The 144,179-nt window shown below is 42.3% G+C and overlaps 1 protein-coding gene across 6 annotated transcripts; it reads left to right on the top strand.

Moving 5' to 3' along the window:
* The first annotated feature begins 62,445 nt into the window (after positions 1–62,445).
* On the top strand, positions 62,446–139,961 carry SIPA1L2 (signal induced proliferation associated 1 like 2). Of its 6 annotated transcripts, none has more exons than XM_083496731.1 (23): positions 62,446–62,912; positions 79,255–80,946; positions 86,495–86,628; positions 90,319–90,507; positions 92,687–92,861; positions 93,706–93,809; positions 97,303–97,380; positions 102,379–102,536; positions 103,611–104,187; positions 107,708–107,982; positions 111,707–111,964; positions 113,525–113,608; positions 114,540–114,643; positions 115,911–116,014; positions 118,085–118,470; positions 120,794–121,018; positions 121,619–121,769; positions 123,417–123,636; positions 125,468–125,599; positions 129,580–129,633; positions 130,537–130,654; positions 135,997–136,078; positions 138,723–139,961. In XM_083496731.1, exons 2-23 carry the CDS (start codon positions 79,488–79,490, stop codon positions 138,867–138,869), a joined length of 5,214 nt encoding a protein of 1,737 aa, XP_083352857.1. In that variant the 5' UTR covers positions 62,446–62,912; positions 79,255–79,487; the 3' UTR covers positions 138,870–139,961. The 6 variants fall into 6 exon arrangements, with proteins under 6 accessions (XP_083352857.1, XP_083352861.1, XP_083352860.1 ...); XM_083496732.1 differs by having other exon boundaries at positions 62,672–62,899; XM_083496733.1 differs by lacking the exon at positions 62,446–62,912 and adding an exon at positions 62,991–63,085.
* Positions 139,962–144,179: the final 4,218 nt, after the last annotated feature.

Below are 144,179 nucleotides of genomic sequence, written 5' to 3'. Positions count from 1 at the left end.
CAGAAAGTCCCCAGCCACCCTATGAGTAATGAAAATAACCTTGAAGATAATGTGAGAGTTCTATATTTGATGCTTCTGTATTTCTTACATTATGAAAACCTTGGTTCAGAGGTTCTCAGAAAGTGTGACACATCTTTCTGGAGGAGTGAGGAACATATCTGAGGAATATATGAGCTCCTTCTACCTTGATTAGTTCTGGGGTGTACCAGAACATCAACCCCTCCACTCACTTTCCGCCATGTTTTTCACCCATCTTGGCTGCTGGCACTTTGCAATAGCATGTAACTCCCTTCCAAATTGATTGCCAAGAACTGAGGAGAAGATTATTTTTACAAGCATTCAGCTTTGCTAGATATGCTGTGGACCTCAGTGGTTTGTCTGTTTTAATCTTTCCCCCCTCGGATTCAGGCAAAAATAAACACTGCCATTTTTAGGGAGTCTCAAATAATAGTTTGCTTGACTTAGGGAGGTTTGTAGCAATTAAGTCTGTCCCTGCCCCCCCCCCCTTTGCTGTCTTTGGAAGGTTAGCTTTAAAGAAGAATAAGAATCAGGATTTGCTGTTCTAATATGGGAGGCATTGTTCCAGTAACTCTGTAGCATGATAAAATTCCATGTTCTTTCCCCCCACTGTAGAATCAGAGTTTCATCATCGTTCTCTTATAATGTTTACTGTAGAACGTCACTCCCTCATGTGGTATTACTGGAAACCCCATGAGTATTTCTGGTGTAATTCATTGTTAATTAATGTACATCTTTAAATGTTGATACTTGTACATCTAGGATCCAGGAAATTGATTGCATAGTGATGTTTTTTTGTTTTGTTTTTTAAGCCAATCTGTTTTCTTTTGCCATATGCAGCAACAACGTCTTCCCAACAAATGATGCTGGTATCCCATTTACTTAGTCAGCCATAAAGGGCAGCTTTAACAAGCCTGCACAGTTATGTGTGATGTCAAGAAAGTATTGAGGCTGCGCCTTGAGGTGGCATTCAGCACCTGCATCTCCTGCTGAAACCAAGCAGTCCTTGAAATATCCAGAACCTCTCCAGATTGGGCCCTTTCACTGCAGGCAAAGATTTATTCAATTTGCTCAGTGCCACCTGAAAAGCTACATTTTACAGTATTCTTATAGGTCAAGCTGTAAACCACCCAGGGCTGAATTGCAGTTAAAAACTGCACAGTGTCTTCCACTCTGAAAGCCCCTTTTGCACCTCAGGGAGGTTTCAGAAGGAGATGAAACAATTAGATGAGCTTTTACGAACAACAAAAAAGGGCTTCAAATATTTGTTTGGGTACAAATATGTTTTTACTGTGTGCATCCTAGCATCAGCTCATGAGATCCTATTGAAGCCAAACCGCATTTTGTCAGAAGTTTATAGTTCAACTACTCTGTGCGGTTTCTGTGCCGAAAGATTTTATCTTTTCTTCAAAAACAGATGGAAAATTCAGTCAGGCTGCTCTGAGCTCTCTTGTTCATTCTGAGACTTCAAGAGGATTCCGGTGGATGTTAATGGCTGAGCTATTTAATTTTATTTCTGTTTATGTTTCAAAAGTCAGTGGTTAGATCAGAATAAAACCAAGAAGCATTGGGTTAGTCTTGCACTGAATGCTCAGTCTTGTTTGTAAGGATGGAACCAGATGCAAAACAGACTGCGACTTCTGTACCTTTAAAGGGCACACAGAAGATGGAAATTTGGCAGGTGCTACTTTCCATATAGGGCTGGAACAAAGTGCATCTGTAGAAACCCCTCTGTTAGAGATACAAGACCCCTGCTTTCCTTTGCAGCAGCTGTGTTAGGAATTATAAGGAGAGTCTCTGAGTGTGGCAATTGCATTAGACTTAACAGCACTACAGTAGCAGACAGTGGGGTGGGGTGGTGGTGCTCCTTTGACCTCCAGTTGCCCATATCACTGCAGCATACCAGGATGGAAAGGCGGAGGGGCATGGTCAGCATGGTGCAAATGCACCATCAGAGCCAATCGCTGCTCCTGCCAGTTTGTTTGCACCACACCAAACCTGTTGCCATCGAAGCCTTTCCCTCAGGGTAACTGCAGCAACACCAGTGAGGAAAGTGTTATGTACTGAAGTTTTCACCCTGGGCCAGCAGAGGGATACTGTAGAGTTTTCACTCAGGTCCACATATGCAAATAAGGGATTCAGTGATTGGATAGTTACAGAAAATGGTTACTGTTGCGTTGTAGTGGAGCTTTATATAAGCAGGCTGGCTGAACCCTTCAGTTCAGTTCTGTTCTGGCCTGTGAATAAACAAGAGCTGTTTGAAGAATCGCTGTGTCGTCTGATATGTTCACCCACAACTTAACAGAAAGGTCAGGTAGGAACTGTTCCACCACCAATTGCTGTGGAGTACACATATTGTTGCAGGTCCATCCAACTGTTCAGATTGCAATTTGGGCCCAGGGTAAACTGAATTGCAGGTGCTGCTGTTGCCTTATCTCACACTTCTTGCACTTGCAGTGGTGCCACATTTTCAATTCAATATTGTGACTTTCTTCTTTTAGCTGCATTAGGAAAGATTTCTGTCAGGAGCATGTATTGTTTGGGAAGACGCCGCATTAATTAAAGTGTGAATTACTCGCTGTGTGGGTGCAGGAGAGGAAGTAGATGGGAGCCGTTCCAAAGAGCCTTTAATGAGTTCAGTCATCTGGGATCCTGATTTCCATCTCATAAATAATAAACCGTCCTCAATATGCTAATTAAGACTTGCCTTTAAATTGCTCTCTTTAAATTTATAGAGAAGGGGGAAAGTTCTGAAAAATGCAAGTCTGCTCTGACAAGAGTGATTGGGCATTGAGAGAGAGCGCCACCTCCTCTAATTCAAGAACTGTGTGAAGGCTATATAAAGAATCGCTGCGTTTTCCCTGCTATAATTTTAGATTTTGTCAGGGAGAGTGGAAATCCCACTTAAACATTTTAATTAAAGGTTATTGTGTATGCTATGTTTATTCCTGAAAAGACGTGGTGGGGTTTTCTTCCCTAAAAGCCTCACCTCCTTCCTTGGTATAGCAAGGGGCCTCAGAATGAGAGCCTAGCTACATAGCAGCCTCTCTGTACTCACCTGACTGAAGGCTTAAGCCAGGGTTAGAGAACCTTGACCCTCCACATGCTGCTGGACTACAGCTGCCACCACCCCTAGCCATTGGCCATGCCTGGTGGGGCTGATGGGAGTTGGAGTCCAACAGTATGTGGGGGGCTGCTGCAGGGGTATCTATCACCAGCTTAAACCCAGTGTCCGGGCTGGAATTTTGCCTGAGCCCAAGTTGGCTTGAACTGGTAAATTCCTCCCCTCTTTCTTTTATTCAGTCCTGCCCCCGTGATGCTGGTAAAATGCGGTCTTGACTATGCTACCACTCAGTGGATTTGTAACTGGCTGACTGACCGAACCCAAAGGGTGCTCATCCATGGTTCCTCTTCATCCTGGAGAAGAGTGACTAGTGGGGTGCCACAGGGTTCTGTCTTATTCAACATCTTTATCAACGACTTGGATGATGGACTCAAGGGCATCCTGATCAAATTTGCAGATGACACCAAACTGGGAGGGGTGGCTGACACCCCAGAGGACAGGATCACACTTCAAAACGACCTTGACAGATTAGAGAACTGGGCAAAAACAAACAAGATGAATTTTAACAGGGAGAAATGTAAAATATTGCACTTGGGCAAAAAAAAATGAGAGGCACAAATACAAGATGGGTGACACCTGGCTTGAGAGCAGTACACGTGAAAAGGATCTAGGAGTCTTGGTTGACCACAAGCTTGACATGAGCCAACAGTGTGACGCGACAGCTAAAAAAGCCAATGCAATTCTGGGCCGCATCAATAGGAGTATAGCATCTAGATCAAGGGAAGTAATAGTGCCACTGTATTCTGCTCTGGTCAGACCTCACCTGGAGTACTGTGTCCAGTTCTGGGCACCACAGTTCAAGAAGGACACTGACAAACTGGAACGTGTCCAGAGGAGGGCAACCAAAATGGTCAAAGGCCTGGAAACGATGCCTTATGAGGAACGGCTAAGGGAGCTGGGCATGTTTAGCCTGGAGAAGAGGAGGTTAGGGGGTGATATGATAGCCATGTTCAAATATATAAAAGGATGTCACATAGAGGAGGGAGAAAGGTTGTTTTCTGCTGCTCCAGAGAAGCAGACACGGAGCAATGGATCCAAACTACAAGAAAGAAGATTCCACCTAAACATTAGGAAGAACTTCCTGACAGTAAGAGCTGTTCAACAGTGGAATTTGCTGCCAAGGAGTGTGGTGGAGTCTCCTACTTTGGAGGTCTTTAAGCAGAGGCTTGACAACCATATGTCAGGAGTGCTCTGATGGTGTTTCCTGCTTGGCAGGGGGTTGGACTCGATGGCCCGTGTGGTCTATTCCAACTCTATGATTCTATGATTCTATGCTTCCAGTGGCTGGAACGGTGGCCCTAAACGTGCCTGAGAGCAAGGTCAATTTCATTACAGCCACTTCTGAGTAAACGTCAACGGTGGCTCGCCGTAACGTTTGGCCTTCCAGACTTAGTTGGGCTCCAACTCCCATCAGCCCCAGCCTGCAAGTCCAATGATCAGAATTAGGGGAAGCGATAGCCCTTCAACCTCTGGGAGCCCCCAGGTTAGATGCCTCTGCTGTAAATTATATGAGGCCTCACATGGCTTAGTCACATGATTCCTCAATAGGTTGACCACCTACATGAATGTGTCACAAGAAGAAATATCTCTGTACTCTTCCATATCTTGGGTCAGCATGTGAAGTGTCTAGAGAACATTGCCTCAGTGGTGGCCTAGCTGAATAATGAAGTTCCTTGATGATTTTGTTGGTGCGGGAGAAGAATTAGTGATAACATATTGGGCAGGGTGCATTTCTTTCCAACTCTCCCTGCAAAGAAGATGAGTGTCAATTTAACCCTACAACAACCCCATGAGGTATGTTAGGCTGATAGCCTACCCTTTGTTATCCATAGTTTGTTAACCTTCAGATTAGACCAGTGTTTCCCAACCTTTTTTGGGCAACGGCACACCTGTTTAATGAAAAAAATCTCGCGGCACACCACCATTACAGCCCCGTGACGTCAGCGCGCAGCGTCACGCCGGGAGGGACGCACGAAAGTGAAAGTTTTCAATTTTTTTCCCTCCCCCTTGCCGGGGAACCTCCAAGCTTTGGGGGTGGGGGGGGAGGAGGCAGCAAAGCGAGGCAGGAAGGAGAGCGCGGCTTGGCTGAGTGAGCTTTGGCAGGGGCAGGGAATGAGAGCCGCGAGGCGGGCGCTGCAGATGGAGGCGCTGCCCGCCGAGCTCGCAGCTCGCCCGTCGAAGCCTGCACGATCACCCGCCGCGGGGAGCCGGGGGCGGCGGCGCGGTTGCCGGGTAGCGGCGGGGGTGGTGGTGGCGGTGGCTGCTTGCCGCCCTCCTGGGCGGAGGCGGGCACGGTGGGCTCCGGCCCGGCCAAGGGCCCCTGCTTGGTGCCGTCGGATGTGGAAGCTCACTCGCTCGCCGCCCCGCGTGTGCTCGCCGAGCGGCGATAGGATGTAGCGAGCGGCGATGGGGCTAGCCGGAGAAGAGAGGGCGAGCCCCCTCCGCTCCGGCCCTTAAAAGGGCAAGCCACGCCCCCTCCAGCCAGCCAGGAGGCGTGGCCGGATGGGATTCCCCTGCTCTCGCGGGGGCTGAGATGGGATTCCCCGCTCACGTGGGGGCGGATGGGATTCCCCGCTCACGTGGGGAAGGGTGTGATGCCCGCAACCCCACCTCCTGGGGCAGGCCCAGTGGCGAGCGGATGCGCAGGCCCAGTAGCGAGCGGCAATGGGATGTGGGAGCTCTCTCGCTCGCCGCCCCGCGTGTGCTCGCCGCCGCCGCCCCGCCTCTCACCGCCCAACTCGCCCGCCTCCACGGAACACAAGGCAAAGTTCCGCGGCACACTAGTTGGGAAACACTGGATTAGACTACAGTGGCACCTTGGGTTACAGACGCTTCAGGTTACAGACTCCGCTAACCCAGAAATATTACCTCGAGTTAAAAAGTTTGCTTCAGGATGAGAACAGAAATAGTGCTCCGGCGGTGCAGCAGCAACGGGAGGCCCCATTAGTTAAAGTGGTACCTCAGGTTAAGAACAGTTTCAGGTTAAGAACGGACCTCCAGAACAAATTAAGTTCTTAACCCAAGGTACCACTGTATTTTAATGTGTTTTAACAGAGGAGGGGGGTTTCCCTTTGAAGATGGCAGGTAGTTCCAATTTGTAGATCACTAATGGACTGTTATTACCATGTTGCACTGCTGCATCTACATTTTATAATTTATATATATATGACATGATAGAATATTGTTTCCTGAGCAATATGTAATTTCCATAATTTTCTGCTTAACATACATATGATTGTAATGTAAGTCATCATTTAACAACCAATACCTAGACTTTGCTCGATACAGTTTTATTTTCTGTATCTCAGCTCTTTGTTCTATATTCTTTTCAAGAAATATGCCCCATCAAAACTGACTCCTAGTTATTTCACTATTGATCTCCTGTAGAAATTGATCACTTCAGCATAAAATGCTCTGGGTGCACAAATAGAATTTTCTACTCACCTTAGAAAATGTTTTGTTTGCTCAGATGAAGATTTATGATGACTTCAGTAAAACTGCTATACACCTTTCAATAGGTTTATATTGCTTCCCATGGGGAAAAAGTGTTTCATATACAGAGGCCTTGACTTGGCATACCATATTTACTCAGATCTAATGCTCACCTTTTTTGGCCAAATTACATTGCGAAAAAGGGAAGCGGGTGGCGCTGTGGGTTAAACCACAGAGCCAAGGACTTGCCGATCAGAAGGTCAGCGGTTCGAATCCCTGCGACAGGGTGAGCTCCCATTGCTCGGTCCCTGCTCCTGCCAACCTAGCAGTTCAAAAGCACGTCAAAGTGCAAGTAGATAAATAGGTATTGCTCCGGTGGGAAGGTAAACAGCGTTTCCGTGCACTGCTCTGGTTTCGCCAGAAGCGGCTTAGTCATGCTCGCCGCATGACCCGGAAGCTGTACGCCGGCTCCCTCGGCTAATAAAGCGAGATGAGCGCCGCAACCCCAAGAGTCAGTCACAACTGGACCTAATGGTCGGGGTCCCTTTACCTTTACCTTGTACATTGCGAAAATTAAGGTGCACATTAGATTCAATGGCACATTTACATTTGCCAGCAAATACTTTTTTTTGTTTTAAGGTTCTGAAAATTGAGGTGTGCATTAGATTTGGTGGCACATTAGACTTGAGTAAATACGGTATATGTGTCCCACACAATAAAGGATCCTTTGTTCTGATCCCTGGGTTAGACCCTAATCTGGTTCATGCCTTGAAACCTAGTTTCTAATACCCATTCTTGCATGTAGCTAGGATTTTGCGGCAAATGTGCTGAAGCAGATAACACTCCGGCTTATTCCAAAATGTGCTGAAGCAGATAACACTCCGGCTTATTCCAAAAAAGACCCTGTCAACATATCACACCTCAGCTCAGAGATCTGCACAGGTTGTTCATTTGTTATGGGACCAAGTTCTATGTGTTCCTAATAGGGCCCTTAATGGCTTGGGACCAGTTTAGTTGCATAATCACCTTACACCGCATGTGCCCAATTAACTGCTTCAATCCGCCAAACTGGCACTGTTACATGTTCCATGGTTCAACATTCCACAGTTGTGAGAAATCGATCATTCAATGTGGCTGCACCTTCACTTTGGAACTCCTTGTCTATTGATGGCCTCTGCTCAACTCTTCTTGGTGCCTTCTTTATACATTTTTGCTTGGGCAAGTCTACCCAGACACATAGATGTTCACATGTTTTAATATACTTGTTATTTTTGATCATGTTTATTTCTTTTAGCTGTTTTTCTTGATCACTACCTTTTATTGTAAGCTGCTTAGAGGGTCTACTACAATCAAAGGGCCAAGACCCTAAAAAAAAATTCAAGGAGGGGATTGGACCCCCTCAACGGTCTGCGTCAGGCCTTGTTGGGCCTTCCTGCGGCTGCGACAGGCCCCATTGGGCCTCCTTCCACTGTATGATGTTGTGAGTGCGCACCAGGCCTTCCCAAAGTTGGGCAGAACCCGGTGCACATGAATGGTAAGGACAGTTCCTTGGTTTGGACCAAGGCCAACCCAAGACATTTCACTGCCTGAAGTGAAGAACATCATGGTGTTGACCATGTCCAAATCCCAACTGGACTAGCAGTTGTTTCTGAGTTCAACACTGTCAATGGGACAGAATCCTCCATCACATGCCATGGCAGTAGGTCAGCTTAAGGGGTGCAGGGCAGACGGTGTGTCACTCTCACAGCAATGTTCATTCTCCATCTCTCAGCATCTGCTTCCTGAGATGGCCATCTTGTTCTCCCTAATGGTGAGGCCAGCTCTGGTTAGGACAACATGTGATCCCTCCATAAACAGAAGCACAAATCCGGTTGACTGGTGGTGGTTGGATCCAAAATACTAGATCATGTGTTAGAAGTGATGGGAAATAGATTCCTTGTGGAAAGCCTCACAGTGAAACACAGAGTGTTTGCTTATGGTGGTGCAACCAACAGCTTGTGTAAAAGAATAATAATGGGGAGGGGGCTTGTAACTCTTTTAATGTGTGCCTACATTTAGCTTGTGGCCATGCTCATATTAGTTAAAGTTCGAGTTTTCCATTAGCTGAGCTGACAGGTAAACACACTGAAGGCAGCATGTTAAGGATTTATACTTCTCCCCATGTGATCATGTACAGCAGCTGAAAGATTTCAGGCTCTGCTGGAAAATACCTTTAAAAATTGAACTGCTGTTGTCACCAAAGTTTTTGTAAATGAAATATAATTCATAATTCATTAGTTACAACAGCAATGCAGATGCAATTGCATTGAGCCATAATAAATCTTGCTAATAGTTATATATCTCACATTTGATGTTCTTCTTGTTGTTTAAAATACAATCTTCTTATTTATTAAAATATTTGGCTACTGATCTGCTTCAATATTTATTATGGCTTCATTTGCTTTCAGCGATGACATTTTGATATGGATCTAAAGAGCCAAATGACTATATTGAGTAGGGTAAAGCTAGTTAAACTCATTTCCCTTCACTGGTGCTAACCAAAGATACACTACGACATGGGCCCAAGCCACTGAGAATTTCTCCGAAGCGTGACCCATTGAAATGAATGGAAGCTGTGCCAAAGCATTCTGTTCACGGGCAACTCCCATTCATTTCAGCAAGGCTCATAGGAACATAGGAAACCGCCTCATTCCAAGGCAGACATTGGCCTCTCTAGCTCAGCACTGTCTACAGCAGGGGTCAGTAAACTTTTTTAGCAGGGGGCCGGTTCACTGTCCCTCAGACCTTGTGGGGGCCAGACTATTTTTTTTGCGGGGGGGGGGGTGAACAAATTCCTATGCCCTACAAATAGCCCAGAGATGCATTTTAAATAAAAGGGCACATTCTACTCATGTAAAAACACGCTGATTCCGGGACCGTCCGCGGGCTGGATTGAGAAGGCGATTGGGCCGGATCCGGAGCCTTAGTTTGCCTACCCATGGTCTACACTGACTGTGACACCTCACCAAGGTTTCAGATTGTGAGGGATTCTCAGCTATATTTTGGGAGGGAGATGCCATATTTTGAATCTGGGAGCGTCTGCATGCAAAGCTATAGCTCTTGCATAGGAAAAATTCCTTATCAAATGTTTTCTGAAGTGGCTAGCCTCACCATTGTGTGCTGGCAACTTTCAGTTGGATTTCTGTGATGCATTCTATCTGGGTCCTGAGAATCCTGAATAATAGAAGCATAGAATTGTAGCTGCAGCCCATGCAAAATGCAGCTGCTCGGCTGCTCACTGAGGCAGACTGTCACCACCATGTAAATACTGCTGCTGGAAGAATATTATTGGCTGCCAATTAGCCACTGAGCTAAATTCAAGACGTTGGTTCTGGTATAGAAAACCCTTTACAACCTGGGGAAAGTTGTATCCTGGTGGAACCGAAAACATTGTTGTACTCCTCATATACCCATTTCATTGTTGTGCTTTGCAAGAGAGAACCACAAATTCCATCATATCAGGAGATCTATTCCATACAAGGTTTGTGGTGGCAGCTGCCCTTTGGAATTCCTTCCCACTAGGTATCAGAAAAGCACCATTTCCATCCTCTTTTTGGCACCTGTTGAATAACTTCCTTTTCCAACAAGCTTTTGCTTATGCAGAATTGTTTTTATGTACAGAATTGATTCCACTGTTGACATTTTTACATCGAAATGGCATTGAGGCATTTTACAGGAAGCGGTTCATAAACCAAATCGCACAAAATAGATGTGGGTATCATACCCACTAAGCAAGATCTCGCCAACCAAGTATTTCACAGAGATTTAAATCAACAGCAGCCATTTCTGTCACCTCTGAAAAACTCACTCGGCTCCAATGCTTTTTATTTCCAAGTGCGCTATCTTTTTAAAATGTGGTACAGCAGCCTAACCCTGGGCAAAGAAAGTGTTGCCATTCTGTATTTGAATAATGAAAATGAATGGCATTTCCTCCAGGTGAAATGTTCCGTTCCCACCCTGTCCCTCCATTGCCCTGCAGGTTATCTGGAACCTTAACGAGTCGCCTCAACTCTGCATAACATCAATGAACTGAAACAGCACGTCTTCTCTAGAGGCATGCACTACACATTACATGTGAAATCTAACGTGTGACCAACCATAAAGTTGTCCCTGCCATTGTGTAATTTACATGTATCATAGAATTGTAGAGTTGGAAGGGACTGCATGGGTAAAGCTGACAGTGTTGTGTATTAGATTACAATTTTCTACACCAGGTTATGTTGGGCAACAGGCTGAAAAGTGTGCTGACCGTTTACAATTGTTTTTATCTCTTTTCCAGCATGCTAGCTAGTAAGGGACCACAGGAGTTCACACACACACACACACACACACACCCTTTCAGTATTGCACAAAACTGGAAAACTGCCCAAGCAAATTTATAATTGCCAGATGGTGTGATTTTGTACACTTCTTGGGCAAGGATTGTCTTTTTTTAATAATAATAAAAACCCACAAGGCGCGCAAGCATTGCACCTGCTCTGCCAGTACCTAATTGCCATAATAGAATCAACGAATTAGAAGGCAGTGACAGACATGAAAGGGAACACCTATTGGTATGAAGGGGGAAAACCAAAGTTGCTCCTCATACAATTGTAAATACATATGGGTGTGGACAGCTCTAGTCTAATTAGAATTTGGGCGGAAAGGATTAATAGCTAAATAATGCTCAAATGTGGACAAGCCTCGGCCATCATTCAGGGAGCAAACTCAAGCCTCATTGGGTTGTTTTTGTTGTTCCTCCCTCCCTCTAGGTTTTCTTTTCTTTTTTGTCTAAAATTTGCTTTTGTATTCTTGTCACACATTGCATTAAATCAGCTCCCGTGTTGTCATGTGGGTATTCATGTAGGCTTCCTGGACGTAATGTATCTTTAGAAAGATTTAAAAGCTAAACTTGCTTCATGTGCTTTATACCCTTATGTTTCTATTATCCCTACCTTTAATTCCTCACTAATGTAATGTAATCAATTCGAAACTGTATCAGTGTGGAAAATGAACATTCAAATGGATGTTGGCTCTGCCTAAATTGCTGAGGGGAGAAAACAGGAGAATCACTCACTGTTATCTCAAACAGGACACATAAATTTTGCCTTTTTACAATATTAGATAAGAGAAAGCTTCTTTGGAAGTCACAGATTAACAGACACTCCTGAAATGGCACATTCCAGGGCAGCTGGTACCTTGTCTCTCCAGAAAGGACAATAGCATCCTGATAAGAGCAGAGATTTCTGCAATCATGGTGCTGACCTGCTTGTTAACATACCTGAAAACTTGGAAAAAACAAATGGAGCAAGGTGCTCAGCTGAGCATACAAAGCAGAAGCGGGGGGAATATAGGAGCCACAGATGAACAGATCCATCTTCGATCAAGACTTTGCCCGTAGTCTACACTGAGAATGATAACTCTCTCTAAAGCACAAGTTTTGTAGGCAGAGTTTGATAGGAGTGGCAGGTTCATTCGTGAAACGACGTATTCATTCCACTTTGTAAGAAAGCTGAGATGCATTACTCAGTTAATCAGAGCAATTCATTGTTCACAGGTTAAACACATGGATTTTCCAGGCTGTTCCACACTAAAGGGTTTAAGTGCTGTTTTTCTTCTCGTAAACAATCTGTGTACTTATAGGGCGACATCCAAAACCACACAACAGATTTCTATTCCTCTCGTCCCTTCTGCAGCCCCACCCTCCCCCACATGTCTGCCTGTCAGCTTCAGAAAAGGAGGGGAGATTTGTGCCACCAGCAGTATTCATTCCATTGGGGGACGGTCACTATTGGATTTCACCCAGAATGGCTGGGGAAAAGAGGAAGAAATTAAGCGAAACGCTTATCTTTCTGTAATAGCTTCAAAGCAGCAATTTAGCTGATTGTGTGAAATTGATCAGTTTCTTAATGAATAAAAATATCAATATGCTGAACTGGCAAAAATGTCCATGTCCTTGTTTTAAAACAGTGATTACACAAAAGCAATGAGTCTTCTTTTTGGGGTGGGTAGGGGTGTTTATTTTATGTTGTTGCATGATACGGGGGGAGATGTTTAGTATATTTGTTTCCTTGTAATGATTATTTATTGTATATGTTTTGTTTGTTATTTTCTCTATAAATTGCTTTGGGACTCCTCCTGGCAGTGTGAAGGGATACATACTGGTAAATTGAGCTGAATTAACTATCGGGGGGGGGGTGTTTCCTGCTGTTGTCTTGGAAATCTGAGGGTAGCTTTGATGAACAACTTGGGCAACGAGCAACCGCAGCAGCAGTTGTCTCTCAGTGAAACTTTAACTTGTATGGCAACTGATGGGTCACAAGGAGGGGATGAAAACATAGGTCACCAGCTGTGGAAATACCTTTAAAATGTGGAGGGAGCCAACAGATGCTGAGAGATGATTTCATCACATGGCTTTGATGTGTCAGCACAAACAAATGATTGCCATAACCCCTGCACCCAAATCTCTGCTATAGCCAGCTGCCTGAACCCACCTGAAGAAAAACCTAGAAATTTAAAGGAAGATGCAGGTTGAGAGAGTCTGAGAGCAATATCCAATGATAAGAGAACTTCTGGTCAAATTCCAAGAGTTCTTGGCTATTGATGGGCTCCTCCACATGACCTGTTTATTGATGTACTTGCACAGAGCTTATGAGGAAGTTAGACTGAGCCTGGTGTTTATTGGGCCTTCATTTTTATTTGTTTGCAGGGACAATGAGCATTTTTCCTGATTTGCTTGTCTGGTGTTTCTATATCTTCCCATTTATCATTCGTTCGTGGTGCACTTTTTGGTGCACTTTTCCCCACTGCTTTCTTAATTGTAAAAAGCCCTTTGTTGATGTTTTTAAGTGGATTTGTTGTGCTAGGGTGACTGGGCACTTCAATCCACTTCAATTGCGCAAACCTAAATTTCTCATGTGCACTGCCAAATACTGGCAGCCTGGAGGGGGCCAGGGTCAGTTTCAGAGCTTGTGCTGGCTGTGACACCGTACTGTGCACTTGTCAGAGTGTAGCAGTCTCTCTGTGGCTGTAGGGTCATGCGCTGAATGTGTGGTGGTGCAGAATGATCTCACAGAGCTAGTCCGCCCTCTTCACACATGGATTGGTTCTTTCTGTGTTTAGCTAATGTGGGGAGGGACATGCTTGGTGCACTACACTGTGATTGATGGGTGTTGCTAGGGTTACTGTAGAAGTGTCTGGCTTTGCTACATTATCTTTTGTTTCTAGTAGTAGTATTGCTTTGCTGTTGACATTGCTGCCACATTGAATTGGCTCGCAGCTACCAAACTTACACTGATGTAAGAGACCACTCAGGACCACAGGACCATTAGACTGAGATGCCTGTTTGCTACCCTTCCTCCTGTGTGCCTGATCCTTCACAGCGAAGCAGCCTGACTGAGCTGTTGACCGGTTTAACAAGTGACACGACCTTTTCATCCAGATTCTCCCTCTCCAACTCACTGCAACGACTGAGTTCCGGGTCACAAATGCCCATTCGCAGAATGTTAAAACTTTTCTAAAATGATCCAAGACTGACCTTTGTGCTGAGCATCGCAGCACCAGACATTTTTCAGGCTGCTGAAAAATCTAATGTTTACCTCACAGAATAGCCAATTCTGTGTACTTTGGAGTGGAAAACGGAGCAGATGGTTTTCAAGTCAAAGTGCTGAAACGAAGCAGGCAGATTGGTGGAAAACTAACGTGTTATTGCCTTGTCTGCATTTGTAAAGCCTCAGCAAAGGATGGATGGTGTGGAATCTCCTCCTGCTGATGTTGGCACTCTACACCCTTGAGTGGCTGTGAACAGAGTCAGCATTTATGAAAGGGTAGCATTCAAAGACAAGGTGCAGAAAATGACTGAGAATTGGCTTGCTCTTCCACATTCTTAGGAGGTAAAATATTTCTTTATTTTCAGAATTTCTGGGGACAAATCCAGTCCTGTTTTATACTTCGATCAGCATCGAAACAGAATGTGATCCAGTGAGTTGCTTGCATGTACACACACACACACACACACACACACACACACACACACCTATCCATGCAGCATTTTTGGCCAGGCCAGTGGATGGAGAATTCATACTAGTTTAGGGTAGATCTGCATATCTTGTGGCCCATCAAGCCAAATGCAGGTTTTGTGGAATCAATAAAGCTCCCATTTTTCTGTCTGCTTCTGATTGCAGAAATACTGGACAGGGCAGATACCTGACCAGTAGAGTAGGGATAGGAGAGATATTTGGTTTGGTTTGCATTTTAATGCAAACATACCTAATTTGTGTTTCCCAAAACAAGACACAAATGAAATGCAGGTGAGAGTGCTACTGTGCTCAGGTCCTTATTGAGGGCTTGGCAACTGTGAGAACAGGATAGGTCACTGGCCTGATAAAGCAGGCTCGTCTTATGGTCGTATCCTCCAAAATTTACCCTTCTCTGAATTTTGTGATGCAGTTCTTCAACCAAAAAATGCACACAAAAATGTGTCGATTATGGAAGTACAGTGGAACCTTGGCTTAAGTACTTAATTCGTTCCGGAGGTCCGTTCTTAACCTGAAACTGTTCTTAACCTGAAGCACCACTTTAGCTAATGGGGCCTCCCGTGCTGCCGGAGCACGATTTCTGTTCTCATCCTGAAGCAAAGTTCTTAACCTGGAGCACTATTTCTGGGTTAGAAGAGGTTGTGACCTGAAGCGTATGTAACCTGGAGCTTATGTAGCCTGAGGTACCACTGTATGTCCATAAAAGGCATATAATTAGGGGAAAGAACACACACAAAATGCATTATATTGTTGAAAATTGCTTGTAAAAATGTGTATATTTTGGAAAACTCTGACATATGTCCTGAAGAGATGTTTTGGAGGGGCTGGTCAGAACTGGACAAAACAGCTGAAGAAGTTGGAAACTGATGGTCCTGGGAAAGGACCCAGTGGCCTGGCACAGGCCACATCAAGGCCCTGTGAGACTATTCAGAGTAGGGGGTGGGATTGCAGCAGGTGAGGAAGACCCAGTGAGTTGCCACGCAGTTAACCCCACCTCCAGTCCTGATGGGGCCTCTCATGCCACTGGGACCTGCCCTTCCATTGACACCTGCTGACTACCCTCTGCCCACAAAGAAGACGTCAGTCTGGTTCTGAGCTGGTGCTGTCTTCACCTCTGTTGCCTAGGACACAGGGATGCCAACACTGGCGCAAGCAGACAGTGCAGGCTTGGCCTGCCGTAAGGTAGTCCCATTTGCTTGTCCACTCTAAAGAAATGCCCAACTTGCAATGCTAAAGCCATGCCCATACCCCACTCCTATATAACAGGCGCTCAGGGAGCACATCACCCATTGGATCTTAGCTCCCTTAGCCATCCATTGCACTTGCTGTGTCCTTCCCTTTTCCCTTGCTTAGGTACCGGGCTGATCTGAGCATTGAAGTTTTTTGCAGAGACTGTAATCTGAGTTCAAGTTCTTTATCCAGTGGGAGCCAAGACAAATTGCATTCAAAATTGTATACATTAAGAGATGTTCTCATTAAAATGCTGGTGAATTTTTGTGTAGTTTTTTTAAAAAAGTAAAGCATGGAGTGATGCAGAACTGGGAAGAACTTAGGAAAGTGAGAAATGGAGAGAAACCAAAATAGGCAAGGTTGGTCCATCCCTGCTTGTGGCACTTGTCCACTAGATGTGGAGCCTTGCTTGAAAGATACCTGAGCTCAACTCCAATGGCGAACGTTAGAAAAACTGCTACCTCTTGGCCTCTAAAAATACTGAGTTGGGATGATAACGAGTTCCCACAGAATGGGATTTTGGTAGGGCTCATTAGCTGCTTTGCACACACACAGGAAATATTATATACAAGGCGAAACCCATCAAAGTTTGCAGATGGGCCTCTTTGGAAACACTTTGCTGTCTTGTACCCATTTGCCCTTCCTCTCTCACACACAGTCGCTCGGATAAAATGTACAAGTTGTGCTTTCATTAATATGCAGACTTGCTGGAAGCTTTTGACAAGCAGAACTGTAAAAAGCTGAGCCAGGAAGAACAGGAATGGGAGGGGGTTTGGCTTGCTATTTTCTGCCCATAGAAGAGAGGCAAATATTATGCATGGGAACAGTGAAGCCAGAGAAAATTTTGAAAATAAGCATAATCATTCTGCCCTTCTTCTTCCCTCAGGGTGGCTCCTGTCCTCCCACTGATAGGGGAGATGTTAGAAGCAATTTGGGTTGATCCATCACAACTGTGAGATAAAAAGTAAGGTAAAGACTGTGTGGTGGTTTTTTGAACTACACATGACATTAGCCATCATCCATTGGCATCCTGTAGCTTCTTGAGATATATTTTATCTTAACATCAGATAGTCGAGGGTGAAGCCAAATTGGACAGTTCTGTGGACTGGTCTCCATGTTTTGATTATATATAGTCAATAAACAATCGTCCCATGACTCATTCTTTGTTGTGGTTGGACTATATAGATTCATCTTAAAATCTGGCTGTATGTAACTGCATCTCTGTAATTTGATTTTTATACTGCATGTGATCCATGTGTGGTTCTGTTATTGCTGGCATAGTTATGTGTTAGTTTGTATGATAAATCAATACAGAATATTTCTAAAGTGCTCGTTTGATGTGCTTTCCCTTAAACCAGCTTCCATCCAGTTACAAAATGGAAGCCACCGTTAAGCGGAGGTGAGTAGATTTCAGGCAGCCAATGCACAGATAATGGCTTTAGCAAATTGGAGTTCAGCATGAGGAAACAAACCAGGCAATGGACATCAGGTAGAGACATCCCAACCACCTCTCTAGTGTGAGGAGCAGCATACAAAAGCACAACCGGAGGGCAGGACCACACACTCACTGTGTTTCAAGCCGCAAATGTGCACAAAGCCAAAGAAATGCAAGACAAGTCCCACCTCATCCACACCTTTAACTCTTACATGTTTTAAATTATGTGCCACACTAAACATGTCTGCTGGAAGGCTAGCTATTTCCCACATCGAGAAACTGGCTCTGGGACAGACCAGTCCAGGGATGTTTTCAGCTATGTATAAATGGGGAAGGATTACATCTGTATTCTGGAATTTTGTCAGCTAGGCAGAAGGATTCTGGCAGAGCTTTTCTCAAACATCTCTGCACTGTTGTGACCTTTTGCTCTGAGTCATTGTTATTCTCAACAGTAGGAATGACCCAAGGCAGCCTTCTTGATAAGGCAAGACAATGACATGCTTTCGGTAGGCTAAAAATATTACATTGGCCTCACACAATGAATAGCGGTATGACAGCAGGGAAATCAAAAGCAACGCTGGGCTGCATTTTATCAAAAACGCAACATTGCCTGTGGTCCAGATGTGATGTTACTAGTCCTTCTGCAACCTCTGGACTTTTCTAACAAAAGATACTGTAAAAAGTGACAGTGATGCTGTACAATGAACAATTACAATGGCAATTTATATGTTACCTGGTGTTAAGTAATAGATTGGCTAAAAAAAAATTGCAGAAGAAAACAACTTTGTCCCCTGTCTTCCTGCAGAGAACTTTAATAACATGAACAGCTTAAATCTATTTGACCTTGTTTCCAAAAGCCAAAGAGCATTTAACATGGAACAATATTAAGGAAAGGCAGCGATCTTTGGTGTCTTCAATCTCCTTTGGGCATAAGAAGCAGCAGCTTAAATGCTCTGCTTTTTTCGCATTGTGGAAGGGCATCTCCTATAGAGCTAAGCTGAAAGTTATTCATGAAATTGTTCTGCCTGAAACTGGGGGCTCCAGGGGGAAAAGGAGTCCTAAAATTGCACGCCCTTCTCTCTTTCCACCACTGCCACCCCCCATTTCATGGTTTAGACCAGTGTTTCTGAGACTTGGGTCTCCAGCTGGTTTTGGACTACAATTCCCATCATCCCTGATCAGCGGTCCTGCTAGCCAGGGATGATGGGAGTTGTAGTCCAAAAGCAGCAGGAGACCCAAGTTTGGGAAACCCTGGTTTGGACAGTAGTGTCAGTTGCACTCTTGGGAGTCCTGGTGGCTGGTGGACACATTGCCCCATTTCCCCACTCCCCCAAACCCATAAGGGTATGGTTTGATTTGGCTTCACACCAATGCCATATTCCCATGTGACTTTATCATGAAGCATCGGGGAGTGAGAGCAACGCTTCCTGCTCTCATTGGGGAGCCTTAGCCGGGGCTTAACAAAATGGCATCCAGCAGCACAAGAGAACGTGATCACCTCACCTTGCTCCTCAAATCACTCAGTGGTCCCTAAATGTGTATGTTATGAAGAGGATGGTGAAGTGGCCCAGGGGTTCACCACTCATCCAGGCACAGTATTTTACATTCTCCCCTTCCTGGATTCAGGAGAAGTCCAGGGCAGCCTATTACAGGGCAGCCCAAAAGATGGATGGTGTCTGTGTGATTCACTAGGCACGTCCACGCTATGCAGGTGATGCAAGGACACAGAAGAATCCACTTGCCAGCAGGCCGGCAATGTCACATTTATTATTCCGCTGCAAGACCTGTACACTTGAAAGCAGCACCGTTGATTTTTCACTTCAGAAATCTGTCTGCCAGCTCCAAACAAACATATTCTTTTCACTTTGTGGAATCTGGATCATCCTCCTTCAGCCAAAGCATCAGCTGGGTGAAATGTATCTTGATCACCTGGATCAAGATTCGGCACCTCTTTTTCTTGCAAAATAGCACCGGTTTGGCCCATTAAATCTGCCTATAGCAGCCTACAACATATCTGTGCGGCCAATGGTGAGCATAGTGACCTCCAAGCCCCTTAATTCAGGGGTCCCTGGGGTCTCCTTTTCACCCTGAATCTTACCTCCAACTCTTCCATCTGGACTTTTTCTGAATCTACCATTTTGTCCCCAACCTTCTCCTGAACAACATCCTTCCCTCCACCTTGGCCCATTGCCCGGCAGCTGTTTCTCATGGGAAATCAGCCCAGGGCAGGTTCAAAAACGTTGCATTCCTCCACCCAAGTGCTACCAAGAAATGTTTCCATGGGGTGGTTCTGCATGTGGAAATCATCACCATGCCTGTAAACAACTCAGGGTGTTGTTTGGGCCAGTAATACGACACCTCTCCATGCCAGTGGCTACCAAGGGAATCTAGTGCCTGTATGAAGATGCCTCGCATGATGTCAGCTGCCCTAACCGCATGGTAAGCTGTTTACAAGAATTATGGCTTCCACATGGCATTCATAATTGTCTTTTCTCCGCAATGTGCATGTTGTGGGCTGTAATGTTTGAGGCAGTCCTGAGAATGTAGAATGCATTTGTCTCCCAGAGTTCTGAGCAGCCAGCCTGGTGTTTGTCTTCTGAGCTACAGAGAAGGGTCGTAGTGCAGTGGTGGAGTGCAAGATTTATCAGCAGAAAGTCCCAGGTTCATCCACCAATGTCTCTAGATAGGACTGGGGAAGTTTTCGGTCTGGAAACCTAGACAGATGCTGCCTGTCACTATACACAATTACCCAAGGGTCTGACTTGGGAGACGGAAGCATTCTATGCCTCCAAGTCCCACTTTGGACCTTATCTGAAAGGTAGCGATGCCTTTAAAGTTTGGGTGCTGTTACAATGTTTCAAAAGAACATTTAACTCCATTGGAAATAATTTCTTGATATTGTTGACTAATTCAGGGTTATCTTCTGGGCTGATTCTGTGTCCTGATTCAAGCTAAACTACAGTTTATATTATGGATTGCTAATGGGAAGTCAACACATGGTTTTTGGTTTTGACCAGATGTAAAAATAAGTTGATTGCTCAATTATAATTATTATTATTATTATTATTATTATTATTATTATTATTATTATTAAAATTGTATAAAAAGAACATTTAACACACATTTCATCCCTTGTTAGCTTCGATCAAATCTATACCAGACACCTAAAGCACATGGCTGCCCCCAAAGAATCCTGGGAACTGTAGTTTGTGCCTCAATGTGCCTCATTCCTTCATAGTTTAGTCTCTCCCTTTGTCTTGTTTTATTGACACCCTTTGGAACCTCTCTCACTGTTGAGATTTAGAGATAGTAAGCTCTTTGGGGCACAAACCTGCCTCCTTTCCCCCACTTAAGTCACACTGTAAAATGTATTCTTAAGATATTCAGTATGTGGCCTTAGGAAAGGCAGCTACTATTTCTTAGCCTCAGCCATCCATTTGAAGAACAGGGATAATAATACCAATGCACTTTACAGGGGGTTATAAGAACTATTTACCTCAATAGTTCTTATGTATGTGAAGTGCTTTCAACACTCTGGGGTGCTATAAAAATGCTCAGCATTTTTAGAAAGAAAAACAAAACAAAACAAAACACAAAACCCCCAAGGTTAAATCAGAAATATACATGGGTCAGAATACCAGCTACATTATTATCAGGACATTTGGGGAACCAGGTCTTTGATTCTGCAAAGCAGACTTTTGGAAATGTTAAAAACCATTTTGTGGATTCTCTGAAGCGAAACTGAAAAGCAGGCAACACCTCTCTGTTTCAGAAACTCACGCCTGTGTGGCAAGGTCTCTGAAATCCGTGAGCAGCACAGAGTACCAGAGGTTTGCTTTGTCTTCCTGCCTTTTTTGGTAAATTAATATTTTGGACAATGGGGGATATAAATAATGTACAGATACAGCTTCTGTTTTGCTGGCTTACTGAGCTGGAGTTGCAGAGGCGCTGAACCAGGATCTAATTCCTGGCTTTATTAGGTTATGAAACTCTGTCTGCCTAGAAGAGGTAATGTCCTCAAGCTGTTAACATCAGCAGCAACCGATGGATTTAGTGCTGTTGGACCTAATGGAATTAGATGTGTGTGTGTGTGTGTGTGTGTGTGTGTGTGTGTGTGTGTGGCTAATGAATGCAAATGCTGCTGGGAAGTCATTTTGGGTGAGGCATATGGTAGACTAGAGAAAGTACTCAGAACTATATTCCGTGCAACCATAATAAGCCATTTCACCAGAGGGGAATGGTAGGCAAATGCCAGCAAGATAAAGCTGTATGATTTAGGACCAGCTGTGAAGCAACATCTGTATCGATGCATTGGGCAATTTGCAAGGGTTCCATTGGTTCTGTTTTCCAGCAGCCAGAATAGTAGTTTAGGAATGGCAACTGCACAAACAGGAACCTATTATCAAACTTCTCATCCATCTACCTTGCTATTGTCTAATTATTGACTCTCCAGGCTCTCCAGGGTTTCAATCCAATCTGGAGATCAGACCAGAGATCTTCTCTCACCTCCAAGGCAGGTGACACACTCCTGAGCAACAGTCCTTAAAGACTCTGCAGCTCTTCCACATTAATAATACCTCTGCTTAGTCTTCTCAAGAGGAACATTTTACTGCTAGAATCCTTGAAGAAATGCAGGCAATGTTTCCATCTGAAGCCCCACAAGGAAAGCCCAAGCCACATGCAACCCTGAACAAAGTTTGCATTTGATAGCCCTTTGCTGGGGGGAAGTAACTTGGTTAATAAAGGAATAGATTTCCCAGCAGTGTTTGGATGCATTCTTAGCCAGCTGTTACTCCAAAATGTTGGGCTGTGGGAGGCTTGTGAATGGCTGGCTGCTAGGTCATGAGATGAAACCACCAGATAAATACATCCATAGTGGAAAGCGCATCAAGGGATAGAAAGGAGCTTGCCATAGTTGGTTGTGCAGAAAGGGTCACCTATAGGCATGTGTACATTGGGGTGGAGAAGAAATTCAGTTCAGCTTACATTTAAAGGCAACCTACCTAATTCACGGGACGTGGGTGGCGCTGTGGGTTAAACCACAGAGCCTAGGACTTGGTGATCAGAAGGTTGGCGGTTCAAAGCCCCGCGACGGGGTGAGTTCCCGTTGCTCAGTCCCTGCTCCTGCCAACCTAGCAGTTTGAAAGCATGTCAAAGTGCAAGTAGATAAATAGGTATCGCTCCGGCGGGAAGGTAAACGGTGTTTCCGTGCGCTGCCCTGGTTCGCCAGTAGCGGCTTTGTCATGCTGGCCACATGACCTGGAAGCTGTACCCTGGCTCCCTCGGCCAATAAAGCGAGATGAGCACCGCAACCCCAGAGTTGGTCACGACTGGACCTAATGGTCAGGGGTCCCTTTACCTTTACCTACCTAATTCACACCTTCATAAAAAACCCAACAACCTAAAACCTTCCAAATTTGCTCTTCTCTGAATTTTGCAATGCATTTCCCCGGACAAGTAGTGTGTACAAAAATACATATATTGGTTCATAAATGTGCACTAAAATGCTTTAGGTTAGGGAAGCGTAGGCAAAATGGCATACAAGAATGTGTATAGTAGGAGAAATTTGGACTAAAATACTGGTGAATTTTCATAAGGACTTTAAAAATCTGGTGTATAAATGTGGACAACTAAACTTAAGACTGGCAAATGAGAAACTGAGAGAAATGGAAACTGACAGATTTGTGCATCCCCAGTCTACATTGATAAGCTTCTCCACAATTGTCACCTACAACAGATTTTCTAAGCCTGTTCCTATTTGCATTCTACTTCCTGGTGGTGGTGCTGGCACTCATATTAATATCCCACAAGGAGAGCCAAGTTCATCGGGATGTTCCTTAACCTTAGTGATCAGACCAGCCTCAAAGTACCTCCTTTGTGCCCGGTGAGCGAGAGGCAGCCGTGAAGCAACATTGCATATTACGCACCAAACCACATGCCAAGATTGCATTGGCATTACTTCTGCTTGCTCCAAGATGACACTACAGTTATGTGCCTGTTCCACATGTGTGCATGTTAAGTATACACTGGGCACACATTATTTAAAAAACCCTTAGTACCCTTATGTCCCTCCCCTCCAAAAGCAAAGAGTAGGGGGGAGGATAATGAAAGGAGTCTGTGTGTATGTTTTGCCAACAGAACGCAACATTCAAAACACAAAACAGGCTGCATGAGATCAAGAGGAAATAGTGCATCAGGAAACAAAGCATTAAGATCGGGGATGAAGGTGTGATGAGAGTTGGTGATAGAAGCATAGATGAGCATGTTTTCAGCCTGGCATTTATGATGCAGCAGCAGCAGCAGCAGCAGCTCACTACGGTGAATTCCTGGTAGGATCGTCTAGAGTTATTCAGAGATTACAGATGCAGGAAGTGAAAATCCCACCTACTGATTAAAGAGCTGGGGCTAAGAATGAGGGAAGTTGCTAAAAGCTAGGAAACTAGCTCGGAGGGTAGCCTTTTGAAGAGGACATTCTATCTGCTATGTTTTATGGGAGCAGCACGTGATAAGCCATGACCAACAACGCTCCCCTTGACATAGTGCAGGTGTCTGGACATTCTCCAGGGCACTTATGCTAACAGTATACCAAGATGACTCACGACACAGCACAGATTACAGCAGTCTCTCGCACATCAATACAAATCTGAAGTAAAACCGAGAGCCATGAATTTGTACTCATGCAGGCAATCATTAACTGAACAGCCTCAACCTTGCCCAAGGCTAGAGTCTGGATTCTAGCCAAAGTTTGCACTCAGTAGATTACGTGACAAAGCTTCCATTAGCCATGAATAAGCAGAATTCTGTCCGATGGAAATATAACCCATAAAGGTGCATCTTTGGGTGGGTGCAAAACTGATAAAGATTTGCTTCTGGACATAGCAATAAGGAAAAATATCTTCTGTAATCTAAAATGTGCATGCTTAATCACAGAAGTCTTCAGGGGAGTCACCGTTCGTAGTCTTGCATGGTTCAGATGCACGGCTTGCATCCACCAGGAGCCATGAGTTTAGTGTGGTGGACCCAATTTTACTCCCTTCTAGTTGAAGCCAGACTGGTCTCCTCCCTGCTGAAATTCCAGCAGCTACTGAAAATTTCTGTATTCCAGCAGGCATTTCAAGTGAAGTCTGATTTATAGTTTTAACTGAGTTTTATACTTTTTCCTATTACATATCCTTGTAAACAATTTAGAGGCAATTGCACTTGAGCAGTATATACCGTATTTTTCACCCTATAGGATGCACTTTTCCCCCTCCAAAAATGAAGGGGAAATCTGTGTGCATCCTATGGGGCGAATGCAGACTTTCGATGAAGCTTGGAGAGCGAGAGGGGTCAGTGTGCACCGACCCCTCTCACTCTCCAGGCTTCAGGAAGCTATCAGCAAGCCTGGGGAGCCTGTGGGAGTTCCCGCAGGGCTCCCTAGGCTACGGATATCAGCCTGCTGCACGGAGCGCGGGGTGCGCTGAAGCAGAGCGCCCCGCGCTTCGGGCAGACATCGGGCAGCCCCACAAGCTCGGGGGACAGCGGGGAGGTGCAGCGCCGCCATCCCGCTGTTCCTCGACCTGGTTTGGAGGCTGGCGCTGGTTTGGAGGCTGACGCTTCTCCCCAGCACCAGCCCCACAAGCTCAGGGGACAGCGGGGAGGCGGAGCGCCGCCATCCCGCTGTTCCCCGACCTGGTTTGGATTCCCCGACCTGGTTTTGGGGGGGAAATAAAGGGGAATTTTTTCCCCTTTATTTCCCCCCCCCAAAAAAACTAGGTGCATCCTAGGGGCCGGTGCGTCCTATGGGACGAAAAATACGGTACATTGTCCAAACAAACACACAATCAAACAAACAGACAAACAAACAAACAAACAAACAAACAAACAATAAAATGGAAAGTCTAAGAGCAGCATGTTTTTCCAAAGAGTGACTGCTGATCTGTTGTCATTTCTGGTGCTTTGAAGCTGGCACCAATGGGGGATTTCCTCCCAGCTGAATAGCAGCTTCAGAGAAGGGATTTTCCATCAGCACTGCAGCAGTGGAGGCATGAGTTAAATTCCCTCCCCATAACTAATGTGATACTGATAATTGCCAGACACACCAGTGGATGGTATAAGATTTTTAAAAATGTACTTGTTAAATGCAAAGAGTCATCCAGCATCACCACCAACTTTGGCCCCAAGGAATTGCTGGCAGCTGTATTTCTTCATATTACCTGTTCTCCTTCCTCCCTGCTGCCTTCTCTATTGCTCAAATTTATTACCACCATCATTTATTTTGTATGCTGCCTTTCTGTAGTTAAAATGGTGCTCAAGGCCGCTTACAATGTGAAAAGATTTACATAATTACAAGCATAACAGAAGTAGTCATAAACAAGAAATAAAACACATCAAAATGTACACAACCATAATCGAACAATTTCCACATACATCTAAAATGAGTATTGATAACAGCAGCAGCAACAAAACCCAACAAACCTCTTTAAACAATACCCTTGTAAAGTCAAGAGAGGGACCTGGGCTCAGTCTTTTGGCTGGTTTGTATACATGGTTCTATAAAGCGTGATGCACATTTGGTGCCACTATTAGGAAAAAAGTATATAATAATCATCATTATCATGTATGACTAACTCAAGTGGAGCTCAGCAGTTCCCAGATGTAAAGTGTAAAGCTCTCATAAGAGCCTACTGTCATTAGTCTGGCAGGAAATACACATTTAATAAATAAAACCTATTCAGCTGTATGTGGTGCTTTGTTGTTGTTGTTGTTGTTGTTGTTGTTGTTAGAAATAAGCTGCCTGGTAGTCATAATAATAATAATAATAATAATAATAATAATAATAATAATAATAATAATAATATTTACTTATTTATACATACATACCCTTACCAATCTGGCTGGGTTTCCCCAGCTACTCTGGGCTGCTCCCAACAAAATATTAAAAACACAATAAAATATCAAACATTATAAACTTCCCTAAACAGGGCTGCCTTCAGACGTCTTCTAAAAGTCAGGTAGTTGTTTATTTCTTTGACGTCTGATGGGAGGGCGTTCCACAGGGCAGGCGCCACTACTGAGAAGGCCCTCTGCCCGGTTCCCTGTAGCTTTGCTTCTCACAATGAGGGAACCGCCAGAAGGCCCTCGGCGCTGGACCTCAGTGTCCGGGCAGAACGATGGGGGTGGAGACGCTCCTTCAGGTATACTGGGCTGAGGCCGTTTAGGGCTTTAAAGGTCAGCACCAACGCTTTGAACTGTGCTCGGAAACGTACTGGGAGCCAATGTAGGACAAGTGTTATATGTCATATCTTGATAAATGTGCTGTGGGTGCCACCACAAAATGGCTGTCACAGGCAGGAAAAAAGAAAAAGAAATGAGGTGACCACTCCGTAATGGTGAGTAGCTTCATACACAAAAGCACCGACTATATCCTCCTTTCAGGAATACCCAATGTGGAGCCCTCTAGATGTTGGTAAGACTACAACTCTCACCATCCTTGACCATGTGCAAGGTTGGCTGGGGCTGAGAGGGACTTGTAGTCCAACACCACTTAGGCTACCACAGACCTGTTTTATTTCTTTTGTGTGTGTGCACTCTGAGTACGTTCCATATGGCTGTCTATCTGCATAATAATTACAAGTCTCTAAATGCAGATACTATTCCTTCTGCCACACCTTTGGCATTGGCAAGGAGAAGGGGAAAATCAGCAAGTTTGTTATGAAGCTAGATCTTTTGAAATGCATATTTGAACTAGTCAACCCTTCTTACAGTGTTTTAACAAGCAGCAGGAAATAAAAACAGAGTTGTCTGAGTAAATGAGCAAGACTGACGCAGTTAGTTCTTCTCCTCTGCAGAAACAACGCAAAATCAAAAACCGCTCACAGTCATGTGTGCTATAAACACTTCTTTAGAGAATTACACACACACACACCAAAAAAAAACAACAACCCACAATGATAAGTTATATGTGTCAGGAAATGTAATAAGCAAAAGCAAGAGTTGCCAGAATATGTAAACACGCCATTTCTGCTTTGAAAGATTGCTTTGTTTACCTTGAGTTCATTAAAGATACAAGAGAGACACACATTGCAAATTCAGCATCCTTGCAAACTGCATTTTCTCTCTCTCTACAGTCCCAGATCAGAAGTGCATGATAGTTCAAGAAGGGTATGTTCCCAAATCTGTAAAAGAACACAGATGGGGCAGGAAGTGCTTAACCCTTGCTCACCCACCAATTCTCCCCTGAACCATTCTGTTTCGCCCTTAAGTTGGCCTCATTCCTGGTCTTGGAGTTCAGCTGCAGGGGAAGGGGGTGAGCAAGAGACCTCACAAAGCCCAGTTGCCCTTACACCATTCGTGTTACAAGCAAAGACTGGATCACCAATGGGCCTCTGGATTCTCAGAGGTAGCAGAGTGCCTGCTCAATCCCTTTTTGCAAAGAACACCGATTGCTATTAATAGTACAGTAACTTCAATGCAGCAATAAAAGAGGAAATAAAGGTTTTAAAAAGAGAAAGAGGAACATCTGCGCCATAGCAGAGAAAGCAAGCAAGAAATCTCTATGGGAACAAGATATGTTGACCTTGTACCATCTTCCTGTCATCTCTTTTCTGGTTTCATTTTATCATTTCATGCAGGACTCCAGGTAGCAGCTGTGCAGTTGAAGTTGCTTCGAAATGCTTCTAAAATGTAACATCAACATTCACAAATCAAAATCCACCAGGAAACCAAACCTCTGCAGCCCACAAGACTACTATGGCTAATGTAGAGATTTGACCCATATTTCAATCTAAAAGAGCTCCTTACACTTAGAGCAAAACCTTTTCTCCATTTGCACCTTTCCAAAGTTTCTCTTTTGTTGTCGTCTCCCTCACATTTCAGAGAGGATGCTCATTGGTATGTCACAACAATAAAATATGATTTTGTGATAAGCTTACAACCGCGAAAAGCTACTTTTTGAACTAGCTATTAACTGAAGGGTTTGCTATACCTTACAAATAGTGCTGTAAAGGACCTCATGGATTTCCTATACTACAGTAATACTATGAATATGGCTATTTTTACTTTGGGGGGGGATACAAAATGCAGTTTTCAAGAATGTTGCAAAAATCTGCAGGTCTAAAGTAACAGCTAATGCAGAAATATACTTGAGTCTCAAACCTATTATTTGATTATGAGTGGCACAAGGTTTCTTTAACAGAGAGCAGATGAGCTAAACAAGGGAAAAATCATTTGTGAACATGTTTGCACACACACCCAGACTAATCCCCTTTTGACCATTTGTTTGAGGGGTGAAAAAACAAGCTATTGCCAGTACTGTTGCTTTGGCAAAGGATATTTCCCCTCCTCTCCAGGGTTTCCCCCAATTAATCAGGGACTGCATCTGCGTGCAACCAATCTGTCTTCGGCTCTTTTCATTTCTCTGCATGTCCTAAGAGACTAGGCTGGGAGAGCTGGTGACAGCAGGAGAAAAGACTCCTTGGATTCTTCAGCAGCCTGCCTCACCCCTGTCTCCTGCCCCCCACCTCCAGCCTCTACATCAGGACTGCTTTCTGCCCCAGCTTCTTCCTGCTCACTAAACCCTGTTGCCTCTTCAGCATCCGACACCTCGTTCTCCCAGTCTGCTTCCTCTTCTCCCTCTGACCACTCATCGTCATCCCACCACCAGTCCCCTGGTTCTGCATCTTCTTCCCCTGGGGGTTTCCTTGGGGGTTCTCCAGTTGGTGCCTCCCACAGCATCTCTTCATCCAGCCAGTCCATGACAGTTGCCTAAAAGAGAGAGCCAGTGTGGTGTAGTGGTTAAGAGCGGTGGACTCATAATCTGCTGAACTGGGTTTGCTTCCCCGCTCCTCCACCTGCAGCTGCTGGGTGACCTTGGGCCAGCCACACTTCTCTGAAGTCTCTCAGCCTCACTCACCTCACAGAGTGTTTGTTGTGGGGGAGGAAGGGAAAGGAGAGTGTTAGCCGCTTTGAGACTCCTTCAGGTAGTGATAAAGCGGGATATCAAATCCAAACTTCTCTAAAAGAGTTCTATCTATTGTGGTTCCTGTTTCCACACATTGACTTAATCCAAATATTCCATTATACAACTGGAAGGGGACTGAGCAATGTTGTCCCCTTCTGCATGCCCCCTGTGAGCCTTGAAAACCCTATAGGGGATATCCAGACTTGCTTTCCAGGCAGCAAGAGGGTCAGTGCAGGAGGGAGGGAGGAAACCAGTGACACCGCTGTACGAGCAGAGATGCCTTCTGTTGACCCAGCGGGATCTTTGGATATCAGCTGCTGCTGGCAAACTATGAAAATCCAGCTTGTTCAACAACTGGTGACTGTGGAGTCTATTAATCATTTGACCATCCCTGACAATCAAGTTCCAACTGTTTTCTGCCAGCTAGGGACTGCAAAACTGCTTTTTTGAGACAAGGATTTTAAAGGGCATTGCACCTATAATTACACACACCAAAAGAGGACTGAGGGCCAATGCGATTCACATATCTAGTGATGGCATGGATTCCTTCCCCCCTTAAAGTAAATAAATTCATGGGAGGCAGCTGGTCAGGGTTAGGACCCTAAGTAGGGGTGGGGCTCTTTAAACCTGCACCCCAAACCTAATTCAAATCCCCCTTTCTTGCCCTCCCAGCTGCTATTTGCATCTGGAGAAAAATCCCAAGCCATGGGGAAAGTGGGGGATCTGGTTTCGGACCTCAGCAGCGGCAAAGAATTAAACTGGACCACAGTTCTGATCTGACTCTCTCTCTCTCCCCACCCACCCACCCACCCACACCCCATAAACACCCTGTGGCTGCTATTTGCTTCTAAAAATGATCCATGCCATTGCCAACTGTGTGAATATTGTCACATCTTTTGGGGGTCCCAAACAGCAAGGTACTATCTCCAGTTTCACCCCGGACCAGACTAATGACTTAATGCTGCTGTTGTTATAGCTGAAAAAGCCGAGCCAGCAATGGTGGCTTGAGAGAAACAGCACACAGCGCTGTCATGGATTTTCAATCTCGGCTGAGCATTATGGAGTTAGGGAATTCCCGGCCCACATTCCGCCAGGTCAAGAGTTCAAGCCTCCTTTTGATCTCCATGGCAAACAGTAGCAGATACTGATGTTGTGTATTCCTTTGAGTTGTCAATTTCAGTGAACCTTTTCCATGTCACACTGAGGGTTTATGGCCTTTCCCCTGCTTCATTGGTCCCTGTTGTATTGACCATGAAGTGCTTTTTAATGCCTGGAACAAACAACATTCATCCAGTCTCAAAAAAAAACAGACATTTAAATGGCTTTTAACAAGCTCTTTACCTGGGGTCTTTATGCACTTACCATTTATAGTGGAACAGTTGCTGGGGCTTTTCAGATATTTTGGCACGACAGCAGCACCATTCGGCTGGTATTCTGGAATAATGGACCAACACTTGTGGCTTGTACTGTAGGCTACATGCCAGCCGCACGGAAGCCACATGCATGTACATATCTCTGTCCAGGCAAGCAAGCCGCATTAAGGATTCCTGGAATCCTGGGAACTGTAGTTGGAAATTCTAGGAGTAAACGTCATTTTCCAGGATTCTTGTGGGTGGGGGAGCAATGTGCCACTCTGCTATCATAGGGTTCTATAAGGAACAGCTGTGGGGGGTATCCCAGAAGGTAAAAAAGGAAGAGCCATTCAGGCCACACCTGATGAAACTCTCTTTTACACAGAAACAAGACATAAAACCTCGTGATTTTTACAGTCGGAAGGAGCCACCATCAAATAGTAGCTCAAATCTAGTCTAGTTTGAAAAGGGTGCTAAAAAGTTGCTCCAGAGACCCCTATTTCCCTCTCAGAGCTGCAATTCCCAGAGTGGCTTAACAACTAATTCCTATTCCCAGGCAACACCTGGGAATTGTATCTCTGCGAGGAATAAACTACAGTGCCTAAAACTCTTTCAGGGGGGGAATGTGCTTCAAATATGTTTGAAAGGTATAGCCTTGGAAATCTCGCTGTGATGCTCCAATGTCTAGAACAGCTGTGGCCACACGCCTCCATTTGCCCTGCCTCTTCCCTCTAGAAAAACCCATGGTTTACCACTTAATTGGGACAAGTGGCAATTGAGTTTTCCATGGATTGAGGTTTGTTCTGATTCAGTGGTAAAGGGTGTGTGTTTTCAGGGGGGAAGTGTGGAAGACCCCCTTGGTTTTCCCGCCAGCAGAGCTGGAGCCAAGGGCTGCAGAGAGAGGTGGCTCCCTTCGTACCAAACTGATTCATTAAGCATCTCTTTTTCCTAAGGGAGGAACTCTCAAAACATGGAATCAGGTTCAGGAATCTGTTAGATGGTTCTGTGCCCAAGCAAGGGTGGTAACCCATGGCATTGTATGTCCAGCTCTGTATGGCCCATGTTCATGTGTGGCACAGCATATAGACACATATACCTCTCCACAGGATCTTCCTGTCACCAAAAAGGGGATAGACTGTGCAAGTGAACAGTACACACAGATGCATGTACTGCCTAAGGTCTCATGCAACTTTCTGATCATTCTCATTCCACACACTCAATGTGAGCCATAGACTCTACCCCAAATTTCAGTTGTTCCTTTAAATGTGTCCTAGCAGGGGGGGAAATCCCTGCAGAAAATCTTGCAGAAAACCTTCAACCCAAGGACTTGGGGATTTCTTGCCTACACAAAAAGAAAATAAAAAAATGTAGAGTTTACCTAGTCCCTGAAGAGCTGCCACAACATTAATGTTCTATGCACTTTTTTCCAGTTCACTTCACTGCCTAGATGAAACAAAAATGTTTTCCTGGCCCATCCTAAATGGGTCAGCGAAGTGCATCTCCCATGATTCCACTGACCACCACAGAAAATATCCTGTTCCTAGGAGAAAGAACGAGGCATCTGTTTCTCCATCAGCAGCTAACTACGAGGATGACCACCTACATTCCACCACCTAACAAGGCTTGTGCTCAACCATTCATTTACTATTTTAAGGCCACCCTCACAATGCAAATAGCTGAATGTGAATTTGGGTTCAACGTGTTAACGGAAAAATCCGAGGGCTCTCTTGGACAAAAACAAAGACACCAACCAGGATAACTTGGAGCAAAACAGCAGCCTGTAGGCTTGGCCTTTATTGAACTGTTGCAACAGGGTATTCCCTTCACTTGCAGGAGAGAGGAAAAGACCCAGAACAATGGGCTGCAAGACCTTATAAAAACTTTTGAAATTCCCCTCCTCTAGCTCAAGCCCACCCCCAGAAACATCATGCATACATTACAGAAAGGAGGGGTTGACATCATGCATACATTACAGAAGGGGTTGACATCATGCATACATTACAGAAAGGAGGGGTTGAGGGAGGAGTTGTGGTGGTAACCTGAGTGTCCAGTCACCTGGCTTTCCCCCTGCCCATGAGTCACTTCCAGGAGACAAAGGAGAGTTTGCAGTTTCCTGCCCCCAGAGGGAAGATCTGATTATTGTCCTTTGTTTCAGTCCGTGCTGAATCCACTACCATATGCAAGTTCTTTGTCATTATGATTGTCTTCTGTCTGGAATTATCAAGGCTGACATAGCAACTGGGCAGGGCTCCTGTGGATGTGCTGGAATGGTGAAGGGATTATGGCTGACCAGAAACCAAGCCACCCTCCTTTGATAGTAAATAAAAATGGAACAGTGCAAATCCGATGTATGGTTGATTTTCTATGAATTTATAACAGAAATGTGGCGTATGTAGTGTGTGAGTGTGAGTGTGTGTGAAGTTTGTGCAAACAGAATGATTGGGGTGGGGGGGTTCCTGCTACAGACGTAATTGTTTGGTTCAGTCTGGCATATGCTTAACTGGTCATGTGACTTCTTTTGCAAATACCCGACTCTTAATTCAAGCTATGGTTGGCTTCTCTCTGGGGAAGCCATAGATAGGATCTGAGTTTCTGTTCGGATGCTTGCTGGCAAAATTACAAGACTATATGACTGCATTCACACTGTACATTCAAAGCACTATGATGCCTCTTTAAACAGCCATGACTTCCCCTAAAGAATCCTGGGAATGTGTTAAGAGAGCTGAGAGTTGTTAGAAGGCCCCTACTTCCACGACACAGCCATAATTCCCAGAGTGGTTTAACAATCAATCCCGCTTCACAGGGAAATCTGAGAACTGTAGCTCTGTAAGGGGAATAGGGGTCTTTTTAAACTCTCAGTACCCTGAACAAACTGCAGTTCCCAGAATTCTTTGTGGGAAGCCATCACTGTTTAAAGTGACACCATACGCTTTAAAGGTATGGTGTGTCAGAGCATATCAGACTCAGCCTTGATGTATACAATGTAACCCATATCCACAGTGCTCCAGATTGATCACATTGTTGTTGTTGTTGTTTAGTTGTTTAGTCGTGTCCGACTCTTCGTGACCCCATGGACCAGAGCACTCCAGGCACTTCTGTTTTCCACTGCCTCCCGCAGTTTGCTCAAACTCATGCTGGTAGCTTCGAGAACACTATCCAACCATCTCGTCCTCTGTTGTCCCCTTCTCCTTGTGCCCTCCATCTTTCCCAGCATCAGGGTCTTTTCCAGGGAGTCTTCTCTTCCCATGAGGTGGCCAAAATATTGGAGCCTCAGCTTCACGATCTGTCCTTCCAGTGACCACTCAGGGCTGATTTCCTTAAGAATGGATAGGTCTGATCTTCTTGCAATCCATGGGACTAAATTAGCCCTAAAACCTCACACCCACACATTTAGCTTTAACTGTTCTGCTGATTTCAGTGAAATTTACTTCCAAGTAAGCATGGCAGGATTGCAGTGTTACTTTTTCCTCAGTTTTCATTTCGTAGCTATGAAAGGGAATACACACACACACACACACACACACACACACACACATTTGCAAGATTCTTAGAAGGGAAAATGTTGCTACTCACACTGGGCCTTTGGGAAATGTATTTGCATATTAAATAAATTAATGGATATCCATGCTCTACTTCTTGCAAAAAGTCCTACTGTGCAGGAATGGGCAAGGTTTCATTCAGCTCATTTGCAACCTTATGGGTTGCATTCTTGCACACATTTAGGCAAGAATCCAATAGGATTTAAGCAGTCTTAGCTGTGTGAAGGATTGCTGTCATAGTCAATCAATTCCAAAAGATCTAATGAAATGCAGAAAGTTGCCAGGGCAGTACAGCTTACTTATAATGACTTCTATGATTCCACTAGCCCTCCTGACTGACAATATCCAGGGTCTCATAATGCACATGCATTGTTTAGCTGTCTGAAATGTTTCTTTGGGGTCCAAATGATGCATGAGCTCTGGTTGTTCATGTGCCAGTTCTGAAAGTCAAGGACTAACTGGGAGTAATTCAACATATGTGTAGGAATGTCAAAAGCATTTATATTGAGCCTTCAAGCTGCCTAAGTGGAGTTTTCAATTTAGCTTGCAGCTTATCTCGCTCCTGTATTTGGCAGGGAAAGATATTAGGCTTACGATCTATCTTGGTGGTGCTGGAAGCTAGCCAAAAGCTTGCACTTGAATTGTTTAGTTCTATAAATTCTGGTTTTGACTGGGCAGGGTAGTAGGTGCCTGCAAACTTGTGACTTCACAAAACTTAGTAAGAGTTCTTAAGCCGGAGTCCAGAAATCAATGTAACCCTAACCTCCACCTGCACTCAGAGCAAAGCAGAGATATTTGCATTGTGGAGTTCAAGGCAATGCTATCTGATAAGAAGAAATCAATACAAATACTCTACCAGAGACAGGAATGTAGGAAGCTGCCTTGTACAGAGTTAGACCATTAATCCAATGGAGTCAGTCTGCATTGACTGGCAGTGGCTCTCCAGTCCCACCTGGAGATGCCAGTGATCCATCTGGGGCCTTCTACTGGAGATCTGCCACTGAATCACAGCCCTTCCCTCAATTCTGCTTTCTCTATCCTGATCAGAACAGAACAGAATTGTTGAGTTGGAAGGGACCATGGCAATCATCTAGCCCAACTCCTGGCAATGCAGAAATCTTTGTTCCCAACATGGGGCTCCAACACATGATGATGAGATTAAGAGTCTCATGCTCTACTAACTGAGCTATCCCAGGTCCCTAAGTTCCTTTCCTGCCTAATACAAACCGCTACATCTAGAGAGCACAGGTCTAAATATTTCTGAACTCTGACATGCTTACTAGCAAACAAATGCTAAAATATGACCTTTGCTGCAAAGGCTATTGACTTCCTTTGGGTGGTTCAATCTGGAATGATCTTCCATTTGTGAAACAGTGGTTCTCCCCAGCTCTTAGCCCAACTGAATAGTTGTGTTGATGACAAGTTAATGAACCAAAATAAAGCAAAAGTCAATGACAAGTTTCGATTGTTAATGTCCCTTAGTTTCCTTTTAATTAAAATTTATGTAGAAACATGCATGCCCTACTCAGAAACAATGGACTGGAAAGGTAACATACAGTTAGACAATTGGCAAGACACAATAATGTTGGTGGAAAGCTCTGATGACACAACACAGACATTTCTAGGTTGGTACAAGAGATTTTATTGCTTGAGGTGGAACAGCAAGTCAAAGTACATCGTATCCAGGTTGGTCAGAGTATTTTGCACCAGGGTAGTAAATCCCAAAAGTGTCTGCCCCCTCACTGGCAGTAAAAATACAGCTATCATAAATTCATAGAATCAAAGAATTGCAGAGTTGGAAGGGATCCTGGGGCCCATGGAATCCATCCCGCTGTGATGCAGAAATCTCAGCTAAACATTCATGACAGATGGCCATACAACTTCTGCTTAAAAACCTCCAAGTAAGGAGAGCCCACCGCCTCCTGGGAGAGATCAGAAGGTCCTTCCCGATGCTTAGTCAAAATCTTCTTTCTTGTAACTTGAATTCATTGGTTTGGGTCCTACCCTCCACAGCAGCAGAAAACAAGCTTGCTCCATCTTCCATGTGACAGCCCTTGAGATATTTGAAGATGGCTGTCATATCTCCTCTCAGTCCCCTCTTTACCAAGATAAACATACCCAACTCCCTCAACTGTTCCTCATAAGGCTTGGTTTCCAGACACTTTACGATATCCAAAATCAACGGCTTGAGGTGGCCAAGACCTTCTCATGCATGCTTCTGTGTATCGTGCATAGCTCCATACATCCCTAAAAAACTGTGGCAGACAGCAGGCCTTCCCTAAGCCTGCTGTGTAGGTGACAGTTGGCTGAGACTTTCCACAACTATTACACAACTGCTTTCTCTTCAGCTAAAAATGCTACCTCTCAAGTTTACTTCAAACATGCTCCATTTCATGACAAGTAGAACGTACAAATGGCATGCCAGAGAACCAGTGGAGCCTAGGGAATGTGCCAGATGAGAACACAGAGACCCAGGTTCAGATCCCCCTCACCGGGTTGACCTTGGGCCATCTCTCAGCCTAACCTACCTCACTGGGCTGTTCTGAGAATAAAATGATGGTATTGGGTGAACATTATATGCCAGAAGCTCCTTGAAAGAAAGGTGGGAGAGAAACACAACACATAATAATGTAGGAAAGCATGTCAGTTGGAAATCATGCATGGCAATTGCATACTTTCAAACTAAGGAGCCAAAAAGAGATGTGTGCATTTGTCGCATGTGGTGATTTACATGTGGCTGGCATGTTTCCACCCCACCCCCCACAGAAGTACCATCTGTGTGGGAAATTAACCACATTTGGAAGTGCCCTTCTGTTGACACCAATAGTGGAAAGATTAGTCAGTCTCCTTGTTCTTCTGTTGTTATCTAAGCTGCAGCACTGTTGCAATTGGCAGGTGTCAAGGAAAGAAAGATTACCTCAGTGCTTAAAAAGGGGGATGCACCAGGAGAGAAACGGTAGAATAAAAAAAAACACAGTCTGTGTTATGTAGTGTAGTTTCACCCTGGGCCAACAGGGGGATACTGTATATAGTTTTCACTCAGGTCTGTAGATAGTTTTCACTCAGGTCCGCGCCAGTTATTTTAGGCGGGAACTCTGGGCTGTTGTGGTTACAATGTTGACAGCCAGCTGCCTATAAATACAGGCCGGCTGAGCTGTTCGCAGTCAGTTCTACTCCAGCTTACCAAAATAAAGAGCTACTTGAAGAAATCGCTGTGCCGGCTGCTATGTCAACCCATGACCTAATAGTCTGGGTTTTTGAAACAGTGCAGCCCAGCAATGTTTCACCCCGAGTTAGTAAGGGCTTAAACTATCATTTACCTACTGCTACTCACAAAACAGTGGATCAAGTGTGAGTTATAAAACCATCATACCACTACCAGCAGCTAAATGTGGGGGAAAGGTCATGCTGTGTAAGACCAACTTCCAGAGGTGAAAGTAGAAAGCTGAAACATAATAAGGTGTGGGGAGAAGAGATCCTTCTACACCACACCTATGTGACACAGCCACAAAAGCCCTATTCAGTTGTTCTGCCTAAGCACGAAGGCTGAATGTGTAGGGGGCAGGGGAACGTGTGCCAACCCCACACCCAATATTCTTGCACACTGGGGGCACCGTCTCCAACCTCACCTTCATGCATTGGGTGGGAAAGTTTAAAGAAGAAGGGAATGTGGGAATTTATTGGTTTACTATATATAGCCGAGGGTGTCCAAGCTACTGGGTCATAGGGTCATTTTCGGAAATGCATCCTCCCACCTCCATATACAGTCGTAATTTAGAAGTCGAACGGAATCCATTCCAGAAGTCCGTTCGACTTCTAAAACGTTCAAAAACCAAAGCCCCGTCGCATGTTTGGCTTCCAAAAATAGTTCGCAAACCGGAACAGTCACTTCTGAGTTTGTGACATTTGGGAGCCAAAACGTTCAGGAACTAAGCTGTTCGACTTCCAAGGTACAACTGTATTTATATATGGAGGTGGGAGGATGCATTTCTGAAAATGACCCTTAACCCAGTAGCTTGGGTCATGTGCATGTGTGTGTGTCTGTCTATATCTACCATATTTTTCGCTCTATAAGACACACCCGACCATAAGACGCACCTCATTTATAGAGGAGGAAAACAAGAAACAAGAAAGCAACGCAAAGCCTCTTGAGCGAAGGGGCAGGAGCGCTCCGGCTGCGCTCAAGACGCTTTGCGTGGCTATCGCTGAAGCCAGGAGAGCAAGAGGGTTCGGTGTGCACTGATCCCTCTTGCTCTTCTGGCTTCAGCAATAGCTGCGCAGCCTCCATTTGCTCCATAAGATGCACACACATTTCCAGTTACTTTTTAGGAGAGGAAAAGTGCTTCTTATAGAGCGAAAAATACGGTATATAGGCAACATCCAATTGACTCAGGCCTGTGCATGTGTGCATTACTTCAAGGTGGAAGTGGCTGGAAAGTGGGGTGGGGCAGTGTGTGAAGGGGCAGAAGGGGTTTACGCGCACTCCACTGGTGTGCATGGGGGTCAGGAGAACAATCCTCTGTGCAAAACAGTCGTTGCCTGTATCTATATGCAAAACCTCTGGCCCTTTCTCCTCTTTATTGTGTGAACTAAAATAAAAAAGCAAATAATGTGGTCTGTAGTCTGTGGTCACCTTGAACTAAAAAACTAGAAGAAAGAAGTTTTTAAAAAGCATATTTTACACACATTCTCAGAAGTTACTTGTGACTTTTTCTGACAAATCCTGTTGTTGATGTTCTCACAGACGGGTGTCAAGTAGACCCTGTGCTGAAAATGGATAGCTCTCTAGACATGCAATCTGTAAAGCGATCTTCTGCCAAGAAAGGTACACTGTAAAAGCAACTGATAATGTCAACTCCTTTCCTGTGGAATGGGATTTATCCTCACCCTTTTCGCTCTTTGGCCAATATTGAGAAATATTAGTGAAGCCACTCCCCAACTGAGTCAGTGAAACTTCTGTAATAACATTCCAGCTCATTCCAGCCATCAGATAAGAGAACCCCATGCATGCAGAGCATAAAGTTACAGTGAATGAGTCAGAAATGAATCTCCCAAAGACAGGCGTATATCAGGGGAGGTCTCATGGTGTTACGGGGGGGGGGGGTGAGGGGAGACACATCATGTGCTTTTGCAAGGGGATAAAATTAATTCCGCTTCTTCAAAGAAGAGTGCATCTTAAGAGGCCCATCTAAACAGTTTTCTGGCATGCTTCTGCCATCTATGGCTACCAAGAGAATAGGATTAATATTATTGTCTGCTACCAGTGCTGTTTATTCCCTTTATAAGATGCTGAGCTTATGCGGTACCATATATGTTATGTTTCTGTAGTTCAGAGTGAGTGGATAAAAGTAGTTTTGAGTCACTTAATGACTGAACTTTATGCTGTATGCAAAAATATAACATGAAAACAATAAAACAGTGAAACAAAAGCCAGTAAACCAGTACAATATTCTGAAAGCAGGACTTCCATAATAACAGGGTCCAATCTCATGTGTCAGGGAAAGCCTGAGCAAAAAGCTATATGCTTACAAGATGTCTGAAGGATGATTCCATATTTGCCCGGTAATGAAAATAACTCTTCATGTATTTTAGATTGCTGGGTGGCACAGTCCAGTTGCATTGCCAATTATCCTATTTCTGGATTCTCATTGTCATCTCTTGATGATGCAGATTTGTGGGGAAATGTGGCACAAAGTGAACCCAGGGCTGTGTACGGACACTCGTTTACTCTGCATCTAGGGCACTCCCACCACTGATTTGGGGAGTGGTGTACACATGACATTAACCACAATCCGTATCTATCCTGCTGTTCCTCATGAACTGCTGTGTTTTGATGTGCTTTTCCCCAAGCCACCTTCCATTTGAATTGAGAAAAAGGACAACCTAGCTGCATTTTAAGCCAGTAATGTGTACACAGCCTGCTACAAAAATAAAATTCATTTTATTGATGTTCGAAGTTTATACCCAGAAAGAACTCAAAATCCTTCTCTAACCATGTATATGAACTACACGTGATAATGTCAACAAGAGCACTGGATGGCCAACCTTTGTGAATGTCCTTTCTTAGCAGGAACGAAGAGTGACATTGTGGGAGGTCATGAGATGTGTTCAGGCAGGACCAGTCCCATATTTCGTGCTGGTCATGCACGACAGATATGCTCAGCAAAGCTGCATTAATTCAGGGGAGCTCAGAGTCAGCACAAAGTGACATGACATTTCCTGATTCCATGCATCTTTTCACATGGCAGCACACAGTATAGCACAAAAACCACCATGTAAGGCTTCTGAGGACTGGAAACGTGTCCAGATGCAGGGGAAATTCCCATGTCCATCGCTGGCCTTCAGATTCCTTTGCACGCAAAATCTGAGTCTGTGTTAGCGCATACTGTCGTTGCACCATTTAGTTCACACCCTTGTGTGGCTAAGATGTCTGCAAGACAAATAGCTTAGAATGCAAGTCCATAGATATGTAGAAGTGGGTGATCCATATGTCTGTCTGTCTGTCTACATATCTAATCATGTCTGTATTTTCACATGGTTCTGTTGTGCGAAAAAGATAAAGAAGTGAATATTTTGTTTGTATTCTCCCTGAAAGGTGAAACAAAAGGCTTGCTCTTGGCTACAGATTATGTAGCAGAGACCTTAACAACAATCTCAAGTTGTTGGGTGTTTTTTTTTAAAAAATTACATTTACAGTATATCCCGCCTTTCCTTCAAGGAGCTCAAGGTGGTTCTCCTTCTCTGCATTTTATCCTCACGTTGATTTATGTGAGGGAGGGAGCTACTCTCTCCACCCTTAATTTGAAGCTTTATGGCACTTCAGCTGTGCTTCTAAACTTGGAGGGATTATGTGCCCTGTGCACATTCCAAACACTTAGCTAGTTGATGTTGTTGGGTTGATTGACCAAAACCCCACCACCACATTTCACCTCTCTCCCTAGCCTGCCAGAGACCCTTGACCAGCGCAAACAAGGCAGTTTCAGTCCCACGGTGAGGTCTGAATCCCAGTTGGAAGGATCCAAATGGTCCGCATCCTCCAGGTGTGCCTGGAGTTGTTCAGCAACCACCGGCTCAATCACTTTGCCCAAGAATGGAAGATTTCTAGCCTTATTTTCTCTATGACATGCTAGTTTACAGGGCAGAAGCATCCATGGGAGTGAGCATCTCTCTCCTCCATTCTTAAGTAATAAGAGTCTCACTAATGGTCTATTATGGGACACAGGTGGCACTGTGGTCTAAACCACTGAGCCTAGGGCTTGCGGATCGGAAGGTTGGAGCTTCGAATCCCCGCGACAGGGTGAGCTCCTGTTGCTCGGTCCCAGCTCCTGCCAACCTAGGAGTTCGAAAGCACATCAAAGTGCAAGTAGATAAATAGGTGGGAAGGTAAACGGGGTTTCCGTGCGCTGCTCTGGTTTCACCAGAAGAGGCTTAGTCATGCTGGCCACATGACCCAGAAAAACTGTTTGCGGACAAACGCCAGCTCCCTCGGCCAGTAAAGTGAGATGTGTGCCGCAACCCCAGAGTCGTTGGCGATTGGACTTAACTGTCAGGGGCCCCTTTCCCTTTTTAATGGTCTATTGACTCTATTTATTTTTCTGACAGAGCTGGCCTACCTATGAGGCAGACTGAGGCAGCTGCCTTGTGCAATGGAAGCCCAGGAGGTGCCACACCTGTGGGCACCTCCACCACTGGCAAGATTTCTGCTTTGCAAGTGCCGCCCCACAACCCAGGTAAGGGAGGTGGCAGTGGCAGCAAGATGGCAATTTCTTAGTTTGTGTCAGGTGGCGGTTAAGCAAGCATCGCCTCTGTTTTCTGAATATCTAAAGTGCCCCTTTGTCCTGATATAAGAATCAGACCAAATCACTTTGAATTTTGCTCACTTTGATTTCGTTCACCATTTATTCGCTGATCAATGCGAACCAATTTGTTTTGAACACAACAGAAGCCATAGCATGGGTAACAAAAACTGAAACAAGCTGCTCATTGTTTCATGCTCTGCATTTGACAAATATGCATCTGAACTGCAATAGCTGATGTAATGATCACGCCAGTGCCCAGCGCATTCCTGCTGATTTAGAGCAGAATTTAAGAGCTCTTTGTTCAAACAGCGGGTCAGAAATTTTGGGCAACTTTACATCAACTACGTATTCTCCCTGTGCTTCAAAACACCATCTTTTAAACTGGGACAGCACTGCTCTTTTGTACAAGCATGCTACAAGAATAAATTCATTAATGCATCTGAAGTGCTCAGAAACATAATGACAGTGATTAGCACCATAGAAAAGTCCCTGAATTAATACACTGATTACTCACAAATATAATTTGGGTTTTCAGAGATGCAAATTTCATTCAATTGTTGTTCTTTTTATTCTGATCTTAGCAAGCTGACTGTTCCCCCCTCCCTTTTTTATGTGAAGAAATTGGCTATGCAGTATTGAAAGCAGAATGGAAGTTAATTCTCAGTAAACCCTGGGATTAAATCCTTAGCAATAAACCTAATCATTTTCTTACAAAGCACCCTATATGATATTTCCAATTTGGGAGGTTTTCTATTCTATATTCAGATTTTTAAATAGATATATCTGAAGGAATTATTTTCAGAAATAAACCAGTGACTGAAGTCACAAGGCATAAACTGTTTTAGATACAGTTAATTATATCTGTTTCGGAGTCTTCATGTTTTTAATGTTCATCTTGCGTCAGAATGGGATCTGGGATGCATAGAATTCTACAAATTGTTATTCCTTTCAGCACATCACGAAAACCACATATTCCTTTCATAACTACTGGGATGAGTCCAGACAAGTCCATTGAAAACTTCAGATTCGGATTTGATCAACCAAAGCAGGGCCTAGGAGATAATCCAAAAAGCTAGTTTGCTTTTTTAACTGCATAAATGACCCTTAAAATTGCAGTTGGGCTTAGAATTCAGGTCTTCTGAATGAAAACCTCTTTGAAGTCTTAAGCTTTGCTAGTCTGAGCCACAAAGCCAGATGTGATGATACATACTATTTTTAGATATATTTTTTGTTGCCTATCCTTTATTGTTTATGTATTTTATTGTAAATGGTAAACCTCTATGGGATCATCTTGTTATGATGGAAGAATGGGGTAGAAATATTTTAAATAAATAAATAGCATTATTTTCTAAGCTGCAAAGTTTAATTTTCAAGGTTTTGTTTGTTTTTTAAAGAGAGCACATGCCTTGAAATATCTGAATGGTGGCACAAATGTTTTGCTATTCGAAACCTCTTGAGTAGGGATGGGGGGGATTCAATTCACTTTGCATTTAAAGATGAACCTACCTAATTATCACTTTTAGTGAATGCAATATATCCACACTTCAAATGTTGGGCTTCTCTGAATCTTGCAGTGCCAAGTAATACACACACAAATGCATATACTAGGATGAAATGTGCAGACAAATGCATATACTAGTAAAAAGGACATATGGAAGTGTCAACTGCTTTTGCAAAAAAATGAGTATATTTGGGGAAATTACATGCTAACATGTGCATACAGTATAAGGAGAAATTTGTGTCAAAATGCTGATGACTTTCCATGACGACCTCTTTTTTTTTTTTTAAGCAAACTGATGTGGAAATGTGAAGAACTGCACTTAGGACTGGGGAAAAATGAGAAACTGAAATGGAAACTGATACATTGGCCCATCCTTGCTCATGAGCAATAAAAAGTGGTGTAACAGTAATAGTAGACACGGGCTACAAATCTGTGACTGTTGATGGTGAATTCTGCAGTTCCTAATTTTCAAAAGTACATGAGTAAGAACTATGCTGCTTTATACATATTTTCGTCTATGCAAGTTCATCTGAGCCTAGCTAGAGAATGTGGACAGGTCATTTATAAAGTCTGTTGGTTGTGGTAGCTCTTGTGCTATGACCTAAGGCAAAATTTGCAAGCAGGCTTGTAAAAAAGCGATGACAGTCTAAACAAAAGGTGGCGTGGGTGTCATTACCAGGTTTCACCCTGCTCCATGTAAAGTTGATGGGAAATGGATTTTACCAGGAGCAAGACCTGGAGTTATACAAATATAAGCTCTTTAATGTGACAGCAATGCCCAAATGGAAGATAGTGTACAATGCAGCAAATGTGATGCTCTGTTGAGATATTATTATTATTGCTGCTGCTGTGTTACTATAGTGTTGTAAACCACTTTGAGGTTTGTTTTGAAGTGAAATATTGATTTATAATAAAGAAATACATTTATCCCTCTTACCTGTACACAGCTGACAATGAATAGCCTACACTGCCTGATTCATATTAAGAGGGCAGATCATGGCATTGCTTTATTTTACCAGCATGAAATGAAATGCATCTAAGGATGGAGACAAACAATAACTTTAAAGAGAGTTGAAGGCATTGCAATAGAGTAGGGTATCCTTGCTTCTTTGATCTGATGGTTTGGTCCAGTAGCTTTTTCAGGTTTTTGAAGCACTATGAAACCCACTTACCAGATACACCATATGCAATATTGCTTCTAACATACCTGTATGAATGTACAGTGGTTAAGAACTTAATTCGCTCCGGAGGTCCGTTCTTAACCTGAAACTGTTCTTAACCTGAGGTACCGCTTTAGCTAATGGGGCCTCCCGCTGCCGCCGCACGATTTCTGTTCTCATCCTGAAGTAAAGTTCTTAACCCAAGGTACTACTTCCGGGTTAACAGAGTCTGTAACCTGAAGCATTTGTAACATGAGGTACCACTGTATAAGTGAATGGGAGGCACTATCCCTTAGGGAGCACTGCTCTCTACTTGGTTTGGCTGGTGTCAAGAAATGGATGCAATGGATTTCCCTTCCTCCCTGTTATTTTTATCCTGACTCTTTCAAGTTTCAGGTGGCTCACATCTGCAAAGCACCATATGTAAAATATCATCACCAGGAACCCAGTGCAGCCTTTGCCAGGTTTGGAGTGTGTGTTTCTGAAAATGGGGTGCTCTGGACAGGAAAGGCATTGTGTTGGTGTATTGCCAGCCTCACTGCCAAACACTCTCTAGGCCGGTGAGGGATGTAACCTGAGGAGAAGTGGTATGGCCTAGGGAGGAGGCATATTCTAGGGCAGAGGTCAGCAAACTTTTTCAGCAGGGGCCGGTCCTCTGTCCCTCAGACCTTGTGGGGGGGCAGCCTATATTTTGAAGGGGGAAAAATGAATGAATTCCTATGCCCCACATATAACCAGAGGTGCATTTTAAATACAGTGGCACCTCTGGATGCGAATGGGGCTCTGGAACGGATCCTGTTCGCATCCAGAGGTACCACTGAAGCGAACGCAACCCACATCTGCGGGTTGCGATTCGCCACATCTGCGCATGCGCGTGATGTCATTTTGAGTGTCTGCACATGCGCGAGCAGCCAAACCCGGAAGTAACGCATTCCGTTATTTCCAGGTCGCCGCGGAGCATAACCTGAAAACACTCAACCTGAAGCATATTTAACCCGGGGTATGACTGTAAAAACACACATTCTACTCATGTAAAAACACCAGACACGCCCCACAAATAACCCAGAGATGCATGTTAAATAAAAGGACATATTCTACTCATGATTCCCGGGCTGTCCGCAGGCTGGATTTAGAAGGTGATCGGGCCGCATCTGGCCCCCAGGCCTTAGGTTGCCTACCCATGTTCTAGGGAGAGTCTCATGGGCTGGATAGAGTAGCCTGGAGGGCTGCATTTGGCTGAGCTTTCCTATGCCTGAGGTAAGAGGAAAAGTGATGCTGATATGATAAAGAACCGAGCTGTCTTAGGGCAGATCCACACTACACATTTAAAGCACATTCCACTCGATTTCCCCCAAAGAATCCTGGGAACTGCAGTTTCCTCCTCACAGAGTAAACATTCCTAGGACCCTTAACAAACTACAATTCCCAGGATTCTCTGAAGGAAGTCATGTGTTTTAAATGTGTGCTGGATGTGCTTTAAATGCATAGTGTGGATCTCCCATGGAAAACCACTGCAGGGAAAAGAAGTTGAGGTTTTAAATGGCTACATCCAGAGTCCTTCAGCTTTTCTCTAGTTTTTGGCCTCAGGCAGAGAGCATTCCCAACCCATGTACACGTGAGTGGACTTGTCCACTTTCGAAGCAGTGTGGTGGGTCTTCTATAAATACAAAACAGGGCCAACAACTTCAAGAACCAGTTCAAACTGTCTCTGCTGTAAATGTTATAAAACAGAGACTATTTGCAATGTGTTTTGAGACCTGCTGATTTCTGAGACTGAGCAGTGAACTAATTCACCTCCCCCCCCCCCCGCAGCCCCAGCCTGTCTTTGCCCAGACGGTGAAAAATTACATAAAGTCTGTGTCATTGTACTTGTTAGAACAGTGGGGAAACAGTATGAAACAAAAGATAAAACCAGGTCTCCTTTCTGTTGTCTCATGTGATGGATGAGTCAGGAGCCTTGGTCAGCATGACGTGCAAAAGGAGAAACAGTGGGATGGGTCAAAACACAGAGGAGGTGGTGATAACATGACATGCACAAACGGTACCCAATTGGGGGGGGGGGCGCTGGCAGAGGCAACACACAGCTCTCCTGCGAGCCACACAATTAAGTGAAACTTTTTTTAAATAAAGAAACATCTGAAAATTGATTTGCCCGAGATATCACTTCTAAGGTTTTCCTAACCTTTTCTAAAGTTTTTTTCCCCCCAGCTCAACATTCGAGTACACCCACCAAAATCAACGGAACAACTAAAGTTAAGGACGTCTGTTTTGTGTGCAGCATTTTCTGATTGTGTATGTTTTTCCCTCTGGCTGAGCATGCTTTGGATTATGGTCTAATCCTATAACTGCCTGACTGCCTCAATTTTTCAAACCTTCAAATGAATAGCTGATTGCTTGCCTGGCATATGCTTCTGTCACATGCAGCCAAACGAAGGAGGCAAACAGGAACTTTGAATTCCATCACAGACACACAGAGGTGTACCTAGACTCCCTCATGCCCTTGGCAAGAAGATGTTGGCCAGACGGAGCAGAAGAGCAGTGACCCAAGCAGCGCGGAGACAGGCAGATGGCCTCCTAGCCACTCAAAGCCAGAGTGGAGAGGCACGGTTTTTTGCACATACACCCTGGGCCTGTGTCCTTGGTGGTGGCCAGCCTGGCCAACCACTAGGTGCACCCCTACATACACAGAAATGGGACCTGCTCTGTTGCACCTTGTGTCACGGTCCGGTCTACGGGGGATCAAAGTCCCAGCTGACGATGTCGGGACCAGGGGCAAGATGGCGGGGTGGGAGCAGGAACGAGAGTCCAGAAGCCGGGGGTCCGAGTGTCGGGAAGCAAGGAGTCACGAAGTCAAAGGTCCGAGGGTCAAGAAACAAGGAATCACGAAGTCATGGGCCTGAGGATCAACAAGCAGGGAGTCAGGAAGCCAAGGGAAATACTGACATATCCCTTCCCGGCTTTTGCCAGCAGGTGCAGTGAGTTACCAAGCGGTCCCACCTGTGTGGCCATGCCTTGCCTCTCCAGAACAAACTTAGGAAGGCCCCAGTCCTGCGAAGCCCTACTGGTCACAGGGCCTGGCTCCTGCACACACTCCTGACACCTTGCTTCCTAGGATTTCAAATGGCTAGAAATCAGTGTGGGTGGTTTGTCTCCAGTATCCAAGTATGTTTGTGAGAGACACTGTTTGTAACAGGCCTGCATGACAGATGACTCCCCAAATCCAAGATGCCATGCCCAGTAGCTTCTGAAATTCTTGTCACCCTTTCCTTTTTGCACTTCTAGGCAGGGAGGGGGGGAAGGATTGTGTTACCCTTTGTTTGCCACTGTCCAGGGCGGGGGGGGGTGTGTGCTTAACTTGGTGGGCTACAAATTCTACAGGCTTAGTGAGCCACAAGTTGTGCACAAATTGTGATTCTTGCAGCTGAGATCTTTCGAGGATACCAGGACATTGCAAGCTACTTGTGTATATATATACTTGTACACACACATATACACCCCCCCCAAAAAGAAGTTTAGGAGAAAATTAAGCCTCCTTAAAGAGTTAAGCTTCATTCTCAGCAAAGCAAACAGTGGATTAGCAGTATTATATTTCACATTTGCTGAAATGCAGCCAGTCTAGCGTGCTTTAACACAATGTGAATCCTGTTGAAAGTACAGAGGAATTTTAGGCAGCTTTCTAATATGCTTTGCTTGTGTGAGAACTGGCCAGGAAACAAGCCTGAAAGTTTTCATTGTTATAGGAAGAGGCATAATGGATGCAAGGATTGTGAGTTTTAAATTACTACCTTAAAGCTAAAAATCCTGTACATACTTGAGAGTAAGTGCCATTGAACACAATAGGGGTAACATCTGAGTGCACGTCAGTTTGCATTTAAAGGCAAATTTACCCAATGCACAATTTCCAAAATAAGATGAAACCGAAACACAGCCATCTTTTGAAAAGCACACTTGTCTGAATTTTGGAATGCAATAATGTGTACAAAGATGCATATACTAGTGTAAAGTGTGCACATAAATGTGTATATATATGAAGGAAGGAAATACAAAAGGAAAAATTATTTGCCAAAATGTGTATTTTATGAGAAATTTGCAGGAACATACTGGTGAATTTGCATGACTTCTCTCTCTCTCTCTCTCTCTCTCTCTATATATATATATATATCTAATGTGGAAATGTGGAGAACTGAAGATAAGGTTGGGAAAATAAGCAACTGAGAGAAACCAACACTGGCAGATTCACCCATCCAGGCTTCTGAGTAACTAAGGCCACACTACAAAGTCTGATTCTCTCTGGTGTGATGCAGCATTATCAATGACTATAGAAAATAGCCACTGCCATGTGGAGAATTTTGATTTGATAGGTCATGGGTGCTCCAAGGGCATTCACTTGCAAATAAAAACATGCCAGGAATGTTTCCCAACAAAGAGCTGAAAGGCAGAGGAGGACAGCTTTTGTGTGATTAAGTAATATTTCGGGAAACTGTGTAAACCCAGCGCTTGGTGGTGGAGCATGGGAAGCTCCCCTGCCCTGCTGGGGTTTGTTGTTTGATGGAGAAGGGGCAGCATGTATCAGAGCTTGGCTCACCATGGTCCCCGCTGGCTGAGCTAAGGAAGATGTTGTCTCAGCAACACACCAGCTTTGTCTGCTGACAAGACCTTTCTTTCCAGTAGCTCCACCCTTCTGGGACAGGTATCTGCAAACCGTAAGGGGCCTGTTATGTAGTGTAGTTTCACCCTGGGCCAACAGGGGGATACTGTATATAGTTTTCACTCAGGTCTGTAGATAGTTTTCACTCAGGTCCGCGGCAGTTATTTTAGGCGGGAACTCTGGGCTGTTGTGGTTACAATGTTGACAGCCGGCTGCCTATAAATACAGGCCGGCTGAGCTGTTCGCAGTCAGTTCTATTCCAGCTTACCATAATAAAGAGCTACTTGAAGAAATCGCTGTGCCGGCTGCTATGTCAACCCACGACTTAACACTGGCGACGAAGGTGGGATGGATGGACATCAGAGCACAGCCAGATGCGGCCAGCCTCTGAACTGAGCTGAATCACTGAGCTGAATCACAGAGCGAAATCACTGAGCGAAATCACTGGGCAGAACCAATTCAGAGCTGACTGTTCTGGCTAGAGCACTGTGTTCCATCCATCGCCCTTCACGCCGGCATCGGAATCATGGCTTCACTTGTGCCTCTACCGCCGTTTGCGCCAGCCTCTGAATCGTGGGACTCCTGCCTCGCTCGGTTCGACTGCTACCTCCAAGCCAACGAGCTGACAGCAGTATCAAAGGATCGGAAGCGGGGCCTATTCCTCAGCCTCTGTGGGCCTGAGGTGTTTGAGACGGCCCGAGCGTTGGTTGCGCCTGAAGCAGTCCAGGCAACACCATGGGACACGATCCAAGAGAAGCTCCGCAACCACTACGCACCAAAGCCGTCCAAGATTGCTGCCCGCCATGCGTTCTACCACCGGAACCAGGCAGAGGGGGAGTCAATCAACAACTACACCACCGCCCTGCGACAGGCTGCAATGCACTGTGAGTTCCGAGACTTAGACGATGCCCTGATGGATCGAATCGTCTGCGGGGTCCGGGACATCCATCTGCAACGGCGTCTCCTAGCCAAGCCAGACCTCACGCTACAGAAAGCCATTGAGGAGGCTGTGGCCTCAGAAGCTGCTGAACGCTCCGCCCAGGAGATCCGCAAGTCCAGCAGTCCGCGTCTTGCTAGGGAGCCAGTTCCGGTGCATCATGAAGAGGCCAGCAGTGAGGAGGCATCCTCCAGTGAAGACGATGACGTGCACCAGACAAAGCGGGAGCGCAGGAAGTTCCAACAGAAGTCCAAGGGCCAACCGGAATGTGCTGGCTGCGGAGGCGACCATTCCCGTGCCAAGTGTCGATTCAGAGACGCCATCTGTAGGAAGTGTTCCAGAAGGGGCCACATCGCTAAGGTCTGCCGATCGGCTCCGTCTGACACCCCCCCGTCATCGACTCGCAAGTCCAAGTCTTCACTCCGGTCTGCCAAGGAAAGTTGTTTCGCTCTCACCAACTGCCGCTGCCCGTCTGGAACCACGATTGGCCAAACCGACTCGCCTACGCGACGCAAGCTGAACGTCACGGTGCTCATTGAAGGAGCTCCATGTGACATGGAGATCGACACCGGGTCTGCCCTGTCCATCGTGTCATGGAGCACCATCAAAAGACTGGTACCCAGAGTGTCCAAAAGGCAACTCGACTCTCACCGCGTACACCTGAGAGACTACCAGGGAAACGACATTCCCGTGGTAGGCGTTGGCCGGTTCCGGATCGCCTTCAAGGATTTTTCGGGCCTGCTCCGGTTGGTGGTGGTCGAAGGTCAGCGGCCAAGCCTCCTAGGGCTAGACTGGTTTGATGCCCTCGGCCTGGAAGTCACCGGCATCAACTGCATCTCTAACGCAGAGACTGAGGGTCTGGTCAAAGACTTTGCCGAGGTTTTTGACGGCACCTTGGGCCAATATACAGGTACGCCCATCTCCTTTAGCCTTGATCCACAAGTCGCCCCCATCAAGCTAAAGCCACGCCGGGTTCCCTTTGCTCTCAAGGCTAAGGTGGACGAACAACTGGACAAACTGATCGCCCAAGGAGTTTTGGAGCCGGTTGACCACGCAAAGTGGGAAACCCCCATCGTCACGCCTGTCAAGCCAGATGGGTCGGTGAGAATCTGCGCTGACTACAAGTGCACGATCAACAAGGCACTTCAGCAGCACGCTTATCCGGTTCCTGTTGTCCAACACCTGCTGCATTCCCTGGGTGAGGGTAAGGTCTTCGCTAAGCTGGACCTTGCCCAAGCCTATCAACAACTGCCAGTCGATGATGCCACTGCTGAAGCCCAGACGATCGTCACCCACCGGGGGGCATTCCGTTGCCGCCGGTTGCAGTTCGGGGTGAGTGTGGCTCCTGGCATCTTCCAAAGCCTTATGGAGCGTCTCCTGCAAGGGCTTCCGGGCGTGGTACCATATTTTGATGACGTCTTGGTGTCTGCAGACTCACACCAGCAGCTGTTCGAGCGCCTCCGTGCCGTGCTGACCAGGTTCCAGGAGGCCGGGCTCAAGGTAAAGAGGGAGAAGTGCCAGATCGCCGTTCCACAGGTAGAGTTCCTGGGCTATCTTATCGATGCCTCCGGTCTGCATCCAACCACATCCAAGATCCGCGCTATCCAGCAGGCCCCCACCCCAAAGAACAAAACGGAGTTGCAGGCATTCCTGGGGCTGCTGAACTTTTATAACATGTTCCTGCCCCACAAAGCCACAGTGGCTGAGCCTCTTCACCGACTCCTTAGCACTAAGACGCCTTGGGCCTGGGGTCATCGGGAGACGGCGGCCTTCAACGCGGTCAAGGCTCTCCTTTCTTCAGACAGTGTGCTGGTACAGTACAGTGAATCCAGGCCGCTGGTCCTTGCCTGCGACGCCTCACCTTTTGGCATCGGTGCTGTCCTTAGTCACCGTTTTCCAGATGGAAGAGAAGCACCGCTCGCCTACTTTTCCAGGACACTATCTCCGACGGAACGGAATTACAGCCAGCTCGACAAGGAGGCATTGGCACTTGTGGCGGGAGTGAAGAGGTTCCATGAATACCTCTATGGCAGGACTTTTGACCTCATCACTGACCACAAGCCACTCCTGGGCCTCCTCGCCGGTGATCGTCCAACTCCACCGGTCCTCTCACCACGCATGCTGCGATGGACTGTTTTCCTGGCTGCCTACCACTACCGGCTCATCCATCGCCCGGGGAAATCGATGGGCCATGCCGACGCCCTCAGTCGTTGCCCTCTTCCAGCATTTGTGGAAGACCCGGCTCCAGCTTCATCGCTCCTTCTGATTGAGGATCTTCCGGCAGCGCCTGTATCGGCTGCCACTGTGGCCTCCGCATCTGCCCAGGATCGCACCATCAGCCGGGTGCTCAACTGGGTGTGGAGGGGGTGGCCACAAGGGCCTTTTGCATCGGAGTTCCAGCCCTTCGCAACCAGACAACATGAACTCTCAGCTCATCGCGGCTGCCTGCTGTGGGGAGACCGCGTCGTGATTCCCCAGGGACTCCGTCAGCGCGTCCTGGAGGCTCTGCACGTTGGCCACCCGGGAATTGTCAAAATGAAGGCGTTGGCTCGGTGTTACGTCTGGTGGCCTAATATGGACGATGCCATCACTGCCTGGGTGTCCGCCTGTCAAGCGTGCCAGGAGTCGAGGCCTGCCCCACCGGCAGCTAAGGGACACACCTGGGAGACGCCAAAGACACCCTGGTCGAGGGTGCACATCGATCTGGCTGGCCCCTTTCACGGCCGGACCTTTATGGTAGTGGTGGACGCCTATTCCAAATGGCTGGAGGTCGCCCTGATGCCCTCCACCACTACCGAAGCTGTCATCCGGGTGCTGCGAGGCCTGTTTGCAACGCATGGGTGTCCTGATGTCCTTGTCTCTGACAACGGACCGCAGTTCACGTCAGGCACGTTTGAGCGGTATCTTTTGGGACTGGGCATCCGCCATGCCCTAACGGCACCCTTTCATCCATCCAGCAACGGGCAAGCGGAAAGAATGGTGCACTCGACAAAAGAGGCACTGGCGCGCCTGGACCGGGGAGACTGGCATGAGCGGGTCGCCGAATACTTGTTCGTGCAACACATCACCCCTCATGCGGCCACAGGGAGGAGTCCTGCTGAACTGCTTATGGGCCGCCGCCTCAGGTCACCGCTCGACCGGCTACACCCAGACTTTGCCGTGGCTGAACCCCCAGGCTGTGCCAACGCACCACGGTCATTTGTTCCAGGAAACCAGGTCTTTGCCCGGAACTATGTGGGGGACATCCCTTGGGTGCCAGCCACAGTAGTGGGAGTCACTGGACCTCGCTCGTACCAGGTGGCACTCGAAGACGGACGCTTGTGGCGACGGCACATAGACCAGCTTAGGCGCAGGGTTGGGGACTTGGACACTACCGAGGTGCCCCCAACTGCGCTTGCGGCTCCAGAAGAGACACGTACAGATGGCGAGGCCCCACCTACACCTCCCTCGCAAACTGCCAGCGTGGAGCCGAACCAAGCCGTTTCAGAACAGACTCAGACCACTCCACTTGCGGAGGCTCCACCCACAGCAGCGGATCCAGGGGAGTTGGTTCCAACGCCACCTAGGGTCGCACCACAGCCTCAGCGAGAACTGTGTGGCCCTCCGGACTTGGCTACCAGTCCCCGGCGGTCTGGCAGAGTTTCCAAGCGCCCAACTTATTTAAAGGACTATGTTGTTGGACAGGTATCACTGTTGGTCTAAGTATGGGAAATGTAACCGATATGCTTTTGTGCTTAATTGAACCATTATGCGTAGTGCTGTATATAAGGAAACCATTACGATTGTAACTAACGCCTTATCTTGGTGGGGAGGGGTGTTATGTAGTGTAGTTTCACCCTGGGCCAACAGGGGGATACTGTATATAGTTTTCACTCAGGTCTGTAGATAGTTTTCACTCAGGTCCGCGGCAGTTATTTTAGGCGGGAACTCTGGGCTGTTGTGGTTACAATGTTGACAGCCGGCTGCCTATAAATACAGGCCGGCTGAGCTGTTCGCAGTCAGTTCTATTCCAGCTTACCATAATAAAGAGCTACTTGAAGAAATCGCTGTGCCGGCTGCTATGTCAACCCACGACTTAACAGGGCCCATAACTGATTCTGTCGTCACGTGTCCCTGAGTGGCTATGGAGGAGGGCACGTTAAGAAGGGGCCAAGGAGACTGGTGAAACCTCTCTAATAGGAGCAGTATATGGAGAATGGGGCACTACTTCCATCTTGTACCTCCTGGTTGTCATGGTGACCGCTGGCTCCAGGCCCCTTAGCCCATGGAGTTTCCCCACTCCTTCATACTCTCAAACACACAGCTGCTTGATTTATCTTGCAGGCCAGATTATTTCCTTTGACCTAACCAGGGCAGGCATCTTTACTTCATGGCGCTCTTCTTAAGTTGTCACGACTCCCTTGTGCTTTCTAAATAAGCTTTCTCAAAGAGAAAGAGGCAGCCTCAGAGCCAGGGCACATGTGAAGACTGAACAACCCCAAAGTCAGAAGATGATGGCAGAGCCACGCCCTCAGGCTGGGGTGGTACTGAAGGAAGTGTTAAGGGCACTCGCCTGAGTGGGGGGAACACTGGGACTTGACAGGAACATGCCCGCTCATCCTTCCTAGAATATACTTCCCATGTTTATAATGTAATTTCAAATTTGTTTTATTTTCCAAAGTCTTGTTTCTGTGTGCTTAGTAAAGTGGTATGGAAAACAAGTCTTGCATTTCTGTTTCCATTAGGTGTGTGCAGGAGAGAATATGCAGTCCCGGCCCACACACAAGGTGGGGTGAAGCAGCTGCCTCAGGCAGCAGAGGTTCCCAAGGTGGAGCCCCTGTGAGTGCCCACCCCACCCCAGAGAAGCGGCACCTGCTCTGGCGTGCAAAATCTTGTGAGATTTTGGTGAGAACTGTTGTGGTGAAGCGGCACAGCGGTGGCAGAGCAAGGCAGCACTTCTCGTTTGGCCTCAAGTAGTGAAACGGGAAGCATTGCGCCTGAATATATGAGTGGATTGTGTCCCTTAAGTCCTATCACTCTGTCACCCATTCTGCTGCCCCTAGTGGCATTCACAACAAGTCACAAGCCATCACCAGCAAATCGACTGCCTCAGCTTGTTTCATAGTAGGGTCAACACAGAATGCCAAGCTCTGATACTCTAACAGTGGCTTGCAGTGCCTCTGCTTGCTCACGCTCTCATTGAAAAGGCCGTTTCTGCTGGGCTCCTTTCTCAAAGGTGGTGGGGAAATTACAATTGGGGTCATCCAGCTCATTAGCTGCCGGCAGTATTATGGGTGGTGGGTGCAATTATTTATGTTACAGTGTTCGGAGATCTCAGATACCACATCTGGATCAGGAGGGGGTGACAGCTGAACTTTAAAACGATTTCCTTCCCCAGCATAATTAAGTTAGCGTGGCTGCGCAGCTCATTTTAGCAAATCTGAAAGGCTGGAAAATGTCAGCATGGCAAGTGTACAGATTATCGTTGTATGTTCTCTAATCTTATATTGATAAGTCCCCTCTAGTGGTTTCCTGCTGGTAAACCACAGACAAGGGAGGCAGGGGTTAGTCAACTGGGGAAAATTAGATGAAACTTTGCTTCTGCAATTAATATAAAGGCACACTTATTTGAAGGATATTGCTAATTAAAACAAGCAGTGCTTTCCCCATTTCATGGGCTCTGGAAATGGGTTTCATGGAATGCACAGTAAAGCCTACTTCATGGGAGTTAGTGGTGATTGAGGTAAGCCACTGTGGCAAACTCCATCGCAAGGCATCTGTTTTATGTGTTCAGGTGAAGACTTCTTCACCTTTATACATACAGATAAAATTGAGGATTTTTAATGCAATTTAAATGCATGTGGTTTTCTGTGGATTTTTAAAGCAGCCCTCTTCCTTCCCTGTATACCATCTCTCCACTAAGTGTCTGCAGATTAAAGTTATCACACACCCCGTAATGCTCCAAAGGTACTCAGAATTGCTGTCCTGACCCCAACCTCCTACTCCCCCCACCCCACCCCACCCCATTCACCCAGCACTTCCTGGACTGTGGTTGCAGCAGGTCTGATGGTGGTGGTAGCAGAGATGAAGAATGAACTTTCTTTTCCTCACTTCCTCTCTGGCACCAGGAATAGGGCTGAGGAGGGTGGGGGAAGGAAGAGGAGAAGGAAGGGGAGAAAAGAAGATGGACAGAGGATTCCCAGCTACTGTTGACACTGTAGCACAGATAGCACAAGCAACAGCTAGGTCAGCAGGTGGGAGCAGGGTGGAAGAACAGCCCATCCCTCCTTCCTCTGCTCCTGCGTAGTTATGAACTGGGAAGAAAACGGCATTTGGTTTGGTTTAAGGATCACTCATGGAGATTAACACCAACATCAGAATCTAAATATTAACAGGAAAGGAACTAGGCGAAGGGCCTGTCAGGAGGTAACAAAAGTCCACTGGAATTATATGAAAGCCTGGAAGTGCAAGTGTGTATGTATAGGATTATTGTCTAGGGCTGAAGCCCTGTGCTCGCTTACCTGGGAGTAAGCCCCTTTTAATTTAAGGGGATTCACATCAAGTAGACAAATGTAGCATTGCACTGTTAGCGATCCAAGTGAAAGCCAGGCCTACAGAGAAAGAGCAGAGAAAGGAAATTTTAGGGGGATGTGCTAGCATGTCTATAAGGGATGCAATATGCACTGTATCAAATTATTATAGCTGGCATTTCCATGGTCTTAGGCAGTGCTTTTTTCTGGGGGGACCCCTAATCATTTTGTGAATCTTTGTACTTTTGTCCATTTACTGTACTTATTTTCCCTTGAGTCAAAATGAGAGTACCCCCAAACATACTTTTTTTAAGGAAAAAAAAGCACTGGTCTTAGGGAATAGTATTTCCAGGCAAGGTTGCTGAAGTATAAATCTGCAGCAAACAGACCCTGGATCTGAAACACTCCTGATCTCTTAATAATACAGGTTGGTTTCAGTCCAAAAATTGCTTGCAAAAGGTCAAGAATTCTGCACAGCATTTAGCACAGCAGGGGGGTCCCATCAAAATGGGCTCACATGTAATAGTAGCCAATAATGCAATAAATATTTCAGCATTACTGAAATGTGATAGGTAAGAGAGAAAAATCAATGGTTAGGAAGGGCGACCTGTAAATGTTCATATTTTTAAAAAGGACCAGAGATTTCATGTCCAGAAATAACCACAGCAGCAAGTATTAACAGAGGACACCTAGTGGTGGAGAACCATAACAGGTTACTTCTTAAGACAATGTACATTATGTAAACTGCACAATCAAATTGCCTGTAGTGCAAATTCTTGTATAATGATTCTACAGAGATCGGGGCCTCGATGGTTCTGGAGAAAATATGCTAATGAAAGAATCAGAAAGTTTTAAATACATGTGAAATAAAATCATTTGTGCCCTCAATTTTGTTTCAAACTACTGTAAGCAGAGGGATTATCCAGGGAATAGCATTTTTTGCTCGTTCCCTTAATACACTTGTCAGTTATTTCTAGGAACAACAGTGACAAGCTATGAAGAAAAGGCTTCAAACACAGCCAGAATGCTTTGTAGGCGTAATGTGGGACTCTGCATACTGGAGATAGCACGACAAGAAGAAATATAGGTGTACCTTCAATTGTTCGGCATGAACAGTCTTTAAAAGGCGGAAGTAATATAGATTCCACCTGCCCACCTTTAAGGAGAATTCACATCCACCTACCAAGCAAAAGGTAGTTTATATAGCACACCAGTAACGATTTAATTCTTCAGCTGCTAATTCTTACATAGCCAAAAACCATCTATGCACAAGAGGTAGGTGCCAACGGACTTGGGGGAACCTCAAGGTTTGCAGAAGCAGAAAAGTACATTAGAAAGGCCCTATGGAGGAAGAAGACCCCCCCCCCCAGTCTGATGAGGGTAGCGTGTGCTGAGTGGGCATTGAATACTGAGTGTCTGTTAAAGGGATACTGGTAAAAAATGGGTATTTGTTTGTTTGTATAATTTATATCATGCTCTTCCCCCAAAGAAGGCCAGGATGGCAGGGTGAGTTACAGAATGTCCTCGAAGAGGCCATGACCCACTGGCAGGCTGGAGCACTCAATGGGAGCATTCCACACTGCAACAGGTGCAGGTCCCACTTAGAAACACAGTAGAGTTTGAAGGGATCCTGAGGGTCATCTAATCCAGCTCCTTGCAATGCAGGAATCTCAACTAAGGCATGCATGGCAGCTTAAAAACCTTCCAAGGGAGTCCTGATGTTTAGTTGTAATCTCCTTTCTTGTAACTTGAATCCATTGGTTCAGGACCTGCCCTCCGGAGCAGGAGAAAACAAGCTTGTGATGGCCCTTGTGATATTTGAAGATGACTATCAAATCTTGTTTCCTTTTGTTTTAAAAGTAGGTGTTTCACCTTTATACTGCAGTTGTGCTTTCAATGCAGCTCTCAAAATATTTACTAAAACAATTCAGACACACTAAAACTATGTGTTGCCCACACAATGCAAAACGAGTGTGAGCTGATCAATGTTGATAATGTGCTAGCCAACACCACACTATTACTTGTCTGATTTTTTTTTAAAAAAACTATTCATATACTGTTTAATACTGTAGTCTCTGTGTGACACTACTAAAACCAGCCATTCAGTGCCATAGCATATTAACATTGTGCATATATGTGCAGTGTATGTATTTCTACAATATATGCACCCTGTACAAATTCTCCACAAACCTTTGTATCATAGATGGATATATGTCTACCCTGAGTTTATAAAAGAGTGCACTTTCAGATAGCACTCACTGGGGAGCAGCTACCTAATGACTCAACAGAATGCCACCTTCATTTAATCAATTAAAATGCTCATTTGTAATTACATTTGTAAAAATCAATAAATAAACAGAGGATTCTTTTTATATATGGAGAGAGAGAGAGAGGCAACTATCTACACTGGGTAATGTTGTATACAATTTGAAACAAAGATTGCCTAGGAAAAAAATTAATGGATTTGATTAAACACTTGAGGAATGCAGTCAGGTTGTATGTGATGTTTTACTTATTTAAAACATTTCTAGGCCACTCTTCATCAAAGCAGATGCCAGGATTGTCTTCAGTAATATAGGCAACAAATTAATTAAAACCTAATGCAACACAAAAACATGAACATTAGCAGCTGGGGTAAAAAGAACAACAGCAACCCAACAGCAGATATATTAAGGTTAAAATGTAAACTTGATTGGTTGAGTATTTTAGAGCAACCTTGAGCATGTGGCATTTTCATTGTGTCTGCCTGCTCTGTTTCAATAAGGTTAGCAGTAAAAGCGAAATTTACAAGACAAGGGAATTCTTGTAAATGTCAGTCTGTTGCTTGTTTCCAAGCCATGTGAAAACTAGGGTTACTGAATGGTTAATCCCCATACCTTCCTAGTGAGCAATTGAAACTTTGAGGGGCAGACTATGCACTACACGAAAATGTATGTAATGAAGGCCTGATGAGTTTTGTAATGAAAACAGCCTCAGGAGACTGTGTTTTTGAACAGAGGAGCACTTTGCCTATGTGTAACCTTTTCCCTGCCAAGTATTCCCCCCCCTCCCAGCTTCTCTCCCTCTGCTTCCATATGTGTATTTGTGGAAAAGGGTATTTGTGTGTGTGATTTTAAACTAAAAATCATCATGGGGAAGGGTTAAGCACCCATTCCCTCTACCATTCTTTTGCTCAAAATTGCAGCCTTTTTTAAAAAAAAGACATTTGTAGATCACTTTTCTATCTCAAAGATCTCAGTGTCTTACATATACAATAAGTACAAAAAAAACCTTCAAATGATTTGCACAACAAAATACATGAACAATATCCATAAACTTAAAATAAAATTAATAAAATCAGAGAGCACTACAAGGCAGGATATCTAGGGGCTGCTTTCTATTGCAAAAACTCTGGGCTTCGTAGTACCTACTTTATCCCAGAGTTCATTACTGTCATGTCACAGTTATGATTAAAAGAGTTGGTGGCAGTAGCACTTTTATTAAATTGAATGATATCTTGCCTACTGTACTGCCTGGACTCTTGCAACTGCCCATCTCTAGACATGATTTCACCGTGGATGAATTCTGAGTCGACTTTAGGAGGATCAAGACCATGTCTTCCTGTGAGGGGGCCTCTCACTGAGAGCCAGTGTGGTGTAGTGGTTAAGAACAGTAGACTCGTAATCTGGGGAACCGGGTTCGCGTCCCCGCTCCTCCACATGCAGCTGCTGGGTGACCTTGGGCTAGTCACACTTCTCTGAAGTCTCTCAGCCTCACTCACCTCACAGAGTGTTTGTTGTGGGGGAGGAGGGAAAGAGGATTGTTAGCCACTTTGAGACTCCTTAGGGTAGTGATAAAGTGGGATATCAAATCCAAACTCTTCTTCTCTTCTCAAATTCTTTTTGTCCAAGGGGGCTGAAGAAATGAAGCCAAGAAAACAACACCTTCTCCCATCACTACTTTACTAATGGGAAACACCCCAAAAGAATCAATTAAATATCCTTTCAGAGCATACTGAAGTCATAACGTCTTTCCCCTGGAGTACACCTGTTTGAATTTATGGGGCTAATATTTTTCATATATATAAAAAGATGAAAGTGCACTTCTTCTGGAAACTGCATTAAGGCTTAAAATTATTGTTTCCAAAACTTTAGTGCACTATTCTAAATTTTAGAGGGAATAATAGGGCTATAGTACATTTGCACTTTACTGAAAACCCTGTGCCTGTCCTCAAGACAAAGTGCAACAAGGGAACTGTGCTTTGGGCTGCAATCCTGCACACACTTACTTGGGAGTAAGCCCCATGAAACTCAGACTTATTTCTGAGTACGATTGCACTGTCAGAATAAATGTTGATGACTTCTTCTTTCTTCCCAGGATGGCCTTTCTGTATCTGGGTACCTGGTACATAATTCCTTCAGAATGAGCTGCACAACTCTCTGTGTCTCTGCATTCCATGCATTCCTATCAAGTATCAGTATCCAGACCTGGTCAAATCAGATTTTTCTTATGGTGGATGTTTTAATAAGAAATAATGTAAGAAGTCAGCAAAATGCATCTCATTAGAGAGATGGGCAGGTTGCTTTACTTACCCAACAACAGCAAATTTGTAAGCATAAGGTTTTCAGAACAGAAGTTACTGTAAGAGTAGCTTTTATCATCATACGTTTGAGAGATATGTATTTTGTCTTCTCAAATAAAAACTCATGGTGCAATTTTACTTCCTGCTTCTAAAGAGCTGTCCCTACATGCTGTCTGTCTCTCGTTTTTTCATTTCCACTGTTTTACAGTGGCTACCACAGATGTGTACATTACGTTTTTAAATAGACTTTGAGGTAGTTTGTGCGTTTTGGCACTCAGCTGGGATAGCTCAGTGAACTGAACACGAGACTCTTAATCTCAGGGTTGGGCAAAAGATTCCTGTACCATAGGAGCCAACTCCTAGGAGCTGAGGGGGATTGACCCCCCCCAATAAAATATTTGAGGAGGCTGCCCCTCCAAATTGAAGGGCATTGCCATATAAATGTGCACAGTGTCATGTGATCGATTATTCGAGGCGGGGCTTACCTCCCTTCCCCCTATTTTATTCAAGTTGGCACACCTGACCCTCACGGTCCCTTACAATTCTGTGATTCTGATTTCGCTGCGAAGACACCACCTGCCCCAGAAAGAGAGCACAAAATGGCAACGCCTTACAACGATGGAGTTGTCCAGGGTCTTGAAACCGAGATGCCATTCGAGGATGCTCCCTCCCTCTCTGCAAAAGGCTGCCCTATGCGCCCTGTAGGGGCTACGGAGTCTCCACCGGAGTTTTAGAGGCAGGCACGCTCATTAAAGTTTACCGATAGCCGCTTTTCTTTTCACCCCCCCCCCCCCGCTTAAACAGCGACTCGGGTCAAGGTCCGATCGCCGTCCACGCAAGAGAGGAGTTTGCGGTGCAAATCGGCGTCCTGGCCAACGTAGGTTTCATATTCGCATTTTAAAAACCCCTTTGGCCGCCCAGAGTCGCGCTATGAGGAATCCCACCGGGATCCGAGACGCAGCGCGCAAGGCTGATTACAGTCTCTCTCTCTGGCGGTGAGCTGCTTCGCTCCGGGCTTCCCGCCGGCCTCCTCCCCCAGCTTAGAGACTTTCCCCAGCGGAGCTGTCCTAAGAGGCAGAACTTTAGGAACCCGCCCCGCGCGCCGCCTGGGAAACAGGGGGGTAAAAGGAAAGGAAAGAGCGGCGGCTGCGGATCTCAGCGGGCTCTATAAGGCAAGGAAGACAATTACCGAGAGAGAGAGAGAGAGAGAGGGAGGGAGAGAGAGAGGGGAACAGCAGAAGGTGGGATCGCCTGCTAATACGTAGGCGGGGCGTCCTCCCCCCCCCACAAGAGGCATCCTTCCTGTCCAATGGGGCGTCAGGGCGCCCTCCGAGGGGCGGCCTCAGCCAATGAGGAGCCAGGGAGGCGTAGCCGCACCTCGCAGCGAAGCTGAGCTCCTTTCCTCCCCAGCCTATCCGGCGGCTGAGACGGACCGAGCCGGAGCTTGCCTCGCGCGGGCAGCTGCGCCGGCTAAAGCGGACGGGCGGCGCGCGCGGCGCTCGCTCGGGTCGCCCCCCCCTCCTTCCCCTCCCCGCCGCCCTTTGAGGGAGAGACGCTCCGCCAGTCAGTCAGTCAGTCCGCCAGTTGGTTTCGAGGGGGGAGAGGAAGGTAACCGGACGGAGCTCCTTCGCCTGGGAGCAGCCCGGCTTCGCTGCTGGGGTGTGGAAAGGAGGTAAGGGAGCCGCCGCCGCCGCTGCCGCCGGTTCTCTCTCTCGGGTCGGTTCTCCTCAGAAAGTGGTGAGGGAGTCTGGAAGGGGAGCCGAGCCGGCTGGGTTCGAGACTGAGGGGCAGAAGCGGCTCCTTCAGTCCGGCTGAGGGGAAAGCGGGTCTTCCGAGGAGGGGCAGGTCGGTGCCATCCCCTCCCCCTCCGCCCTTTGGTGGAAGAGAAAGAGGGAGGAATTAATGGAGGGCTTTTGGGGATTAGTTCTCCACAGCACCAGGAACTCTCGCTCTCTCTTTGTGTGTGTGTCTGTGTGTGTGTGGTTTCTGGTGGGGGGTTGGAGAAGCGACACTTTCTTCATGCACTTGCTGCAGATGGTGCAAAGGTTCCTCACGTTACTTCCTTCCTCTCCCCTCCCCTCCGAGACAGACAGGCAGTCAAGATGGAAAGTTGGAGGAGGTTATTCTGGCCTGGGAATAGGTGAGGAGGCGAAGGCAGGAGGGAGTTGCCTTTTCCTCCCTCCCTCAGGGATCTCTGCTTAGCCACCCCCACTCCCGTGGGTGGAAAAATAGCACGGGGGGGGGAAGGAGAGGGGCTTGGGGTCGGAATTCGCCTCCCCCCCCCGCCCGCCCAGCACAGAGTTCGCCTCTCTGGCGCACAGCTTTTGTGCCTGCTGTAGCATTGCCATACATCGCTTGATTTCATCTACTGTATTTATTTATAAGTTTTGCAAAGCAAATGGTTCTGCTTGGACTAGGGCATGGGTTGGCACAACGGTGGTATTTGTTGGGCTGCCGACGTCATTTCGCTGGACAGTTGTCTAAAACCGGCACCTCAAGTTTAGTCTAACTTTTTAAGGAATGCTGTGTGCTAATTGCTGGGATGTTTTTATAAGGCTCCCCCTCCCCCAAATGGGCATATCGAAAGGGAGGTAATGGGGCAATCTTCTCTTCCCTACATCAATCGTAGGTGCTAGAATACGGTTATTGTCTGGTACAGCTAAATGATTTTTCAGCAGTTTGATTTTTATGTATAGCAAATGGCAAACGATGTCCTGTGTGTTTTCTCCCCCTCTTCTCTGCTACCCCCTTGTTTTTCTTCGAGTCTGAAGCATGACCACCAATTCATTTTTTAAAAGAAAGCTTTCTCCTTGTTAATGTTTTGTCTTATGCTGCATTTAATGGAACACAAGTGCCTTTGTAGCTTTGTGGAAAACTTTTACCATTATTTTATGGATTTTGGTTTAACAACATTTGCAGGGCTTTCCACTGTTACTGGGTAGCTAGCTCACTGCTTTATTTTGACAATAGACTGCTCTGAAGCTGATAATTATCTAATGCACCTATTAACATATAAAGTGAGTTTATCAGCTACATTTTTAATGTATGTTAGAGGATACCTTTGAATACCTGCAGCATGGTTATACTATTTTTATAGGGTTGGTTGTTGGCAAAACATTGTTTGAAAACAGATATCTATATTTTTGTAGTAAAGATTCTTGCTAACGAAAAGACTGATGTGAATTCTTTTACCTTATTTTTGTGTTCAATTTTCATTCCTAAATGTTAACACTAGATGGCTTTCTTGCATCGTCCAGAAACTACAGTACAGTTCAGAGCTGGCTTCTGACTTTGCTAGGTTATATCCTAGCACTTGCTGCTTATAAAATGCTAGTGCCCTGATCTGTTTTATAGTAAATGTAACTACAGTAAAACCAAATTTAAGCAGTTCCGTTCTTGGCAGTTTTGTTTTGACATTCTTCTTTACAGAAGTGCTATATGCGCAGTTTGCAATTTCTATAATTCTGTGCTAAGCGATGCTCAGAAAAAGCTTTGAACATATTTTTTCCATGAAAAGGGCTGCTTTATCATTGATGCATATATTGATTAATCAAAATTGCATTGCTTTACATTCTCTTTGAAACTGGTATAACCTCTTTAACTGGTTTAATATAAACAAATCAATATTTTCTCTAGTTTTGTGTTTTTGTTGTTAATTTTGGCCAAAATGATGCTACTCCAAGTCACGTTTCATTAGCTTCTGTGTAGCTAATACACTTGTATTTTGTTTGTACAAAAAGTGGCCATAGAACAGTTCTTTATTAGTGCATGATGTTTTTCTTCCTATGAACTAGGTGACTGTGCAAGTAGTGTAGATATGTTTCTCTCCATTCATAGGAGCACAGTATGAAATAGAGGCTGCGCTGTTGTTGTGGCCTGTCTTCTACTTGGGTCATGCTCTGAAGAGTAAAAATGTCCGTCCCCCCCGAATATCAGCACCCTTAGACTGCATATCAGTACAGAGGATTGAAATGTAGAGGTGCTGCATTTGGATTTAGGAAGGCTATTGGGCTCATTATGGTTATCATTTATCTGTGCTGTTTTCTGAACTATTGTTGCTGGAAAACATGAAATGTAGGACCGCAATGAAAAAAAACTGCTTACTACCTAAGAAATAATTACAGATGAAATTATTCCAATAGTGCAACTTTAAGGACATTAAAAACACAGTTTGGCTTCAGAATTGTTGGCTTACTCTGAATGTTCATATAAATTAAAATGGATCCCAGCAAAGTCTTAAGCATTGACTTGTGTAGCTGTCTCTTACTGCTTTGAACTTGAAAAGGAAGAATGAGATAATATTTCTGCAGTTTTGAAAAAAATTGTATAGATGGTCTTACTAGCAGTGTAGCTTAGCCAATTGGGTGCCTGGTGCGGCGCACGTGCCCTGCAGCTGGGGGCGAACTGAACCGCCCATGGGGGCGGGGCGAGCCAAGGCAGGGGTGCTGCGTGGAGCCTCTCTGCAGCCTCCCCCTCAGCTATAAGGTGGCTGAGGTAGTGGACAGACGCAAGCCCTGTGCTGCTCAAAAAAGCAGTGCCGAGCTTGCAGGCAGTCCACTCGCCACCTCACCCTCAGGAGAGACGCATGGCTAAGGCACACTGCAGGCCCCGCGGTGTGACACCCAGTGTCCCCTGCCTGACCTAGCTGGCAGAAAACGAGCCCAGCAGGATCCCGCAGTTTCATTAGCTAGTGGAGAGAGAGAAACACACAGAGCTGCATTGGCGACCGCCACACCTGAACTTACCTGTCCTCACTGGGTGGAGCTGCTCCACTGTGTCCATTGGGCTTGTGGTCCATCAAGGATGCTCCGGGAGGTTTTGGGTGGCCTCAGCAGGCGGTGCCCAGCCACACCCGGTGCTGAGACCGTCCCAGCCTGCCCCTTCGTCGGTGGTGAAGGAAAAGCGCTGCCTGTCGCCAGACGGTTTTCCACTCGGTAGGCGCCACATGGGTGCATTGGCTGCCTGCAGTGGTGTAGGAAGGGGTTGTGGTGGGTGAGGGAGTTATATTTTCAAAAAATGTGTCATGAGCCCAACTTTTTTTTATTTATTTAAAAAACACACATTTTTGCCATTTTGTCACCCCCCTCAGTGATGACACCCAGGGCAGCCCGCACCCACCACATGCCGCTTCCTACGCCACTGGGTCTAAGCCAAGATGACATTTTTCTTGGGCCAATGTCAAACACTTCATCATTCATTATTTCCAATATTATGATTCTGAATATTCACTTGGAAGGAAGTCTTGTCAATTTCAATAGAATTTCCTAATAAGCATTCTTGGGATTTCCTCTAGGCCTAGTGAAGAATCTTAAATCCCAATATTTGATACTGGAAGGGGTTAGAATAAGCTTTGCCACTGTGGAGGCCCCCATTGTACGCTCTGACCAAGCGCGATGTTCCTGCCCCTGGCAGCCATAATAAAGCCCCCAAATGAGGTATTAAAGTTGTGCAGTGTCCAATTCAGTGTATTCAAAACTGCCCCATTTCCTGACAAGGGGCCTAATATGGGCTCCTCTGCTGTGTCAGCTTGGAGTTGCCACAGCTAAAAGCAGAGGATTATTGCCTCATGCCCTCTACTATGGCTGTCAGGGAGCTATAGGGCTGCAGTTGTAGTGGTCAATTGACTGGTCAGTGCCATCCCAGCTCCAGTTTTAATTGCTCTTCCTAGGCATGCTTCCTGGGGAGAAAATCCAACTGCCCTTAGTGGGAGTTACTTCTGGGTAAGCATCCACAGGTTTGAGTTGCATAAGTTTCAAGACTGGAGTAAATATTTATTTATTTATTTGGTTTGTTTATGCAGGCTGTGACCAATGTTGTCTGTTACCCAGCAGTAGGCTTTTCTTGTAGGTTGATGCTACAAGAAGTAGATTGAGATAGTTGGCCACTTCTGCTTCTGCTTGTTGTTTCTCACATTGGTAAATTCCATCATTGAATGTTACAACTGAAATTGTCTTGATGGATGTTACTTTATATGTATGATTTGGCCTCATTTTAAAATCTACTTCAGTGTCATGTCTATCCCTAGACCTGACAGAGGGTTAGAGCATAATCTACTCACTTGGCATGCTTTATAACATGACCACAATAAGTCAAATTGTTTACAATCTGTTTGTAAAAGCTACTTACATTTTCTGTGCTCTTATCCCTGCACTTTAGTTAGGTTTGTGAATCCAGTTCCGTGTTTCTGGATTTGTCAAGGTTGATTGGCAGGTGTCTTGTAAGTAATCAGCTCGTTTGGCTTTTATAGAAGACACTCAGAATATTTGACATCATCTGTTAATTTGCAATGGAATAAATTTCTGGAATAAAAGTTGACTACCTGTACTTTTGTAATTCATTAACATAATTTCAATCTTGCAAACTCTTATCTTTTCAGTTTTCTTTGAATTTATATTAGAATATTTTGTCAAGCTATTTTGATGTGTGAGAAACACTTGTTTAATCAGAGTTTTGAAATGTCTGCCTCATGTACATTGATGGCACTAAATTAAATAAATGCAGCATTTACAAAAAGTTGTGGAAGAATTGATTTTAAAACATACTGATGAAGTAAAAAGTTCCCCCAACTAATTGAGTAGATGTTTATTTGCTCCTGTGTAAATACTTCTAATAACAGTAGAGCAAGAAGTGTTTCTAAGGTTGTGCTGGCCAGGGTTGGAGGGGGACAAGTTTTTCTGTCTGTCCTTGGTGGATCTCCTTTTAATAAAATGCCCCCCTCCAAAAAAAAAAAAAAAAACCAATGCAGGATAATTAATTATGCCAGTTCCAAACTGGCATTTTTGATGATTATAATCCTGGAGCTTCTTCAAGGAATGAAGGGTTTCAGATTGAAGACTGCCTCTACCCCACGCCTGGAATGAACCATTCCAGGGCCTAACTTTGACTACTGCCAGCAGTAGAACTATGTTCATAGAAGTATCTGCCAGTGTGCAGCAGGGGTCTGTATAGCAGATGTGCCTATCTGCCAGTGCAGCTCTTCACCAGTGCCAGCTACTCCAGCCAGTGAATGAATGGGGGGTGGGTAGGATTGTTCTTCCAAACTTGTGTAGTTATTTGACTCTCTTTAATTGGGTGAGAATTATAATCATAGAGGTGGAAGGGACCCAAGGGTCATCTTGTCCAACCCCCTGCAATGCCGGAATCTCAGCTAAAGCATCCATGACAGATGGCTATCCAACCTCTGCTTAAAAACTTCCAATGAAGGAGAGTCCACCACCTCTTGTGGGGTTCCACCGTTGAAAAGCTGTTAATGTCGGAAAGATTTTCCAGATGTTTAGTCAGAATCTTCTTTCATGTAACTTGAAGCCATTGGTTCGAGTCCTACCCTCCAGAACAGGAGAAAACAAGCATGTTCCCTCTTACATGTGACAGCCCTTAAGATATTTGAAGATGGCTATCATATCTCCTCTTAGTCTCCTCTTTTCCAGGCTAAACATATCCAGCTCCTTCAAGCACTCCTTGTAAGACTTCATTTCCAGACCCTTGATCATCTTGGTTGCCCTCCTCTACAAACGTTCCAGCTTGTCAACATCCTTCTTAAATTGTGGTTCCCAGAATTGGACACAGTATTCCAAGTGTGGCCTGACCAAGGCATAATAGAGTGGTACTATTCCTTCCTTTGATCTGGACATGTACTTCTGTTGATGCAGCCTAGTATAGTGTTAGTTTTTTTGCTGCTGCATCACACTGTTGACTCAAGTTAAGCTTGTGCATTACATTTGTCCCTATTGAAATTTATTTTGTTAGCTTGCGTCCAGTTCTCCAATCTGTTATGGTCATTTTGAATTCTAATTCTGTCTTCTGCAGCATTAGCTACCCCTCGCAGTTTGGTGTCATCTGCAAATTTGATGAGCATCCCCTCAATTCCTTCATCCAAGTCATTTATAAAGACATTAAACAATAATGGGCCCAGGACAGAACAGTATGGCACCCCACTTGTCACTTTTTTCTAGTTGACAAGGAACCATTAATGAGTACTCTTTGGGTTCAGCCAGCCAGCCAGCTACAAATCCACCTCGTTTAACCCACATTTTACCAGTTTCCTCACAAGAATATCATAACATGTACTTCACTGTCTACACAGTGTGAACCACTCTGGATAGTCACACACTCCTGCATAAGTATTCTGTAGTAAGAACTGTAGTAAGAAGAAAAAGAACCCCTACAACTGACAGCTGTTCAACATGAATAAAACATGTATAATAAATAAATAGTCATGTTAGGTGACTTTGAACATTTATTAACATGAAAAGTGTTCTATAGTATCTCCAGCTGGTCATTGTAGCAGCAAAGTTGGGAGCAGTTTACGGAGAGAAGTGTTGGTCTGGCAATGTGGGCATACCTTCTGCTGCACAGGATCATAATATTTAGTGTTTCTTTTGTGCCTTTTTAGCTTTTCAAATACCAGTGTGGCAAAGCATCCAGAAAATGGAGAGCTGGAAAATCAAATTATGGTATATGGTATAGGGAACAAAAATACAGATACAATAAGAATATAATGATTAGAATTGAATACCCACATACTTAATTGTATTTAAATATCAGTGACCCATAGGCAGTAAGTCTTCCTTTATTTATTAGAGATGCAGAATAGAGTGCTGGGCTCAATTTGTGCTGAAATTAGAAGAAACTTCATGGAAATAGCTTGTATGTTTAGGATTTATCCCTTTATATTTGTTGCAAAAGAGCATGGCATGTGGAAAGTCCTAGCAAGATGAGAACTGAATAGAACAGATATCTGTGGAGTATTACAGAAGGTTCTAGGAACATTTTAAGATGTAGAGACCAAATGAACACAGCATAGGGAGGTCAATCTATTCCATTTAGAGAGGCTGAAGCAGGGTTGCAGTCAAGCAGTGAGCTTCCAGGAAGGTAGGTGGGCAAGAAATTTGGAAGACTCAGAGGGGAAAAAGCAGGGGGGTGAGAATATATTTGCAAGCTGACAAGCAGAGGCAACTAGAGGTAGACTACAGCCAAATGGAAATAAGACCAAGATCTGGCTGTTGATCAGGCCTGATCTGGAAGTATTTAAGACAAGTCAGAGAAACAATGGATTGTCTGGGTAGTGAAGCATTCAAAGAGAATGCTTTTGTCAGCCTTAGCACAAGGGGCACAGCTGATCTAATCAGAAAGCTTCCAGCTTGAGACTTACAGTACTGAAAATAAGGCACCTCTCCAGATATATGTGGCTTGATAAAGAGCACTGGGTTTAGGTTGTGGTAATAGTGTCAGCATCTACATGGTTGGAATGTGTAAAGGACAGGGGTCTACCATTTTTGGTTGGCATTGCTCACCAAGCCAAAAAGTCTAGCTACTAGACACCCACCACCCAATCAAGCCTCCAGCCCTCTTCTCTCTGGGCAATAATCTTAGCAGGCATTTCTCAAAGAAAAGACCAGTACTGTACCAGGTTTGGCACTGCTGGTTTGAAAACACTCTGAGTGCCTTCAGAAAATAGCATCCAGCCCTCCCCAGTGCATTCCATTCCTGTTCCAAAGCAGGAAGAACCAGTATGGGGGTTGTTGGTTTGGCCCTGTGCGGCCAAGGCGCATCAGACATTTTGGCAATGCAGCTGCCAATCTCCATCATTCCTTACAATTTTGGAGGTGGCAGACATAACCACATACTTGTCTGGATGACCTCCACTCACCTCTAAAGCTTCAAAGTTGGGAAGAAAGCTTTGTTGGGAAGTTGAGGAGTGAAAATAAAAGGATAGGAGGGAAACCTAGAGATAGAATTTAATTTCATTGATAAGTAAGATGAAAATTAAACCAAGTTCCTAGACAGAGTTAAAATAAGCTGTTGAGTCATCACTTGCTCTTTCAACTTCCTAATGAGGCTGATTTTATCACCAGATGATGGACCCTGGCATTGATGTATTGCATCTTGGTTTAGACAATTTATTCAAATATCTTTCACTAATATGGAAATAAACTCTGTCCTACTGAAATCTCAATTGTGGCTTACATGCAAATACAGTACATGGTTTCATTTTTCTATTGTAACCTCCAAGCAACATCACAGCAAGAAGATTATTTTTGCTGAGCCATTTGAGGTAAGCTAACACATTTGCTGTTTGACCAGCAGTACAATTGTCCTCCATGGGCTTCGTATACCAGCTGTACCACTACAAATGATTGCGTGGAATGGTGCTTTGTTTAAAAGAGGGAAAACAAATGTTATGTTAATGTACAATTTCCAGAATTAGCCACATATGGGGGTTGGAGAGGGGACTGGCAAGGAAGTGCATGGATGGATAAGATGTAGACAGCATTGTGGTGAGAAAAGAATTTTAAGAGGTGGAAATAAAGTGGAATCAGGGGTTTTCATAGATGGAATAGCATGCAAAACAAACTATTTACAGATTTTGTTTAAAATATTTTTCAGAATATGTATTGTAAAAACTCAAGGTAGGTAGGAGTGAAGTTGTGAAAACCCTAAAGAATAAAGAATAGTATTTGTTAAAAGTGTAATAAATAATCTCCTTTAAAAGGTCTTATAACACATAGTAACCTATAGTAAGGTCTACCATTTGTTAACACATTATTTCTTATTACCACTGAGGACACCGTTCAGTGGAAATGTCTCTGGCACAAATGCCATTGAAACTATATGAATGGTTGCATGCTACATCCAGGGTTGCTTGCATAAATGTTCCCAGTGAATTGCTCATATATATAACCCCAGGGTAGTCAGAATTGTAACCTGTACTGTGGAACCTTGAAATTAGTTCATTAATGTATAAGAAATTTATAAGCTTTGTTAAAATGATCATGATAGATATTTGCTTTAAATAGATTTATTTAGTATGGCCTTCAAAAAACTTCAGTGAGAAGATGATGTGTTCTGTATATGTTTCACATGGTGTGATTTAATCACTTGCTTCCATTTTAAAAGCAACAATTATAGTTGTAAATAGCTTTTTCTAAAGCATAGCATAAATACTATAGGAGTTAATGACATTTCAAAATAACAGCTGCTTTTAAAAATAACATTAAGTACTGGTGTGTGTGCATTTTTAGCATTCCCTTGATTTTGGTAGGTAGTGTAGCTGAACAGCTGCAGATTGTGTATTTTCATCACAAGCTGTGGCAGTTGGAAAGTTACTCTACTTCTGCCTATCCAACAAAGGTAGTTTGATGCTTGAGCAGCTAGATCAAGGTCACTTAGTTTCAACTACACACAGTACAGATCCCCCCCTACTGTGTATAACAGTATAGTAAGTCACTGAAAGGAAAGGCACCTACAGGATTATTTTGTATGTTCTCACAAACTTTCAATTTATTCTTTTATGTAATTGTGCTTAGTAATAATTCTCTACATAGACACTCACATATTCAGACTATGATTAATACAAATGAGCTGTCAATGGTGCAATGCTTGTTTGTAATATACAAGAGATCTGAAGCAAAATGTTGTAGCTTTGCGAGTTCTGTTCACTGTTATTATCACTCTAATGCATGATAACACAACTCAGTTCATTTCTCCTCTGGTTTTCTACCCTTCCCTCCAAATATCAGTCAGTATTTATTGGCCATTGAGTAAGCATAGTTCTCATTTGGTTATTTTGTGTTCCCCTCTTGGTTTTTTATCTCCTAAGCATTTTTGTACTTCTGAGCAATTTGGGCTCTCCCAAGCCCACTAATGTATTAGTTAGTGCTCACAGCCTGGACTTTAAAAGCATAGGGAATGGTAGAAAGATTATTTACCGAGATGTGCTTACTGTGTTGAATCTTAGTAGCCTGCTTAAGATCTTGACCAGCTTCTTTCTAGAAGCTTTACCATAAATCCTTAACTAATGGCTTTCACAATGCTACTTAATTCAATAATGACCATCTATGTTCTAGAAGATTTCGAGGCATGATTTTGGCCCAAATCTTGCAGTTACCACCACTAAATATTCAACTGTTGTAACTCTTTTTCAGATCAATTGCAACAGTCAGTGTACTTGAGTACATGCCTTTATCATGCCTTATATTTCTGATTGAAGTTGTCTTGTGATTGTGGCACTGCCCAAACATGTTGGGGGACCGGGCGGGGGGGGGGGGCTCAGCTGATGAAGCATTTCAGCCTCAGTGATGACAAGTCAAGAGAAGTGAGATAGGCAACTATGTAAGGACAGATGACATCCACCCAAGAGTTCTTAAAGAACTCAAATATGAACTTGTTTATGAGCTATACTTTTGTTAGAAGATCAACTGTGTTGCTCAGCTGATAGCAAAACGTCTATCAGAAGAATGGGGGGAAAAACAATTTTCAGTGAACCCCACTCCTCCCTGAAGCACCCAAGTTCCTCCAAAATTGTTCTGGAGGGGTCAGCTTGAGCAAATTTAAGGGGAATGTGGAGGGGAATTGTGAAAAAAACGATTCTCTCCATTCTTCTGACAGAGGCCTTGCTGTCTGCTGATCAACACTATCGGTTATAACCCAGTGTAATTTGTCTGTAAGATCAGCCTCTATGCTTGAGGACTGGAAAGAGGCCAATGCAACTTTAAAAGAGGGAGGCAGGATCCAGGAGTGATCTGAGAAATGGCAATCTGGTTAGCTTAACATCTATTCCTGGAAATTACTGAGCAAGTCTTGAGGAACAAGTTTTGCTGATGAAGAATCAGTGTGATTTGTATAAGGATTAGTCTTGTGGTTAAAATAAAAAGGGATTTTGAGGAATCCAAAATGAAATCTCCAAACTGAGTAAATGGGCAGTAGATGTGATTAAATGTAAGAAAATGTAAAGCGATGCACACTGGAACAAAAAGCCTAACTTCACAGATATGTGACTTTGCAGTGGTTTGAGCAGTAAAATGATCTTGGAGTTGTAGTGGATAACTCAATGAAGATGTCAACTTAGCTATAGAAATCTGAATTTCATGTTGGTGATAATTAGGAAAAGGATTGAAAAGAAAACAATCAGTATCATAATGCCATTATACAAATCTGTCATGAAATCACACTTGGAATACTGTGTTCAGTTCTGGTCTTCATATCTCAGAAAAAAAAAGACGTGGAGTTGGAGAAGGTTCAGATTATGGCAGCCAAAAATGATCAAGGGATTGGAACAACTCTCCTATAAGAATAGATTACAACACTTGGACATGAGAGAGTTGTATAAAAGTATGCATACTGTGGAAAAAGTGGATGGACAGAAGTCCCCATCCCCTCGCAATACTAGAGTGGGGGCCATCCAATGAACCTGCATGTTGGAAGATTTATGACAGATGAAAGAAAGTACTTCAGTTAAACTGGAAATTGTTCCCACAAGATGTAGTGATGTCCACTAAACTATTCACCTTTAAAAGAGAAGTTCATGGAGAATAAGGCTATTGGTTGCCTCCTCCGGTATTGGAGACAATATGGACCTGAATGTCAGTTGCTGGAAAGCACAAGTGTGGGGAGTGTAATGTTGTGCTCATGTCCTGCCTAGGGGAGAATAGGGGAGAATCAAAGCCATCACAATCAGAGAACAGATGGGCCACAAGCAGAAGAAAGAAGTTTATGTAGAACAGATAACAGCTGCACACTATGGGTCAGGTTATACATATTGTGAAATTAAGGAACTGAAATACATTGTAGAAGGCACTAGATAAGAGAGGTGAGAGAGGACAAGCCAAGTACTGGTATTTGAGTGAATCCATGTTAAAGAATTCTTAAACATGAGCCACTATGGCAGAGCTCCTCGTGTGTACGCTTTACAGTGTTCCCGTCACTGTTAAATGCATCTTGCCACACTGTCCATGGTTCTCAAGTGTGCAGCGGACCTTTCTGCATACCCAGTTCCTGCTGTGAACTCAGCCTTGGTACGCATCTATTGACTTTTTTCAGTTCCTGAGCTGTTGGTTGGCTGACCATTTAAAGAGGCTTTGGATTATAAGGGACATGACAAAGTTAAGAATCCTTGTAAATCCTTACAGTTGTTTGTCCTCACTATGGTAAGAATAGTTTGAGGGCTAATGGGAAGCAAGGAAATGCTCATTTTAGATGTGTTATCAGCACTAGACGTGACTCTGGCTGCCACATTAAATTGGAGTGAGAGCATGAAAGGCTGATTTTTATATTAAAAATGAGTGCAAATAGAGAAGGGTACCTTGTCTTTCCTCCCACCCTCCCCCACCATACTTTGTTTCTTCAGGCATTTGTCGGCCTGGCCTAGAAGGTCTTCCTGAAGCAATGGAAAGTGGAGAGGTAAAATGAGGGAGGCTTAGGCTCCCTCATCTGCATAATACTGCAGTATATTTTGTCCCTCATGTGAATGAAATAAGTGAAGTTTTTAATCAATGGGTTAAATACACCCCCCGCCCCAGTGCAGCAGTCTGTGTCCTCAAATATATTGCCATTAATCAGCATGCCTCTTCTGAAACAAGACATCAAACGTAGCAGTACCTGCTACTGTAATACCTGCTTCATGTAAACATCAGTATGATAGGAAATGAAACACTTTCTGCTCTTGCTGCCAGTTGTGTTTCCTGTATGTAAACAAAAGCAATCAGTTAGCAGAATGGGAAATTGTTTATTTGCAGGATGCTTGCTGTATGAACGGAAGGAAATGTTCTTTTACAGACATCAGCTCATTGTGTTGAGGCTACATTGCTGGCAAAATTGATTTTAGAATAGTTTGGGGAAATTAGCTGCAAAATAGGTGCATCTATTTTGAGTCCTAAAAACTTCTTAACTCTTTACATTAGTGGTTGAAGTTGAAGCTTATAGATCTCATAACCATCCCTATTCATAGTTTGTGAACAGGGGATTTACACAGTTATATGAATGTAATTTTAAACAGGAAGTTTGCTGTTTGTGCACTGCCTTTTTTAAATTTTGAAGCAAAGATGTACAGCAATCTTGAATGCAATCTGAACAAATTAGCTAGGAAATATGTAGCCTGATAGTCTGTGGTTTAAAATTTTGTAGGATGCGTGATAACAGGACTCCAGTAAATCTCTGCACCCACCCTGCCTTGAAGTGAAATAAAGGTTGTTTCCCCACTAGAACACTTTACTGCCACTGAGACCTTGCTTTTCATTGGCTGGGGGCTTCACACAGGACTTAATAGCCCACCATTACCTTTCCATGTAGCTATTTGCTTAGAATTAAGTCTATCCAAGGCAGTGTATTACAATATAAACATAAAATTGCAATAATGTAACATGATGTTTCAAACATTAAATTGCAGAAACAAACGAGCAAGAATACATTAAACTATAATTCAGGCAGTACAGAATAGTTTCCAAGCCACAGCAATAAAAAGTATATACAATAAAATAACATGTGTTAAAAAGCACATGAAACAGGTGTTTGTCTTTTTTAACACAGCACATCCCTTGCGAGGGAGATCCATAAAGTGGAGACCACTGTACTTTGAAGTCTCTGTCTCTGAATCCCACCAATTTGACAAATCTTAAAAGTGAACCAGTGAGCAGTCCCTATATTCAGCAAAGGTCTCTCAACATTAAGGATCCCTCCTTGCAAGTTTTGCCCCTTTATTGTTTTGTCATGAGCATGATAGTTCTTTTTAGAAAGCTGCTTCTTAACAGACCTATGGCCCCACCTGCACTATACATTTAAAACAGTATCATGCCACTTTAAACAGTTATGGCATCCCCCAAAGAATCCTGGGAACAGTCATTTGTTAAGGGTGCTGAGAGTTCTTAGGAGACCTCTGTTTCCATAAGCAACTGCAATTCTTCGAATCACTCTTCCCAGGGAACTCTAGGAATTGCTAGGTGTTATAATAGCTCATAATTTTGTATGTTTACAGATCTAGATTTGTCTTGTCTGGTTGGCAGGGAAGGATTTCTCTTATTTTGTGCATTCTTAGAAATGGATTCTCATTCGTGGATTTAATTTTAAAATGTATTCTCCCTTGCTGTTCCTTTATCAGCAGACATTTATTTAGAATTTCTGAAGTTCTAGTGGGCTAGTTTAGATGTGTTTCCAAACATTTGATTCTGTGAAGCAGATAACTTGATGTCATGGACTACTACTCTACCCCTTCATCTTTTGTGTTCTAATTATTAGATTGTACTCCAGTAGTCTTGTCTGGGGAGGATGTTGTAGTACAGATTATTCAGCACCTGTGTGCTTCCCAGTTAAGTCTTAGGTGCAATCATTTTATTTTACTTTATATTTAGCTGGATATTCTTGGGTCTGTAGTATGTACTGATATAATTTTATATGTCGTGAATGTATGTTACACAGTATCAATTCATTATGGAATATTCATTGTACTTTTATTCTCTGTCTTTAAAATAATTTTAATCACTAAGATAATTTAATGTAATAGTATTTCCGAAAGAAGAAGAAACCTTTTTGTTACATAATATAAATGGAAACCCATTAAGTTGAAAACTATAATTTTAATTTGCTTCTACCTGTATACTCCCAAATCTTTCTATTCCAGATAGCCATTAAAAGAGCTATGTAACTAAAACAAATAGTGAGCATGCCACACATAATGCTAAGCCAAAACATGATTTAGCACAAACAACTAAATGTGCATATTTCCAGGCCAAAGGTTGCCGCTGTATTGCTCCTGCCTTAGTTCTGCTGCCACCATGTCACCCGGGTCTAAGCCATGGTTTGCCTTAGCATTGTGTCTGAAGGTCATTTGGTATTCTTTCAAGCTGAGCAAGGTTTTGAATCTAGTAGCTTCCTCTGCTAATGACACAAGAAGACTATGTACATTACAAAACTTCTTAGCTGCAGGTAGTTTTATATGTATGCTTTTGTAGTACATAATGCTTCTGAAATGTTGGAGAATAAGTCTTTTTTAGACATTTTCATAGGAAATGGACTGGGATTTAAAAATCAGAAGTTTGTATTCTTCTTCCCTGAATCATATATGGTGCAACTGTCCCATTTTAAGCGAGACATCCTGGATTGACAGAAGCCGCCCTTGCTTCTGATCCCAATCCTGGATGTCCCATTCTGGCTTCCGTGCTCTGGCCCTGCCAGAACATGGGACCAAAAGATGGATGTTTTTTCATCTCTTCCTGTGGTGCGAGTCAGTTGGCTCACACCAGAGCGTAGGACCAAAAAACAGAAGCAAAGCCTTCCTTGCCCCTGTGTGTCACCACTCTTTTTTCTCCTTCCGTTGTGGGACTTCTGGAAACTGGCTTTGGGAAGCACATCTGCGGAGGAGCTGGAGGCCGCAGTGACTTCTCCCAAGGCCATGCCAGCCATAGAGGAGGCAAAGGCCATGGAGGAGGAAGCCACAGAGTTGGCAGGCAGTGGCAAACGAGTGGGTGATGGGAACTGAATCTTGCCTAATCAGTCCAAACTATCACTGCTTTGTTAAATTGACTGGGCCAACACATTATCTCTGCATAAAATAGTATATCATTATACCACGTGCTGAAATCATGCAGAAAATACACTACTAAGAAAAGACAGCATACAGTCTAGTTTCATTCATAAATAACATTAGCTACAGAATGAGAAGCAAAGGATATAGCTACAAAAAGCTAGTCAACTGAAGTCTCTGTAGTGTCAGCCTTCTTTATAGTATTTGGAAAACCATGGTTAAGCTCTCTTGTCACTAGCCACATACTGTAGCTTGAGCAGTCGTGTTAAGCCAAGGTTTGGTTTAGTGTGTCGTGCAAACCTGGTTTGTGTGAAATATAAGTGATTGGATATTTCTTTAAAGTTTGTTCTGTTGTATCCCACCCTTATGCTACTACTAAAAGATTATTGCAGGGCTCTCTAAAATGTGCATTTTGAACTACAAATAGCTGAATATACAAAGTTGCCTCAGGGCTACTAATCCCATGAGATGGCAGCTTGTCACAGCTAGAAGGGCCAATATTGCGGTACCCTGATATGGAAGATAATTGTCTATACCTTTATATAATTTTGAATGTGTCATATTGGGACATTTGAAATCAGTCCAAATGGATTTCTTCTTTGTTTAAATTAATTTATTATGTATAGGAGATGTTTCTGATGCTGGTGGTGTTTTAGAGTAAGGCTCTACATTTTGAATAGACTATGTGTTAATTGATTTCTTCTTCCCTTTTGGTTGACAGGTATGTGGAGTAAAAGTGAATTGCTATCAACTTGATCTTGATCCGAAGTTATAAAATGCAGACCCAGAAATGAGTCCTACTGAACTACCTTCTGGAATGGCAACCTGAAATATCTTTTGATACACACAGACACTGTAACTCTTTCTTACCTCACTTCATAAATAATGGAAATGTCAGGCCAACAGCACTGCTCTTGAAGATAAGGCTTTGCATTCCCTTCCCATTGCTTGGATATGAGTGATCACACATCACAGGACGAAAAACACAAATCCAGCAGAACTTCCTTAAAGTTTAAGGAATCAGCAAGAATTATGCAGTCTGATGACTATTTTGCAAGAAAATTTAAGGCTCTAAATGGTAATATGGGCCCCCCTTCTTCTTTAAGTGCAACCAACAAAGGTGAAAGCAGCAACCCAGCCAATGGTACCCCAGCTATGCCTAAGATGGGTGTCCGAGCCAGAGTATCTGAATGGCCTCCTAAGAAAGATTGTACCAAGGAATTAAGCAAAGCCACATGGGAAAGCAGACCTCAAGTTAGTTATGACGGTGCTGGGTCAGCAAATGGTGACCAGAATGAGGGGCAGCAAAAAGAACCCCTTGATATAGAATTTGCAGAGGCAAAGTATGCATTAGGAGACATTTTTCTCCATTCACCACACAGAGGGCTTCACCCTATAAGACAAAGAAGCAACAGTGATGTTACAATCAGTGACATTGACACAGAGGATGTACTAGACCAGAATGCTGTTAATCCAAATACAGGAGCATCTCTCCATAGGGAATATGGAAGCACTTCATCAATTGACAGACAAGGTTTATCTGGTGAGAATTTTTTTGCAATGCTTCGAGGCTACAGGGTGGAAAACTTTGAGCATAAAACACACATGCCATTTGGATTTCCTGAATTTTTTCACTGCGATCCCACGATTTCTCCAAGTCTCCATGCTGCAGCACAGATATCCAGAGGAGAATTTGTAAGAATTTCTGGACTTGACTACATGGATAGTGCCCTGCTAATTGGCAGAGACCGGGACAAATCTTTCAAATGGAGATTGAAGTCAGAATCTGTAGAAACGTCACTCTTTAGAAAATTGCGGACTGCTAAAAGTGAACATGAAACTCTTAAATTCTCATCTGAACTAGAAGAAAGTAGACTTGATAAAAATGTTCATCCATGGAATTGTCAGAAGTGTTTTGCACATTATGATGTCCAGAGCATTCTGTTTAACATTAATGAAGCAATGGTTACCAGAATTAATGTGGGGAAAAGAAAAAATATAACCACTGGGGCATCTGCTGCATCACAAACTTCAACAGTAGCCGGACAGCTTGGAAGCTGTGAATCTCCTATGGGGAGTAAAGAGGATCTCAATTCAAAAGAGAACTTAGATGCTGATGAAGGTGATGGGAAAAGTAATGACCTAGTACTGAACTGTCCTTATTTCAGGAATGAAACTGGTGGGGAAGGTGATAGGCGGATTGCACTCTCTAGGGCAAACTCAGCCTCTTTTTGTGCAGGAGATAGTTGTTCTTTTGAGTCTTCGCTAAGTTCACATTGCACGAATGCCGGTGTTTCGGTGCTGGAAGTACCCAGGGAGAATCAACCAATCCACAGGGAGAAAGTGAAACGTTATATCATCGAGCACATTGATCTTGGTGCATATTACTATAGAAAGTTTTTCTATGGAAAAGGTAAGCAATTTTTTTCTGGAATCTCTTGCTCCCAAAGGTTTCAAAACATATGCTGAACTTGTGGGTAGTGTAGTGAGATGTGAAAATATCTAATGCAAAACGAAGCTCTGCTTTTTTAATATGTGTCTTAGAGGGCATCATTATGGCCCTCCTTAAAGTATTGAAAGCCCCAACCTACTTATTTAGTATTAATGATTTACTATTGGGGTTGTGTTTCTCTGACTTTGGTGTCATGTTCTTACATATGCTTTGACATCTTTAATGAAAACCATAATCTGGTCTCCTATTCTAAACGACAAGATTAAAGGAGTTAGGACTGTGAGAAATATTCTTTAGGAGAGTATCACACTGTCAGAGGTTGCAACATCATTGTTTACAAGTACAAAAAACTGTCTTCCATCAAAATGCCATAAGTGATATGCTCTTATTCTCTAACTAGCATTTTATACAAATAAACCAGCTAATTTCATAAGCGCCTAATACATGTGAGGGTGATGTGATGAGTTTTAAACTCTATACTTAGTGCAAACAAGGGTTTCAATATTACTACGTTTAAAAATACTCAAAATGACGCATTTTAACTTTATAAAGTGCATAAAGTGTGGTTAACCCATGGTCTGGATCTGGCCACCAAAGGCACAGGAAGTAGTGCCAGCACCTCCAATTTTATCTCTCAATCTGATCAGGAGATAGAGCTCTATCTGCTCTTTAAAGAACTAACTCTTCTCTAAAGATCTTTTCTAAAGGGCAGGGAGAGAGATTTTATCTTCAGTCTTGGTGCCAAGCAGCAGAACACTCAGATCAGAGAAAGAGTCTGGTGCTTGCTCTTAAATGGCAACATTTCCACCTACCCCAGCATTGGAATGGAGAGGGTTAAAATGTGTGCACGTGCATATCTGTCCCTGTGTATTTTGTGTGTGAGCATGTTTGTGGGCTGTGTGCCCACATATCTAAGGAATGGGTGGGGGGGCAGGGAGGGTCTGAGTGTGCTGTATGTGTAGTGTTTTTCTAGGAACGTGTGTGCACATTGACATGCATTGGCCATGTCAACCACTGGCATGTGGCCCTTGGAGGAATTGCTTTTGGGTAAAAAAAGCATTAAACCATATTTGGTATAAAGCGTTCAGTGCATTTGACCATCTTCCATCTAGTTTTGGTACAATGAGTGTATTCCCCTGAGTGTATTCTTGTTTTTAAGAGTCATTCAGTAGTATGTTGTGCATGTGCATACACATGCTGTTTCTTTGTTTCTGAGGATATTTATAAAAATATTCAAACTATTTGCTCAAAGTTTAGGGGCCATTCTTACCAGTTTCATATTTACGAAAGCTGCAATGCAGAATTGTGATTGTCTAAAATATGTGTTAACGGGCTGCTGCTTTGAGAATTGGACAAAATCTGGGTTTTAAAACAAAGTGTGATAAAATTTAGGTATATAATAAATACCTGCCTCTACTTAGCTTTAAGTGGAAGCAGATATTTTTATTTATTATTGAATGTTTGTGTGGTACGTATGGACTATGAAATAACTTTTAATGTTGATTCTTATTCAAGGTATGTGGTGTTAGGTGAAATACATTAAGAACCTACCGGTAATCCTTCTTCCTATGTGATGGACAACAGAATGTAGACAGAAACCCCATGGGAGATTGAAATCTTCTGGGGTGCTCTGGAGAGAGGCTTATACAATGCTATAAGCCTCTCACAGAAAACTGAAGCTCTTTTGAACCTTGAAGGCCCAAGCCAGCCCATTGGAGACAGTCTCAGCATGGATGTTGAAGTCTTCCAACACTGCTGTAAAAGGGTTCTCCAACACCACAGCCAAGATTACCTCCATCAGCTCAGAAAGGGAGGTAGAACAGCCAGGTAGACAGTACACTAAAAGCACAGGAGGGTTTGGAAATAGCTGAAGGAATAACAGCAGGATTATTTAATGTTTTCTAGAAGTAAGTCCCATTGAGCTCAATGGCATTTACTCACAGCCTAAGAGAATTTGAGCTGTGTGAACTCGGAAGGACAAAAGGAATGCACCAGAAAATGATATATCAGTTAGGACTCATCAAAGGAGGACAAGTTTGAGAAAGGTACTCAAGCAAGACTGTAAAGTAACTAGTAAATAATTTTTATTAGTTTTAGCCATCTTTGCCCCATGCTTCAAGTAGATTTCCATGACAGCTCACAAAATTTCAAAATAAAATCTTTAATTAAAATGTGCAATCATAAGCTAAAAGCAACAATTCAAATTAGAAAATATAAAAATATAAAGGAGAGGAAAACATTTAAAATTCAAAAAAATGGAAAAGTAAGGTTCTGTGAATACTCTTGAAGCACCGGTAAGTTCAAAGAAGAAATGGGAATGAAATTTCCCACTTCTACTGCCAGTGAAGGCAAAGCTAGAAGGATAATATATTCAGATTATTTTTATCACTTTTAAAAGAGGCATGTTATTAAACAAATAATTGCTTGATTTGGGGACTTGCATGTGTATAAATAGTCATATTTGGCAAAAAGAAAATTCTGTCTGTCCACCTTCCAAAAATGTGGAAATTCTTTATATTAGATCCATTGCGACTTAAATATTCTTTTTTTATTAAAAAAAAAGTGTTGGGATACAATCTGTGTAAACTAAAACCTACTATCTTAATAGAAACTATGTATATAGACTTGTCAGTTATGAAAATGTTTAAAGCACATTTGACTAGCCTATGAAAATAAATAGTCACAATGACATTTACTGCACTGTCAGTTTAACTATCCTCTTAAGAATTGTGCTCATCCATGTATGTCATCTCTTACTTCCATATAAGTGAATAGCAGCTATTCACTTTGTGTAAGAAAAAAATAAAGTGGGCAAAACCTGCAGACAGTAGGTATCCCAACTTCTGCCATGAGGAATCTAATAGGGGAAGCAATAGTCAACCCTCTTCCTTTGAACAGCTTCTTCTCCCCTTCTCTTTAGTCCTTTCCCAGGAATCTATTTTAGGAGGCTCTAGGCAATGTGGAGCTCCCATTCCGCCTGCACTTCTCCTTAACATGTAGGGTTTGAGGGAGTGGGAGGATTTGCATCCCTTGTTCTGTCTCACCCAAAAGTCTCAGTGTCCTCCCTCAGTCATTCAATCAGAGTAGGAAAAATAGGTTGCAGGAAGGAATAGAACTCAACATCTCTTACCCTTCTCATCAAACTTAAAAGGATGTTAGCTAGTTTTGAATGCGCATAGGTTTTGACCATATTTTGTGGAGGCTTGGAAGATGCAAATAATAATTTTGTTTAGCCAGAAGGCTAGATGCTACTCAGGGTCACCTTATAAATGGCATTACTATGATGATAAATATGAGTTGTAAAGAGCCCTGTGTGTAGAGAACTAAGCCTTGGTTTCAAAGAGCTGTGAAGGTTGATGCAAGGGGCTTGCCATAGTCCAGTGGAATGTTTCACTTCTTTCTCCTTTGAATGCCATATCAGTACAGTGGTACCTCAGATTACATACGCTTCAGATTACATAGGCTTCAGGTTACAGACTCCGCTAACCCAGAAATAGTATCTCGGGTTAAGAACTTTGCTTCAGGATGAGAACAGAAATTGTGCTGTGGCAGCAGCGGGAGACCCCATTAGCTAAAGTGGTGCTTCAGGTTAAGAACAGTTTCAGGTTAAGAACGGACCTCCGGAACGAATTAAGTACTTAACCCGAGGTACCACTGTACAGTTCTTGGCACTGTCTCAGTTTTAAAGGCAAGGTGCATGTATGACTTGTTGGACTTCTATTCAAGAAAAACAGACAGTCCCCTTCATCAAATTTGTGAGGCGTTTTGCTGAGTTGTACATTTACCTGCAACTCAGGGAAACACTTTGTGCATCTGATGAAGAAGACTATAGTCCACAAAAGCTTATGCCATAATACATTTTTTAGTCTTTCAAGTGCCGTAGGGTGCTGAATAACAACTTAGTTACTAAAACACTTGCGTCTAAAAATATCAATATCAAAGGAACATTGGATAGCAATAAAATGTCTATTGACACGGAATATTTTTAAGAATCTGGCAGAGCAATCAAACCCCCACTTTGCATCAGATGGGGGTGGGTGGATAGGACTGGGCAGAAGTGTCCCTTCACCAGCTTTGTCATCCTCCCAATGGCCAGTGCCTGGAGAGAGACACCAGCATCATTCTGCTGTTGTGGTGCTCCCCCTTTTTGTCCTCTAAATGTCTGAGTGGGGCATTGGCTCTAAGCTCTTCCCCAGCTCCAGGTTGCCCCACCGCACCAAACTTCTGCTGCTGGGGAAGAAGGGAAGTTTGGATTCCTTTCTAAACAAATATTGCAAACACAATCCAGCCAGAGTTAAGGATATTTAAATACCACTGACTTCAATGAGGATATTAATGATGTGCTTGATTTTCTTCCTTACTCTGCATCCACGGCCATATGCAGTATGCTTCTGAATACCAGTTGCTGGAAACCGCAGAGTTCTGTTGTGCTTAGCTCTTGTTTTCAGGCTATCAATGGGTACCTCGTTGGCCACTGTGAGAACAAGCTGCTGGACTAGATGGGCCATGGGCATGATCCATCAGGGCAACTCACCTGCCAATCACATGTCAGTATTATGACATCAGAAGACTGATGGGAGGACTGGCCCACCTACCTGTCCGAATCCCTTGCTTGGTGTTCCCAAGCTTGGGAACTACAGTGCAAGCAGTGTTGCCAGCTCTCTGCTTTGCAAGCCTCTCTTTGCTGTGTGAGGTGGAAAGGAACAACATGGGGCAGCTTCAAAGAGCAGTGCTGGTAGGGAGAGTTGGCTTTCATTGGATGGAAACTTCTTCTTCCTCTTTGAGCAAGGCACACTCCTCCTTACCATCACATGCTAGATGATTGGGAGCATGCCTTGCTCGAGCAAAGGAACTGTCAGGAGCTAGTGGGCCAGATGGGGAAATTTTAATTATTAATCTTAATTATAGTTAATTATTAATCTTAATTATAGTTTGGCACACAGTTTGGAAGTTCCCTACCCCCCACCTTAAATCAATAGGGTTTAAATATGCTTAACTTAGGTTGGATTATACTTTGTGTGTGCATTTAGAAATGTGAGTTTTCCTGCAAAAGAGAGTTAATTTACTTCTAATATAGTTGAAATTACAGTTGCCTCATTTGGAAGGTGGGGAAATCTTGTTTTAAGAGAACCTGATCTGTGGATTGCCATGATTTCATGTGTGCCAAAATATACAATTTCTAACAAAGTATTGCTCTGGCATCCCATATGCTGCAGAATGGGTCATAAACTAATATGTATGAAAAAATATTTTAGTTATTTGCATTTTTTAAAATGGCTGACAGTTTTCAGCTACAATACAGATCTATGCTGAACAGATGTCCTAACTTGCAATACACTTATTATGCTTTTAGGTTCGTTATCCTGCCTGCACATAAGACATAATAAAAGTGTAAACAAATAGGTCTGAGGGACTTTCCAATCTCAACCAGTAACATTTATCTGACAAACGAACAGGAATTTGTCAGTCTAATATTTCATTATTGTCTTCTCCTCTTTATGTACAACAGAGCATCAAAACTACTTTGGAACAGATGAAAATTTAGGACCAGTAGCAGTCAGCATCAGAAGGGAGAAGTTTGAAGATGCAAAAGAGAAAGAAGGTTCACAGTTCAACTACCGTGTAGTGTTCAGAACAAGTGAGGTAGGGTTTCTGCCAGGTGTGTTGATAGGTAGTTAAAGGACTTGGGACACAGTCCTATGACACAAATTTGAATAAAATTAACATATGCTTATTTATATGCATAGAAGCAAATTTAAATAGACTTTCAGACGGGGGAAATAAATGCTGGGGTTGCTGACAGGGCTTATTCTGAGCTATGGGGGTACCATGAGGATTTTCTGGGCAATGTATACTGTATTATGCCCTCTGTCCTATCTGTAATCTATTGGTAAGAGCAGGTGTTTGCTTGTATTTTTTCTCCTGTTCTGCCTTCCTTCAGTAATAGAGCCCAAGGTAGCATAAATGTGGTTTCCAAGCAATTTTCCACTGAGGCACTAACCAGCTTAGTTTCAGCAAATTAATGGCCAGACCATACCTTGGGACTTATGTGCTCAAACAACAACAACTAATCTCTGTTTCACACACACACATATGCTTACATGTCGTTTTAAAAACTCAGTGCCATCCACACATAACACCTGGCAACCCCAGATTAAAAGAATACCAGATGTGCAGGAAAATACTGGATGTACAAAGCAGATAACTTAGGAAAATTAGTCTATTTTAAAGATGGGAATATGATGCTAAAGCCTGGGACATAGCAGGTGCCCAAGAGTTTTTACTAGTGCTGCAGCCTGCCCTGCTGCCCTGTGAACAAAGTTTGCTTTAAAAAAAAATAATTAGAAGAAGGGGAAAGGGTCAGAAGTCTGGGAACTAGTGCAAAATACTCTCACTTGGGCCCTGTGGATCACCCCTTGACAATGCCCCTGGTTTCCACACTGCTCCAGAAAGTACTGAAAGATATTCAAAGAGAAATAATAAATTCACAGAGCTTTCATTCCATATATAAGAATTGATATCATGTGAGCTGACTTCTGCTCTGCTCACACAACTGAACTTCCCCTTCTCCCCCTCATACCTCACGAAATCTGCTCCAGAGGGTCCCCTATCCTCCAGAGCAGATTTGAGGGGTGCATGAGAGAAGAAGAGAAAGTGAAGTTCTGTTGAGAAGGCAGAATCCCATTTCTATTTCTGCATGTGGACATGTAGGCACTTGCAAGGATAAACAGGCAATTACTGGCAGCAATTCCCATAAGCTGCAGTGGCTGGAGAAAGTGCCACTGCGGTTAAAACAAAACCACAGAATCATAAATAATTATCTGTTTCCTTCCTGTTTAGCAGTTTGGTGTAAATTAGATGTATACTACATCTTGGTTCAGCACACTAGATGGATGGGAGCTATGGGTGATTCCCCCTGTTTATTACTAAGAGTGAGTGATACATGCTTTTTGCTGCCTGACAGTCTGGTGATACTCTGTTCTGATAGAGAGTAAACTTATTTTGCCCAGTCTAGATTGTAAGAAATATAATATCCCATGTAAGAAATATAGTCTTTAATTATTGTTATTAATTGATATACTGCTTAAGGTCCTGATGACCTCTAAGTTGTTTGTAAGTTTATAAAACTTAAAACCAATTGTACAACATTGATAAAGTACAGAATAATTAAAGATATTTCATAATTAAAATATGCAATAAAACAATCACATTAAAACAGCACAGCAATTAAAACAAGAGAATCAGGTAAAGAAATCAAGATAATGTTTGTGTAAACAGGTCCATCATCAAAATCTGGTGACATGCCAATATAGATTTCAGCAGGGAGTGCATTCCAGAATTCTGGTGCCACCCATGAAAAAACTTCTCCCTGCATCACAAGCTGATCAACATTAGGCCATGTTCTTGTGTGCCCAGGTTTCAGAGTGATCTATGGAATTGGCAGGAGAAAGGGGGCTGCTGTGTCTCTGCTCCAGGGTTTGAGAGTAATTACATCTGAATATAGCCAGCAAAGAGTGAGATTAATTTGGGCAAATATACCCTAGCACCTGTCTCTTACAGAATTCTGGAGAAAGTTAATGTTCAGAATGACACAGATGAAACACAAACATTTTTCTAGGGAAAGAAGTAACATAACACACATACATATATGTGTGTGTGTGAGAAATCTTGCCAGTAGAATCCAGCAACCCTACCCACCCACAATCTCTGTTTTTTCTTCCTATTTTATGTACTGTAACCCTGATTTCCATTATTATCTTGGTTCTGTTCATGGGGTTAACAGTGGGAAGTCCTTTGTGAAGTGCCACCTGTGAGGAAAGTCTATTCATGTTTCCAAATCTGTGTTCCACTGGGTTTGACCTCAAGTTATTGTGCCTTTCTGTACTCTTACGATTTGTGTTCAAATGCCTTTTCAATTTTGTAATTGCTATTGGTTTTATGTCATTCTGTTTTTCATTTTCAAGTTGTCTGATACCTCTAAAAACATCGGTAAATGCCGTTATAAAGTCCCACTAAATCAAAGGGATTTAGTCGTGTGTGTGTGTGTGTAGGATTGCAGTAGTTTTACATTATTTTGTGATGTGCTTATAGATAGAATATGATGGCTCTTGTAGAATCAAAACATATTGGAGCCTTGCAGTTCTTATGTCAGAAATTCATTTTCCCTATTGAGGAATGAAGGAAATGGGTACACTTTTCAAAAATAAACAGATGGTGAGCCTGAGAGTGTAGAAGATAAGTATGGCTGCAGATGCTTGACAGAAGAGGATTATAAAAGTATAAGCAGGCTTGGGAAGAGAGTGGAAAGGAATAATGTTTTGAGAGGGGGAAGGGAGAAAGGGGATGTGACATAGAATTCCTCTTTAACAAAATACTTTAAATGTCTATTTATTTTGTGTTGTTGGATGTTCTAGCTATTTCTTTTTTCAGTATACTAACTATGTAAAGCACAGTAGGGTAATTTGTTGTAAAATAATGGCATGTTCAAGGTTTAAAAAACAATAGCATCTGAAGTCGTAGGAGGGATGCTAATTAAGCCTCAGGCACTTTCTTAGGCAGCTTTAACAAAACACATACCAAAATCTGGTTGTCCACCATTAATTTCAGTTATAGGTAGTTTTTCAGTTCAGTTTTCCTTCTCTTGTTAATTAATCATGGGAATGGCTGTGTATGACATTTGTGATAAATCTTTGTAAAAAGTTTCTCAGATCTTACTTTGGCTAGCATACACAGAATTAAAGGATGCATTTTGCCATATAGTTTGCTGGTGCAGTTTATGAAGTTTATATAAAACCTTCTTGGGGGCTGGAAACTGAGCCCAAAGTGATGGTTTCATGCTAACCTCCAAGTGCTATTGCTGAAAATATACTGCTTGTGAACATGTTTCAATAGACACCTGATTCTGACTGTTAACCCTTCTGCTTATTTTATTCTTTTCAATGTGTGTCTTTAGTTGAATTTTGAAGTTTTGCTAATTGCTGTTGCCCAGCACCACAGTCAATGAAGCATAAGTGTAGCCATGTTCAAGCATTATTGCTCAAGCTAGTGTAGGTTCCCCAACCTAGCACCATGTGCCAGATGAATGCATTTAGAATGCTCTCCACAATCCTTGATAGTGCAGTTCTATATAAGTTCAGTCAAATGCACTTAAGCCCTTGTCAAACCTTCCCATTCAGCGTAGCAAGGTTGGGGATAAGGCTAGCATGCATGGTCCTACTTCTCCCTACGCAGGTTCAGGCAGTAACAGCTTAATAGATTTTGTATTTTCCTTTTCCTTGTTGAAGATTGTGTTACAATGATAAACATTTAGTAAGACTTATACTCTTGCTGTAGCTTACCACGTTGAGGGGAGCCATTTTAGAAGATGCTATTCCATCTACTGCTAGACATGGCACAGCACGCGGTTTACCTCTTAAAGAAGTATTGGAATATGTAATACCAGAACTGAGCATTCAGTGCCTACGGCAAGCTTCCAACTCACCCAAAGTTTCTGAGCAGCTGCTTAAACTTGACGAACAAGGGGTAGGTATTGCATGCCTTGCCTGAACTTGCGTGCCTGTGAGTTGTCTTATTGCAGTGTTTTGTTGTCATAAATACAACTGAATTTGATCTGACCTGTCTGTGGAAATGCAGTTAACTTACGATAAGTGAAGGAGATTTTTAAGGAACTTTAACAAAAGGGGACTTTCTGTGTATTTATATTACAGTAAGATAATTTTGTAGGTTTTTTGGTTTTTTTACATGTTGGCTTATTTATATACTGCTTCAGATAAAAGTGGTTCACATAAAACAATAAATATACAAAATGAACATTTACACATACTAATCACAAGCACAAATGGCTGTACTTTCCATGGAGGTAAAATACAGTTTAGTAAGCCATTTTTGGTAAACACCCAATATTAGAAAGCTGCACATTGTATTAAAGGGAAAATCATTGGTTTGCCAATCTTTCACCTTTTCAGATTTTCCTTTCCTAATTATAATTAGCACACCTTATTCGCAGTGGCAGTCTTCTTACTTTATGTGGAATATATGATAGATCAAACAGCTGAAATTCTAATTGGGACTATTTAACAAGTTAACACTGCATGAGCAATGAAATGAACATATACTTTAAATTCAGAGTGAATAATGGTGAGATTAATTGGTTTGATAAGGCAGACACTGTTCTGCATGATTATAAAAGGCATAATTGATCATTTTATATAGAAATGCATATATAGATACAGAAAAAGGAGCATCATTTTAGTCAGCCTTATACAAAAATGATGAATAAGGTAAATATCTGGCTTCTTCCAAGGAGCTCAGGACACCATATATGAGGATGTCTCATTTTATTCTCACGTCTTGACTCCAAGGTGACCTTGGACCAGTCAACCAATATTTGAGGCTTTTTCTTACAATCAGCAATATATATATTTTTTGAAACAAATTAATAAATAATAAACCAATCCAGGGTTTTTGAGCTGGGATTTGTCCCCTGGATTCCTCATTCCATAGAGCAATATTCTTTATACAGCACACCTCATTGATTCAATGACATACATTTTTTATTCTGTAGCCAGAGGATGTATTTTGACCAAATAAGTATTTTTCAGTGTATGTGATTATGAGCCTTGAGCGTGGCTGGATATCTGAAAGCAGTACAGGAAGACTGCTGTTTTCTATCACTTGGTTAATTTTTAATAGGAAGAGGAAATGCTAATAGAATGGATGTAGGAACACTGGATTCATCCTATTTTGATACTACTAGAAGTTTTTTTAAAAGTTGAAAATAGAAGAGATCAAATCAATTGCTATGGTGAAAATAATCACTATTTGTTACAATCAATTGGCAATACATACTTACATTATAGATGCTTTAGTTCATCTGCAATTATTGTCAGAAATAAGCAGGCTGATTGGGTCAACAGTAGTTACAATCTAAAAGGGAACTTGTATAAACTTCACCTCCACCAAAATCCTTCACATAATTGGGAAAATAGAGAAAATGGCTGGTATTATTGCAAAGAGGAGGAGAGTCCATTGAACTTCAGGTATCTGAAATTTAAGTTAGAAAAAAACAGTATTTTTTTCCTAATGCAAGAGTAACTAATTTGTGTGGTCTTTTTGGGTTGAATATTCCAGAGCTTTTAGTACTCACATCTTGCATATATGGTGCTTTCTGCTTACACTTCATATTCTTTACAGACAACCACTTACGAAAGACAAATGGGGAATTCATTCACCCAGAGCAGCAGAAGCTGATGTTCCTGCTTATGCAGGCAATATCTTAAATTAGCCCAAATGCATTTGCACTGGGATCAACATAAGGTGTCCCATTTTGCTAGATGATGTACTATAGTATACAAAGCAATCCTAAAATCGCATTTCACTTCAGAGATTATCTCAATAGGTATAACATGTATTTTGGCCTCTGAAAAGAAAAGAAAACCTTAGAGAGAATGAAGATACTCAGCTGCAAATGATCCAATGATTAATACTGCACAGGGGCTTTGGGAAGGCATCATTTATCCATCACAAGAAGTAAAGAAGTAAAGTTCAGTTAGTGTGCCAGAATTGGCATTAGCTGCTGTTCTGGGGAAGTTCAAATATGTCGATCCTAAACTGAAAAATGCTTACTAGGGTTACAAAATATATCTGTCAGACCCTGTTTTAGAGACTTTTTCTGTTCTGACTAGTTTTTTCCTAATTACAGCTGAGTTTTCAGCACAAGATTGGGATCCTGTATTGCAAAGCAGGCCAAAGCACTGAGGAGGAGATGTATAACAATGAGACCGCAGGACCGGCTTTTGACGAATTCCTTGATCTCCTAGGTCAGAGAGTATGGCTGAAAGGTTTCAATAAATACCGAGCTCAGCTAGACAATAAAAGTAAGTTTTAATAATAAATTGTAATAAACACTAAAAGTATAAAAATAAGAGAATCTGTTATGCCAAAGTGCTTTCATTCTGTAAATGCATATTACACAGAGATCACAGAGACAGCATCTACACTGCATTTCTTTCTTCCCTTCCAGTCTGAGCACAGTCACCCTACAGTGGGGCCAGATGGTGTTCCAGGTCTGCATGCTGATGCTTAGGGCCAGAGTCATAGCAACAGATGAGTTTTATCTTTGTGCAGTTGACTACATTCCAACCATGCAGAGCTGTCCAGACACACCCACACTGACACCCATCTCCATCCTCCATCCAAGCAAGCAGGAGGCATCATTACAATTGAAGGACATACTACAGACAGGCAAAGATGAGGGCATGGAGTAGGACCAGTGGGGGATGTAGCCTGAAGTGGTAGAGAGGCATTCTGAAGAGGCATGAGGACTGGACAGAGGGGCCTGGAGGGGCCACTTTTGGACCTGGGGTTCCTCATCCTTGCTCTAGGGAGACCAGACCCAGCAGGTGGTTTCCTTGGTTAGGAAAACAAGGGGTTACGTAAGTGGCTGTGTTTTTGCGTGCTCCGTCTTAGTGGTTGTGCTGCACCCATTGAATGGCATGCAACTTTCACTTGCCACAGGAAATAGTTGAATGCCAAATTACAATAGGGAAATACGGCTTGGAAAGGGCTTCTGAAACTATTTGGAATTTATATGGAACTGTCATATTTGCTGGATGGTTTTTTTGTTGTTGTTTTTTGCGGCCCAGTGGTAGGAGAGATGTTTATATTATACTTGAATTTCTGCATTGTCTTCATTGACCCACTTGTGGACTTTAATTTCAGCCGATTCAACTGGAACACATTCCCTTTATACTACCTACAAAGATTACGAAATAATGTTTCATGTGTCAACTATGCTTCCATATATGCCCAGTAACAGGCAACAGGTATGTCTCAAGTCAGCTTTAGGGAATCATGCATGATTTCTTGTCTGAGAAGTTGTTTGTAGAATGTATTTTTTTTGTTGAAATGTTTGTTACGAATACTCAGTAAAAATTATTGTTGTTATTATTTTAACTTGAGGATTGCATATTGCTTATGGATTAAAATGCTTAGGTTTCTTACTTCTGCTTTGACCCAAAAGTTTATTCTGTTAACATTTTTTTTTTCTATCTGATCTTTCCATTTTTAAAAAAGAGAGAATAAATTATTTCACTGAATTGCCAGTATTCAGGGATACAGATACTTCTGGAAACTTAAATACTTCCTCTCCTACCAAAACAAACTGAATCCAGCCTAATTTTTAATAATATGCATTTAAAAGATGCAAGTATATTTAATTTGATTTTTCATGGTGTAAGTTTTGGTATTCTAATAACTTAACATACTGCTTGTCTGTTATGCGCATAGATAATAGAGCATTATATAGCAAATACAGTTAATGTTTGAACATGTACCATTCTGTTCTAGTTTAGAATATCTTGCAGCATTAAGGATGGCTAAAAATGACTTTGCATTAGAGGTTTTGTAGAATCCTAATGGTTGCAGTCTTGAATGATTTGAAGTTAATGGACTTTTGCCATTGGCTTGAATTGAATTATGATTTTCTTTTTTTGTTTTTGTAAGGTTAACCCTGTCTTTGCCTGTACTAGTTGATATAAATAATACCTTTGTCATAAGTTTGCTTTATAAATGGGATTTAAAAGAAATAGATACTTTAAAATATATAATATATTCCCACTTCTACGAATTTAATGTGTGAATAAAGGAGCCATTCACAAATGAGATTACTGCTCAGAGTGTAACATTCTGCAAACCAGTGTGTGTAGATAAAAGAAGCAACAACAGTTCCTTGTATATCTGCACAAAGAATAAGGATTTCTGCAAACATATTTTCAGACTTATTGACAGATGTATAAAAGTTATTTCCTTATCTGTGGTGAATTTGTTTTGGGAGAGTAGCTAAAATTGTAGTAGTTAGGTTGTATGATATTATATTTATGCCTATAGTGAGCAAGTTGAGAATGTGGCAGAACTTGCAATTCTGGAGTTCTAAAAGAATAGCTTCGTAGATGTATAAAAATTAAAATAGTTTTATAATAATTGGCAAATCACTTTCCTAGAAGTGGGTAGGTGTAACCAGCTGTCTTGTTTACCAAATTCACCAAACTATCAGAACTTTATGGCTTGTTTTGAACTGTTTTAACTCAGGTGTACTTTCTATTGTTTTCAATGGGAACTATTCCAAAGGCAAGTGCCCAGAGGATAGAACGAAGCCTTAGTTGGATAAAGAGAAAGTTTTAATAGAACTACACAGTTCTATCTAATGAGAAAATATTGTAGCAACACCTTTTAAAATGGAGCTAGAAATTATACGTGAAAGGCATATAGGAAACGGCTTTAGAATACATCTACCTCAGTACTGTCTACACTAACCAGCAACAGAAACTAGGGTTTCTGATAGGGGACATTTCCAGCCCTACAGCTAGAAATGCCAGGAACGGAACTTGGGACCTTCTGCATACAAAGCAAATGCTCTACCAGTGAGCTGTGTCCCTTCCACTATACATCTTCCATATTTGGTCTACCTATGGTTTTTGGGACCATTTTGACCATTTATGATGATACAGAAAAAAATCCATCTATCATATGAAGTTAATTAAATTTCCATGTAATTTAGAAACACTTAAAATTTCTTTGTGATCCAGTGCACATGCCCAAGGTGATTAAAGTGATAGGTTAACATATCAAAGTTGTGAACAAGGAGCTTACTGCATCTATTTGCAAATATTTTATTCCCTCCAATATGACACAAAAGACAGTATACACTGGAATAACAAAATGTTTGAGAAACTGTAATCTATCTGTGGATGGGTTTAAATTGCAAAGTTTAACTATTGTAGAAAATACTTCTACAAAAGATATACTCAATGTTGATTTCAAATATTTTTATTCCTAATTGCAGGCAATGACAATACATTAAACCCTTACTTGATGTTGAATGTTAGTCTTTGTCTTGGTTTTACCTAAACTGTGAGCATAGGAAATAACCTTTTACCTTGATCCACTTCTTCCAGAATTGTATGGCGTTTGTCACCCTCACTATTGTGTTTGCTTGAGCCACTCATTTCACTCTTCAGTTTTCTTACCTTTGCTTATATCTTTACCTAAATATTCCCTAATGTGTCTTCCTCCCTAGACAAACTAAAGCCTGTTCTTGGTTTATCCTCAAAATTTTCCAACCTAATTCCATTATTTCCCCAGTAACAATCATACCCTTCCACAATGTTTTAGTAAACACTCATCAGTCTTTGTACCTTGGACAGTCTCGGTATATTTCTATGGATTTCTTTGGATAAAATAATGTGGAAGTTTTCCATATTTAGGTAATATTGGCCTCATTTGCACGTATCACTAAGCCAAACTATGGCTTAATTTGAACAAAACATTGTGCTGGTGCATATAGGGGAAATTGTGGCTGCTTAGCTCCTTCCCTGCTGTTTCACTACCAAGAGGTAAACCATGGTTTGACTTAGCAAACTTGGGCTTACGGTTTGCCCCCCCCCCCCCAAATCAAACCAAGAACAGTAAGCTGAGAACAAATTTTGTGTAGCCAAAGTTTGTTCTCAGCTTACTGTTCTTGGTGTGGTTTGTTTGGAGTGAGATGAACCATGAGCTCTAGTTCATAAGGCTAAACTTAGCTTAGCTAACCAATGGCTTAGTATTGGTAGTGTTGCTGCAGGAGCAAAGCACACTTCTTTGTTCACACTAAACCATAGTTTGATTTAGCGTTATGCACAAACCAGGCAACTGAAATCTGAAGGCCCCCCACATTATTTTTTATGATACTGGATGCCAGTGGTATTTGCACAGCATGAACACTTTTCAATAAAATGTGATAAGCACACTCTAGCAATCAACATTTAGCCAGCCTTAATGTGTAGAAGAAATAGCTAATGAATGTTTATTTTCTCTTTCTGTTGGTACCTCCTTGCTAAACTATATAATGTAGAATGTACCCATGGAAGTATTCTTGACAAGCTAGGAACAATTCACATAAAATAACAAACCTTTCCCTCTGAGACACACAGGAAGCTAAGAATCAGCATCACAGATAAAGTTGCTGCTGTCCTCAAGGAACAGTCTTACCAGCCCTGTGGTATAGAAATTTTACTTTGTGTACAGGGCTTATCGCGTTTCATCCCCTTATCTGAGTCATGTGGGAACTTCCCATCTTAGATTTGAATGGGATCTAGAGGTTTAGCCTCCCACTGAAATTATGGTGTGAATAGGTTTATACATCCATTATACCTCGTATGGTCACTGGCCAAGGTATGTAGCCAGCTACTGTGAGCACTATCTCCAATGAACATTTCATAAAATCCAATTACCTGTGAGCCAGAAATAGGCCACACCAGAACTGTCTGTTGCTTTTTCTAGGAAATAACTACGCCCTGCTTGGTCACTGATCAGGACATCCCTCTAGTTTTAGAGCGAGCAGGAGATCCAAACACACAGGTAATTTTTCACTTTGGCTGCAATATAGGGTGGGGAGTCTTCACTCTGTGTTCTGATCAGAACAGAGGGAGCTACCCCCTCTGGTGTGGCCAGTACCACCTCCTTGTATTGGCTTTCCTTACACATCACAGTTAAAGGCTTCTCCTGTTGAACTTTTACCCTTGTAGACACCCTTTCCAGATCATTTCCTTGCAATATTTCCTCACACTTCTGCCATTTGCTTTTGTTATCTTTGGTCAGATCTGATTAATCCAAATCTGTTGTCAAGTTATCTCCTTGTCTGATATAATAATAATAATAAAAAATCAAAACGAGTTACTGTCTTGGTATGTAAGATTAAATGCTTCTTCAGTGTTTGGAATTTTCCTAGTTTTAATCAGGTCTGATTGAAATATGTGATCTTTGTATATGTAAATATTAACATATTATAATTCAAACTTATTATGAAACCACTTATTTTATTACTAAATTAAAATAAGCTTGAAGGTTTCTTGTGATGTCTTTTCATCCCCCCCCCCATTAAATTGAATGAAGAAAGATGCTTTATGTAATATGACAGGATAACTTTGTTGCTTTAGCTAGAGCAAGCAATTAAGGCTTACAGAAATAGATTGCTGTGGCTTTAGCTGTCCGATAATGGTCAATTTAGCTTGGGAAGCTTAGAGATGAATAAAAATATGCTAAAGGGACAGATTAGGTGGTGCATCCCATTTCAGATTATCTGGAAAACTTAAAATCACATTTGATTAGCACGTTAGGAAAAACAGAGCCAGTAAAGTAAATTGAAGGTCTATAATTAAGGTCAGATCAGAACTAATACATTATTTTTAAAAGGTGGTAGATATTTCTTTTCTAACATTCTCTTAACTTGATACTATTTCATATTAAAATTAAGTTCATTAATGCTCATATTTTACTGGATTCATATTTAGATTTACCACACCAATTAAGGTTGTGATTACATTTCTTTAAAAAAAACTATTATCAGTGGACCTTACTTCCAAGTTAATATTGTGTTAGAACTAAGGTGAAAACTTATTAGGGTCTTATTGTCAATATTGTGTTACTTCCTGAAAATAATCCCACTTGACCTATGTACTATATTTAAAATTCCAATTGAATTGTATCATTGTTAAGAGTGTGTTGGAAGGGCAGTTGAACAAATAAGGAGAGAAAGGGGAAAAGAACTTAGAGATATGAAAAGAAGCTCTGTATAATAGTTACATACCATTTTCTTCAGTTTTCAGAACAGTGTCTCTCTTTTTTTCATACCTTTTTCTCCATTCAATTTGCATTCCATTTATACAATCCTACCGAGATCAATGTATTACATATCAATATCATCTATTTAACTCTCCTTGCCTGTTCCTTGCATTTCAATTCCCCATTTATAATTATATGGTTCTATTACTGTTTTTTTTAATGATGTTGTACAGACCTTTATGGTACTGATTATAATGGTTGTCTGCTATGTTAACTGAAATATTAGTTGTACCTCAGAAATCTCACCCTATTTGCTAACATTTTAAAGAATGAACGAGTTCCAATTTGTTTTATATGGTTAGGTTAATCCAATTACGTTAATGAATATGCTTATGCATGTTGGTGACAAGACTCAAATTCCTTTCAGGAACTATTGATGCCCTTTAAAATAGTTTAGAAAGGTTTATATTGCAAATGTCTGTTATTTATTATTCAACCCAATTAGCACCTAATATCTAAGCCAAGTCATGACTTGAGGCAAATATGTGGGATCCCAAAAAGGAAATTGTCCATTTTGCTCCTGTCTAGTTTGTTTTGCTGCTGCACTGTGCCGAGCTAAGTTATGTTTTGGCTTAGCATGTCATCCAAACTCGGGAACCTTTGCAGCCCATAAGTGGGCCTTCTAGAGATCCTCTGGAAAAAATCTGTCCTCCACTCAACTAGCTTTTACATGCCTTTCCTCACACATACTGGAGTAAGCAAAATGTTCATTCTGTTTGTGCACTTTCCTGCAGGCATAGCCAATGTGGTGCAACTTCTTTCAGTCTTAGCCAGCATGGCTAATGATCAAGGCTGATGGGAGTTGTTATCCAAATCATCTGGAGGTCACCATGTTGGCTACCCCTGGAATATTTACTTCTTACTTCTGTTTCCTGATTTTTACTCTGTTACTGTTAACAGATGAATCTGAAATCAAAGGTATTATTGTCACTTTCTGCAACTTTAGAATAATTTGAATATATGGGAAACTACATCTGATCAGTACATGAACTTTTATTTTGGTGATGTGTTAGCAGTGATAAAACTCACTTCCATAGAGCCTTTGGGGGGAATTCAGCATTGCCCCAAGGAGATCATTCCATTGGCACAGTTACTTTTGCTTACCAGGCAAAATGAACTCCTCCCTCTGCACCTTGTTCTGGGGGCTCTCCTGACCCTCCCAATCAGATATGGGGAGGGCATTGGTGCGAAGGTGAGGGGGGCAAGTCCTGTTGATCTGTTAGGACTTGTTGCATTGGCTTCTGCTAGTGCAACAGATTAGTTCAATCCAGTCCAATTACTTTAGTCCACCTGTAGACCCAAGTATTTATGCCCCACTAAAAACACGCTGAAATTAGTGTCTGTAGCTGTAAAATGGATTGCAGCTACTGGCTTATAAAGGTATGGCAAAACTTTCATTGATTTTAATAGAGTTGGGTTGTACCCTATACCAGTGTTTCCCAACCTTTTTTGGGCAAAGGCACACTTGCTTGAGGCACACCACCATTACAGCCCCGTGACGTCAGCGCGCAGCGTCACGCCGGGAGGGAAGGGCGCCGGGGCGCTGCTGCTGCTGCTGCTGCCGCCACTCCCGGCAGGCATGGGCCCAGCTGAGGCAGCGGCGGCTGTTGTGGTGGTGGCGGCGATAGCGGGCGGAGGAGGGGGCGGCGGCGGGGCCGAGGTGGCCGGCGGCGGCGGGGGAGGCGGCGGCGGGTGGAGCAGGAGGGCGGCCGAGGCCGGTGAGGGAGTAGGGTTGCCCGGGGCTTGAGGAGCCGTCGCCGGGAGTTGTTGTTGCTGCTGCTGCCCGGACATGCCGGCCTCCTCCTCGTCCGCTGTCTCGCGCTCCTCCCTTTTGCGCGCGCTGCCCCGCCGCCGCCCCATTGGCCGGGTCCTGTCAGCTGATCCTGTGTGTGTGTGTGAGGGGAGAATGGAGAGAGAAACCTCGGCACCACCACCGCGGAGCCGCCCCCGGCTCGACGCGGATCCTCGCCGCCGCCGCCCCGCCTCTCGCCGCCCAACTCGCCCGCCTCCCTCCCACGGCACACCAGGCAACGCCTCGCGGCACACTAGTGTGCCGCGGAACACCGGTTGGGAAACACTGCCCTATACCATAACTTAGTGTGCACCAGATGCATACCCACAGTTGTGATTTTCATTCACATATGTCTGTCATCTACATCATTTCAAAAGCCAGTAATAGGTAATGTTTTAAATAAAATTCAATTAAAACAGCTCAGAATACAGCAGAGGTCATATCTCCAATTTTCTACCAGCTTAATCCTGGACATCCCAAATTAATACAGTAAACAAAAAGCTATTGCAGCATTCCCAAAAGCTCTGAGATCAAAACCTTCTGGTAGATGGACTTAACAGAGACTTTGTGTTGCTTCAGTACAGTGGTACCTCGCAAGACGAATGCCTCTCAAGACACAAAACTTGCTAGACGAAAGGGTTTTTAGTTTTTTGAGCTGCTTCGCAAGACGATTTTCCCTATGGGCTTGCTTCGCAAGACGGAAACGTCTTGCAAGTTTGTTTCCTTTTTCTTAACACCGTTAATACAGTTGCGACTTGACTTCGAGGAGCAACTCATAGAACACGGTGTGGTAGCCTTTTTTGAGGTTTTTAAAGACTTTGGTGATTTTTGAAGCTTTTCCAAAACTTTCCCGACACCGTGCTTCGCAAGACGAAAAAAATTGCAAGACGACAAAACTCGCGGAACGAATTAATTTCGTCTTGCGAGGCACCACTGTATTTCCTTTCACTGACAGCTCTGCTTTTAAGCTAACAAAGAGAAGCTGAAATAGCTTCTGGTTTACTATTGTGGACTACTGAAGTAAAAATTCACCAGAAAACTGCATGTGAACATCAGTATGTGTTTGTGGAGCTCCTGGATTGTAACATTTCCAACACCTTTTCAGCTTTCCAAATAATTATAGAAAATGTTGATGTTTTAATTACATACTTGTTACATGGTTACAAGTTATTTAAATTGATATTAGGTTATGTTACTTAAGATATGTTACTCCAAAATATCATCTTTAGCTGTAATATGAATGTCTGCATGTACATGTTTGGGGCAATATCCAAAGGACCCCTTTCTTTCACAGACTCTGCTGCAGACACACTACCCAAAAAGCTGTTTTCCAAAAGTCTGGAAATAAAAGGCAAAAGCTGTGTTGAACCGCTTCAACATACATTTAGGAATCCTTGGATCTTGGCCTGCCTTTGTCCACTGCTGCATTTCCAAATTTAATTGAAATAAAATTGTCTTGTGAAGATATTTGGTGACTGTTGTGCTTTTTATGGTGGGGAAAGATTGGTTTAAAATGTTGAGAATTTCTAGTCGATATAGAAACCACTACAGTGAGGAAAAACATCTTAAGGAAACAAGAAATGTTTATTCCATATGTGAAAAGTTATTTTGCATCTTGGAAATGATTAAAGGGCTATTTAGTGTGGGTCTGTGCTTCATATACTTGAACAAGACTGGTTTAAGATTTTACCTATTCTCAACCCACCACTTTCCCCTTTTTAAAGAGCTGTGTATTTCAAACGGTATAGACAAGACCTGTAAAACATACCGTACTTGGATTGCGTGCTGCCTGTGCCAAGACAAGAACATTGTGACTAATCAAAGTGTAGGGTTTTTTAAAATACATAATTGCCATTTTTAATAGTTATCTTTTTTTCTAGTGGATGTGAAGGAAATTGTAGTCACCATTTTAATGTTTTTTTGTTTTTTTGTTTTGCATCTAGCTTTTAAGGAAAAGGCACATAGGAAATGACATTGTTACCATTGTCTTCCAAGAGCCTGGAGCGCTTCCTTTTACTCCAAAAAATATCCGTTCTCATTTTCAACATGTGTTTGTCATTGTTAAAGTCCACAACCCTTGCACTGAAAATGTGTGCTATAGGTGAGTACAGGTTTGTCAATTGCCTTAGTTTCTTAGGCTTTCATTGGAAATTGCTGGGGCCATTTCCCATGTACCTGTGCTCCCAGCTCACCCAGCCAACCATCATGGCACCAACCTTCCCCTTCCACTCAATGCATGAGCTTAGTGGGAGACTCACTGGCCATATCCTTGCCTGTGGGGGCTGGCAGCAAGCCCCCAAATGGGATGCCTCAGGGATCCACTGGAATCACTTCCATCGGATGATGGAATTTGTTCCAGTTGTCCTGTACCTCCTCATCTATTCACAGTGAGCAACCAGAGTGCAGATGGGTGGTGGATGTACTGCTCCAAAAAGTCCAAATGATGGCTCGTGAGGGTTTGGATTGCACCCTTAAACAAGGTTCAGGAGACTTGCTAGCTTCAATAAAAATAAGTTGTATGGTACCAATAGAATGTAGTCTATATTTAAATCTCTGAATTAGTCAAGGAAAAGAAACAATCTTATGAAAGCTGAGCCCTATTGTTTCTATATGCATGGGGACTCTAGACTGGAGAAGTGGGGTAACTGACTCAGTTCTAAGGTAGCTCATAATGGATCATGGCATGCTTATATGTTCATACCATGAATCAATACTGTATTCTAGGCATATGGCATAAAAAATTGTGCATTTGTTTATAGACTAGTACCCTGATCTATATATTTAGTGTTCATGTACATGCATCTGTAACAGACCATTTTATGATGGGTTGGTAGAACAACATTTGTGTTCTGTGAATATTTAATTTTTTGATGCAGCACATTTTCAATTTGATAAAAAATATATTCAGTTAGGAAGAGTTCTGTAGAGGGTTGGACTGGATGATCCTAGTGGTCCCATCCAACTCTACAATTCTATTATTTTATTTTTCTCATTTTGCTGCAAATGTAACTCTGGTTGACAATTTCTGGTTTTGAAGAGTTTTGAGGTAGTTTATTATATAAATTTTTCTTGTCGTTGGTAGGTGCATAAAGATCTTATGAATAAACAAATAATGTTTTAGTTAAAATAACTTACAAAACATTGATCCTATAATAAAGTTTTCTTCACTTTCTAGTGTTGGAGTTTCAAGGTCAAAAGATGTACCACCTTTTGGGCCACCAATACCTAAAGGAGTGACTTTCCCTAAATCAGCAGTTTTCCGGGACTTCCTTTTGGCCAAAGTTATTAATGCAGAAAATGCAGCACACAAGTCAGAAAAATTTCGAGCCATGGCCACTAGAACACGGCAAGAGTACTTGAAAGATCTTGCAGAAAACTTTGTTACTACCGCTACAGTAGACACGTCAGTCAAGTTTAGTTTTATTACACTGGGAGCAAAGAAAAAAGAGAGAGTGAAACCAAGGAAGGATGCCCACTTATTCAGCATTGGAGCAGTGATATGGAATGTGATAGCACGAGACTTTGGTCAGTCCCTTGACATTGAATGTCTTCTTGGTATCTCAAATGAGTTCATCGTGTTGATTGAAAAGGAATCAAAGAATGTTGTTTTCAACTGCTCCTGCAGAGATGTTATTGGATGGACATCTGGATTAATGAGTGTTAAAGTTTTTTATGAAAGAGGAGAATGTGTTCTTCTCTCAGCACTTGATAACTGTGCTGATGACATCAGAGAAATGGTTCAAAGACTGGAAGTAAGTATGGTTTCTTTTAAGTGCTTGGCAATTTCAAATGCTATTGTCAGTAATTTTTCAAGATAATGGAGATGGATAAATATGATACCTGACTATAGAATTTTAAAAATGAAAAATTTACTGGACCATTTCAAGGGTATTTCTGTATTCCAGGCTTTAACTGGAAATGTGGCTGCTGTGGTCTGAAACAGAATTCTCCCTTTTTATTACAGTTAGGGTTGCCATATTTCAAGAAGTAAAAAATCTAGACAATTCTACTAAGCATAATAAAGAATTTTAACTTACCGTATTTTTCGCACCATAGGACGCACTTTTTCCCTCCTAAAAAGCAAGGGAAAATGTGTGTGCGTCCTATGGAGCGAATGCAGGCTTTCGCTGAAGCCTGGAGAGTGAGAGGGGTCGGTGCGCACCGACCCCTCTCGCTCTCCAGGCTTCAGGAAGCTATCCGCTAGCCGTGGGAGACCCAGCTCTCCCACCGCTAGCGGAGCGCAGCATTAATCCCAAAGCTTGGGGCGTGCGGAGCGCAGCGCGCCCCAAGCTTCTGGGTGCAAGCAGGGTCTCCGCTAGCCCTGGGAGAGCCCCGCGACGTCGCGCGGCTCTCCCAGGGCTAGCGGACCACTGCGCTAATCCCGAAGCTTGGGGCATGCGGAGCTCAGCGCGCCCCAAGCTTCTGGGTGCCGGCAAGGTCTCGCTAGCCTGGGAGAGCCCCGCGACGTCGCGCGGCTCTCCCAGGGCTAGCGAAGCACTGCGCTAATCCCGAAGCTTGGGGCGTGCAGAGCTCAGCGCGCCCCAAGCTTCTGGGTGCCGGCAAGGTCTCCGCTAGCCCTGGGAGAGCCCCGCGACGTCGCGCGGCTCTCCCAGGGCTAGCGGACCACTGCGCTAATCCCGAAGCTTGGGGCGTGCAGAGCTCAGCGCGCCCCAAGCTTCTGGGTGCCGGCAAGGTCTCGCTAGCCCTGGGAGAGCCCCGCGACGTCGCACGGCTCTCCCAGGGCTAACGAAGCGCTGCGCTAATCCCGAAGCTTGGGGCGTGCGGAGCACAGCGCGCCCCAAGCTTCTGGGTGCCGGCAAGGTCTCGCTAGCCCTGGGAGAGCCTCGCGACGTCGCACGGCTCTCCCAGGGCTAGCGAAGCGCTGCGCTAATCCCGAAGCTTGGGGCGTGCAGAGCTCAGCGCGCCCCAAGCTTCTGGGTGCCGGCAAGGTCTCCGCTAGCCCTGGGAGAGCCCCGCGACGTCGCGCGGCTCTCCCACGGCTAGCGGACCGCTGCGCTAATCCCGAAGCTTGGGGCGTGCGAGCTCTGCGAGGCTAGCGGAGACCTTGCCGGCGCCCAGAAGCTTGGGGCGCGCTGAACTCCGCACGCCCCAAGGTTCGGGATTAGCGCTCTGCTAGCCATAGCAGCCTGCTTCCCGGAGCGTCGGGCGCCCTGAAAGCAGAGCTCCAGGCGCTTCGGGAACACATCCGCAGCGTGGGGAGGCTTGCAGGAGTTCCCCACAGGGCTCCCCACGCTGCGGATAGCAGCCTGCTGCCTGGCGGGTGGGGCGCCCTGAAGCAGAGCGCCCCTCACGTCAGGCAGACATCCGCAGAGTGGGGAGCCTTGCAGGAGTTCCCCACAGGGCTCCCCACGCTGCGGATAGCAGCCTGCTGCCTGGCGGGTGGGGCGCCCTGAAGCAGAGCGCCCCGCGCGCCAGGCAGACATCAGCCAGCCCCACAAGCTCGGGGGACAGCAGGGAGGCGCAGCGCCACTATCCCGCTGTTCCTCGACCTGGTTCGGTTTCCCTGACCTGCTTTTTGGGGGGGGGGGGAAATAAAGGGAAAAATTTTTTCCTTTATTTCCCCCCCAAAAAACTAGGTGCGTCCTATGGTCCGGTGCGTCCAATTGTGCGAAAAATACGGTAATTCAGATTCTCTTTAAGTGTGTTTTAAGTGTTGAGATAATTCAGATAGTTCAGATAATTTTAAGTGTTCACTTAATTCAGATTCTCTTTAAGTGTGTTTTAAGTGTTCGGATATATAACCTGACCGAATCAAATGAGTCAGGTTGCAATAATTTAGCATTGTTCTAATGAAAAAATGTGATCTGTACCTGTAAAGACTTCAGTAAATTACTATTTTGCTTCCTTGTTTAATATAAGGCAGCTGCTAAGTCTTCTACAAACAAAACAATCCCTGAATTGTTATAATAATCAGTAAGAGAAATGTACTGTCTTAGAAACTGGACACAGCACAGATGGTTGCTCCAGGGGCATCAAATGTTAGAGCTTGGAGAACAACATCTTTATTCAGAAATCTCTAGTCAGCCATGAATGACAAAAACACTATTAGCTACCCGAGGGGTATAATATATTAGTACATGTGACTTTGCATTGTTTGAAAGCAGTTCCTTACATAATTCAGAAGGCATGTGTCCAGTGAGGGAGATGTGAAGACTTGGTAAAAAAAATTGGAAAGTGGTGGAAAAGAAATGGGTGTATATGAAAAGTGGGTGTGGGTGTGCATGCAAGACTAGAAACAGATTACTGAACAATTGGTAGTTGGGAGGGGGATCTCTTAGGAAATGCACCTTTCAGAATGTGTAATACTAATGTGTATAAAAGAATCCTACAGTTAATTTACCCTGCTGAAAAAATTTAGTCTTAAGATTCCAAAGCAGTAATAAGACTGATGACAGAACTGATACAGTGTCTGACAGGATTACTGAAGAAGTAATTATTTTCTATCTTGATGTTGGAAACTTACTTCAGAATTTGCAGAGTACATCTTTGAGTGTTTGGTCCAGAAGTACATTATGAGATTATTCCAGTCATTTTGATTGTGAAACCTGGTGGACTTTGTACAGGCTGGCTTTTGACTCCTCTTTTTAGAATTTGTTTAAAATATTTATGCATGGCCCTTAATAAAAAAAAAATTCCAGGGTGTCTCACAATAACACAACTACTATACACTGTAATATAGCAAACAATTTTTATTTTCATCTTGTTTTTAGGTAACTTAGGTTAGGATTCACCTAACCAGCCCTGTCAGTGGAAGCCCTGTGCAAGGACTTTCACTTGTGCTATAAGGCTTCCCCCATCTCTCTCCCCCCATCCCATGCCTTCCAGAATTGGATTGGGAGAACCTCCAGAACAATGTGCAGGGGGAAGCGTATTGTTCCATTTGGCAAGCTGGAATACTAGCACAGATAGAATAATTGGAAGACCTTAAGTCTGCAATCCTAAACACTTAGCTGGGAGTAAGTCCCAGTTAACAGTGTGGCTCTTATGTATTGGTTCCATCATGACACTGATTTATAAGTGTTCTAATAAAACGAAGTTATTGTTACTTTTGGATTTCAGAAACATATCAAACAATAAAATTTTATCTTATCGGTTATAATAAATATTACACTTCATGTTCTTAATGGCAGGGGGATAAAATCACATTTTAAAAACCATTTCAATATCACCCTACCCACAGCTCACCATTTCTGGAATTTTTACATCACTATTCTTTTATACTGTGGTCTCACTAATTTCTTATTCCTTTAGATAGTAACTAGAGGATGTGAAACAACAGAAATGACCTTAAGGAGAAATGGCTTGGGACAGCTCGGATTCCATGTTAACTTTGAAGGGATTGTAGCAGATGTGGAGCCATTTGGTTTTGCCTGGAAAGCTGGCCTACGTCAAGGCAGTCGCCTTGTGGAGATCTGTAAAGTAGCTGTAGCAACCCTGACTCATGAACAAATGATTGACCTGCTGCGCACTTCTGTGACTGTAAAGGTGGTGATTATCCAGCCACATGAAGATGGATCACCTAGACGGTAAGAAGTCACAGTAGCTAGTAGGTTATTTGTGTCTTCACTGCTGACATTCTTTTGCCCTTTTCACAGATGGCTTTCTTGTTAAATGGGTAGTGCTCATTTGGTGCTAATGAGACTTGCAGCTAACACAGTCTGTGAGAGAAGTGCTATCTTGTAATAGATGGAATGGATCTTATAAGTTATTTTAATAAAGGATGGATTGTATACTGGGGGGACTGGTTGCTTTTAGTTAAGTGAGCAGTGCTTTCTGAATAAAGTGAACTGTTTACTATAGAATGGGGAAAGCATCAATATGGGAATAAGGGGGGAAAGTGGTGGCAATTAATCAATGTTTTTGAAAAGAGTGAAAATTAATAAGGGATTTGAAATAGGGAAATAGAGTAGAAATTAATATGGCTTTTGGAATGGAGTGGAAATTAATGAAGAATAAGGGGGGGAGGGTAGAAAGTAATAAGGAATATTGAGGAGAGGGGTGGGGATGCTCAGTATATTTAATGAGGCAAATGGTTAAGAAAGTTTGGCTTTGACTACACTCACATTGACATGCAGCCCCTGGAGGGATTGGCTATGGGTCGATGCAGTCCTCAGCACCAAAAAGGTTAGCTACTGCTTGCCTGCATACTCTGTCCTCATAGGGAAGGTATTCCAAACCCAAATCAATTTGCTTGCACTTTTCTGCACCTTTTCCAGCTCTCCAATATTCTTTTTGAGATTGGGCAATCAATGTTTTCTTCCATTTCTCACTTTCAACTAACGTTAAAAGTATCCCGAACAGATGGAGCAAGGAAGAAATTGAGAAAGTAGAAGGGAAAACTTAGGTTAAAAGAGGCAGCCTTGTGTTAGATGTGCCTTTGTAGCTAGGCAGATGGATATTATAAGGGCAGAATACATGTCCGTTATACCCGCTTTAATAAATGTTTTTTTTATCTCAACTAATTCAAGCATTCAGTTAGCTTTCTTTAATAGGGAGAGTGCTTGCTGTGTATGACTGCCACATTAACATATTTAACTAGAGCATTGTAGAATTGGTGATATATATGTTGCGTTTTATTTATGGATGTTCTCCAAAAATTAATTTCTTAGAGTGAAATGGGGGAAATTATCCCTTTATTGCTGCCACTCGTATTGCCACACACGTGCTGCCTTTGGAAGACATAGAAATATGTCTGTATATCATTGTTTTTTTCAAGTTGCATATAATTGGCAGCTGAAAGATTTTCTCAGCTTCATTTGGAGATTTTTGCCATCTGCTTCCAAGTATGAAATAACACTTTTTGGTACTTATTCTCCTGATTATCACTGGTGCCATTCCAAAACAGTTGGATCCATAGCTTAGGATAGGCTGCAGACTGCAAAAAGTCTAGAAAAGTCAGAGCCCTTCTACAGGCTCCTAAGTCATCATCTACCCCAACAGAAGGAGAAGGGATTTTCTGCAGTATAAACTTCCTGTGATATGAGAATCTTCAACTGCCTCTTTAAAAGAATGTCTGCTCTTCCTGGATTATCCGACTCTTTGAAGCCTTCTTAGCAGACTGGACTGAGTATAGTTTTCCCCAGAGTCCACTGTTTTTTACTACTTCCAACCAAGGTGAATAAAAATGGATAAAAGTGTAATCTTACATTTTAAAAAAGTTCAGTCTATAATCTGTTTCTCTTCTAAAAATAATGTGGTTGAAACCATGAAGGTTATTGCAAAACATCAAAGGCTCAAGGTGCCGTAAGACTCTTTTTTGCAAGAACAGGCTAACTCAACTATTCATTTGGGAATTGGTTTAAAACTAAAACTGACCTTAATATAAACATATAATCTCTTAAATATGAACATAGAACCCTCTTGTGAAAGACTCCTTTCCTTTCCTTTCCTTTGTAAAGACAGGTTTGTGCTGTGAAATATTTGTTCATGGGGGGATATACAATATACTAGATCACATCTTAAACCCTGATTCAAGAGACCAGAGACAAGGAAGTCATCACAGGTTCTAAAATTCATATGATGTCATGACTTGCCTTATAACTGATCCCATATATATCTTGTTGTCCTGTTTGATGCCCAACTATCTGAAGTGTACAGTGTTTATGACTCTACCACCCAAACAACAAGGAATTCACTTTACATCTCATGGCGAAAACACTGTTTTGCTCTTCAACTACCTTTCCTTCAGAGACCAGAAAATATGATAGCAGGGAACTTAGAGACAATGCTAGTGGACATCGCTTATGATGGAAATCCTAAGATGAAGACATGATCATGAAACTTACGAGGTTTTCCAAGTTATCTGCCCCTGGAAAAAGAGTACTCTCCACATCCAAAAATTTTCTCACATGATTTTCTTTCCGATACTTTTCTATAAAGGTTAAAACTCCAGTCCACAATCAGCAACTGGGACAAATTATAATAGATTATGTGTGTCTGGTTTCCCACCTTCTGTGCTTGACAAAATGTTAAAGACACCACTGCCCTAAGTTTTGTTACCCATATCCAGATCAAGTTCTGTCACTGCATTTCACAACCACAGGCATATGTCCAGTGAACAGGAGGGTTAGCTAATTTGCTAGCTTAATCTATTCCCAGGCTTTATCCCTGTTCTATTGACATGTTCAGCATATTTTCCTTCCCAATGTGGACAGATGGGCTAGACCCTGTACTTCCCATGGCTAAAGATTTTCAGCCTCATGAGTCTACAGACCATTGAAATCAAACTCTGGGAAATCCATTGAAATCAAAGGTCCATGTTATATTATCTCAAAACTCAGGCTTGATCAGATCATTGATTTAAAAAAAATCTAGCCATACTTAACGTAGGTGATGCTGTCCTAGCATCAGCTTCAGTTTTTGTTGTGTTAGTGACCACTATAGGTAGAAAACTCCACTTATTCAAGCTTTGGGCTTTGTAGGGCTCAGCTGATAAATTTGTCCTTTTCCTGCTGAGAAGCCATTCAAATAACCTCTAGATGAGTTTTAAGGCTCCATATATTTGCCCTTAAGTGCCAGGTATTGTGGTGTTGTATTTATTTATTTATTTATTTATTTATTTATTTATTTATTTAAAAAAGATTGCCCATCCCTCTACTAGCAATCTAGATTGGGACCTTAGAATGATGGGGAATGAAGGTTTTAACCCTTTGCAGTCAATTTGGCCCCTCAAGCTTGCAATTAGCACAGTGTGTTTTTTAAAGCTCGCTTTCCCCATGCAAGAAGCCAGCATGGGAAGCCTGGTCTGAATTGGTACCATAAGGAGGCTAAAGGGTTAAAGCCCCCTTACTCCATAATAGGGTCTTAATACTGCTTGGCCACCTGGGCAGGGAATATGTGTTTAAAAAAAATAGTCCTCTGCACTTAAACAACACAGATATGGAGCTAATGTATCCTCTAGTTGGGCCCTCAGTGAACTTGTGGGTAATAAAATAACCCCTCAACCCCACTGAAGTCTTCCTTGTTTACTCTTAGATATCTTGGACACCAGGGAAACTAGCGGCATGTTCAGCAGGCAGGTTTTCCTTGGACTGCAAAAGCTGCTTTGCATTCAGTTTTATCTCTGACAACTTAAATTTTACATAATCTAGTGTAAGAGTACTGATGATGGGTCATATTTCATAATATGATATAATTGATATAATATAATCATATCATTTTATGACATGCACATGCTATACTTCTTTTTTAAAAAATGATGGGCTGTATCTCTACAGGACTCAAAGATTATTATGTCTATGTATACTGCAGGGGTTGCTCAGAACTGTGTCGAATTCCCATGGTGGAGTACAAACTTGACAGCGAAGGCACCCCATGTGAGTATAAAACCCCTTTCAGGAGGAATACTACTTGGCATCGGGTGCCAGCTCCTGCAGGGCAGCCTCTTTCTCGTGCCTCTCCAATCCTAGGAACATCTGATAGATTGCAGTGCCAGCAGCTTCTCCAGCAGGCGCAAACAGCCATTCCTCGCAGTACTTCATTTGACAGAAAGCTGCCAGATGGTGCAAGGTAATATGTTCTCTCTGTTATCAATTCCTGTATTTTCTTAGTGCTTTATTAGTAAACCTTTCTGGTCTTTGGTATGAAGTGATTTTTTAAAAGCTGTTTTCTTTTTAAACCTCATTCATATACTACTGGACAAGGTTTTAACAGATTTGAGCTGCAGTGAGCTTAGTGTTCGCCTCCACTAATCCTTCTTGAAACAATGGTCAGTGCTAATGATACTTTAAAAGGTAGACGACATTAAAACTCACACCCTCCTCTCTATTTATAATGGAATATAAAGGCTAGGTATCAGGCAATTTCGGCCACTGTGGTAGTCGACCAATAAAATAAGAACTTCGGAATAAGAGCAACAAGCATTTTAAAAAATGAAATTAGTTGCTTGCAGGTTAATACTTTCATCTCATTCCAAGAGAGTTTTATTATATTTGTAACGTCAATAGAACATGGCTATAAACGTCCAAGAGCAAATGGATATTTGTGGAATGATGTCTTTATTTAAAAACTGAAATGACTTAAAAGTTAAATGAGAACCCAATTGACGTTTGTTCCAATTCAGTAGTAGGCAGCAGGTTTTTCCAGGGACTGGACAGGAGACCTGGGAGAAGAGGTAGTGGAAGAGGACTGGAAAAAGTTTAAGGACTATCTACAAAAACATTGTAAATTGTATGAGTGTTAAGAAGGATGCAGGACTGAAAGCAACATGGCACTAGCAATTTAGTTGAAAGAAATATGAGAATAAGTGAGATTGGAGAAAAAGATAAATTCTGGAATAACATTATGTCTAAATTAAGTATTTAAGTATTGGATAAAAATATTTAAAGTTGGAGACATAATATTTGAAAATTACAAAATAAGAGTTGAAATAAGGTGATAAATTGCTGCTTATAAGTTTATAACTGGGAATGCAGGAATGGGAGATGTGAGGAAGTCCAAAAAGTTAAGAAAATATGGTTGTTGGACATTTGGATTTGTCGTATGTTTTTTACTATATGTAAATCTTTTTGCTTTTTTTCTGTTTTTCTTTGTTTGTTGTATTTTGGTGATGGTTTTATATGTGGTTGATGAATACAATGTTTAAAATCCTTAATAAATATTTTATAAAAAAAAGAAAGAAAAGGGGCTGGACAAAAAAAATCCCCTCTCAGGCCCGTACCTAGAAATCACAGGACAAATGGAAGTGCGGATGACCCCAAAGACGCTATTGCTTGCAAGGATCGATCTATATGTACTTTAAAAAGTGCTGAATTGTGGTCACTATGTGAAAATGTGCAGACTGTAGGAAACATCCAGTATCACACGAGCAGACTTCACCATTCTCTTGCTCCCTCGTTGCAGGCCCCTCCAGAGCAGATTGTAGGGCTACTGAAGTGGGGATGAAGGGAGGCTGCATATCATTAGATGTCCCCGCATCTAAAAATGGTTTAAATTTCACAAAAGCTAATCCAATGTCTTCATATTGTTGTCTGTATTTCTAATTTCATTAGGAATTTATCTCAAAAATTGATTGTTGTTGAAGCATCACAGATCTGTGTACATGGTTAATTACTTGAGTCACTATTTCAGAAGTTCACCGAGCAACCAATCATCCTCCAGTGACCCAGGACCAAGTGGGAGTAGTCAGTGGAGACACCAAGTGGGATATGATGGGTATTTGTTTCTTTACATCTGAATCCCTTTTTATCAACAGTAACTGTAGAAGCTAATTTATGTGTGGACTATCCAACTGGCTGTTGTAGAATGTTTCATAGGTGGCTTTGTAAAGATAATAATTTAATTACCGTATTTACTTGATTCTAATGCTCACCTTTTTTGGCCAAATTACATTGTGAAAATTAAGGTGCGCATTAGATTTGATGGCACGTTTACATTCACCAGCAAATACTTCTTTTGGTTTCAAGGTTCTGAAAACTGAGGTGTGCATTAGATTCGATGGCGCATTAGATTCAAGTAAATATGGCATGTGCTGCTGTAGTCAGTCTGCCCCATCTCTGAAGGCTTGGAGGCAATCCATACATAGCTGAGTGGTGGTGGTATCTAGTGGTGTCTATTTGCTAGTGGAAGTGCATCAACTAGCACAAGAAGAGGGAGCTGTTTTTCACCAGTCCCCTATAGCAATTGCAGCCCCCTGTGTCATATCTCATACTGTTCAAGAGGGTCTCCCAACCCTCAGGAGACGCTTTTGGAGCAGCATTTGGCTGTGGGTGGGGGGGAGCGGGCTAGGTTGGGTAGACCTGATTAGTGAAAAACTGGTACCCTGCTTTGCTCAAGTGAAAGCGGTTCAGTTTGTAACAAAACCACCCACTTTAAAAAGAAATCAACATAAGAGCTAATGTGTTGAGCAGGGGTATCAGCAGCTATATTTGGGCAACTTTGTGTATAAGTCTTAGATAAATAATAACTTAAGCAGAATATATTTAAATTGTTCTAACTACTGTGGAATGTCTTACTCTTCTTTGCTTACCAGTTGTCAATATTGAAAATATATAGTTATGCCATTTTACAGCAGGGATTTTATAAACTGGATGAGAAGCTTTCCTAGTGAGCAGGGGAAAGCAACAATTTCTTTCTTTGTTAATAGGTGCCAGTCCCCTTTACTTCATGATCACCAGGGTTCAGGTCCACTGGAGAGTGAAGGAGGCAGAGAACATGAAGAATCTTTGGAAGCGACCAGGCATCCCAATGGTAATTATTATTCTGTTTCAGTTTAATTACAGCTTTGCTGGTTTGTTTTCCACTTGTATAATGTTTTGCATTATAAACTATCTTAAACTATCACTGGCATACTGATGGTAACAAATGCAAAACCTTTGGAAATCTTTCCTAGCCATTTTATGTAAATGTTAAACAACATGGTTGAGAATATCAGCCCTATGACACAATTATATCCCAAAGATTATTCCCACTGGCACATTCTGAAATCTGGCCAAGAAGGACATTTTCTCCAAGTCTCATCCCAGCTCAGTGATCTAGAAGGATGCCATGGTTGATAGTATTGGAAGCTAGTGAGAGGTTAAGAACCAGCACTCTCCTTGCCCAGCTCCTGGTATAAATCCTCCATCAGGCCAATCAAGGCTATCTCTGTTCCAAAACCTGATTCCACCCATATGAGATTTGCATATTTGTGTGTAAACCTACAGAGGATTTTTCTTCACGTGAGAGTGTGATTGCTGAAAATACAGATTCACTCATGCTAAATCTCAAGATTTATAGTTATCAGGTAGCATTTTTGTCCTTATGTGGAACTTACAAGAATTAGTGCTGTGGTATGATCGGGAGCTTTTGCTGCAGCTAAATGTGTATATGGTTCCACAAGGTTGTTTTTTCTAATACAGTTCTGCTACTTCCTTTCTCTCTTTTTATATTCCTATTTCCCTGTTTCTGTCTTCCTCATATAATTGCAAACATCCTTGCACACACCATTTTCTACCATATTTTCACACAGTCTTGTGCACCTGCGCTTAGTACTCTCTTGAATAAAGACTAGAATCAGCTGCATATGTATCTCATCACATTTGTTGTTTGCAGAGAGTTTTAAGATATTTTTTTATCCACATACAAGCTAAATTACTTTTTCCTCAAAGCTACTGGGATAACTCCTTTTAAAATGATACTGTTTATCTCCCTCTGTTTTTTGATCATCAGAACATTAAGAGGATGTGTGTATTGATTTTGCATTGTGCTTGCATTTCCATGTTTTGTAGAAATAACACAGCAAAAGGACATGTACAAACAGGCCCTTCTTATTCAGAACTCTCATTTAGTAAGCTGTATAGACATCAGTTTAATTATCTTTTAAGATGATGGGCAAGAGTAAACTCTCTGCTCTAGGAAATTTCAAAGAACATCACTGTTTCAACCTGATGCATATAGCATTAAGTTGTGAGCTTCTTTTCATTGTACAATATGTTTTGTGCGTTTAGAAATTAAAACACATAATTATTTATGGCAGAAACCAAGTGGCATGCACCATCAACCAAAGTCTTGAGTTCCTATAAAGACCGCGCTTTACAGAAAGAGAACAGTGGCAAGGATTCACCAAACAAATTTTCTCATGTAAGTCTTTTTTCTTAGGGTTTCCCAAATTAGGAATCTTTCCAAATATGTGGGCACAGTCTCTGTTGCAAAAGTTGGGAGAGCTGTGCAAATAGCTGGTTGCATTTGAGCCACCAACTTGATTGAAAGTGTATGTTTTGTCCCTGCTTCCCCATATAGAAATGGGAAGTACAAATTACAGATGGTAAACTATCCTGCAAGATGAATGAGCTATTGGGGTTAATACATTTATTTCTGTATCTTGCTATGTCCTACAGTTCTGTTTGGCATTGTTTTGCGTCCTATCATTTTAATGGAATAACTGAAAAACTGTAAAATTGAATGGAAAAGAGGCCATCCAGTTGTATCTGCCAGTGTTACAATCTCAGTTGTGGAATAAATTGCCAGAGTCTTGAATTTTTTTCTAAAGTGTGTGCACAACTAATAAGCATCACTGATGCAGAAGTAGTTTCAAGTATTCTTTCTGGCAGTGACCTCAAACAATCTCATTATAAAGGGCATGTGCAGGTTTCTAGGGCACTGCATGGATTAAAGCTTCATGTAAGCATCACTCTGGTGTCTGATTAGAACGTAATTTACATTGACTTGCATAGTCCTGAATACATTTCCTATTGTATTCAAGTGACATTCATACATTGCCATTTCTTTTCATATTGTGAGGGATAAGCATCTGTTTTAATTACCAGCAATTGCACTTCTTTTATTTAGGGGAAATTTCACATTTAAAGAATGCATCTGATAAGAATATATTGTTATGCTTGTTCCTGTTAATTTGTGTGGTGGTGGTGATGACCTGATGTTAAAAAACAATTATTTCCAGCTGAATTAAATAATGTGAGAACTGAAGTGTGAGATTTGGAAAATAGAGCCTGTTTGTGCACAAATATCACTTTTGTGGTAAATTAAATGACAAGGGAACTATGCCAAGCCAAATTCTTTGCTTTCCTCTAGTTCATATGCATAAGCAGTCCCTCCCCCGTGTTGCAGCTAGCAAATGTTCATCGCCTTTTTGTCAGTAAAACAAAAGAGCAATCATCAAATCTACTATTTCAGCAGATTTGATTCCCACACTCTGTCTGGACAAAACCAGTGCTGGTCACAGCACATCTTCATGACTGAAGGATGATTGTAGGATCGAAACAGCACTGGTTAGCTAAGCCACCTGAGGGAGCAACATTGGCACAAGGTTATCCTGTGTCTTATCCTATGTTTCTGCATACATACACATTTAGGTGGATATGTGCTGGCTATTTTTTAATATGACACAGGCATTTTAAATCCCTTTCCCTTTCCTCACACCCTTTTAAACATTGACTTTCCTCAATACAAGAGGAACTGATATTGTTGACTTTATCTGTATTTCTTGATTTTGAATCTTGCATACTTTGCTTGTTATGGCAAAGTGGGGAAGAGAAGGTGAGAACAGTTTGGGTTTCGCTGTCCTTTGCTTGCCTAGCATCAGGAGGGGCAAATGCAGAGGCTGATGCCGGTCTTTTTCTTAAAATAGTTCATCTTGTGTTCAATTACTTGCAAACATCTTGAGGTTCTCTTATAACAAAATGGACATTTACTGATGTAATATGACGTGTTAGGGATTTAATTTAAAACTATGTTATAACATTTATTCTGAACTGAACACAATTCACTCTGCACAGTGGACTTTTCTATACAATGGGCAAATTATTTCCCATCCTGCTTTTACTTTAGTTTGTTAAATTTGTTCTTTGCTTCCCGTAGCCAGAGTCCTGAAGCAGCTTACAAATGATTAAAAAAAAATAAAATACAAGTGATAATGGCATATCCATTAAATCATGCAATAAGCAAAAAGTGTTAATTCAAAAAGTCACTCAAAAAAATCCACCACCACCAAGATGCATTTGAGCATGTGTTAATCAAAATACTAATTATTTTATCCATATTACAAGTTTATGCTATTAGCATTATTCATTATATCTGCTTCATTTTTATTTGGCACTTCCAACAAGTAGTGAGGCAGCTGCTTGCTTCTTTGATTGATGAAACTGTGAATAAGAGAAAGTAAAACTGTATTGTAAAATGTTTCTTTTTAAGATTGGAGACAAAAACTGTTCCAGCCATTCCAGCAGTAATACCCTGTCAAGTAATACATCCAGCAACAGTGATGATAAGCACTTTGGCTCCGAAGACCTAATGGATACTGACTTGCTTGGATTAACATACATTAAAGGGGCTTCTACTGACAGTGGGATTGATACAGCTCCTTGTATGCCTGCTCCAATTTTGGCTCCTTTGCACCTGGCTGGAAGCCGGTCAGGGATACATAACCGGACTGATCAGTGGGCTGAATCATCTGAAACTCCTGGACCAGATGATGAGACTAAAATGTATGCTGTTCACAGCTATGCTTCTGCCATTTCTAGCAGTCATACAGGTGATGGTAGCATGGGAGACCTCAGTGAAATATCTTCACATTCCAGGTAAGCAATCCCCCAACCAACGATTCCAGCTCCACAATTCTGTGATGGATAGTTCTGAGTTAAAGCGTAGATTTACCCCTTTCTTCTTTTCTTTTTTTGCTATTATCATTACATTTTACATGAGTTCTTTTATAAAACCTCATTTCAACAATGTTACATTTCAGAACAGAGGAGGAAAGACTAAAATGGCACTTTCCTTACGAAATGCCTTCATGTGCTTGACAGTAAAACTATAAAAGGAGAAGAATATGCAATATTGTATAGAACTGTATATTCCATGCAGTTGCATAATAGCATGTGACCTGTTTTCTTTGCTGTATGCCAAGTCTCTGCTTGTTCAACAACATAATTTAGATAACATGATTTTATATGTGGACACTGTTGAGTGGATAGTCTTCCCATGTGGCAGAAGATTGAACTAGATATCCCCCTACCACTAATGTTTCAATTATGAAAGCTGTAAATTACATTACACTTTTTAAATCTACAAAACCCTTTGGATTATCCCAGCATATATAGCCTATTGCAATCTTGGGGGTGGTGCACATGAACCCCTCTATGCATTGAAAGAGAGCTTGGGTGAGTGCATGGCTGTGTGGTCTAGCTCCACCCACTGCCGCCACAGATGTACTTATGTAGACCTTCTGACATCATTTGAATGTGCTGGCATCAGGGGAGTGTGACAGTGTTGGACAAGGCTAGCCTGCATGAAAGTGACAGTAAGTTGGACCAAGCCCTGTAGCCCTACCACACGCTCTTTCAGTTCATGGAGTGCTCCATGACTTTTGCATAAAATGTTGACACTGAAGAATGTGACACTCAAATGTGTGTACATATTTTACCTTTGTTTTGTGAACAAGTGGGGCTGGTTTAGGATGGTAGTGATTTGCAGGGCAGTCTCTAGCAATACTGAGTAAAAGCATATGTCCTTTGAGTGGAACAGAACATGACTTTCTAAAAAGTGTGTTGGGATTTCCACATTTAGAGTTTTTAAGGGTTTAAGAACTTAACCAGCGGAAATTGTTCCTATTTTTTACTTTTCTGAAATACAAAACATTTGCAAACAAACCAACTCGGCACTTGAAATCCTGTCACTTCAAGTTCTGTGCTAAATGTCTTTGTACATCTGGTCTCTGTAGTTTCAGTTTCAACTTAACTAAGCTGTAGAAGATGGCAGTGAAGTAAGAACATAAAAACTTTCAGCTAAATAGAATAAAACCCACAGAAATATAGGAATTCCATGTGTGTGTTCATCTTTCTTGCTGAAATGTCAGTTTAAACTATGATGTTTGAAAGGCCTCTTACAGCAATGTTTGGGTATATTTTTGAATAGTTTATCTGATACTGGTGTGTTTTAAGCATTGAGTTAAATTGAAGAAAGGTGGGACATATGTAGTAATGCTTTATAATCTATAACAAAATGTACTTTAAAATTGATTGGGCACAGTCTAGCCAAAGAATAACACTGTCAAACACAGTGGTCATTATCTGAGGCCATTCTCTGGATTCCACGCCTCTTGAAATAAATCATATAGCTGATCCAGGAAGTGGGGCTTTTGGTTGTAGCAACCTATGTGTTATGTACTGAAGTTCTCACCCTGCAGCAGGGGGATACTGTAGATAGTTTTCACTCAGGTCCACATATGCAAATAAGGGATTGAAAGTGACGTTCAGTGATTGAATAGTTACAGAAAGTGTTACAGTTGTGTTGTAGTGGAGCTAAGCAGACTGGCTGAACCCTTCAGTTCAGTTCTGTTCTGGCCTGTGAATAAACAAGAGCTGTTTGAAGAATCGCCGTGCCATCTGATATGTTCACCCACATCTTAACACTATGTTATATCCTCCCCATGGAAGGTCATCTGGTGCCATCCTTGATATCCTTTTGGTAGTAGGAGAATTATTTTTTATTTACCTAGGTATTCCAGCATGTACTGGTCTTAATAGTGGCTTCATCCATTTTGCTGGATTTTATTGTTGTTGTGTTTTTCTCTACACTTTTCTTGTTTTAAGTTATATTTCTAATCCATTTATTTTTAATGGATACTGCCTTGAGTATTGTACAGCATACATTTTCAAAATAAATTTCCTATCAGCTGTAATGGGGAAATTATGAATTTCTATAAATACATCCAGTGAAGCCAGATGACTTTAAAGTATTTAATTTTAATTGGACAAAGAAAGCAAATAACATTAAATATGACTGGCTTCTGTCCTTTTGAGAAGACTTTAGATTTTAAAAAATGTATGTGACATATTTTCCTGTCACATATTTCCTCATGTACTTCACTGTGTATTTTGTTTTCTGTGTTTTCCTCTCTTCTAGTGGGTCACATCATTCAGGAAGTCCTTCCACACATGGCCCTAAAAGCAGTGGATCATTAGATACGTCCAAAGTGTACATAGTGTCACAAAATTGCAGTCAGCAGATCTCCGGCTCCATAGCAAAATGCTACCCTCGACAAGGAGCTATAAGCAAATATGTCATTGGCTGGAAAAAGTCAGAAGGTAGCCCTACACCTGAGGAGTCTGAAGCTTCGGAATGCCAAGAGTAAGGGAGAGTTTGTTTTCTTGGGGAAGAAAAGTCTGTGTGGAGGAGGAGAGCCTAAATCATGAAAGGAAATGCAGGGTAGATGATGTATAATCCCAGACCAGGAAGAAGCAGGGAAAGGCCAGACAAAGTTAGCTGCTTTCTATCAATATGGCATGAAATCAAAATTCTAAATCACTATGTAGAAGGAATGTGTACAGTTGAATATTTCAGTTTGTTTTATACATTTTTATGTGCTGTTGATTTCTTATCCAAAACAGCTTTGCAAAATTTCTGCTAATAACAAAACATGCTCTAATAATATAATTACTTAAATGTATAAGGAATGTCATGCTTTATTACTAGTAACCTAATCTGTACTCAACATGAATGTGTGCTTTGTTATTTTTTTATTTAATAATAATCCAGGAACAAAAAGGAATTGGGTTGTATGTTTTCTCCTCCATGTTGGAACCCATGTTAACAAACAAAAAAAAACTTTCTTGGAACTTTTAATGAATGATGTTACTGTGGTTTTAGTGTCAGTTTTGATCATCATTTTAGAGAGTTAACAACTTTGCAACATTCCCTCTAATTGTAAAGAACAAATTGTTTCTACAGAATGTATAGTGATGTTGAGGGCCTATCATCAAGTCAGCTTCAGGCCTCTATAAGGAATACAGTTTCTGAAAGTCAGCGAGTCTTATCAAAAGAAGAGTTTCTGAAGTTGATGATGCCAGACAACATCTCTGTGGAGGAAGGCAGAAGAAAGGTTAGCTGCTGTTTTTTCTTTGTCTCTGTGTAACTGTTAGAGGCAGTTATGGTGGTGGGAGCACTGCTTGATATATAGATAAGTTCTAAAAAGAGCTGTAAATGAGAGAGAGTATAGAGCTTGTAATGCTAATACTAATAATAAGCATGAAGCCTGGTATGGTTATAGTCAGGAGGTTTCACTTTAAGGCAGGGGTGGCTGCCCTGAGACTCCAAATTTTGTTGGTCTCCAACTCCCATGAGCTCCAGCCAGCATGGCCAATGGTTAGGGATGATGGGAGTTGTAGTCAAGCAACGTTTCAAGGTCCACAGGTTAGCCACCCCTGCTTTTAAGTTGCTATGTATAGATTCTCATTTGGGAAGGAATTTTCTGAAAATACTGGTGTTGAACTTCCACATTTGGACTATGGTTAAATCTGATGGATGAGCTAGGATGCTGTAACTTGAACATTTTAAACACATTCTTTGAAGTGTATTTTAAGTATAGAGGATTGGACTGGCATTTCTGGAGAGGTTTGAGAGTTATCCAGAAAATAAGCTTAGAGGCTATCATGAAATAACTGTCTGTTTGGTTGGTTGTAAGCTGCTTTGGGTTGCCCTGGGAAAGGGAAAGCAACTAACAAATTCTTTTAGATATAACTTTAGTGACAGTATATAAACCTGAGGGGGAAGGTGAGGGAAGTCAGCCTGAACCACATGGGAACCATTTCCAATAATCCACTTTCCATATTGTGTAGTGATCATACTGGTTAAGTAATACCTGAAATGGGTTTAAGAGAACTTGGTTGATGTCCTAAAGCAGAGGTAGGGAACCTCCAGCCTGTGAAGCCATTTTACCCAAAACATACCCTTCTACCTATTAGCTTTCGTCACTCGTGGCATCGTCTGCTGAACAGGAGGGTGGGGTTGAATTTTGCTCAGTTTGGCTGTATGCTTCCATTCCAAGAATTTCCTAGCTTTGGGATTTCACCTGCCATGATTCTGCTCTCAGGTGTTTGGTTCCACTCACCTGTCAAACAAAGGCAGCAAGGGGGGGGGGGCAGAACATAACAGTCTGGCCCTTGGGGCTAGAAAGCTTCCCCAGTCCTGGCATAAAGGAAAGGGGAATCAGTGAAAATTGCCACCTCCTTCCATCAGAGGGACCCTGGAAGGATCAAGGGACTTTCTGTAAATGAGAAGTAGAAGAAAATTGGTTTAATCCAAGTTATATTTTGGAGTCTATATATAGCTAATGACTTGGATTACGGTAGATATTAGAAAGAACAGTCTTTAAATCAAGACTACACATTAACAGTTTTAGAGGATTTCAAAGAATTCTTGCAACTATTACCTTCAGAGAGCTAGAGGTTTCATTTATTACTCTGGAGTTAATACAACATTTCAGTAAGTAATAATTCATTATGATGAACGCTTGTATGTCAGAAGAAAATCTAATAATCCAGTAACTTTGCTAAAATGCCAGATTACCCACAATGATTGATGTTAGTGTACTATAGTGGGTAAGACTTATCAACAGAATGAACTATTAGAGCAATCATTAGACGCCACCTCACCAATTAAACTGTATATAAATGAATAAATTAATAATAGTGATGATGATAATGATGATGGAACATATTTTCTAATTTATATTTTTGAAAAAACATAGTTTTCATTTTACGGGAACCTATCTCCAAGGAAGACGCTTTACCGCACTCTTTCTGATGAGAGCATATGTAGCAATCGGAGAGGATCTTCATATGCTAGCTCGCGGAGCTCAATGCTAGACCAAGCTTTGCCAAATGATATTTTGTTCAGTACTACACCACCATATCACAGCACCTTACCTCCTAGAACAAGCTTAACCACTGGTACTGGACACCTACGACGTAAGTGTGTGTTAAACACTGTCTCATTTGATACTGTGCAATTGAAGGTAGATCTTCTGAACAGAATGTAGGAACCAAATTGAACCATTAGTTCCTCTATTTCAGTACTGACCAGGAGCAATTCAGAGTTGTTCACCTGGGATCAGCTCTCCGGGTTTCTTTCACAGCCCTACCTGAAGATGGCAGAGCTTGAACTTCGGGCATTGTGTATGAACACAAGTCCAATGCTAGTTGACAAAATCCCTCTGGGAAGGGGCCTCAGCTACAAAAGATGGCAAGAGTGGTCAGATGGTTTCATTCAGACTGTTTTCGCATTTTTGCTTAGATTCTTCTTTCTGCTCCTCTATTCAGTCTGTAATCTTTATTCTTAATTCTGTTATCTGCGAGGTAATTACAATGCATTGTGCTTTTTGCTAATCAAATCATGTAATAGGGGAGCGTGGAATACGGCTTGAAAAAGATACTATGAATCTTAATAATGTCTAACAGTAACTGAGATTCCTATCATAAACAAGACTTAAATCCCAGGTTTGAATCTTGTTTGCAACCAAAGTTTAAGAGGCTAATTAGTCTTAAGAAATAAATTATGCTGGTTCAGACATAACCCATAACCGTGGTTAGTTCAATCAAGGGTAGGGGAAGGAGCACACACAGTACCTGGTCCAGGCTGAGATCACTGCCATCAGCACCAGGGAAGTTTATCTCCACAGGGAGGACAGCAGTAAAACAAAAATCTACATCTCCCAACACCAGAATGGCAAGTCTTCCATTCAGAAGACCTTGCAGCACCCAGAGTGGGGCAACAAACTTTGGCTCTCTTACATCTCCTGGAAGTGGTGCAGCTTCTCACACAAAAACCAAGGAACTCGAGCAGCAAGTAATGCCCACCCAAATAATGCCCACCCAATCTTTTACCATTGTTAGAGATCAGGACCAGTAAACAGATGAGTTTGGGTCAGAGGTGCCAACTTAAATAAAATATTGAGGGGGGGAGCAAGTAAGCCCTGCCCCACATAATTGATCACAAGACATACACGCTGTTTTAATGGCAATGCCCATCAACTTTGGGGGCCTTTGGCCCCCTCAAATATTTTATTGGAGCTGAAGAGATCTTGGCCCCTAGGAGTTGGCTCCTATGGTTAAGGTCGGTTCATCAAAGCTGGGATTGCTATTTGGAGGGATGGAAGCTAGAAGTAAGGTTTTCCAAACAAGGTTTCGAAACTATCAGCATAAACTAAAATATTGTCTCATTCATATCCAACTGATCACTAGGAAGCTTGTTCAGTCTTAGTAAGGATCAGGCTGCTGCCACTTAGCTGTTCAAACTCCTTCCCATTACATATCAAACAAGTTCCATCTGTGTTGTAGTTTTGGTGCCTATTGAAAGCCTTCCTTTTTTCAAGAAGCCTTTTAAGAGTGGCAATTTTTGTCCCAGTTGGTATCTGTGTTGGATTTGAAATTGTTTTTGTATGTTTTAATTGATCACTTTAAAATATACAGTGAGAAGTGATTCATAAACGAAAAACATTTATTTTAGAGTGGTAATCATTAGCTAAATACACTTTGTAGCATATCGATGGCCTGATACTGTGTGTACATATTTTCTGATTTTGGAACAGTCATAGCCCTGCTTTCAGGTCAGACACTCCCAAAGTGTTCACATTGTATTAAAAGCATAACATCTATGATGACCTAATTAAAAACTATAAAATGCTATGGCATATACACAGTCCATAAAAAATAAAACATTTTAAATATTGTAATTATTCATTTTTCTAACCTGTTGAAACATTGTCCTGAAGATAGCTTCTGATTCTGATTCTTAATTTAGATGAGTTTTGGTTCTCAGACGGGTCTTTATCTGACAAATCAAGATTCAATGATCCTGGGTTGATGCCCCTTCCAGATACAGCAACAGGATTAGACTGGTCTCACCTTGTAGATGCTGCACAAGCATTTGAAGGTACTGTAAGAATTTCTGCAACCGCTGCACGTGTAGTTAGTAGAAATTAAAGTCCAATGCTTGTTGTAACATGATTCATTACCCCTAGTTATTGGCAGTCCAGCCCTTGACTTACCTGTTTTTTGCCATTCAGTGATCAGTCACTTCCAGTTGATAGATAAGCCCCAAGAACTTTGTTGGTGGACCATCAGGTCATTTTGCACTATAGGCTAAGACCAAAGGTGGCATAAGGAGAGCCAGAAAGAGAACAGCATAGGCTGACATCCTGAATTACTGAGTTTTCTTAGGGCAGTTTTTTTTCTACATATAGCCACTAGTTCATATTATAAGTATCTTAAGAATCAGACAAAGTCCTGGCTAAAGAGGAACACTTTCGCCTGGCTCCTAAATGTGTAAAATGAAGGCGCCGGCCAAACCTCCCTGGGGAGACCATTCCACAAGCAGGGAGCCACTGCAAAAAAGGCTCATCTCATGTTGCTACCCTCCAAACCTCTTGTGGAGGAAGCACACAAGAAGGGCCTCAGAGGATGATTTCAGGGTGTGAGTAGGTTCATATGGAGAGAGCTGGGCCTTGAGGTATCCTTGAGCCATTTAAGACTTTATGTCAAAACCAGCACTTTGAATTGGGCCCAGCAACTAATTAGTATCAAGTGCAGTCAGAGCAGGATTGGTGTAATATACTCAAACAGTCTTGCCCTGGTGAGCAACCTGGCCCCTGAATTCCTCACTAGATGAATTTATCGAAGTGCCTACAGAGGCCTATATAATGCAATAGGTTACCAAAGCATATATGACATAAGTTAGGCTGTCCCTATCAGTGCTTTTTTCCTAGTAAAATAGGTGCCGGTACTCAACATGAAGTTGTTACAGTAAGTGCCACACTTTATAACAACAACAAAAGAGGTGCTGATGCTGCATACCCTTGAGTACCCCTGAAAAAAGCACTGGTCCCTGTCCAAATAAGGGTGCAGCTGGGCCACCACCCAAAAGTGATGGAAGGCACTCTGTGCCACTGAGGCCACCTGAGCTTGAAGTAACAGCAAAGGATCCAGGAGTACCCCCAAGCTATGTATTCACTCGTTCAGAGTGTAGCCCCATCAAAGTTATTTACACAAAGACTTTTCTGCCCCAGTGTTGCTTCCTTCAACCCCTGCCACCTCCAGAATATTTTCAGAAGTTTGGTAGACCCTCCCAAATGTTGTAGACTGCAGCATGCGAAACTGTAATTGGGTGTCGGGGAATTGCCAAACTTGGTGGAGGTTATTTGAACAAGTGGAGCTCAGCTCATGCAAGAGGACTTCCTTTTCTACCCCCCCCCCCCCAATCATCCATTTTATCCTCATAACAGCTATGTGAAATAGATTAGAGTGAGAGACAGTAATTGGCCCAAAGGTACTCCCCCACCCTGAGTGAGGTTCAAAGCTGAGTAGAGATTTGAATCTGGATTTCTCCAGCCCTTATTTTATTCATATTCAAAATGTTGGAGATAAAAGACTTTTCTGATTCCATCAGACAACTGTAGTAGTTATTGTCACTGCTGTTTTTCATGGATGCAATACCATAAATAAACCTGTGCAGTTTAGTACATATTGGAAATTTAAAAAACTCTACTGTGTTTCATAGTGTGTGTTTGGAAATACGCTTGAGCTTCAACGTAGCTAAGACTGCAATCTTATGCATAGTTACAAGTGAGTAAATACCACTGAACAGTCAGTAAACATACAAAGGATTGCTCTGATAGTATGTTTAGAATTGTAGTGTAAATATTGGAAACAATTATGAATGAATAGCTTTAGTAAAAAGAACCTGGGGAAAGAAAATAGATGTATCTTTTTTAAAGAATAAGAATAATAAAGTTGATCGTTAAAGGATGTATACTATTGAAAGCCGGATTCTAAGTCATCATGCATATGGAACACATGCTTATTCTTTGTTTGAAATTTTTAACACTTCCATCTTCAAAGGACCTCAGGGCAGTATACAAAGGTTTTCTCCCAATTTTCTTTCTACAAGGAACCCGTGGCGGGGGGGGGGGGGCAGGGAGGGAGTTAGGCTGTCAGAGACTGTGGCTAGCCCAATGTTCAGGGATTGGAACCCAGGTTTTCAAAGGTTCACACTATTCACTACATCACAATAGCTCTGGTTTATGGTTGCCACCTCAACATCAGAAGACCTGTTATCCTAGCAAAGCATTAAAACTGTGCCAGAACACATGTTTAAGAACAGGATGTTACATTGTTAGAGCACTGCATTAATAAAAACATAAAATCAAAGTTAGGACTAAACTTTACAGAGCATGTTAGCCGAAACAGTTTGACAAAGACAATGGATCTACTATAGGTGTACTTCAGTTAACTTGAAGCTAACCTCTGTTATAATGATTGACATAAATGTGATCTAACAGCTGGTTTCTGAACTTTTATTTTGTAGACCTTCAAATGTCTTCGCATAAATTTTCATTCTTTGCTTCTTCCAGTTTGTAACAGTGATCAGCACATCTCTGCTTGCATAGCTGACTACTGTTTTCAGCAGTTATATTTCTTTGCAGAATCAGTATTCCTGTTCTAGGTATAACAAAGGTATCTGTTAATACCATACTTTTTAAAAAAAATGGCTGGCATAATTCAGATCTCTATTTATATGCTGAAGGACAGAATAGAGGCCTCTGCTCACAAACAGGATCCAAGGGCCTGGTGTACATGTTGTTAATCAGAAGGATTATTGTTCATGTCTAATGTTGATTCATTCAGTTCCCTTCTGGATTTCAGATTCCTGATATGTTATGCGTTCCCATGATTTCATTCTCTTTGAGAGAGAAAGAATGAACATCTTAGATCTGTATTGCCTTTGTCAGAGATGGAATCCATCTGCAATAGCTCTTTCTTCTTGGATAAGCTATTACATTTAAAAAGCCATAACATCAGTAATTGTATTCTGTCTTCAAAAGCAGCCAGTATTCAGTTCTTCAGAGGAAATTTGCAGGATTGCAAGTCAAAAATTATTATGTTCCTTGTTCTTCTCTGTGTCTGACATTTTTAGGCCTTGAGACACTCTGAGAAAGATGTTTGTATTTTGGCCATATTAAGAACATAAGAAGAGCCCCGTTGACTGCCCTGTCTAACATTTTTTAATCAGTCTTTCCAAAATTTAATATCTCCAGAATTTAATATCACCCTTTGCTCATTTCTTCTCTAGTATTTACTTTTGCTACTTCTGGTTGTGCCAGTGATAGTCTGCAGATGTATCATCTGTTTGTATTTTTATACTTTTCCCCTTTGTAGATCAAACAAAAGTGTTAAAGGTTGGCTGCTAGGACTTTCAACAGTCCTTGACACTGGACATCTACTATTCAAAAGTCTCTAGAGGAAAAAGAAAGCATATACTAGGAATATACAGTATTTTACATGCAGCCTGGTAAAATTACATTTACAGTCAAGCATATCTGAAGGTTGCCATGCATCATGCTGTCTTGCCAAGAAAGCGAAAGAAAAAGACTGTCTAGCACTCAAATTTTGCATATGTTTATGAACTGCTGCGTCTCCTCTATCATTTCCCATCATCTGCTAGGGAACATTTTTAGGAAAAGATTCAAATATTTACTTTTATTTCATAATTAAAAGATTGACATGAAAAGGGAAAGTGATAACTAGGCCTCAAGCTGCAATTTTATTTTTGTCCCATAATGCTTACAGGGCATAATAACGAATATGGATAGTTTGTCTTTTGGAAAGAGGAAATCCTGATAGCTATTATGCTGCCATTATTACTGAAAAGTAAAATTGTTTTTTTGACTTAGCACAGTGGGGTGAGTTGATGAGGAAAACTACTGTTTTGAGAAAATCAGCAAAAATCCCACAATAGGAGTTGATGTTAAGTAATATTCCATAACTGTTGTGTCTCATAAGGATTGCAGCTATATGATTCCAAAGTTAGTTCAGTGGACTTTGTTGTTCATAGGAGCATTCTAAATCTTATTTCAGATTTTGACTCTGACGAAGAACTTGGGCCAGTCTGTCATCACACTCCGTTTCTAGGTGATGGTCTGGGGTTGGCTGCTGAATCTTATTAAAAAAAACCTATCTTTATGCTTTTATATGTTTGCACGGTTGCATGATTATATGCAAGCATTGGGGCTTTGCGAGATGTGAGGGGAAGGCATGTTATGGTCAGGGCCAGCAGAAGTCTGTGGACCAGAGAAATCTGAGTACAGTCTATATATAAATGAATGATCTCTGTTGTTGCAGCATAAACCGTTTGCATGGGGGGGAAACCTCAAAGCGTGATTTACTCACGTTCTGTAACAGTTTGTGTGTGGCATACTCATTTTCTTTTAGAACTGGGTATATTTTTGTATGCCATACTGCATGTCCTTCAGTAAAGAAACTCGGTTCCCAAACAAGGCAAGCATGTATTCTGCAAGTCCTAGGGTAAAGATTTTATTCCAGAATCCTAAAAGGAAGCAGCAGACATTATATATGTGGAAGATTGGTAAATGTATGGCAATAGTCATAATGGTAGCATTTGCATATTATTCTGTTCAGGTAGAATAACTGTGCCTTGCTATACTGCATTCCATAACTTTTTATGGAATTATGTATCTTCCTCTGTCCCATTAAGTGCCTGCATTTGCTATTACAGTAGTTTGCTTGAAATTGGTCTTGGTCTCAGATTTTCTGTACATTTCTGTTGAAATAAGTTAGTGAAAACAAATCTGTCTTGTTTTGTTGATATATGCAAAGCTGAGGCTATAGTGGTCTTGCTATCAGATGCTTTATGTTGGAAATTCAGGGGGAATTGGGGGGGCGGATTCCCTGTAATATATACACTTGTTTCTTGTCTGTAGCTGAATTGGATAAAAGAACACCGGTTGTTTAAGCTGAGAGTATTTTTATACACTCATTTCATTTCAGATGTTTATTTATTTATTTCCCTTCCAGATCAAAGGGTTGCATCTTTTTGCACCTTGAATGACATGCAGCATGTGCAAAGCTTGGAGAGTAATCAAGCCTTGGGCGCAAGTCCAACAAATGGAAAGGACTTCATTGACACTACTGGGTATGTAAACCTTGCCTCTTTTCTTTGAGGGGAAACATGATTGAAGAAATTCCTGAAAACATTCCTCCTGGAATGAATAGAGAGGCAGAATGATAGATAGGGTTATATACAGGGGGTGGGGGTATTTGGCTTGGAACATCTTCAAGGACTTGGATAGGGGATTGTCTTACCTCAGTACTTGAGATAGATATTGTGCTTCAGCTCAGAGGTTGAGTCTCACCTCACTTCAGATTCTGAAGTCATAGGCTCCCCATCGGCTAAAATGTAAAAACAAAAAGTGGTGGGAAAAATACTTGAGGAAGGCTGAGAAGGAGTTGCTAGCCTAGAAAGCAGAAAGGAGAGAGAAGGAAACGTGTATCTAAAAGGTCTGTTCTCTTCCTGCCAGGCAAAAGTGAGAAGTCTTTAACCTCAGCTCACATCTCACAGGGAAAGGGGGGGGGGGAAGAATCCCTATTGCAGGTTGAGCCTTCCTTAAGAGGTTCTTTCCCCACTCCTCCTGGGAGGTGCGACTTCATGTAGCAATGCAATTTAAAAAATCAGGTCGTCTTTCTTTTGTGGCACACAACTTTCCATAGGGAACAGGCACCTGCTATGAAAGCAAGCAGACCTGTTTCTCCCCCCCACCCTGCTGCTTTCTTTAGCTGTGTGTGCCTATTCCCAAGAAAGAAACTGAGCAGGATTTAACTTCTGCCTGTCAGCTGTTAAGCAGAGGTAGAATTCTGCTGCTTTGGCTGCAGTCACCTGTTTCCTGCTGGGGACAAGCACCTGCAACATTGCAGAATTGAGTCCTAGCCATCAGTTGATGTCATAAATGACACCAGCTGCTTGACAGGTCGGCATGGTTTGGGAGAAATGGCTTTGTGGGCTGGAGGTTCCCCATCCTTGCACTAACATCTCCTGGTAAGGAGCACAGGACTGAGAGAACAGACACGTGTGTGTGTGTGTGTGTGTGTGTGTGTGTGTGTAGATATATTGTATGACTTCCCCAGACCTTGTGTTTCTTGAGTCCTTACCAGTTGGACTGGGAGCTGTGGTTGTTGGCAGGATAGTTGGGAAGTGGCTGGCTGGATAGTTGTTTTCTGCTACTGTGTTTATTGCTACTAAGAGTTGTGTGGGAGGGCCTGGCTAGCCTAAGGATTTTATAAAACAGCTGTTGCTGTCACTTTGGGGTTGGTGAAAAGGAGCCACCCTATTTGATTTTTGGTGCGTGTGTTTCAGTCTCTGCAAAAAATAGTGGTATGGTGGTGCTGAGATATTATTGTTTGTATTGTCTTTTCCCCCATACTTATATGTTAGTGATCCCAGGACTGGTCAGGGTGTGAGACTCACCCAGTCCTGTGTGTTTGGTACCCATGAGTGAGAGGCGGGGGGAATTTGATCGTTTCCCAGGTAAGAACAGTGTGGTTGCTTAAGCAAATTAATTAGCATCTGTCTAATTATTATTGCTGGTGTTAAGATTCTTGTGATAGCCTAGGGTGGTTGTGTATTGTGGCAGGAGGTGCTTAAAGATGTGTGTGGGAAGGAAATAGGATGAAGAGGGTTGGGGGAGATTGGGGGGAGTAGAAGGCATGGCTTGAGAGGAGTCGGTTCAAGGGGGTTCACATATGATTGCTTAATGTCTTCCATTTGGCTCCACTCCAATAGCCTAGTGTTGTTGTTGTTAAACTCCATGTATATATAGATTTAATTTAATAATAATAATAATAATAATAATAATAATAATAATTAATTAATTAATACAACTTTTGCTGTCTCTATAAAAAAAAACCCAGTTGTGTAGTTTGGAGGTGCTCCTGGATCTAACTTTGTCACTTGAGGTTCAGGTACCTTTAGTGGATAGGAGTTCCTTTTACCACATTTGGCTAGTGCACCAGCTGCAGCCATTTTGGACAGAGATAGCCTGGATACAAAGATTCATTCATTGGTAACCTCAAGTGTTTCAGTGGTTGCAATGCACTCTGCACTAGGCTGCCCTTGTGCCTGGTTCAGAAGCTCCAGCTAATTCAAATTTCTGTGGCTAGACTGTTGGTAGGTACAGACTACTACCAGCACATAACTTCAGTTCTGAAAAGCTTGAACTGGCTGCCCACATATTACCAGGCCAGGTTCAAGTTTCTTGTATTAATTTACAAGGCCCTTATAACAACCTGGGTCTAGAATATATTAAGGACTGATCTCCTATATCCCAGTCCAATCAGTGATCTTAGGGAGAGTCCCTGTTGGCAGTCACCCATGGCTCAGCATGGCTCATAACTACTAGTAGCCATGTGTTCAGTGTAGTGGGCCCAAACCTTTGGAAATCTCTTCCACCTGAGATTAGACAGGCACCTTCATTTGCTGAACTTCAGGTGCATGCCTAAGACTTCCTTGTTCCAGCATGTATTTTGAGGTAGTGCTCAGTTTTATGATACGTTTTTATTATCCCATTTTTTGTGTGGATTGCGTTTATGTACACATCATAAGAAATGCTTTAATAAATAAAAATTAAAACAGGCATTAAAAACCCCTCATAAAATGTAGACACAATCCTCCAATTCCAGTGCACTTGAGGAGGAGACGATTGTAATTCTTGGCCTGTTACCTGCTTCTATAATAGAACGTATTTTGTATGAATAATTTGTACAGATCCATGTAGGAACAGGCAGGATGTATCTTATGGGTTGTAATGGAAGAGTCTAAAACTGGCAGGGATCATCGGGTAGGGCAGGGATGGGGAACATGACTTTAGATTCTGTCAGTGCCAGTGAGCATGGCTAATGGTTAGGGATGATGGGAGTTCCAACCCAAGTTTTTTTGAAGGACCACACATTCCCCCATCTCTGGGGCAGGGCTCATGGATTTTATTAAGCCCCCTCTAATTATCTTCCCCCATCATTTGAGCACTGCCTTAAATTGCATTTCAACTTTGCAATTCAATTGTACAACATTTCACTACTAAAAACTCTAGGCATTTAGTAGAACAGAGCATAAAATAATCACTTGACACAAAGATTAAGGTTTGTGAGGGACTTCTTTACATTTCTGAAGTTTCAGATTTCTGGTAGGGGGTAGAGGGAGGTTAACGGGAGCAATGGTGGAGAGGTTCACTGCCCAGTTGTATTCAACCTTAGTGCAGCTTAGGCATTTTAATAGTAAATGACAAGACAAACAACGTAACCCCACAATCCAGTTGCCCTAGAGGAATAAAAATCCAAAGGGAGTTTGCATGCAATGGTAATTTGGCTCATTATATCACTGTTCAGTGATCCTCCCTGCCTCATGAGTTGCCACAACAACTGTATTTTTCTGACTGCTGCATTAAGATTATAAGAAAGATTGCCCAAAAATTGCTGCAATAGAATTCATAGAATCCATATTTTAAATTTATCATATTGCTCATTTGAAGTCTGTTAAAATTTTAATCAGCTCTCATACCTTTCCCAATATCTGTCAGCTTTTTTAAAAGACCAGGAGCTGCCTCAGATATTACTGGAGTGTTCTGGCTGCCACCAAAACAAACAACACACACACCTTACTGCAGGGGAAGCCATTTATATGAAGCAGCTATTTTATTTTAATAGTTGTTTAGCTGTCATTTAAAATACAATATTGTATCTCCATGGTGGCTTAATAATTTTTTAAAAAAAAGTTCTAATAATATTAGTTCTAATAATAGCGCTAAAAACATTTCATATCAATATATCTTAGCATCCATAGCAATATAAAACCCTCTCCAGAATGCACCAGTGACTTGGCCAGAGGGAGATCAGGTAAGAGGTGCAGCCCTACTGTGCCATCCACTACTAAGATAAGAATTGTATCTACTAAAGTTTTGTAGTGTCTGTTTAGATTTTCAGTTTCAAAATGTGGAAAGAGGCATTGAAACAAAGTCTTTATCTTAAATAAGATGTCACTTTTCTTGATATCTTTTCTTTATTTTATTTTTTTAGTTAGCAGTGTTGTAATACAACTTGACATATTTGCATAATAATTCAATGAGAACCAGTGTGCTAGAATCTCATTTTCCTTCCTTTAGAAGCAAGAAAATTCATGATGACAGTTGTTTTCTGAACCGTTTTAAGAGAATTTTTTCAACCTGTAGCATTACCTGCTTTAGTTGATTTTGTCAAGAACAATGAACAGTTTTGTTTTGCCTCCTATTTTACTTGCAGATATAGTCTTGTATTTCATCTGACTGCGCTTTTCCTATTAATGTGTCGGGCTTCTGTGGGCAGGGATACAAAAACAGCCACAGTCACTGGGATGTTCAGATCATGACTTTCATTAGGGTTTAAGTATTACAGTACACTCTAATAGTTAACTCCAAGAGTGTTAGAGATACATCTCCCTGGTCATTTAGGCAGCCTCCTTGGGGTTTTAGACATTCCCCCAATATTTGTGGATCCACTCAAAAGCACTTTGGTATCTAGTTGATACCACACAGTTCCTTGTGTGGCAGCTTTACCTCTCTCTTTCCTGCATGCAAAAGGGGGGGGGCTATTAATCTTTCCTTCTAGGACTGACCCACCTCCCTGGGGGCTGAGGCAAAGGAGTCCACTGAGTGAGGGTCTGTGTCAGTGCTCAAGCATTTCAGGGACTCGGCAGGGCAGTTCACTAGGCCCCCAAGTTCCTCCACCCTCCTTCCACTCACCTAACCAGCCATGGGTATGGTAAAGCATAGCCTGCATCCTTATGCCTCTCCCCATTCGTCAACTAATCACTCCAGCCTCCAAGCATTTTTCTCCCGGCTTGCCTGGCCTGTTGCTCAGCCAAGACTCCTCCTACCAGCCTCCTTCCTTTCACCTGAGCTATGAGGAGTTCTGAAACCCCAAGGCCAACAGAGATGTCTTCTCCCAACAGGAGGAGAAGCTTGTCTGTCTTGCCTGCTGGCAAGCCTTGTTGACTGGGGCCCTAATTCTGCCTCTGAGCAGCTGGGAAACACAGGGTGCAGTTGATCCTTCACATAATGCATATAGATTTAATATCACTTAATTATTATGATAGTGTATTCATGAGGACTTAATGACTATGCATTTCTAATGATAGATCATAATTACGACCAGGTTAGAGCAATGGCCTGTATTGTTGTTAGTGTTCCTTGTGACAAGCACTTTGCACTCATCACAATGCCTAGCAGTAAGATTTACTTGCTCCTTGAGAATGATACCATAATCATATCTGTTGGTGTTTGATCTCAGTTTGTGCCAATCTTGAGTGGGCTTGAACCTGAACCAGCTTTTATATATGCTTTTTGCACTGATTACAACCGTTATGCATTATCATCTGCACGGGGAACTATTTTACTTGGGCGTGGGTAGGACATCTTGAAATAATTCAAAACTAAGTGCAATTTAATTTTGTAGGGAGGATAGCCCTACTACATTGACTGGAAAAGTAAACCAGCTGGAAGTGATCCTCCGACAGTTGCAAACTGATCTTCGGAAGGTAAAAATGTTTAGCAGAATAAAATGTCATTGGGTTTATCTAACACTGTGTAAGCAGCTCACACAGTGGGATTTCTCCTTTCTCTCCTTCCCCTGTGCACCCCCCCCCAAAACTGCTCTGTGTGTCCCCTAACCCTCTGGGCCAAATTTTGAGAAAAGGCTTTTAAAAATGTTTTAGAGCAATCTAGCCCCAAACCCAAATCAAGAATCCCAGCAGCTGCATTTAATAATAAGAATAAAAAATTTATTATTTATACCCTGCCCATCTGACTGGGTTTCTTCAACTACCCTGGGCTGCTTACAGTATATCTTAAAACATAATGAAAACATCAAGTATTAAAAACCTCCCTATATTTAGCCTTTAAAAATGTAGAAAGTCCAATTAGTCTCCTGGCTAATCTAGTTGCTTCCTCAGGGCTACATTCAATATTTCTGGCATAATAAGCTTCGGTAGCACTTCCTGTTCTCTAGTTCAGATTCCTTATAACCTGTATGATAAATTATACTAAGTGATAGATAAGCTAATATTTGGCCTATGTTTAACACGGTATAGTAAGTAATACAGGCTGCATTTTCAGATCTACAAATTTGTGGACCCTTCCCCCCCCCCTTTTTTTTAGTTCCCAGCTATTTTCTGTAATAAAAATAGTTGTGTCAAGTTTGTTTAAATCATAGGTTTTAATAATGAAAATAATTCTACTTTTTTCCAACTGTATAATCAGAAATAGGAATTTTCCTTTGCATATCCTTTGACTGTATCACCATTTTCCTTCATGAATACTTCTATTTTGATAGCAGAATTAAGGGGGGAATGCTTCAGCATGCGTAAGGTCTGAAGGCACTGATGTACTTGTTTACCACACAAATGACAAATTAGATTGCTTTCAAATATTACAGGAGGTTCAATACTACTTTGACTTCTTTGCAGTTGCCTTCTTACATAAGACTTGCTTTCAAAAATATATTTTTTGCAAACATCTGCAAGGAATTATTTCATAACCTCTAAAGAAATAGCATATGGCTGCTTTTGCAGAAGTTCTCTGAAAGGAAGCACTTATTGTTATGTTTAGAAAACTTTTTAAATTGAGCAACCTATCCTCAAATCTAAGGTTCACATTACATTTGGCAGTAGTATAGCCCCTTGATTAAAGCTGGATCTCACCCCCTCTTACATGAGGGAGTAAAAGAGAATCTGGGTGTCCGGGATTGGGGGTTTCCTGGAAAAGAAGTGGTCCATGGATGGGAGTGCTACCTCACCACTTACATCTGGTAGCCATCCGCCTGAAAAGCACGTGAGGAGGCACTATGGGGCTTTAAGCTAGAAAAGGGTTTAGTTTTGTGTGCTCTTTTTAGTCTAAAAATCATACCCCCACGAACATTTCATTCAAGCCCAGGTCTGACACAGCTGTGAACTGGTCGATTTCATCTAGCTTTAGCACAAGAGCAATTTTTGCATCAGGGTTTACATCATACATTTCAAATGCATGGCTTTCCCCAAAAAATCCTGGGAACTGTAGTTTAAGGGAACGGAATCATATAGCTTTGTGAGGAGTAAATTACAGTTCCCACAATATTTTTTTTGGGAGGGCGGCGATATGTTTTAAATGTATAGATGTGACTTTAATAGCCTCTCATAGAATTGTAGAGTTGGAAGGGACCCTGGGGGTCATCCAGTCCAACCCCCTGAAATGCAGGAATCTCAACTAGAGCAACCATGACAGATGGCCATCCAACCTCTGCTTAAAACCTTCCAATGACTCTCAAAGTCAATAAAATATTAATGCCACCAAATAACATGTTTTATAATAGGTACTAAGGTTGGCAGCTTGTAGTACTGAATGTTCTACATTTCTGTACAGTAAGCTAGAACTGCATATAATGACCCAGTATCCCATTATAGTGTAATTGCTCCGCTCTCATCCAGAGCAGTGAAACGTATAGTATGAATTAAGCAGTGCAATGGTGGTTTGCACATACTGTACTGTGATTCCCTGTAGCTTTCTCTTACCCATTTGCCAACACTTGGCAGCATATGGCTCCCCCCCCCCCCCCCCGTGATTTTTGCTTATAGAGCACACAGTCTTTAAACATTGGCGCTGTAACAGACCCTGTGTCTCTTGCTGATAAAAAATAATGTTGGTGCATTTGCATTGTACTTGAAAGCTGTTCCCAATTTCATGTGTCCAACATGTATTCTTTCCCCACTGTTCATTTTGGATGGCAGTGTTTAATACTCAGCTGGTAGAAACCACGCAGCTGGACATCTTGTTGCCTTCCATTTTGTTTAAAAGTACCTTTAAGTCTGCATAGTTTTTTTCTTAATCTGATGTACAGCTCTAAAAATATTCCTTATCTTTTTGTGTACTGATCTCTCCGAATATGATGAAGTGTGCTGAAATGTAGCCTAGTCCTACAGCTCTGCTGCAGAAACTTGGTTATACAATCTCATTTATCTTGTTTAGCCTTCAAGGCTATCTGATTTAGAACAACCGAGCAAGCAAATTTGGGAATTCAGCTTAGAGTTCCAGTGCTGTCATTGCAAAGAGGGAGCTAAAGAAAACAGAAGTCTGTTTACTCGCTCAGAAACATGAGCAACAAAAACACTGGCTATAAGTGTCATTCAACTCCTTTTTTCTGTTATCTAGGAAAAACAAGACAAAGCTGTTCTCCAAGCTGAAGTCCAACATTTGAGACAAGATAACATGAGACTTCAGGAAGAATCTCAAACAGCAGCTGCTCAACTAAGAAAATTTACAGAATGGTTTTTCAATACAATAGACAAGAAATCCTAATATCAAAGTCCCTCTAAAAGCACAGTTGAAGCCACATAACACCAGTAACTTTTGAAGTAGCCTAATATAATTTCACTGTGTCCACAATCCATTTTACATTTTCTGCTGTAATCTCTGCCCAGCCCCAGGCTACTGACAGTAAGAAATTATCTTCATATTCATCTGAAGAAAACAGAGAATGAATAGCAGACATTTGTTTTTGTGAAGATGAATGTACAATTCCTGGTGTCATTTTAGACATTTTAGAGTATACTTCTGACTTGGGATTGCCTGAAGAAGAATAAATTGGGGTTTATCTTCGGTACTTCAGCTGATCCAGTGAAGATGCTAAAGCAATTTATGGTAGCTTGGGTTTCAGTATTGTAAGATAAATAATAATAATAATAATAAACTAGACATATACTTTCATGTTTAAAGGTGCTCTATTTTTTTGTATGTACAGTAGATATTTCCACAGTCACATTGTCATAGCAATAAGAATGGAAGTAGAATTGAATAGTCACAAAACTGTGTTTATAAAAATTAGCACTGAGGTGTTTAACACTAGTTTGGATGCAGATATATTAGGGGTTATTTATTTGCAGAAAAAATGGTGCCTGAATTTAAGCAGTGTTCTGATTTTTCTAAAAAAAATAAATACACATGCCTTGTAAATGGCTCACTTGAATCAGTTCACTCCAATGTCAGTTCCTTTTGTATAGTTCATGTTCAGCTAAGATTGTTCTAGAGAAACTAACTATTGAAACCATATGTGGTGCAAGCCAGCCAATCATTTGTATAATGCCAGATTTGTTTATCTTTGTACAGAAGCTTTGAGCGAGTGACTTATATTTAACACCTTTATTTAAGCTTATTTAACCTGTTAATTTTATAAAGCTTTTGTTTTATCTGCACTATGGTGAGGACAGTGGATTGCAAGCTACAATGTGTGTTTAGCTTGCCAAAATGGCACTGCAGAGTTCTAGAAAATTCTAACTATTGGATGCTGCTAGTACACAATTTGTGTAAGTATACTTTAACATTTTTAACTGTTTCATTTGAAATGAACATACATTTTGCTTTTTTAATAAATGTTAAAAATGTGAACCACAAGTAAGAACTCTCTGTTTATTAACAAAAGCTTCCGGGTTTGATAGATTCAATAAAGAAAGAGCACAGTTAAAACATTTCGCTTGCACTCTGGTTCCAAATCCAAGAACTTGAGTAGCTACTGCTTCAATTCACTTTTACACTCCCCTTTTTAATTCATAGTGTGCAATTTAATAACAACTTTGGATCATATCTGTAAAATAGTCTGCAATCCCATACACACTTACACATTGAACATCGCAAGACTTATGGTGCAATCCTATACATATTTACACAGAAATATTTGCTTCAAAATGTCTAGCTGTGTACTGAAATGCATGTTGGTAAAAAATGTTTGCAACATCTTAAAAGGAGGTGGTCTCAATTACTTTAACATCTTAATCGCCATATTATAAAAAATAGGGATCACATTAGATACCACATTTTAAAAGTTTTGGACCATGAAACTGCTGGACTCCAATTCCCATCATCCCAGACCACTGTCTATGCTAGTTGGAAGTCCAGCAACATCTGGAGGCCCACAATCTTGGAAGTGTGCAAGAAAAAAAAACTTTATTGGCCCAACTTGCTTTGAAATACACTACAATGTGAACAATTAAACCAATTTCATAAAAGTGAGGCAAATCTTAAAAACATTGAGCTTTTTCATTGATGTTTTAATGATATAGGTAAAGGTAAAGGAACCCCTGACCATTAAGTCCAGTCGTGACTGACTCTGGGGTTGCAGCACTCATCTCGCTTTATTGGCTGAGGGAGCCAATAAAGCTGAGGGAGCCAATACATGTGGCCAGCATGACTAAGCCGCTTCTGGCGAGCCAGAGCAGTACACGGAAACGCCGTTTACCTTCCCGCCAGAGCGGTACCTATTTATCTACTTGCACTTTGACGTGCTTTCACCCCGTTGCGGGGATTCGAACCGCCAACCTCCTGATTGGCAAGTCCTTGGCTCTGTGGTTTAACCCACAGCGCTACCCACGTCCCCTTTAATGATGTAGCTCACTTGTTATACTTGTATACTTGTTTTTATAATATTACAGTATACAACTTGTTCATTGTTCTTCTGTGTAGTGCTCCTTTGAATGTCTTTGAGCAGTGAACGCTTTCCATGTATTGTTAAGGTTTCATCCTCCCTCACCTAACACATTTATTTTTTCTTGTTGGTGCTTTCCTTCATGGTTTCTCAGAAATGTCCAGTGACCAAGCTATCACGTAATTAAGTGGCTGCATGAAAACAGGTCTGAGTGAAATTATGTGAAGTGTAACAAAAATATTTTCTTTTAGTTGGTCAACCATGGTTAAAAACCATTAAGTGGTCAACAGGCTATAATGGTGCAGATGGAAGATTAATGCTGTGGCCAAGTGCCCAACACCACAGTTTGTGATCAGTTGTCATTGTGGAAGGAACCGTATTGCAAAACTCTGCACTTTACAAGCGCTGGCTTTGGTGTCTATAACTCTGAGCAATTGTTTGAAAAAGTCCCATTAATTTAAAGTAATTAAATGTGGCACTTGCACGTTCCACTAGAGCTTGGTTTCAAATAAAAGGCATTGGGTTAAACCCATCTGTCTCAAAGCCTTGCCAAATGTCAAGCTCTGCAGTTTAAAGAAACATCAAAACATGGTGCTAATCATCCTTAGAATTATGAGCAAATTTAAGTAGTTTCGAAAAGCAGACTTTCCCTGAACAAATAAATGATCATTTATATAAATAGTTTCCATATCTTTTTGAGAGAACGATTTAATTGAGGTGCAGTAACAGACACTGACTTATGTTTGCAGCTCTTGTGATAGGAATGATAATTTAGCTGCTTACTGGGATTTAGCAAGTAAGAATCTATCATTCCCCTTTATTATCAGTTGTTTCTTTTTAGCCAGAATTGAAATTTATGTTTCCCACTCCACATTTGCTATGTTTGTCATTCCTGTGGTGGCCCACTGTGGTTACTTATACACATGTGGTTACTTATACACATGAGTAGCAGTAGATTTGAGATTAGGCTTTCTTCCTTTTATCTCTTAAGAATTGTGGAATGGAATCAATGAACATGCCTATTTTATGGCACATTTGCTAACTGCAGCATAAAGCAAAAACCCAAAGTTGAGAATCATAAGACTTCTGAAATTTAAATCTACATAAAAGAAAGTTACTGAAAATAGTGCTAACACCAGTGGGGGGAGGCACCTGTAGCTGTAGAAGAAAGACACAGGAATAGAGGTTTACTGAATTATGAGTGGTGTGGAGAAAATTGATATTAATTATTCCCTTTTTGTGTAATAGCAAAGCACCAGGTCACACAACAAAGTTGATTGCTAGACCAGATCCACGCAGCACATAATCAACTAATGGTATTCACTCACACAGAGTGTGGTGATGACCACTTGCTTAGGTGGCTTTTAAAGAGGATTAGACGAAACTTGTAAAGGACGGGTCCATCAGTCATGCTATTAGTCATGCTAACGAATGAAGCTCAATGTTGAGAATCAGTATACAGTACCTCTGAGTAGCAGATGCTGCAACAAACAGGGAAAGGCTGTTGATTTCATTCCATTCTGTGAACTTACTGAGAGTGATCAGGTTGGTAGCTTTTGGAATGCTGGCCTAAATGGTCTAATCAATGATAGTTCTTATGTCATCTATCCACTATCAGTACTCTGGGTGGTCTACTGCTGTTTTTAATGAAGTATAATACGTATGTACATTAGTAGACCTTTGTATTGTATAGGGGCCCTGTATCTTCAGTGACATCTTCAGTAAATCAATGATCAGCTGAGCAATAGTGAAAATAGAGAAGAGAATCAATCATAGATGAAATGGTGAATTATATCCAGATGCTCTCTTAGAAGTGAGGTCAAACAACTTGACAAAGAATGAGAAAGATAAAATTGAAGTCTGTCCTTATTAACCATGACCTTGGCAATCCATAGTCCGCTGGTTGATTGATTTTTGAAGTGAATGTGGTTTAAACCTTTTACTAAGCTCCAAATAATATTCTTCCCACACAAAACCCCCAATGCATTATGTGTGTCAATCTGTTTAGAGCTGGAGAGCCCCACATGCAGCAGGTTGTCAAACTGGATAGTTGAATTGTAGGCAGAAATTTGTGATACTTTGCCAACATTTTAATTCTTTTTATTAAGAAATGCATACCCTTTCCAATTATATGTGTGCAGGTGACAACATGACCAGCATCTCCTACTGCTGCCCTGCAGCGATTCTGAATACCTTGATTACCCCTTTGTAAGCCACAGTTCTTCTCTTGAAGAAAAGTGCTGAAAGATCAGGATGTCAGGAGCACAAACCTAGCTATTTCCACTGTCTCTCTTAAGAGCAGCAACAGAACAGTGCTTCAGGGCCTACGAGTTCACTGATTTACTATCTGTTTGTGGGAAGGCAGGGTGGAAAGGCAGCCCAACATCTTGTAGAAAGGCATGGTTGGCAGTCAGCCCAAGGAACAACATCTTAATCACAACATGTGAATAACTAAGATACTAGACAGGTCTTCTGGAAAGGAATCCGAGGTGTTTGTGCTTCATTTCTGAAACCAAATGTTCTGTTTATATAAATGCTATCTTTTGTCTTGATCAGTTTGCTTCAAATGCCGTCACTGGAACCCAAATAAATTATGACTAATTGTGCAGGTGGCATCTTGCATATGTATTTAGTACATCCCTCTTCAGAAAAACAAACAGGATGTATGTCCTTTTATGATGATTCCTGACACATCTGAAGATGTTTAATTGCCTAGGGCTTGCCGATCGGAAGGTTGGCAGTTTGAATCCCCACGACGGAGTGAGCTCCCATTGTTCATTCCCACCTCCTGCCCACCTAGCAGTTCGAAAGCACATCAAAGTGCAAGTAGATAAATAGGTACCGCTCCGGTGGGAAGGTAAACGCCGTTTCCGTGTGCTGCTATGGTTCGCCAGAAGCGACTTAGTCATGCTGGCCACATGACCCAGAAGCTGTCTGCGGACAAACGCCGGCTCCCTCGGCCTATAGAGTGACATGAGCACACAACCCAAGAGTCATCCATGACTGGACCTGACGGTCAGGGGTACCTTTACCTTTACCCTTAACAGTGGCCAAGGTCTTGTCACTGGGAGGTAAACATCAGGTGGTGTCTCCAACACAGGAGAGAAGGGGTTATGTTCCAAGCTGGGAAGCTACCTTATAGACAGTGCTTTTCTTCTAGAAAAAAATGGTACTGGTACTCACCATGAAGT

The sequence above is a fragment of the Podarcis liolepis genome, assembly GCF_965112155.1.
Source record: "Podarcis liolepis genome assembly, chromosome: 3".
NCBI lineage: Eukaryota > Metazoa > Chordata > Lepidosauria > Squamata > Lacertidae > Podarcis > Podarcis liolepis.
This window is presented reverse-complemented; position numbering and strand designations above follow the sequence as displayed.

What these genes read in the sequence shown, in the direction of transcription:
- SIPA1L2 (XM_083496731.1), top strand. Translation starts at nt 79,488, where the DNA reads ATGAGTGATCACACATCACAGGACGAAAAACACAAATCCAGCAGAACT. An exon ending in AAGCTGCCAGATGGTGCAAG is followed by an intron (nt 111,965 to 113,524) that starts GTAATATGTTCT and finishes TCACTATTTCAG; the next exon opens with AAGTTCACCGAGCAACCAAT. An exon ending in GAAGCTTCGGAATGCCAAGA is followed by an intron (nt 121,019 to 121,618) that starts GTAAGGGAGAGT and finishes TTGTTTCTACAG; the next exon opens with AATGTATAGTGATGTTGAGG.